This window comes from Vombatus ursinus, unplaced genomic scaffold (genome assembly GCF_900497805.2).
Source record: "Vombatus ursinus unplaced genomic scaffold, bare-nosed wombat genome assembly UNPS02014774.1, whole genome shotgun sequence".
NCBI classification, from domain to species: Eukaryota; Metazoa; Chordata; class Mammalia; order Diprotodontia; family Vombatidae; genus Vombatus; species Vombatus ursinus.
In genome coordinates this window covers 5,307,990-5,452,168 of record NW_020954552.1, presented here as the reverse complement: position 1 = coordinate 5,452,168, position 144,179 = coordinate 5,307,990, and the positions used below count along the sequence as shown (strand labels likewise).

General features: G+C 37.8%; 1 protein-coding gene across 2 annotated transcripts; it reads right to left on the bottom strand.

The window, feature by feature from the left end:
- Positions 1-52,970: 52,970 nt before the first annotated feature.
- On the bottom strand, positions 52,971-94,598 carry CETN3 (centrin 3). Of its 2 annotated transcripts, none has more exons than XM_027864149.1 (5): positions 94,442-94,598; positions 91,990-92,128; positions 89,368-89,482; positions 71,683-71,874; positions 52,971-53,169 (listed from the first exon to the last, which is right to left on the bottom strand). In XM_027864149.1, the coding sequence occupies exons 1-5, from the start codon at positions 94,456-94,458 to the stop codon at positions 53,126-53,128; spliced, it is 507 nt and encodes a 168-aa protein (XP_027719950.1). In that variant the 5' UTR covers positions 94,459-94,598; the 3' UTR covers positions 52,971-53,125. The 2 variants fall into 2 exon arrangements, with proteins under 2 accessions (XP_027719950.1, XP_027719951.1); XM_027864150.1 differs by having other exon boundaries at positions 91,990-92,125.
- Between the last annotated feature and the right edge of the window lie 49,581 nt (positions 94,599-144,179).

Here is a 144,179-nt window from a genome sequence, read left to right as displayed (position 1 = left end):
GCAATTTTATCTTGACAGAGATTACATACTGTTACAATATTTCTCGCTGAATCTAGTGATGCGTTTGCTTTTTCTTTGCAACTGCTGTGCAAATTGGACCACAGCCCAGAAAGAAAAAGAGATGGCAGCCTGCTTTGGCTTTTTAGAAACAACTTAATTCTCTTCATTTTTCAGAGCTTCATAAAAAGCTCTGAGAATGTATATGTGTGTGTGTGTGTGTGTGTGTGTATGTATATATGTTTCAACTTACATCAATGTGAGTAAACCTGTGTGGACCCTGAGCCCAAGTGCCTAAATACAAAAAGATTTCTAGAGATACTCAAGAAAAGACATTCTATTCCTCACTTTGCAGTGTCTGAAGAGATACAATTACCAATAACTAACTTCTAATCACTGGAGGCCACAGAGAAAACTAAGTTGCAAGGAACACTGAGGATTTGAAAATTAGCAGCAATAGTTGTCCTTTGGAATCAAAGGGGGAAAGCTTAGAGCGACTACTTCCTTTCCCAGCTGTCTCGGTGGTTTTAACTGGATTCCATGACTGACAATAGGGTAATAAAACACCAGAATGGGATCCCAGAGAAATGGTGTTGTAAATAATGGTTAAACTCCCAGAATAATCCACTAATTGTTTTGCTAGTACTGTTTCAGCGACTACAATGAGTTAAATAGCAGGTGTCCGGTATAATAGATAGCTGGGCTGGGAGTCAGGAAGAACTATATTCAAGTTCTGCCTTTGATCCACATAAGCTGTATGACCCCGGACAAGTCACTTAGGTGCCAACTTGCACTGGTAAAGGGAGTTGCTTCATCAGTTCTCTATATGGATAAAATTTTAGGTCTGCTCGAAAAAAAAAAAATTTAATGTGTAGGTTTTTGTGACCTCACCTGGGCCTAACTACATTTGCAATCATTTCAAACTTTTGTCTCTGTGAGAAAATGGGTTCTGAGTTCCAAACAACCAACTCACAAATTGACTTTGAGATCATAAACCATTTGGGCTTTGAACTCTGCCTGTGAGTCCAAGGTAGGCCTGCCAACAAGTCCTTGCTGGTGATGAGGAAGAAGAGGATGAGAAGTTATCATGCGCAGCATGCTTCCTAGGAAGAGACAAGCGCCAAAACACCCAGCTTGCCAGTTCTTCACTTTGCTCCATTCCCACCACTCCACTCCAAGCACCATGCCAAAAATGCCTCGCCTCCCCACTCGGATGGGGGAGGGTTTTGCAGTACACCACTGGTTTACACCCTGAGAACCATCTTGTGAATTGTAAAACACACTTGGAAGTAACTTTCGAAAAGGCACATCTATATTTACCAATGTGTTCCACATGATTAAACTGTGAAATTTGTCACCAGTTTGGCAATACCTTAGAGAGATGTTGTGAGGGTTAGAAAGATAATGTCTGCAAAGTGCTCTGAGCTCCACAGAAGGAAGGTGCGATAAATCCAAGGTACTGTTATGGTCTCATGTATCATATTGGTGCAATAGCGAGATGAACCGTGGTAAGGAATGATGTCACTGTGTTGTCATGCAACATCATCCATGGTGAGAGCAATAGAAATCTGTTTTGAAAATGGCTCTTTTTTTCCCTCTTTAGCACGTTAAAGCAGATGGTCTCCAAAACTAGTTCACAGTGAACTTCAGTTCTGCCACGGCCTTAAATGAAGTTTCTTTTCAGGCAGATGTCAGTGCTAAAAGTTTTGTGCTCATAAATACCAAATTTACATAAAACCTATATACCATTTTCAAATGTATTTCTTAGTTGATACATGGTGGTTGGCTGGAATACATTGTTCACTTTAGAAGTCCTGAAATGCAGAACACATTTCCAGTTTCCCTAATTGGATAGAGGTATAATAATCATTTTGACTGAATGACTCATGACATTCCACAGAAAGCTCTCTGGCTGTAAAATGTCTTTTTTTCCAAACTGGGAGAAAGACAGTAACTTTAGGGAAGCAAGACTGTGGGCTATTTCCTGGGATGTTACCACAGACTCCAGGGAAGGCAATAACTCTCCTAGTTTTTTTGGTGAGAGAACTGAGCAGTTTCTCTGCCAATAGAAGGTCTGAGGAATGATTTTCTTATTGTGACCAGAGGCTGGGGAAAGTTTATTTCTTAAATGTCATTTGCAAGCTCCTTGAGAAATGAGGTCTTGCCTTACTTTTCGTGCTATCGTTCCCAGTGTCTATCACTGTGCACTGCACACAGTAGGCACTCTGATAAGTGAATGTTCTATCAATATGTATTGTAAAGGATTTTTTTCTGTATGATTGATGCACCAAATTCAACTGTGCTACAAAGGCATAAGTATTTTTTTTGCAGTTTCCAAATAAAAATATCATGTAAAAAATGCTCACGTAAAGAGCACTTTGCAGACATTATCTTTCTAACCCTCACAACATCTCTCTAAGGTATTGCCAAACTGGTGACAAATTTCACAGTTTAAAAATCTCATGTAATACTTGAGACTAGTATTGAACGTTACCAAGGAGAGGTAGATAATAGTACCACCAGCAATACATTCCCAGGGAGACCTAGAAAAGTGAGATAAGATAGAGATAGGATTTTTCTAGTCTCTAGATCACTGAAATATTACCAATGCCATGTCCACCCCTACTTCTTGGTACATCCTTGGAAGGCATGGAACCAAAAGCTCAGCCCAGATGGGTACAAAGCACCTTTTTTATGCTGGGAAGATTATATTAAGTAGTTGATTAGTAGGAACTAAGGATGGCAACTCCCTAAGCCTATGTTACAGATAAGTTGGCAACCTGTATTGGTGGAGGCAGTTTCCATACCGAGAATTTCCTTCTCCTATATGAAATCACAAGAGAGGATTAGGCCAGAAAGAAAACATCAAAACTGAACAATGCATCCCACTGGACAACATTGCACAAAATGTACATCAAATCAAGTGAAGGCAAATCAAAAACTGTTAATTTAGCACCCTCTGCATGCTAGGCACTATTCTAAGGGATGTGAATACAAAGAATGGAATAAAAAACACCAGTCCCTGAACTCAAGAAGCTAATAGTGAAATGGGGGAGACAACGTACAAACAACTATGTATAAATAAGATATATACAAGATGTACATGTTACCTTTAAAGGACTCAGGCAGGGTCGTTCAGGCATCTCAAAGCTGATTCCTCACTGATGAGCTTTTGGTGGTATTATTTGCCTAAATGTAGGTTTCACCACATCACTCCCCTGCTCCAAAAATTTTTAATGGTTTCTTATTATATGATCTCTGGAATTAAATACAAACCCCTTTATTTAATAGTTAGGGCCCTCCATAATCTGACCCCAACCCACCCTTCCAGCTTTATCAAATGGCATTCCTTTTCATACACACTATGGGTTAAGCGAACAGTGTTTCCAATACTGAACATTCTATCTCCTACCTAGGTGACTAGACAGCTAGATGGCACAGTGGATAGAGTTCAGGAAGGCCTAAGTTCAAATCCAGCCTATGACACTTACTAGCTATGTGGCCCTGGGCAAATCACTTAACCCTGTTTGCCTCAGTTTCCTCATCTGTAAAATGAGCTGGAGAAGGAAATGGCAAATCACTTTAGTATCTTTGCCAAGAAAACTCCAAACAGATTCATGAAAAATCAGACGTGACTGAAAAACAACTCACAACAACAACACATTTCCTGCCTCTATACTTTTTCCATAGCAGTTCCCTCTGCCTGGCAATGAACTGCTTAACTCTGCCTCTAAAAATTCAGAATTTCCTTCCAGGCCCAATTCAGGCACAAGTCATTCTCTGAGGCTTTTCCTGTTTAATTGATAGCTTTAAACCTAGGCTTGAGCAAATTGAATTTGAGCCCCAGCTCTGATACTCACTAGCCATTTGGCCATGGTCAAGTTACCTACCACTCTGGGCCTTAGTTTCCTCATCTATAAAATGGGAATAATTGTGCATGTACTTCCTACTTCACAAGTTTGTTATAAGGTATTATATATATTTGGACCCTTTTTATTATCATCTGATATAGCTTACCACATTAAAATTATGTCCTCATGTAAAATCTCCAAGGCAATATTTTACAGTAAATTGTAAAAACTTAGAAATAGTTGAATTTAATTCTGAACAAATCCTTTTCCAACTTGATATTCTAATTTTTAAAAACTTGATTCAAGGATCTAGTAAATTACTCAAATTCTCCTGGAAGCATTATGGTTACATGTAGGCAATCATTTTTCAAACTGGAAGGTATAGATTCATATATGTTTATCCTGTGAAATTCTTATAATTCTTTCCACATTTTGTCTTTATATCCCTAGCAACTAGTAAAATGTCCAACACATAGTAGGCATTTACTAAATGACTGCTAAATCTAATAAAGATAAATTGAATAATTGAATTGAATTGAATGAAACTGAATCCTCCATACAGGGTGATCTACCAGTATGCTGGAATCCTTCCATCAGTCCTTTTAATATTTTATGGATATTAACGTAACACTCAGGCTATATAATCTGTTCTTCCTTCCTTTTGCTACCTGTCTGGCATGCCTTCTTTTCTACTCACACTTGTCCTCAACAGTGTCTTATATGATGCTTCTTATGTACAAGGACTCCTCTTTCCTTCCCTTCTCTTCCCTTCCCTTCCCTTCCCTTTCCAGTGCTAGATTTGGTTCAAATGCCACCTCTAATATTTACTTGCTATGTGGCCCTGAGCAAGTCACTTGGCCTCCATTCCTCAATTTTAAAAAAGGGAGAGGAGGAGGAAGTTGGGCTGCAGGGCCTCTATGTTCCTTCCAATTCTAAATCTATGCTTCATCACCCCGTCCCTTGCATGTATGTGTCCAGCATTAGAAGAGTTTGAGAGATGCATATGAAGCTGTAATAACTAATTCAAATCAACCACAAATCAATGCAGTTCAATGGCCATGTAATAGCAGTAGCTCATAAGCTCCTACTATGTGCTAGCTACTGAATGTAAAGATAAAAAAAACAGGTAGAGCTGTGAACTAATCTATTCTGGAGAGCAATTTGGAACTATGCCCAAAGGGCAACCAAACTGTGTATACCCTTTGATCCAGCAATAACATTACTAGGTCTGTATCCCAAAGAGATCAAAAAAAGAGGAGGAGGGGGAAGGACCTATTTATACAAGGACATTATAGAAGCTTTTTTGTGGTGGCAAAGAATTGGACATTGAGGGGTTGCCCATCAATTAGGGAATGGCTGAACAAGTTATGGTATATGAAAATAATGGAATGCTATTGTGCTACAAGAAATGATGAGGGATGATTTCAGAAAAACCTGGAAATACTTTCATGAACTGATGCAGAGTGAAGTGAGCAGAACCAGAACATTGTATACAGTAACAGCAATATTGTATGATGAACAACAGTGAATGGCTTAGTTATTCTCGGCAATACAATAATCTAAGTCAATCCCATTGATGAAAAATGCTATCTACCTCTAGAGAAAGAACTGATAGAGTCTGAGTGCAGACAGAAGCATGCTATTTTTCACCTTCTTCCCTTATTTCTTCCTTCCTTCCTTTCTTTCCTTCTCTCTTTCTTGGTTTGAGTTTTCTTCTATAAATTGACTAATACAGAAATATGCTTTATATGATTACACATGTATAATCTAGATCAGATTACTACTGTCTCAAGGAGGGTTGATGGGAAGGATGGAGAGAGGGAATTTGGAACTCAATTTTTTAAATGAACGTTAAAATTTGTTTTTACATGTAATTGGGAGAAAAAAATATTTTTGAAAAAAGAAATGCACACAAAAAATAGAGTGCTCTCACACTGGAAAAAATAAAGATAAAAAAACAGCACAGTCTCTATCTTAATAATAGAAGTACATGTGTACATAATCCAAGCATGGTGCTACAAAGGATTTAAGGATGAAGACATGGGGAGAAGTGAGGTAAGACTTCACATAACAGGTTTGAATTTACGATGTAGACTAATCTTTGAAATGCTTTCTTCACTCACTGAATCAACAACTAAAGATATACCAAAATGATTTTATGCCAGTGGTTACACAGTCAAGGAATAAAAAGACTAAGGCAATTATCTAGATAATACGAGGCCAAAAAAACATTGTTGGCAAGGTATTTCAATGAATTCAGAGTAGTTGTCAACTTTATTTGTCTTCATTAAATAATTCTTTAACTTTTCACTTCACTTTTCCTATGTCAACGCAGCCTCTTCCCTCACCCCAGTGTTCTTACAGAGAAAATCAAGACATCACAGATCATTTTAAAGAGTGTGCTCTCATACTGTAAATGGGATAAACAAAACATTCTGTCTGACAGTCAGTGCAGAATAATAGAACCATTTTAATCCATCTTTAGTTTGCCTATTATCAGCATTACAAATAATTTTAATAAGATTTGCTACAACCCTAAACTAAAAATGACTTAGAAGTTAAAAGTGAAAAAGATGCTTCTTTCTAAATATGAAGTTTTTCTGCAGAAAAGATTTTTTAAAAATTGTGGACAGCAATCCTTTGCCCTTTCCTGGGTTGCCTGGAATCAGGAAAAACTAATAAACTAACAAAACTAATATTTTGGTCCTGGTTCCCACCATTATATACAAATTAAATCTACCCCTTAGGTTTTGAATACCTTTGTAGTCCAGAGCTTTTTCCTTATTTGTGACAACTTTGTGGAGACTTGAAATAGTATATTTTTGATACCAGCTATCATGTGTGTATAATTCATTTGATAATCATGAGCTGCCTCCTGATAGAGCTTCCACTGCTGTCTTAAACTGTTCATTTATTCTGATTTCACTTTTTGCTTGCTTCTAACTATCTCTTCGAGTAGATTAACAACTTCTTGAGGACAAGAAGCAAGAACTATACTTCATTCCTTTGTATCTCCATAGTGCCCAATTTAACAGTGTCTTTTACCTAGAAAGTGCTTAATATATAGTCTTCATTTGATTATTTAATTTTATTTGACTGAGAATGTTTTCTTGGTTTTTCTTGAAGCATGGTCTTGTTCCAAAGAGAGCTACATTTTATGAGCTAAAAAATTACAAAGTTACAGTGTGGATTGCTCAAATGCTACTAACCTGAAGAAATTAACTAACCTTGTTGACAGAGTAATCCAGAAAATTTCAATCAATATGTACAAAATACTGTGCTAAGCACAGCGGATATGGGGGAAAAAGGCAAAAGATAGTCCCTGCCCTCAATATGATGCAAAATACAGATAGATAGATAGATAGATAGACAGACAGACAGACATATGTATCTATATCTATGTAGATATGGATACACACACACACAGAGACATACACAAAACAGGCTGTATACAGGGTATATAGGAAATAATTAACAGAAGGAAGGTACTAGGATTAAGGGGGGCTGGGGAAGGCTTCCTGCAGAAGGTAGAATTTTAACTGGGACTTAAAGGAAGCCAGGGAGGTCACTAGTCCTAGCAGAGGAGGTAGAGCACTCCAGACATGTGGGACAGCCAGAGAGAATTCCTGGAGTAGAGAAATGGAAGTCTTGTTTGTGTAATAGTTAGGAGGCCAGTGCCACTGGATCGAAATACACGGTAGAGAGTAAGGTGTAAGAAGACTGGAAAGGTAGCAGGGAGCTAAGTTATGAAGGGTTTTGAATGCCAAACAGAGCATTTTGTATTTACTCCTGGAGGCAATAGGGAACTAATGGAGTTTATTGAGTTAAAAAGAAAGGCAGTTTGATATGATTTCTTTGATTGTCATCAACCAATCAACCAACAAGCATTTAATGAGTACTTATTATATACTAGTCATCAGGGATACAAAAAAAAATTAAATAGCTCCTGTCTTCAGGATATATGTGTGTATGTGTATATGTATATGTATATACATATATGTATGTGTGTATAGCTTCATATATGTCTGTATGTATGTATGTGTGTGTGTATAAAGCTACATACTTATGATTACAATGAAGAAAGACATAGAAATTTGAAAATAGTAAATTGTCTTTGGTCAAAAGAAATTATATTGAACAATTCAGTCCAAGCCTGACAATATTTCCTATATAAAAATGAAAGAATCAAAAGGAGAAAAGTATACAAAAAAATCAACAAAATATTAGTAACAAAAAAGTGAAAGGTGTTTTTAATTTCATTAGTTCCCAGCATGAGATTCCACTACTTTCTACCTCCATGAGTCAGTCAATAAACATTTATTAAGTGCCTGCTATGTGCAAGGCACTGTGTTAAGTGCTGGGAATACAAAGAAAGGCAAAAGACAATCTTTGCCCTCAAGGCACTAAGACTCTAATGGGGAAAATGGCATTCAAAAAACTATGTGCAAACAAGATATGTATAGGATAAATTGGGAATAATCAACAAACCCTGAAAAAATAGAATCAATAAGAGTGATAGAAGAAGAACCAGGAAAGCAGGATTAATGTTGTTAAATTAGGCAACCCAGAAACACTTCAGCGGCAGAAGGGAGCAAGTAGAGCCACAGTGCATGATTGAATGGTCATTCCTAATGTACTGCAGCAACATTCAGCTACCGTAGGAGAGGAAGGAGTAATTACATTTGCAGGTGCATTTAGATTGGCCCCAGAAGCCTGGGCAAGAAGCAGATCCAGGCAAGACTAGACTGTATAGTAAAAAATGTCTCTTTACAATCGTCTGAGGGATTTGGGATCTTTCTCTTTATACCCTGTGTTAATATGCTCTCTCACTTGGTAACCTACTGCAAAGAAACCCACTGAAAAGTAATTGTGTCAGTGTCTCCAAAGTTGGGTATCTCACATACTGTGACTACACTTGAAAGTACATAGACTCTGTGGCTATTCTGTTATGACATTTGCAATTCACATTCAGTGACAGGTTTCGTATCTGAGCAAGAACTTTGCCCTTGTTCCTACCACCCAGCACCCCGCTGAATTGGGTTGAGACTTCCATTTCCTGTTATGCCTATCCCCTGAGGGTAGGCTGGAAGGGTGACTGCAGTCTGCTCCTGCCCAAGGCAATTCCTGCTGCCAGCCTGATATCCCACCTACAAAGTGGAGAGCTCCACAGCATGAGGAGGAGCAAGCTTCCCTCTGACCTCAGTTTTTCCATCTCCTGGCCCCTGAGGAAAGAGGAAGAGGAATGTCAGTGGACTTCCTTCGCTTTCTGTGTGGGTTCAACTTCTATCTCTTGCTACTCAGTCCCCTACCTAATCTCCAGCCTTTAGAGGGAGGAGGAATAATGAAACAGGACTGACCATCTGACCTTCTGTCCTTGTTCCTTCCATCTCATTCTGCACTTGTCTCCTGCCTGACCTACAACCTCCCCTGGGAAAACAAGTGGCAACTTCCAATCAATGATGAACACTCTCACACCTGGTCATACTCTACACATCCAAGTTATTCTGAACCCCTATAGGTCATCATCCAAACTCCATTTCCCAATCTCCAACACCTGATTCCTTATTCTCATCTCCCTGAACCCTTCCACTCCAAAGCTCCAACTAAACATCACCTACCCCTTCCACAGTGCCCTCCAGAATAAGCAACAAACTTCCCGTCATCCTAAATGTTTTCCTCTCCCATTCTACCTATCATCTAGAAATTACTGAAATCTGACATTCCCCTGCTGACACAGCCTCCCTGGCCATCCTTTCCAGTATTGGCTACACCTTCATTCATTCCCTTCCTGCGTTGTACCTGGCTTGTAATTTTTTTCTCCTCTCCATCTCCTGCCCTCATACTAGAGGACTTCAACATACACACACACACACACACACACACACACACACACACACACACACACATATATATACCTATATATATAATATGGACTCTCCTTCAAACACCCTAACCCTAACCCTAAATTCAACCAATCTACTCACTTCCATGACCTACTCTTCCACCCAACCCAGTACAAGATGGTCACAACCTTGATTTTGCTATCAACAAATTCATCATCTCCATGTTTGAGAATTCTGAAACCCTCTTATCTGACCATAATCTATTGACTTTCCATCTCTCCATCTCTCCTTACTCTTTGTCCAACCATAACTTCCAAATCTTTGAGCCCTCAGTTCTCTCCCAGACCATCTCCCCTAAGTGGCACTAGCCATTTTCTCCTCTTTTCTCCATCTTAACTTCTTTGTGAATCAATTCAACTCTACACTGTCTCCTCTTCTTGAGTCCTGGCCACCTTGTTATATCACTAATTGTACCCTACCAAGGCTCAGCTTTGGATAACTCTCATCATCTGCTGCCTTCCCTGCTATACACATGCTGCTGAACAAAGGTATAGAAAATCACACAAGTGTTCTGACAGAATCTAGTACAAATTTATGTTATTCAACCTCAACTGGGCCCTCACTGCTGCAAAGCACTTCTACCCTTACTTTATCAATTCACTATTCCATTCTCAACAGTGGATTTTCCAAACTTTTTCATCTCCCCTTAAACTTCCCAAGATTTCCCCTCTCCACACTATTTCAGCTGAGAACCTTGCCTTATATTTTACAGAAAAAATTTGAGGCCATTAATCACAAGCTCCCTCTTCTCCCCTCCTCATCTCATATCACTCAAATGCCTTCTGCCTTGATCTTCTCCTTTACCCTTGTTTCACATGAAATAGTGTTACCACAGCAAACTCCTCTACTTACCTAAATGACCCCATTCCATTGTCTTCTCCAACAGGTTGTCACCTCTATCATCCCCACTCTATAACTTATCTTTAATCTCTCCTTGTCTACTTGTTCCTCATGTGTACAAACATGCCCATGTCTCCCCAATCCTCAAAAAAAACCCTCACTTGATCCTTCCATCTACACTACCCTCCTATTACCTCTTCAGTCCTTTGGGACTAAACTCCCTGAAGAGGCCATCTACAGTAGGTGCCCCCACTTTCTCTCCTCTCAATCTTTTTCTTAACCCCTTACAATTCAGCTTCTGACCTCATCATTTCACTGAAACTTCTCTCTCCAAAGTTATCAATGATCTCTTACTCATCAAATCCAATGGTCTTTTCTTAGTCCTTCTTCTTCTTGACCCCTGCAGCCTTTGACATTGTCAACTACCCACTTCTTGATGCTCTCCTCTCTCTAGGTTTTAATGACCTTGCTCTCTCCTGATTCTCCTTCTATCTATCAGACTGCTCCTTCTTAGTCTCTCATCCAGGTCATGCCTTCTAACTGTGGGTGTCCCACAGGGTTCTATCCTGGGCCCTCTACTCCCCTCCATCTACAATAGTTCCCTTAATGATCTCATCAGCTCCCATGAATTTAATTGTCATCTCTATGCTGATGATTCTCAAATTTACTTAAATCCTTAACTCTCTCCTTACCTCCAGTCTCACATCTCTATCTGCCTATTGGACATCTCCAACTGGCTGTCCCATTGACATCTTAAATTCAACATGTGCAAAACAGAACTCATCTTTCCCCATAAACCTTCCACCCTTCCAAACTATTACTGTGAAGGACAACACCACCTTCTTCTCCCTCAGATTTGCAACCTAGGCATCATCTTTGACTCCTCACTATCTCTCATTGCCCATGTCTAATCTGTTGCCAATACCTGTCAGTTTCACCTTTGCAACACCTCTCTGATATACCCACCTCTGATACTGCTACCACCCTACTGCAAGCCCTCATCACCTTATGTTTGGACTATTGCAATAGCTGGCTGGTGAGTCTGCCTGCCTCAGGCCTCTCCCAACTCCAACTCATTCTACGTTGAGTTGCCAAAGTGATTTCCCTAAAACACAGTCCAGTCATATCACCCTCCTATGCAATAAACTCTAGTAGCGCTCTATCACTTCCAAGATCAAATATAAAATCTTCCATTGGGGTTCAAATCCCTTCATCTCACACACACACACACACACACACACACACACACACACACAAACACATCTTTCCAGGCTTCTTATACCTTACTTCAATCTAATAACACCAGCGTCAAACAAGACCCCCCAACTCTCAGCTCCAGGTGTTTTCTCTTTCTATCCCATATATCTGGAATAATCTCCCTCCTCATCTCCACCTCCTGGCTCCCCTGGCTTCCTTTAAGTCCAGACTAAAATCCCACCTTCTATAGGAAGCCTTTCCCAATTTCTTTTGGTTCTAGTGCCTTCCCTAACTTAATTATTTCCAATTTAACCAGCATTTAGCTTTTTTGTACACATTTGTCTGCCTTTTGTCTCTTCCATTAGACTGTGAGGTACTTTAGGGCATGGAGTGTCTTTTGCCATTTTTTTGTATCCCCAGAACTTAGTATAGTACCTGACACTTACTATGGGCTTAATAAAGTTTTATTAACTGATTGACTGACCCTCTGCCACCCAAAAAGAATGTCTAATGGAGCCTCAGGTATGTCAACCTGTGTTTGAATCTTGACTCTGCTATTATGTAGCTACATTACCCTGGGCAAGGTATTTAACCTCTCTGGGCCTCAGTTTCCTCATTTTTTTTAATTTAAAAGTTGAATTGTCAAAATTTCTCAAACTAATTTGGCCATAGAAAAAATTTTGGGGGGAGACACTGAAATTTCATGAATTCTCATTCATGAATACCCTCAAGATAAAAGAACTCAGTAAATTTTAAAACAAAATAAAGGAAATTAAGCTTCTCTTGGTATTTTAAAAAATGCCCCACCTCATAAGTAATTTTCATGCAAATGATTGAATATCATCTCCAAGAACCAGGTCTGGACTCAGACCCAAGTGCAATCTTGAAAGCTTCTCAATGTAATGTCCTCACTGCACCCTTCCTTTTGCCATTACTATGAGGGCAGACATAGAGGATGGGTAGGCTAAGGTCCAGGGAGAGTCAGAGAAAGGGAAGTGTTAGAGGCCTTGGCCACTGCACAAATTTGTATGCAGAGGAAGAGAAAGAAGACGAGATGGTGATAGACTGCTCTGGTCCTAACACTAATGATATTCTCAGACCATAGTGGCTTTGGGAAGAGTTGGTTCATGAGGCAAGTGGTGAGACAGAAGAGGCTGTAAACATGGCCCCATTAGAGCAGCAAGCAGAAAGTATCGGGGGAGGGAGAATGGAGGATGGATCCAGAGTCTACTTTAAGATACCACCAAAAAAAAGAGGTAAGGTGGGGGGCAGCTAGGTGGTGCAGTGGATAGAATACCGCCCTGGAGTCAGGAGGACCTGAGTTCAAATCTGGCCTCAGACACGTAACACTTACTAGCTGTGTGATTCTGGGCAAGTCACCTAACCCCAAATGCCTCACCTTAAAAAAAAAAAAAGAGGTAAGATGCCCTGAGTTCCTGAATTAAAACAATGAAGTTAAAACTACTGAGAACCCCCTAGAGGTTATGAGTGCAATAGTATTTGGAAACTGGGTTCAGTTGTTTGAATTCTGCTCTATGGGGTGAAGTAGACCAAAAAATATGAAGAGAAGCAGAAGAACTAAACAATGAACTGTGTCTTTTATTAAACTCCTAAGCAGAAGACAGAGTATGTAAGAATGAAATAGAATGTAAAAGAATGTAAATGCTTACTATGTGCCAAGCACTGTGCTAAGTTCATAAACAGAAAATCAATATCTTCCCTGTCCTCAAGGACCTCACATTCTAATTGGAGAAGATAATACATAAGAAAGGATTTTTTTTTATGTTCAGATGGAAAAGCCTAAAGGGTCTGAAGGGCAGCTAAGTGGTGTACTGAATAGAATGCCAGGCCTGGAGTCAGGAAGATTCAACTCTCTGAGTTCAAATCTGGCCTCAGACATCTACTAGCTGTGTGACCTGGTGCAAGTCACTTAACTCTGCCTCAGTTTCCTCATCTGTAAAATGAGCTAGAGAAGGAAATGGCAAATGACTCCAGTCAGGATCTTTGCCAAGAAAACCCCAAAAGGGATCATGAAGAGTTGGACATAACTGAAATGACTAAACAACAACAACAAAGGATCTTAGGGAGTAATGGCAGAGAAGATAGTTGCCTACAAAGAGAAAAATGAATTCAAGGTTTAAAGTGGACTGGTGTTCTAGCATATCACCAGAAGAGGTAGGGATCTGTGGTATCAGCATCTAGCTGAAAGTAGATATCCTGCACCTGATCAAAAATGAGTGATGGGGGATTGAGGATTGCTTAGGGATGCAAGAAATAGGTGGCTCTTCTTGGTAGCAGAGGATCTGCTGGCCTGTTTTCCTGCCACTCACTGATAAGTTGGGGCAAGGAGGAGAAGGTCTCTGGCTTTCATCCATGTAGCTGGAGGAGATGGTTAGTCCCAGGTGTCAGTCCTGTGTTTAGCAGGTTGGAGCAAGACAGGGGAAAGTCTCTAGGAACCATAAAGTGCTTGGCACTTTCCTAAAGCTTCCTTTGATGTTGAGTGAAATTCACAATTGCCAGAGTGTATAGGACTGCCCAGTGCCAGATTCCCGAAGTGAACAAGATCGGGCTAGTAACTACTAAGGACCCCTAGTTGTTAAATCAATGGATAATATTTACCCATGCCCAGAAGTCTCTCTGTGAACATTTGAATTGAGCTCATTTGTAGTTTTTCCATTCAGCTAATCTCCCCTCTCTTCCCCATCCCTTGCAAGCAACAAGATCTTAGTAATCTCTTGAATGTAAAGAAAATTTACAAAAAGCATTAAATCAACAGAAATGGGATACAACTTATTCATCCTGTTGAATCAGTCCCACATACATAAAAAATGCCATGATCCATCAAAAATCCCTACCCACCTGTGGCTGGCCTTCTTCCCAAAAACCCTGTACATAGAAAACAAGTCCTTTCCTAGCATGTCTGCTACCTAAGCCACAACAGCACTGGGCTGCTGTAGTTCAGGGAGGCCTAACCCTTTGCCTTCATAAAGTTTGTAGGTCTGCTACACGCAGCAATTCAGCTCAAACAATGCTGTATTTTTTTTGTTGTTGTTGTTTGGTCATGTCTAACTCTTTATGACTTCGTGGTGTTTTCTTAGCAGAGATACTAGAGTGGTTTGTCATTTCCTTCTTCAGTGAATTAAGGCAAACAGAGGTTAAGTGACTTGCCCAGGATCACATAGCTAGTAAGTGTCTGAGGCTAGATTTGAACTCAGGTCTTCCTGACTCCAGACTCAGTGCCTAACTGCTTTTACTCTATAATTTAATGATATACATTTTTCTCTTTTCCCCAGCTACGCAGGTCTCCTGTCATTCTCAGGGTCTGTCTGTCAACTCAGTTCTCTGATTATCAGAGATTCTCAGTTATCTTAGATTCAGTGGATCTGGGTTTTAAAACCTACCTCTGATGTTTCTTCAATATGGGCTACATTAGCCACTCCAACAGAGACTCTACATTTACTGTATTTTTAAGAGACAGAATAGAATCAGAGTGAGAGCTAGAGCTGTCATGGTGAGAGAGACTATGTGAGGCACAGAGAAAAAATGAGTAAGAACTTCTTTCCTAAGCAACTAAGTGAAGTAACTGTCAAGGGAAAAGAGTCACTTTCAGAGAACTGCATTTAACTCTTAATTTGCAAACAGACATTATGAAGAAAATTCCTGAGAGATTTGAATCGCCATCCTGAGACAACTGTGTTTCTAAAGTTGAAGAGGTGTATGTGGCAGCAGTGATGAGATTATTTTATTCCATGTTTCTTTCCCTTAAGTTTAAAGTACACAGTGGTGACTCTGGCTGTGAACTGTATTCACTGTGATACATTGTAATTATGTCTTTGTTTTCTTATTTGACATTGTAATAAATTGTATGAACAGTAAGGCTGGTCTTATTTAAATTTATGAGATTGAGAAAAGGCAAAGAGCAAAAGTTTATAGGAAAAGAGATTTCTCTGTCTTATTTATAAACTGGTGAGGACTCAAAGCTAAGTGATTAATTAATGAGAGAGATTGTGCATTTCTATTGATTTGTGAGGGATATCAGAACATATACTTTGATTGCCTTAGAACGTGGGATAAGAATTAATTAGGAAATAAGTCAGTAGCAGTGGGGCGGGTTGGGGGGGGAGAGGATTAGAAAAGATAGTTGCTATAGCTGTTGGCTAGTAAGCTCACACCACAACCACACCCTCTCACCCAGGCTGCATGTGGGAATGTTATGCCTAATCCCTGCTACACTTAGTTAGACATGGCACTTAGGCTATCTGAGCCTCAGTTTCTTCATCTGTAAAATGAGGAGGTTGGACTAAATGGCCTCTAGGATCTATTCAAGGTCTAGATTTATATTCCTATTATCTTAAAATTAAGAAACAGCCTCATTTCTGCATCAACATTTGCCTCGTTTGTTGGGGGAGGGGGTTGGTCATCATATTATTCTCATCACCTTGGTGCTGGAGTCCTTCTGCAATCCTTGCTAAAATCTACACTGTTATCCTTTGAAAAGTGCTAACTCCCTTCCCTTTGCTATATATCTGTCATAGTCCTCAACCCAAGAAATCTAGAGTAGCAAATCAAGAGTTTGACATGGATCTAGGAAGAGCTGAGTATGAATCCTGCCTCAAATACTTAATAATTGTATGATCCTGGGCAAGTCACTTAACCTCTTTGGGCCTCAGTTTCCTTATTCATAAGATGAAAGGCTTGAACTAGATGATTTTTAAGGTCTTTTCTACCTCTAAACTTCATCCTTTATTAACTGCCCTGCTCCTGCTCTTCCCTCATTTCTTAAGATGGGGGGTGGGGTGGGGAATGGGGAACTTTCTGCTTCCTATGACATGACAATGTTTATTAGCATTGAAATTTTCTTACACAACCTTCTATTCATGTTGGAGCAGAATATTAAAGATCCACAAAACAGTTCAGGAAATATTGAGCTGATCTTTAAGGTTCTGTTTAGATCTACCATTACGGATACTCCTAGTGCTACCTCTAACTTGGGTAAGTCAATTAACAACTTTTTGCAAGTTTCCTTGTCTATAAAATCAGGAGTTTAAACTGGATAATCTTTAAGGTATTGTCTATTCTTACAATTTCAGGATTCTGTGTTTATGCTTAAAAAACTGAAAAATTTTCCAGTTATCCAGGATGAGAACACACATGACACCTACTGGTCAATGAGGAAGTAGCATTTATTAAACAAGGCAAAAGAGATGGGTACTTTAATGCATTTGTAGCATTGTAATTGACTGACTAGACCTTTGGGCTTCCAAAAAAGTACAACCAAGCCTATTGATGAGTGAGATTGGGGGTGGAGGGTGGGGGAGTGGGGAAGAGAAGTAGAGAGAAAGGAAAGTAACATTATTCTGTTGTTTACTCTCCCAATTAAACATCACTTAAAACATAGAGAAACAAATAATAACAATATCAATTAGTCAACAGTAATAGAATAAAATTTTAATTAACAAAAAGCATTAGGAAACAATGTGTTTTCATTAATATAACATGGGCTAACTGAGCATTAACAGAAAGCACTTTTTTGTAGCCCTTGTGGAAAAATTTTCCAAAAAGTATTAAATAGTAAGACCTCCTTAAATAACAAGTATTAAGCAGGCCTGAATCTTTAAAGAACGAGAATATGACAATATCTCAGAGTCATCATTCTGACCATCAGTTTTCATGATCTAGTAGTATGAAGTTAGATATTGAAAATACTATACAAGAAAATTGGTAAACCCTAAAATTTTACTTTTATCATCCAAGTCACTATCAGCTTATTTTCTTGCCATTTTGCCCCAATCTCAAATCAGAGGAAAATCCCAGTGATTTTTCCCAGATTTTTTTCCAAAAGGCTAGGAATTTTACCCAGGATCACAGGATTCTGCCTAGAGCTGAGTTAAATGTTATATTAAACAGAACATGGAATAATAGTTAAAATTATTACCATTAGAAATCAGAATGGGAAGATTCATAGATTTAGAGCTGGAAGAGAGTTGGGTTCCTTCTAAGGAAGAAACTGAGACCCATAGAGATCCAGTGGCTTAACCAAAATTATGCAAGTGGCTGATCTGGGATTTGAACACAAGTTCTTTAGACTCCAAATCCACTCTACCATAGATAATGCTAAAAAATTATTTAAATCTCACTGATCATCTTATTCTTCTACACACCATTACAGCTCTTATTAAAAGTATGGCATGGTTCATCATGACCATGATTAAGTAATTGAAGCTCGTGAATTGTGACCCCAAAGAATTGGCTGAAATAGTTTTCTGATGATCAGTTTAACAATCTAGCCTTGAATGTAATGAATCTAAATAGATGGCATGAACTGGTTATTATAAATTACACCTATTCTACCTATCTATAGTAGAATGCACTTATGTCAGGTACTTCAGCTATGGTCAATGCCAAATTTAGATCTTTCATCTTCAAAGCAAATAATACTATTGTTTTCTTTGTGAACCTTACACCTGAATGTATAAGATATTCTTGAGAAATATTTTATAGGTGTACATACACATATATAGAACTATACATGTATATAGCAATCTTCTACATGGCTTCTAGAGCAAGCCCCGATCACCTGAGACAGCATCACTCATGTGAAAGACTGCTTTCAGGAAACTGGAAGATTGGACCATGTGTGGATGTTCTGCCTTAGTCGCCATATGTTGGGACCACTTTTTTTCCATCCGCTGCATAGTTGTAACTGGTAACATCTTTAAAAACACCTGACTCAGCAACAGCCATGACTTTTATGGCATTGGTGTCTGAGTGAGAAAGGGATTCCATTCATAGTAAGACCATAGAGTAAGGGGGGAGGGCATGAAGACATACTTCCCCTATACCCCCAAGGTCATGTGGCCCCTAGTGAGCCTAGATACTTGACCTTTTGTTTGTTCTTTTCCATTCTGGGTAAAGAAAGTAGAGTCTTGGCCTGGAGTGCAAGCCATAAGGATCTACACACCCAGGAATCCAGGCCAGATTTTGCAGCCAGTCCAGCATCAATGTGCTGAGGAACAGGATTCCCTGGTGCTCCAGCCCCGCAGAAGTTAGCACCCACCACTGGCTTTTAGACATGAAATTGACAGGACTAATGCTGTGTAGGAACTGAGTTAAATTGTGAGTTTAGCTCACAGGGTATGGGATGGAAATTTGAGGGGAAATGTTTATGTTTGTTCTTGATATATCTTTGAAGTAAATATCTCTTTGTAAGATATAATCCAATGTTAATTGGTTAAATGAAACTGAAGAGCTAGTCACTAAGCCCCTAAGATCAGATGAATGCCATTGCAGGCAGCTTAGCCAGAGACAGAGAAAAGAGACTTTTCAAACCACTCAACATATTAAAGAATACTATGGCAGTAAAATGTAACAAGCCAGCTCTGAGAGAGTGAGGCCAGAGTAAACAATGTCTTATATGTACATATATACATGGATACATGCATGCATGTGTGTACATATATCAAATGTGTGTGCAAACATACATGTATGTATACACATATATATGAGATGAGACTTGATTTTATCAATGTCAGGAACTCCTACTGAAGAAACTCCTTCTACCAATGCAAATCAGAAATTATTCTGTAATTTATAGCCCTAAAGAGCTGACTGGGGCCCTGAAAGTTAGGAGAGTTGCCCAGGGTTGCACAGTCAGTATGAGTCAGAGGTTGCACATGAACCTAGGTCTTCCTGATTGTGAGACTAGCTCTTTATCCATTGTTATGCTGTATACAATACATACTGAAAAAATCCTTGTTGATTCTCAAAAAGCAGTTGAGTATTCAAATCAGTTGTATAAATAGTAGTAGAAAACCTACTATGTGCAGTGTCTGTCTCATAATAAACATTTAATTTTTAATTTAATTGAAATGCTAAGCTAAGACACAGTTGTTGGCCTAGAGAAACAATTTAAATTTTGGATCCTTACTTAGCAATATAGGCTCACTCCAATGACTGCTAATTCACTGGGCTGTCTGATAATGAACTGAGATCCAAGTGTGTTCACCAAATTAGCATATTGTATTAGATCCCAGTATTTTGCATTATACTGCATTATAATTACTTGTACCCTCCATTTTCACTCCAGCGCTTGATAGTGATGACTGAGCTCTTAAAGGCACTGCCAGTAGGACACAAGCTCTGGAAGGATTTATTAATTGGGAAAGCTTCAAATACAAACCCAGAATCATGTCTGTCATTTGAGAACTTACCTAGTGAAGTTTTGAGAGACTGATCACCAAGGGAATTTGCCACCAGTTGATAAAGTTTTATGCAGCCACAAATAATTCCTGAAGATTCTCTAAAATGTAAAGGGATTGAGATGAGTGCCCATACTGATGAAATTTTTGTATGTGCTATATCCCTCTACTAGGCTATTGGGTGCATGCAAGCAGAAGCCATGTCTTATCTAATCATTATATCTTCCCTAACACTTAGTATAGTGCTCTAATTTTTTTTAACCAAACCTGTGATTTCATTGTTGTATGGAACTCCTGGTGAGAAAACTTTTTCCACCAACAAATAATGTGCAATTTAAAGTTTTAGAGAGATGTCTAGGGTATTAAAAGGCTAAGCAACTTACCCAGGATTATGGAATAAGTATGTACAAGGCTAAACTTGAACTCAGGTCCTCCTGACCCTGAAGCTTGCTTTTTGTACAATATATACATACCAGGCTACTCATTGGCTAAGGATAGAGTAAACATTTTTAAATGTTTGTTGAATTCTTTAAACATTCAATTCAACAAACATTTACTATGATTGAATGAATGAATAACTTTTAACTTCTGTGTTCTATGTTTATGTATTTTTATCTCCTTTTTGGAGCTGTTAAAATATCAAAACATTTTTTGTTGAGCCTGGAAAAGTGCTGTTATTTTCCTGACATTAGTTGCTAAATGTTAGTTGTAACATACATTAGGAGGACTTTCTGACTTAAGCATCAGGGACAAGGCAAAAGGCAGAAAAATGATAACAGGAGAATCATTCCCAAAGTCTGTAAATTGGGTGTGTGCTGTTCTTTAGAATGGCTGTTATTTGACTCTTGAATTCCTCAAATTTAAAAGTCTGTTAAATGAATTGCCATTCTCCCATTTGCATCCTCAATGTTTATTAATTTAACACATCTAGAGCATTGTGCTATTGTCAATGTTTCTGTTTAAACAACATTTCCATACAACTTCACAAAAAAAAAGTTTGAAATTGATGGACACTTTGGTTGTTGCTTCAGTTTTTATATCAGCATAACATAGCATAGTATGGGAATAGCCTGAAAGTGGATTAAGAAATAGAGTCAATGGTACAAGAACGACATAAGGTGAAAAGGCACAGAACTGTGTTCTCTATCAATAGGGAAAATAGCCATCCACATGGATGGGATTCAATTCTATGGAGGAACACAAGTAAATAATAAGAGAATGGAATGGTATTAAAGAGAGAGACAAAAAGAGAGAGAGAGAGGGTATAGATAGTATAGAGCTTAAGAAAATAATAATGATAATAATAATGAAATATCAATAATAAAATGGATACTACATACGGTATATGTGTATGTCTATAGTATATGTCTATACCACATCTATAGTATACATACTCTATACATATACAGTGCAAACTATAGTATACAAGTATACTATATAGACATATACTAAATATGGGTATATGCTATGTGTCTATATACTCTAGTATATATTATGTACACATAAACTATATATAGAAATGTACTATAGTACATATCCATGTTATTAATAATACAGTATAATGCCATCATCATTATTATTAATTATTAATATAGTATTATAAACACTATATTATTAATGTATATTATTTACTCTAGTAAATAATAATTACAGAATGGAATAATATGATATACTTAACCTCTCAGTTTTATTTTATGCATATATACATGTGTGCATATGTATGTATGTGTGTGTATATACACCCCTGTATAATTACTTAACCTCTCATAGCTTTGGTTTCCCCATCAGTAAAAATACGATCAGTAACATCTGTACTATTTATATCAGAGGGTTTGTTATAGACCTAATATATCTGTATATGTTATATACAGATATATACTATAATATGTGCTTAAATATTATACTATATATGCCATAATCTTATATATATATATATATATATATATATATTTGTATACAAAACCAAGCTAAGAGAGGGTAACTTACCCACTGTCACCATAGGACTATGAGCTCTTCATTAGACTGTAAGCTATTTAAAAATAGAGACTGATGAGTTGGGGGTGGGGAAGTAAATCTCTTTTTATCCCCAGAGTTTAGCACTTGATAAATGTTTGTTGACTTGGCTTGACACAGCTACTAAATATCAGACAGGACTGGAACCCAGGTCGATCCTGCCTATAAGCCCAGTGTTCTTTCTACTGCATGATGTGAGAAGCCCATGTTCTCCTATAGATCCTCCACAGATGATTCCCCTCCCCCACCTCTGCCCAACATGTTGGATCCCTTCTTTAAAGTCTTTTTGTATTTCACATATATCAATAATGTATTTGGACTGTCTATCTGATAGCATTCATTCTCATTACATGATCAGTCTACCTCCAATACTAATCATAACATTCCTCACCACTTCCTTCCTTTCAATGTCACATTGAAAATATGTTATAGCCTACTCATGGCCAATATATGTCTCTCTATCGCTTAACTCAACAGACCAGAAAACTAACTGCATGTCATAGTCTAGACAATAAGTATCTTTCATCCATTTAGTTTTTCCTCTATGGATTATTGGACTGATCCCTTTCTATTATTCACCATTAAATCCTTTTTATGTATAATATGAGTGGGTTTATACTAACTAGAATGATATCAAAGATCTCTTTCATCATTAACATTCTATGATTCCATAAAACTGAAGTTACTTAGATCCTCTTATTTCTTTCCAATTTGCATCAATTTATATCCAGTTTGTATTTTGGTTATGATCAACAAAATTATTGTTATATCATAAGGAATAGAGACTGGACTTGTAATTTTCCTAGTATAGGGAAACCCCTAGAAATCAGTCTCCCTCCTACCAATGCATCTTCTCTGCAACTTAAAATCTTAGAAAGTTTCCCAGAGCACTGAGAGTGGTCTGCCCAGGGTCATAATGCCAAGGAGTGTCAGAGGCAGGACTTGAACCAGTCTTCCTGACTCTACAGTCAAAACAATTTGGCCCAAGTCCCAACAGACTATGTGACCTTGCCTTTATTTTGTTGTTGTTATTGTAGGAGCAGCAATATGAGGTAGCAAAGGTCTAGTAGAAGATCACTGGATTTTTCAGTCAGAGGGCCTAGGGTTGAATGCCTGTTCTACTACTCCCTCACAGTTTGACCTTTGGCAAGTCGCTTAACCTTTATGGTCCTTGGTTTCCAGAAGACCTCTCAATACCCTTTCAACTCTAAGTCTGTGAGCCTAAGTAAAAGAATTGTTGTACCTGAGGTATAGAAATATTTTAAACTGGTTTAACAGCCTGTGGTACCAGGACCCTGTCCTTTTGGGATGGGAGCTAGGGAGAGAGAGGATAGATTGTCTTTTATTAATTACTGTATATGGAAGGGATTTTCTATTATAAAACTGTATTGGAGGGGAATTCTATTAAAGCACTCTCCTGGGAAGAAGGAACAAGAAATGATTCATTAACGGGAGAATACTGGGAAATGAGTGGAGTAGGCAGCTTGCTCAGGGAAATGTTCTATGTGTCCATTGGTCCTCGGATATGTCAGTTATCAGGGAATCGTAGAAATGTAGAGGTGTAAGGGGGCCTTGGAGATGATCTAATCTAGCACTTCTCAAAGTGGGTCCATGTAGTCCTGGGGGTCCACAAAGTGAAAACTTTTTTTCATAATAAAACTAAGGCCTTTTTTACCTATTAAAATACTTCTCCTTTTTCTAGCTACATATCTGTGTGAAGCTGAATTTTCTTTAGATACTTCAACAAAAATAACCCATCTCAACAGATTGAATGCAGAAACAGATATGAGAATTCAACTGTCTTCTATTAAGCCAGGCATTAAAAAGATTTGCAAAAATATGTAAAACGATGCCCTTTGATAATGACAGCTTTTGAGAGTTATCTTATCCATGTGTGATCTCCATGCCATTTCAGGCAATGTTCACGTCCAAGATGACAGACCGCACCTGCGGCTGCATCTCAGTGACCATCCAGAAGCAGTTGTGCTGAAGCCTCTAAAAAGTTAGGCACTTTGCTTCTCCATGCTATATATGAAACTTAGCCACTGTCCTTTCCTCTCTATCCTCCTTCTTTCGGAAGACTTAATTAGCCACAGCCTGATACAACATTTAGCTATCTTTTCCCCTTAAGAGCAATATAATGGCTGTCTGGTCTATGTGATCTTTATCTGTATTTTACAGTTTATAGCAAACAAAAAGTTATTAGGACAATAACACAATCAATAGCTCAGAACCCCTAGTTAGGAAAATTCCTAACATTCATACAGATTTAGCTGGCTGCACAAATTTCAGTTTTTATTGACTCTAGCTAACCCCTGGTCTCTTTACCTTTGAGGCAAAAAATGAAGATAAAGGAAATGTTTAGATAAGAAAAAATGAGTAGAACATATTACAGTATCTATTAATGGACAGTCATGGGAGAGGAAGTTAGGGAAAGAGCAGATCTTTTGGGAGGACCTTCCCTTAGTCCTTGAAGCAGTGAGTATAATAGTTTCATTCTCAGTTATCCGTTAAGAGATGTTTTCAGGGCCCAACAGTCTACTTAGATGTTTTCCTTCTCTGCCATAGCTGCACCTTCCTCTCTGCTTCTGATTCATGAGCTTGTCAAGTCCAGGTCAAGACAGGGGAGTATCTTCATGGCTCTCGCCATTCCTAAGCTCTTACAGTCCTTGATACTTTCTCTAAGTCTGCTGTCACAGATTGTGTATTTCTCTTTAAAAGTGCTCCGATGAGCACCTCCTAATAGAAAGGGGATGAACTAAAGATGCAAAATGAGGCATATATTTTTGGACATGGCCAAAGTGGGAATTTGTTTTGCTTGACTATGAATATTTGTTATGAGGGTTTTTCAAATGAGGGTAGGAAAGTAGGATTGGGGGGGAAGAAGAATTCCCACATAAGACTCAAGCCTGGCTTCCTGCTCAAAACTCTCAAAAATCCCAAATCATCTTTAGAGCTGAGAGGGAATGTTTGTCTTTCTGCTCTACAAATCCCAGGATGCTAGTTTATTCTTAAACCCCTATTACACTTGTATTTACTTTCTTGTGTATTTAGGAACCTCTGCCGCATTCAAGCTCCTATAACCTGTTCAGATGCAGTATCTAGTCAACTGCTACTTAATTTTTTTTCCTTTAAATGTCCCTCGTACAAATAGAAGTAATTATGTGATTGCATAGCCATGCAGAAGGACATTTACTTAAAATTGAACACATTAAGAAATAAGTTCTAAGAATCAAGTGGCAATCTCACCACCCATTTCCCAAACTACAACTTCCCAATCTTCCACAAAGTATTGGTTGTGAGTCCTCGCAGCTCTGCTTCATGAAAAAACATATCAACCTGTTACTGTAAGCAATTCGAACAAGAAAAACAGATTTGCAAATCTATTCTCTTGCTATTATTCCCTGCCATGCAGCAACATATGGGAGAGTAAAAAGGTCTTTTCATCTTGCCCCATTACTGAACCCAGTAGCCCGATCATCTGAAAGACACTATATTGAATCTACAACATATTAAAGTTTTACAACCATGGTTTCCAAGAATAAGAGTATATCTGTAATGATACCTCCCCTGCGTGGAAGAGGAAAAGCCTCCTGTTAGTAATGGCAGGCATTCTGATAGCCTGGAACTACTACTCATTGAATAAGAAGGTATAGAAAAAAGAGCACTAGCTTTGTAATCAAAAGATGTGAAGGCAAATCTCAGCCCTTCTGCTAAACTTACCTCCTGTGTAGTTTGAATTCTCTTAGTCTCAATTTCCTTAATTGTATGTATATGTTCTCTAACGTCCCTTTCAGCCCTAAATCTTATGATTTATAATACCCAAAACTGAACAACTCAACTTCAGAAAATGGTAATTTTCTGAAGTTTAAAGGGATTAGCTTATGTGGATATTGTACATAATAACTTTCTGAAACTGTGCCTAGGGCACAGTTCAGCTGAGGGGGTAGGGAAATTATAAATAAATGCAGCAATGCAGAGGACAGTCCTATGAGAGGTGCAGCACAACCATGAAATCTTTGACCCAGACAATCCCAGAGGGTCAGTGGTGCCCCATGCTCATGTGGAACTACGAAGCAAGGTGTGAGGCTATTGACCACCATGGGTAGGAAGAACTCTATCCTCAGATGCCAGAACCCTGGGACAAAGCCCTACTGGCCTTGTTCTAGTTATGGCTATGGTATTGTATATAAATGCAGCATTTTTTCAGTCCTTAGCTGTCTCTGATATCTTTCTGCTAATCTCTCTTGTTAAAATGCCAGAAGCTTCTACTAGGTAGGGAGTTACGCTGCTGCCCTGAAAATGTGACTTCCAAGTTTGTCTCTTGGGGTCTTTTTAGCCTCTGAACCCCCAAGCTGTGGAATATAGCAGCACTACACATATGGCTGTATGACATAAAAAAATCAAAGTGAATTAAAATTAATTTTGTTTTCTGAATCTTTTGAGAATTTCACAACATTCCATAAGATAATTGGAGATACCCTGAAGGCTCCCAAAATCAAGGCTGGGAATCTCTGCACAAAAGTCATATAAAATTTGTATCTAGAGGTATCTAAGTAGAGACCTTTGGGTAGCAGATGCAGGGACTGAATAGTGCCTATTTTTCTTGTTCAGGGAAATGCACATAATTTGAAAAGAGGGCTCCAGAAATCCTTTTTTATTTTGGTAAAATATGGTTTTCCTTTATGTTCTCTGTTCCTTTTGGTCAACGAAGCTTTATGCCTTCATCTTTGTTGCCTAACATTCCCGCATACACACATTAAAGGGGTCACAATGTGGCAGGTAATCGTTATCTCTTCTAGATTAAAAAGAAAGAAAGAAAAAAAACTCCCAAGTCAAAGTTTCAAAGTTCCTATTTGCACACACATTTAAAGAACTGTCACTATTGGCAGATGGCTTTCAAAGCCTAATCAAAGAATATTCAAGACTATTCCCTCATGCTTCTTTTGGGGCTCCTTGATTATAGCTCATGATCTCCAGCAGAAGCAGCTTCCCAATCCTCTTTATCTCTCTTTCATTACACGGGACCTGTGTTACCCACAGGAAAAGTTGAAGTTAAAACTTGTAGCTAAAGCTTGCCTTTAAAGTGGGAGGTGATGCAGTATATAACCTGAGTGTTTGAGAATCTAATCGTGGGTCCAATGTAATCCTGAAGATATCCAATCTCTTCCTGTCTACATTGCTACTTTGAATTCTCAGTGATCATCAAACCAAGTTAATTCAAAGACTATCAATCTATAATTTATGGATTAAATTCTGAAGTGTTCAAGCACCTAAAAGATGACAGTTATTAATTTTAAAAATATATTCTGATTTTTCTTCCCATGAATCCCAGGCATTTGTCATTCTTCAGTTCAGTTTAATTCAACTATCATAGAACCAAAATGTCTGAAGAGCAATCAGCACAGATGCAGAGGATTAGCAAAGGCATAGGTGGGCAAAGTCCACATGAGAGCTACCTGTAGACCGCTGATCCCTGGACATCCTGAAACATTTATGCCTCCTGCTTTTACCTTCCTCCCATTTCTTGTCTTATTTCCTGGAATTCTGTCATTGGAAAACCCTGCACATGATGTGTTTCCCCTCCAGATAGCTATCCTTGGTATGTATGATAGCTGGCATGACAGCTCCTTTATTGAACCGTATTATCACCACTGGTCCTCAACAATAGCTTACATGCCTCCCACCTTTCAGCCCTACCAAACACTACAGTTCCTAAGACGACACTCTGTAGACAACTCCTAAGGGAGTCTCTCACTGAAGCATTGTGTTAACAAAATGCTGGGCTGTAAGCCAGGATGAAATGTCTCCTAATGGATGCCACCAACCTCTGCCTGCAACTGGCAGACCCCCAAGGAAAAAAAGACTGGTTCCAACTACTGTTGGAACATGCTTTCCAACCTCAGGCAAGTGGTTCTGGCCACCAGAAAGATTTTCTGACCAACAGAAAGAATTGCCTGGGCTCTTAGCCAAAGTCAAACTGCTTCCAGCTCTGTCCCTGTTGAATTCCCCCATAAGTAATCTGAAGTAATCCTGATAAACTCTTACCTATCAAGATCTACCCCATAATGGATGCCAATGATAATAGGAGAGAGCCCCCTGCTGGATGGATTTGAGAATTTTGTTTTTGTAATTAAGGGAAATCTGTCGTGGCCGGGTTCAGGCTAAGACTGCCAAAGGACAGATGTGAAATCTTAAGACAATGGTAGGGTTCATTCCTCCAACGTTTCCCAGACAGTGAATCAGTGCTTAGCTTGGAACATGTATTTCTAATGAATTAATTTGTCAAGAGACTTATGGACATGATTACGGATGTATTCAAGAAGGGTAAACCAGCCACAGCCGAATTTACTCTTATAAGTGGAATCTCCACATTAACTGTTGATTTTGGGATCACTCTGCCAAGCCCCAGTTTGTCATTCTCACAGCCCTGACCTCAGAAAGATTACCCAGACTAACTGGAATGGGGCATGATAGAGGATTTTGGATTGTGGCCTGGTAAGAAATGAAGAGAGGGCTGGTCTCTCTAAATTGAGCTTCTGTGAAGGTCTATAGGTTCTGAGGGTACCTACAAGGTGTGAATTCCAGGGTTGAAGTGGCCTTCCTGGATAAAAAGTTTTCTAGGGACATAATGGAGTCTGGATTACAGTAAGGTAACTACTGACCAAGGAATTAGGGAAGGCTTCATCATACTTTCCACATTACATGCCAAGCATCATGGCATAATAGAAAGATGGAAAATCATAATGGATCTAGAATCAAGAAGAAGAGGATTCTAATTCTACTTCCATCACTGACTACTGGGTGATTATGGACTTTCTGAGCTTCAGTTACCTTGGCTGTAAAATTGAAATAATATCTGCATTACAAGGTGGGTTGTAAGAATCAAATAAGATAACATATGTAATAATAATGAGAGCTAACATTTATATAATGCCTACTATGTACCAGGCACTGAGCTAAGTGCTTTACAATTATTATCTCATTTGACCCTTGCAACAACCCTAAGTAGGTGTGATATATTACCCCCATGAGGCAAAGAGCAGTTAAGTGACTTGCCCAGGATCACACAGCAGTAACTGTCTGAGATGGGATTTGAACTCAGGTCTTCTTGACTCCAAGCACAGCATTTTATCCACTGTGCCACTATGCTATGTTTTCGAAGGAAGAAATTCAAACTATCCATAGCCATATTTTTTAAATGCTCCAAATCATTAATAAATAAAAGAAATGAAAATTAAAGCAACTCTAAGGTTTTACCTCACTCCCATCCAACTAGCAATGTTTACAAAAAAGAGAAATGACAAATGTTGGAGTGGCTATAGGAAAACAGGCATAGTAATGTGCTTTTGGTGAGCTGTGAATTGATTCAGCCATTCTAGAAAGCAATATTTAACTATGCTTAAAAAATTATTAAAATATGCATAACCTTTGACCCAGGGATACAACTACTAGGTCTATACTTCAAAGAGATCAAAGGAAGAGGGAAAAGACCTACATGTACAAAAAGTATTTACAGCAGCTCCTTTTTTGTGGTAGCAAAGAAATGGAAACTAAGGAAGCACCCATCAACTGGCAGAATGGCCGAATAAAATTTGATACACAAATCTATTGGAATACTATTGTGCCATACGAAATGATAAAGGGGAAGATTTTAGAGAAACTGGGAATATTTGTATGATCAGATGCAGACTAAAGTGAGCAGAACCAGGAGAACAATTTATGCAGTGAAGAACTCTGATCAATGCAAAGACCATGCAAGATTACAGAGGACTAATGGCAAAGCTTATTCTGGGAATTTCCTTTTGCTTGACAATGCATATTTGTTACAAGGGTTTTGTTTTCCTTTTTCTTTTTTTTCTAAAGGTAAGGATTAGGGATAGGAAGGTGGAAAATGCTTGTTAATTTTTTAAAATTCAATTTAATAATAAATACATAGATTGCATCACTTTTTCTTTGCAGCCTTTACAATTCATATCACTATCCCAACAGTAATCCCATGAAAAGTTGGAAGCCTGCCCAGGAAAGCCTACAAATGACTTCAGAAATCGCTAAAGTTATAAAATACTTCTATCATCAGACCCTTGACAAAATTTCCCAGACCAGCAACTAGGTGTGGCCATCATCCAGGAAGGCCAGTACCAGCCCATCGTCACAGGAGTTGGATGACTGGCACATCAGCCTCTTCCAACGGGACAAGGCATAATTTCAGTGGTCTTTTGAATAAAGTTCCCTGACAACATGCAAATGTACCTGGTTTTCCAGTAGTCAGTGCTACATAAGGCTGAGACTCTCATCTGGAATATTGTGTTCAGCTGTGGGAGCCACAGTTTGTAAAGAACAATGATAAGCTAGAAGGTTTCCAGAGACAAACCCATTATCCAGAATTCACAACAGAAGTGCTGCTCTAGTGTGTTTGGTTCTTTCCATGACTCGACCATCAGCCTAAGGGAATGACCTGGTAGAGAGTCAATAATAATACTGACACTTAGATAAATACTTCTAGACCCATTTTTTTCCCTTATATTACAGAAGTTTACCTCAGAAGTGGCTGATTTTTCCGAAAGTCTACTAAGTTGTTAACCCCTCTTGTGGAAAGGTGATCACATCACTGTAGGCAAAACTTCTCTAGCTCAAAGAGATGTTGTCTTCCATCAATTGGAGATTCATTTGGTGAATAAACTCCTCTTTTAAAATCAAGTACCCCTGAGGCATTCATATATTAGTATGAATTACTTTGACTAGCTTGTTTTCTTTTTAACATTTTGAAATTTTACTTTATTTTTGTTACAATTTAAGTTCCAAACTGTCTGCCTCCCTCTCTCCCCACCCTGTTCTAGAGAAGCCCACCATTTGAGCCAAATTTATAAATATATGTCAAACCATACTATGCATACTTCTATTTATTAGTTCTTTCTCTGGAGGCAGATAGAATCTTCCTTCATAGGTCCTTTATAATTGATTTAAGTATTTATAATACTCAGAATAACTTAGTTGTTCACAATTACTCTTTAAACAATATTGCTGTTATTGTATACAACATTCTTGGTTCTACTCGTTTCACTTTTCATTATTTCATGCAAGTCTTTCCATGTTTTTCTAAAATCAACCAGCTCATCATTTCTTATAACACAGTAGTATTCCATTACAATCATATACCACAACTTGTTCACCATTCCCCAATAGATGGGTATCCCCTCAATTTCCAGTTCTTTGCCACCACAAAGAGAGCTGCTATAAATATTTTAGAACATGTAAGTTTTTGTTTCTTTTTTCTCTGATTCCCTTAGGAAATAGACCTAATAGTGATATTACTGGGTCAAAGGGTATACACAAGTTTATAACTCTTAGGGCATAATTCCAGATTGCCCTCCAAAATGGTTGGGTCAGTCCACAGTTCCATCAGCAATGGATTAATGTCCAAATTTTTCCATATCTCCTCCAACAATTGTCATTTTCCCCTTCTATCATTTTAGTCAATCTCATAGATATGAGATGGTATCCCAAAGTTGTTTTGATTTACATTTCTTTAATAATGATTTAGAGCATTTTTCCATATGACTATATATAATTTTGATTTCATCAAAAAACTATCTGTTCATATCCTTTGATCTTTTTAACATTTCAATGAAGAAATGGGTGCTTTTGATTTGATTTGAAAAAGGGTAATTTCAGATATGAAGAACTTAAAGGAAAGGAAAGCCTGGATGAGTTATCAAAGTCTAAAGAGAGGACAGTATGATGGCAATGGATGCCTGACAAAAGGAGATAGGAAAAGAGTGCAGGTGCAAATTTATTCTGCCTTCTCCCAACTCCCATCCCCTTGGCCAATTCTATAATTGCTTATCTTGGGATGATATGAACCTAGTTTTCTAGTCTATAACTCTAGCAACTGGATTCAATTGTCCTGTATTTTTAAATGGCTCCAAAATAGCACTAATATTGTGAAACCTGGATAAGAGAGCATATATTTAATGTTCTGTCTCAAAATATATGCAACTGGTTTTTATGGACCAAAGCATAAACAATGACTTTAAAATATCAACTCTTCAGGAGTAGTACCAATGAAGTTATAGAATATACAACACATGTATTTTGCCCTCCTCACTGCTACAGAATCAGTATGAGCTCAAAGCTCAATCTTTAAAAAGCAAAGCTTTTAGTTTGCTTGACTATGCTTTCTATAATAATATAAACGAAGTATACATGCAGTAGTTTGATACAAAGCTTCTATATCTCAGTCCCTAAATTAAGGCCTTTCACAAAGCTTTTAATAATACAGTCCCATGCTCAGGGAATTATAGGCAAAGTTTAAAATCATTCCTCTTTTCCTCCCCACAAATTTCTGTTCCTTTCTCTGACTGTGCGCATGCAAATTCTATTAATGCTAATGGAAGAGATGCACGTGCATGCAGAGTAGAATATATCTCTAAATCACACTTTAATCTTTAGCTCTATAACTCTGGCTCCTGTTCAAATGATACATGTGCCTCAAATACACACTGTATGTCTGCTGTTTCCTGCCTCAATATTAAAATTTATTCATGTATTTTTAGTTGCTATTACAACATTTTGGCCAACAAATTTTCTTCTTATTATTATTATACATGTGGTAGGTTTGAACTGTATGCTGGGTGCCATCACAAACATTCCTGATTTATTATAATGTAATTTAGATTGTAAATTCAGTTCCTGACCAGGTTATATTTGTTTAAAATATGAAGATTTTCGGTTGTTTTCCACCTGGTTAAACATATGCAATGGAACAAAAACATATTCAAACAAAATCAATATAAGTAACCTGGAAGCTTGCTTCTCTGAGTTTGGGGTTTATATAAATATCTTACTATTATTTGCTTCAAAATGCAATTATTCCATTGGTGGGTATGTCCTCCATCAACACAGATCATGACCTCTCTTCACCTTAAAGATGGTCTTTGTGAGCAGGGGAAGAAAAAAAGTCATCACCTCATGGCTACCAAACTAAGTGATGAACCTGATTGCACTTAGCTGAGCTGGTAGTATAGCCTTTGAGAACCCAGGATCACCACCAAGCCATAATGAGGTATCATGAAAGCTAATATTTAATGAGGGATAGTTTTTTGGTGCAAGTAGCTGGACCAGAAGTCTTGTAATGGTCAAGATACAAAATTGGAGAAGTGGGAAGGAAATAATGTGACAGGAAAAACAAAAGAGGAGGAAGACAATGGCAGCTGTATCCTTACCTTTAACATCTTATCCAATTTCCATACACAAAAGTACAGTACATCCCAAAGCTATAGTGAACTTCCCTAGAAGTTTTCTGAGTGATCATTTGGTTAACTAGGAGCTCAACAAATTATAAAAGCAGGCTTCTATAATGACCAAAGAGTTATAGGACAAGTGTTTCTTTGCATATGGTCTTCCTGCCAAGATTTATTTATGCTGAAGAACAGTGTTGAGATTTTGAGAAAAAGTAATTCAAGTTGTAGCTCAATCTAGAAGGAATTAAAATCTAGAACTATGCCACACTTCCTTCAAGGAGACCCGCAGCCAGAAAATTTTAATCACATCCTACTAAAAACAAAAAATGGTAGGGATGCTGGAGCCTAAGCAGAAAGCTCAGTGAAATCAGCATGTGGAATTTCCAATTAATATATACTCACAATCCACAAGAAATTTTGCTAGAGGCTATACTCTAAAAATGTTGACATTTGGGCAAGAGTTATGGCCACCTATTGACTTGTGCTTTGGAGTTTTAGAGAACAGAAGATACCAACAGCCCAATATACCACTCAATTGAGAAACCTACCTCATAATTATAGTCTCAACCCAAAAGAACATGGAGAGGAACAAGCATTAATATAAAGCTCTAATTCACTATTGGCCGTCCAGTCAAAATATAAAGTCCTGCTATGAAATCTTGGTGTTACTAGAAAACACAAGTCAACATACCAATGGATAACCATCCCATGTCAAGAAGCTGATGGACTGGAGAGTTATCACTACAAAATAGCTCCAGAAAATGACTGGTGACCTTCAAAGAAAATATATTACAAATACTTGTTGCCGATAAGGGACTAGTAAATTTGGTTGTTTAGTCATTTTTCAGTCATGGTTGACTCTTCATGACCCCATTTGGGGTTTTCTTGGCAAAGATACTGGAATGGTTTACCATTTTCTTCTCCAGCTCATTTTACAGATGAGGAAACTGAGGCAAACAAGGTAAATGTCTTGCCCAGGGTCACATAGCTAGTAAGTGTCTGACACCATATTTGAAGTCAAGTCTTCCATACTGCAGGCCCAGTGTTCTATCCATTTTGCCACCTAGCTGCCCTAGTCAGACTCCCTGGTGAATAAATAGATGGTCAGGAAAATAGGAGATTTGTGGGACTGAGTCTCACAAGGTCTTCCTAAAACAGTTTCAGCTGGACAGTTGTATCCACAGGATGAGCCATAGAGTAACAATCTAGAGCAAGAAATGGATGCCAAAGTGGGATCTCCCAACCCTCATGAGACACTGAATTGAGACATACCAATGGAGAATGCAGAAGGCTTCTAGGGCTGATCTAGCCTATTAGCTCGTTATTTGCTGGGTGAGGAAGAGGGGCTGAATTAGGAGGGAGTAACCTTCTGTCTGCTATTCCATCTTTGGAGGTCTCAAAGACTTCCTATGGACCCTAACCCCTAGGAATAAGCCCCATTCATCCTAGGTCACCCAGGAACCCAAAATTGAGGCCAGTGAAACCATGGTGAGCTGCTCTACTGAAAAAAAAAAGTTTGGGTTGTAGGAAGAACAGAATCAGGCATTTAGAAGTGGCAGTGATTTACAGCAGAGGTGTTTGGACTATCCAAATAATGACAAAACTAGTTAACACCAAGGGGTCAATATACCATGGCTTAGAGTGGCTTACTGGATTCTGGGAAGATGACACACACATAATAAAATACATGTAAGATCTACTATATTTGAATATTTTGTAAAATGGATATGGTACATGGATGAAGGAATAAAGCATTTATTGTGCTTCCTGGGGCCAAAGGATAAGCATTGGGATACAAATAGGAAAGAAGATAGCCTTTGCCCTCAGGGAGCTCACATTCTAATGGGGAAGGCACACATGTAGAATTTTTAGCTGCAAGTCACATAGAAAGGTCCCATGGTCTTTTGGGTGCAGCAGCAAAGCAGATCATGATGCCTCTTCTTGAATGTCATTTCCACTGATAAAATCCTATCAGTTTCTGATGTTGAACCATTTGATGATTCCAAGGACTTTGGTGACAAGAACTTTCTTTCCAGGATCTTTAATATGTGTAGCTATAGCTATGGACACTGGGTTGGCAGCATTAGTATACCCAAGACTCTTGGGTTCTAGGTCTGTTGGGTGTTAGGGAAGATCGTAGTCAGATTATTAGTAGTGGCTTGACTTGCACGGCACATGCTGCCTCCTGTCTCCACATCAAGGTGCCCTGCTGCTTCATCTAGGCTGGCTTGCCTGCCTTGTGAGTGGCAGTTGGTTGACAGCTGGTGAGGATGGCTAGACCCTTTGCCATAAGAACCTCCTCTCATGGTGAGGGCTGCAAAGGCTGGGCTGGAAGATAAATCAGGGTTTTAGGGGGTGTGCTCCCCCTCCTGGGATTCTTGTGCCTCTCTGGCTACTGGTGATGGTTGGTCAGCAGCTATTGCTGGTGGTGATAAGGGGAGATTATCATTTCCACAATCATTTCTCCTCTTAATGCTGGCTACAGGGACAAGATCAGTGGTTTGAGAGATACTGCTATTCCCAAGGCTCTTGGGCTCAGGGTCCTAGGCTATCTTCATCAGGGTTCAAGGGGAGATAGTGGTGGTGTGGGTGGTGGCAGATTGACTTGCCTGGCACATGCTGCTCTCTCAGGTGCCCTGCTGCTTCAGGCAGGCTGGCTTGTTGTACGTGGGTATGATTGTATATGACTCATAAACTGTACATATGTGCCCATATGCAGAGATTGAAAAATGTTTAGGGAAAGAATGTAAGGAGGGACTAGCGTTCTCTCTCTTGGGAGGAAGCTATTCCTTGGGATAGTGTCAGATTCTAAACTTCCCAGGTTCCTCCTGAGTAGGAGCAACATGCTATATAAATGAGAACTCCCAAGTTTTACTTGAGCCCTCCAGGTCAAAAGGCAGTTATTGATATAAGGGTTACATTTAGTTCCTGCTCAAGAACAGACAGGGTCCCTTTGACCTTCTTGGATAGTGGTAGATCTCAAGCAAGCTAAAGACTGAACAGTGCCACACAGGAACAATGAATGACAAAAGTACTAATCCCTCCTATCCCTGTCCACCATCTACTCTCCTCATGTCCACATCAAGTAGCCAGGGAATCATGTTGCCCTACCCAGAGTATATACCAATTTAAAGCATGTGACCAATATATCGTTTACTTTCATCAGTCTAAATTTCAGTTATCATCCAAGGCAATTCTTTTTTTTTTTACTGAAATATTGTTTGTGTGTCATAATTTAAAGATGTTTAGCTAGAGATTTGATAAAAATTAAAGTTTTTTTCAAAAAATTTTCTGGAATATTTTTTAAAAATGCATTTGATAATTTGTTTAGGATATTGGAATTTTTTTAAAGTTGTATCTACATAAAGAGAGGCAGAGTGGTATAGTGAATAAAGAGCCAGCCTCAAAGCCAGGAGAATTTGGGTTCAAGTCCTGCCTTTGACATACATTGACTATGTGACACTGGGCAAGTCATGTAACATTTCAGTAATCTAGGCAATTTTCTAAGAAGGTAAGTAGTAAAAGAAATGCCAACCTGCATTGGTAGGAGAAGTTTATCCACTTGGGAGCTCCTTATACCAATGAAATCCCAGGTCTAATCCCTATCCCTATACTGGCTTATCTACAGCAAAATAAAACTTGATACTTATCAAAGACTGTACAAACAGAAAAGGACCACCTTCCTAACTATGTCAACCTAGTTTAATCTGAGGAGTTTTGTTTAGAAAGATAATTGGTTGACTCCTGGCGATGTTTACAATCAATAAGGCAGTCCGAAATATCTAAGGAAAGGCCCTAAAAAATCACCATAAGTTCTGGGAAAGGTTTTTATGGAAGCCTGAGAGATCCAAGAGAGAGTGAGGTAATCAGGAAAAGACAGAACAACATGAGACAAAGAACCTGTGGTGTCAATAAACCTTATGGCAATGTGGGATGTCTGAAATATATTTTGTAAATATTAAGAGTCTCTATGATTTCTTCAGGGTGGATACTTCCTCTACTGCAGGCCTTCTAAACATTCTTGGTGTCACCAGAGCTCTTTGACCAGATGGTGAAGCCTAGGACCCCTTCTCAGAATAATGTGCCTAGATTCAGAATCGAAGGAAATACTTTCACTTCAGTTAAGGGTTAATGAAAATAAAAATATAATTTTTTTTCCATCCAAGTTCACAGACTCCATGAAATCTATACAGGGACCCCCTGGTGTCATGGACCCACCCCATATTAAGAAGCCCTGCACTACTATCTTTGCCCGTTCTCTGCCTTTTTTAGTGACTAGCTTCTATGAGCCTCCAAATTTAACTAAGGTGGTGCTTGGAAAACAGAAATACATCCGAACTCTTGGGCTGAATTCATAGATAGGCAATAGGTTTCTCTTAATATTACCGGCCAATTCTCAAAGACTTCCCAGACCTTACTGGAGATCAATACTATAAACCTTTGAACCTTATATTGGGAAGTGAGGTGGGGACAGAAATGACACTGGACTAGTAGGTACTATATTAGTACAATTTAAAATCTTCTACCCAATGAAAAATAAAGGGAAAAATAGTATTATGTATTAATACAAATGCTGTTAGATATTTTAAAAATAAATTATCGACTAAAAAAATTGTACTTATATTTTCTTTATATTTCTATTGTACACTACTTTTAAAAAGTCCTTTTAACTTAGAAGTCAAATAGATCTCATACTTGATTACCCTATTTCAAATATTTAATTAATATTTATAATATACAAAAGTAAAATCATAGCTTTAAAATTACTATTACATAGATTTTAAAGGCAGCACTTTTAAGAAGTGTGCATGCTGTTAAAAACTAAAAGACATAAGAAAAATCCATCTAATCTAGAAATATGAAATTTCTTCATTTCTAAATCAGACTCAGATTTTTTAAAATCACAGCAAGAGGGCCCCCTTGTGGAAATCTAAAGTGTATTTTGTCCTATTTTTCTATTTCTTCTTTCTAACCTATAATACCATTTTGAACTGTCAGATTAAACACATTCTCCTTGACACAAATGAAGAGAGTCAGAAGTTTAAAAGATAAGTTGGTTGATTAAGTAATAAGGTTAGAATACTCATGGGTTGACTCTTTTCTTTACAAGAGAACTTGTTTTTAAGAAACTCATAATTTCCATAGTTCTATAGGGTCTTCTAGCCTATCTGAAACCTCAGATGTGGGTTTCCATCCAACAGGACAGGATTTGTCAGAGTTGTCAGAAATAAGGTCTATATTACAGGGTATTAAATGAAGGTCCAGAAAAGGAAAAACAGAGAAATTGATTATCATTCACTTTAATGCTTGGCAATTCAGGATTGAACAAATACAACACAACAAAATACAAGGTGATGGTCCACATCACCGAGAAAGATATCTCTCAAATTATTTATGACCTTAGAGAAAGAGCTATGATTGTCTATGTAGTTTATGTTCATAAATTCACAAACTATAATGTGAAGGTGGGTCTTATAAATTATGCTGCTGATATGATACTGGCCCACTGCTGTTCCGTCTTAATTTATCAAATAGGGCCAGGTTCTGCAAAGGACAGATAGAAGTGCTTGGCAATGACTACAATGTGGAAAATATCCATGATCTACCCGTTACCTTTATGTGCTACCTGAATATAGGTCTTGTGAAAACAGTAACTGGAAACAAAGCACTTGGAGCCCATATGGAAGCTGTGAATGAACTGCCTATTCCACCCAGTACTAATATGCTTCTCTAGCTGTGATTCAGACAGCAGAAAATTCAGTGCTGAGTACGTCATGAGCACCAAATGCTATGAATTATATCTAATTTTTATCTAATGGAGAAAGATGATGGCCAATCAATCTATCAGCAAGTATTTTTAAGTGCCTATTATGTGCCAGGCATTATGCTAGGTATAGATATGAAAACAGGTAAAAACAAAACAGCCTTCACCAAAAGAGAACTTACATTCTACTGGGCAAAAGGAAGAAACACATACAACAAATACACATGTACACAGCTAGATGACACAGTGGATTAGAGTGCTAGATCTGGAGTCAGGAAGACCTGAGTTCAAATCCAGAACCCATACACTAACAGCATTACCCTGGCAAGTCACTTACCTCTGTACACCTCCATTTCTTCAGCTTTAAAATGGGAGTAACAATAGTACCTACCCTCTAGTATTGCTGTGAAGATCAAATAAGATGAGATTTGTAAGGCACTCAGCACCCTTCCTAGTATATAGCAGGTGCTTAATGCCTGTTTTCCTTCCTTTCTTCCTTCTATTCATTAAGTAAATATTTTTAAAATGCAAATTGCAAAGAGTCACTAACATTTCAGAGGATCAGGAAAGTCATCGTGCTGGAGGTGGCACTTGAGATTGAGTTTGAGATTGAAGGAATCTAGGGATTCTATGAGGCAAAGGTAAAGGATTAGGAGACAGCCTATGCAAAGGCACAGAGATAGGAGATAGAATATCATGTACAAGGAACAACATGGAGGCCAGTAGGGTCAGAATGCAGAGTATGTGGAGAGAAGTACTGGGCAATACACAACAGGCTATAATAGTGTAATTGTGTGATGCACAAGATAGGCTAGATCCATACTGTGGAGGACTTTAAATGTCAGAGAAGTTGGTATTTTTTTTTCCAACAGAGGAAAAAAGAGTGTATGGAGTTTGGGGGGAAAGGAGTTAGAAGCTCAGAAATGTGCTTTAGGAATTACTATTTGGCCATTATGTGGAGGATAGACTGGAATAGAGGAAAAATTGAAGTCAGGGAGACTACCTAGGAGGCTATTGCAATGGTCTAGAAGAGAGATGATGAAGATCTGAAGTGGTGTGATGGCTAGGTGAGTGGAAAGAAAGAGGCAGATGAAAGAGATGTTTTGGGAAGATGCCTATAAGAAAACAATTATCACACTACATAAAAAAACACTATTACTCCTAACATGAAGGAATGGAAAAGAAAGTTTATGCTGCTACAAGAGAAACTAGTCAATTAAAAAAAAAAAGTTTTTTTGACAGTGGAATTGCCCCCAATATGACCCTTTCCCAGAAGAAAGACCTTATTACTAAGAAGGCAAGTTTCCTCGGAGTACAGGAGCATGTACTCAATAGACAAACCATCACAATCTGTAATTTCCTATGAAGATTTTCATACTAAGATAATAACCTCAGTGAACCAGAAAAAAAACAACTCTTAATTGTGGCCATCAAAAACATTCTCCAGGAATTATAAAATAAAGAACATATTGTAAGCCATTCTGGTCAAAAAATATTTTAAAGACTCCTACTATAACATATTTTTCTAATCCTTCACTGAATAGAAAAAGTCATCCTTCCATTTAAAGAAATACATATGTACAGTGTATAAATGCAGAGGTATACACATATATATATGTATGTATATATGTATAAATGTTTCATATATACATGTGTGTATACATATGGGTATATATTGCATGTGTTGTATAGAATGACATCATTACAAGTCAAGGTTCATGGAAATATAGCAAGTTCAGAGAAGACGCAGGATCTCCATAGCTGAGGGCTCAGAGCTAATTGTGCTTGAGTAAATCCCTACCAATTACACCACCTAAATTGATGAAACAGTGTAGCCAACAAAAAAAAAAAGAATGATAGAGCTGAGACATAGGGAGCTGTCCACTCTGAGGACCAAGAAACAGATTTGCATTTCCCCACCATTTCCAGTGAGCAAGTGCATTAATTGCTGGGGTAGACGTAGGACTTGCCCAGAACCTGATCCTTCTGTTTGAATAAGATCAGAAGAGTGGCTATCTTTGGGGTTTCTGTTTTGTTTTGGTTTGGTTTTGCTGAATTAGGCACTGGTGAGAATGGGCAAAATTGTCTGGAAATATGAAGAGTTCCCATTCCAGATATAGCTGTGTCTAAGCACACTCTTAAGTTATAAAATACTTGAAGAGTCTGTTCTGGAAACATTTGGAAGGGTTGAGCTCAGAATCCCCATTTCAATGAAATGAGGATGAGCTATCAGATACGAAGCACATGACATATCAATTGTATTTTTTAATTTTTACTTATTCCTGTTTTTTGGAGTAAATAAATTAATAAACCAGGAAACTCTACTTGTGAAATCTCTAGAAATCATGTGTTATTCATTTTGAAGGATTTTCTTTCTATAATTAACTAATTGCTGATATCACTTGCCTTTCATTTTGCTCCCTGAGCAAATGAATCACTGGCATTTATGTTTCTGAATCTTTGAACATTTCTATTACCTTCTTATTTATCTTTGGCATTGTAGCAGAACTAACCAATTGGGCTGTTGAAGATTGTCCTTTCACATGAGTTGGGAATATTCCAAGAATTTTAAATACTTCCTTTTGATCTTCAAGGGGAAAAGAAACAATTGCTTTTAGATCCTATTCATTGCTTTGTAGTCCTTATTAATCCCTTAATACAAGTTTATTCCTTTAAAAAAGGGAACACTTGAAAATGAAGCAGGCATAAAAATGAAATTTATAGTATAGCGAGAGGAAGTGTGGGATAGGGCAAATAGCAAGACACTGAGAATCAGGAGGACTGAGCTTAGCCCTTGTTCTGTGGCTACATTTTTATAGTGCTTTATGGTTTGCAAAGCTCTTTACAAATATTATCTTATTTTATCCTCACAACATTCTGGGCCAATCAGGGCCCAACAATGACCAAGTAGGGCTTAGCCTGGGATCTATTGTTGGCCAATCAATTGAGAGCCAGAATGGTGTGTGTGTGTGTGTGTGTGTGTGTGAGATACATAAAAGACTGGTTAAAACTGTACCATTCCCATTCTTCTAACCCTAAATATGCAACACAAAAAACTCTAAAGAAAGATCTAGTCTCACTTTTGAATCCTTTTTTTCTCTTGAGCTTCTTAAAAATGACAACTTACAAAAATATGTAACATTTTCATTTCTAGAAAATCTGCTCAGTCTTATTTCTTAAAATTCAGTTTCTTGTCCACATGCCTAATAGATCCCTGTTCTTGTCTGCTGACAATTTTAACAGAATACCATGGTCATTTCAGAAAGAGAAGGGAAAAAAATGGCTAAGGCAAGGAGAGTAAGGGATTCAGGCATTTCACATAGAGCAGAGCTGAGGTGTTTAAACTTTTTCTCCTGTCCCTTAGGTCATAGGTCCCACCTACTGTGCATTTCAAGAGTAGGTTTAAAGGAGGAAGCTGGTGGGCTCTTAGGATCAGGCAACATGCAAGAAAACAGTCAAAAGAAGACCCAGCAACTGAATATGAAAGTGTTTTCATATCTCTCTTTACCCAATAGGTGATGTGTCAAATTTACTATGCAGCTGAACAGAGTAGTAGATTTTTGATGAGGGACATGAGAGAGGTGGTAATTCACCAAACTGAGGAGCCTAAGGGGATGGAGGAGGAGGCAAAGATAATGCATCAGGTTGAAGGGCACAATCAGGAAAAGAGAAAGCAAGCTTAGCATGGGCACTGACATGGAGAAAAAGCAGTACGTTCCCCAAATCCCCATGCAAAACCCACTATTCAAATTCACTTACCTCTCCAAGAAGAGAGGTGCCAACCAAGACACTTCAAAACAAAAAAGGAACTTTAATTACATCAGAGTACAACATGCCATAGCTCTGAATTATAGGCTTTTTAGACAGAGTATTGATCAGAAAGGATTGTATCTTCTTTGTTTAAGCAAAATAGTTTTCACTGAACAATGTACCATATAAACATCAATTCATCCCATTACTAGTCAGTCACCCTACAGTAACCATGACTTTAATAGGCAGGTGAGTGAACAGGGAAGGGTACGAGAAGTACATCTGTGGGGTCAGGGAGAATAACTTATTTCAAAGGGGAACAAAAGCTGAAGAACCTAAAGAAGCAGCATTTCCTAGCCAATATCTTGATGCAGCCAAATTCCCCAGTGATTTTTCTCTTGGCCAATTGATAGGAATAGGATATGGTCAAGTTGTTAAAGAGATAAAGACATAGACCTCTAAAAAGTTGCTTGGTTTTTCTAATTTGTCATAAAATTCATTTCCAAACATGAAAAGTACTTAAAGTACTTAAAAGAACAGTTACAGAAAACTGGAAGAACTGGGAACAGGGGAGGGAAAGCCATTAGTCATTCAGTAATACAGAATAAGTGTGGTCCCACAGAGGGTAGGAAGAGGTGTGTTATTAGCACAGATGACTGCACAGCCCTCCCTCTTTTAAATCCAATTCACTTCCGTGTCATGGCATCACCTCCCTGATGTCATGGTCCTCTTTGAGAATGAAGGACAAACAACAACAACAACTATCCTCACAACCCTTGGAGACAGGTGCTATTTTTTCCCCATCTAACAGTTCAGGAAAATGATGCAGGCAGATGCTAAGTGACTTGCCCAGGATCACACAGCTAATGAGCACCTGAGTCTGAATTTGAATGCAGGTCTTTCTAACTCCAGGTCCATCATTCTATCTACTGCACCACCTAGCTGCCAACTACTTGTGCGACTTCAGACAAGTCACCTCACTCTCTCTGGACCTCAGAACACTTATCCATAAGAGAAATGGACTAGATGATCCCTAAGGCCCCTTCTAGCTTGAAAATTCTGTGACCTGGGTTCTAGAACTACCTCTGATATGGCCATGTGATCCCATGCTAATCATACAACATGTCTCTGCCTTAGTTTCTTCACATGTAAAAGAAAAAGGGGTCAGATTAGATCACCTCTACATCTAGCTCTAATATCCTATGGTTGTCTAAGATATTTGGAAAATCAATGAATATTTTATTTCCTTATAAAATCATATAACTATTTAATATTACTACCATTGTGCACAGAAAGAAAACTAAGAAGACTTGGCTTGTGGTAAATTCTATATGCCTGTCATTATTCACCTATTTCATGTTGAGATTTACTGAAATGAATAATACTCAAGTTAATTAAATGTGAAAGAGAATTAAGATTTGGAGATGTACTCAAAACTTTTCTAGCCCATGAGACTAGCAGAGTCTTTGGGGTGCCAGGGTCACCCCCACAACAGGATGTGACATTAGACTAGGATTTTAGTGGAGGGATAAGTAGATAAGATAAATAAGATTAACTTTTTTTTTTGTTTGGAAGTGACCTTAGAAATCCAACTCCTTCATTTAGGAATTAAAACACTTGGCATACATATCCAGAGAAACATGAATTGTTCAAGGTCACAGGGCTATTCAGTGGCAGGGTCAACTGAAATGCATTTCTTAAATAATTATTTCATTTTAAATTTTGTTTTACATACCTCTTTTTAAACAATATGCTCTACTAAAAGTGTTTAAAAATTTCAGTCTAGTAAATATGAAAGTGAGCCTAGGTCCCAACAATAAGAAAGTATGTATCTAATCTTGGGAATATAATGGCTGGCAAGTAAATTTTATCATTGTTTTAACATCAGTAATAAAGCCACCAGTTAGTTCAAGAAAGTTGATTTTCTTCATCGAGAATAAAAGAAGGAACTAGGGCTAAATTACACGGGGTGATGAAATGGCTTTACCGGATCACTGGGGGGGGGGGGGGGGGAGAGGGTAGATACTATCTATCCATGCAATTTTTGTCACTGGGATTACTATAAGATAATATATTCCGTAAGTTCTACCCTTAAGAGGAGGGACCACTTATCCAGAGGTGGGGAAATAAGTGGATCCCTACCTAGGAGGCAGAAAAAAGGTATATGTTCTCATTGGTTCTTCAAAGTGTTTGCCAAAATAACTTGGCTAACAGGAAGAAGAAACGGACCCAGCTGGGAACACAAATTCTTAACCAGAGGCAAGTCTGGAGATGTATGCTGTGAAGGACGTGGGTCTCCAGGCCCTTATGGTATTTATAGATGTAAAACTGGACTACCAAGAGCAGAACCAGCCAAACAGATCCAACTAGTAGAATGTACTTGAGGCTGCTAGCTCAAACAGAGATCACTGAAGGCAAGAATTTCACAAATGATTCAGCGAGTAAAGATTTCTGGGTAAGACTGAGGGTAGTTTCAGTCGTCATGAAAGTTTTGAGAACTAAAAAGGGAAGAGTCCTTACTTGTTGGCACTTTGGGAAAACAGGATAGTCTTTCCCAAGCCATATCAAGTGGGTTGGGGTGAGGTATCCTAAGCTGGGTGATTATAGGAGGAAAGTTCTTGCCTAAGCTCTGCCACACCCCATAATTGAAAGGTAGAGAAGCAAATTACAGAGGGCTGAGAACAGCAGCCTTGGCCAGCCAAGAAGGTTGCAAAGGGAAAAGAACCAAGTTAGTAACAAAGCTAAGACCAGGAAAAACAAAGTGAGTACGAGTGAACTAAGTAGAGTACAGAAGTTCACTAAGATAAACATCTTGGAGTTGATACTGAGGAAAAGGATCGACTATTAAGAATCTTTGTAATCTATGAAACAGTATTTGTTCTTATAACACTCACTGCCACTGCTGCTGCCACCAAACCCGTAGTACCTGCCTCACATAGGTGTGGTAAGAATCAAATGAGGTAACATATGTAAGGTGCTTTTCTAAATTTAAAGCTCTATATAAATGTCAGATACAGCATTCTTTGTTATAATACCTATAGTAAGTCCTCTTTTTAATCATGTTCTGTTATTGGAAAGAGAGAAAATTAGAAGACAGAGAAGTCCTTATGGCCTTTCCTGTGGAGACTGTCTAGGTTTCAGAAAAACCCAGAAAGCTAGTAGAAATGGTGATAGCTATAACAATCAGCTGAGACACACTAATAAGCTAAAACCTAGAAGAAAATAGGGTTCTGGGCTAAAGAGTATTGGCATTGCCCCTGTGGCAATACAACTAGTCAATTTAAACAGTTAAAAATTAGTGAGAAAGGTGACAAGGAGCTGTATCTCTTTCACTCTCCAATTGTATATCTTATTTAAATATGTTTATGTTAACATTAGCTAATATTTATGCTTAGTTATTTTTAAATTTTAAAAATATATAATTAGGTGGAAAAGCATGCTAAATTCTCTCCCTCAGCTTATGCCATACGGAAGGCACCACCATCTATCTCCTCACAGTCTACTTGCTGGCAAAATATGAAGAAGTAAATAAATAACCTGATGTGGAGCCAAATAAACATCAAACAAAATGCCCCTGGGGTTTTTTTTTCTATAATTTACTTGCAAGTGACTAGAAAAAAAAATCATGTAGTTCAGGGGTTCTTAAACATGTGATCTACAAACTTGTTTTTTTTAATATTTTGATAACTACATTTCAATATAACTGGTTTCCTTTCTTAGGTATTTTATGCATTTAAAAACATCACTCTGAGAAAGGGTCCATGACACATAAAAAGCTAGAATCCCCTCATTCTACAGAAGAAAAAGTTGTGGCTCAGTGAAATTTAACCAAGGTCAGGAATCTGAACTGAATGGAAGAGACTGAATCTGATAACATCAGTCAAATTGCACTTAGGTCCTCTTTACAACATCACTTTTTTCCCAGGACCTCAAAAATAATCAAAATTACAGGTCACCCAAATGGCTCATAATGGGTGTAATTGGCTGCACAAAAATTATCAACAATAACTAATGCGGTAGGCCAGAGTTCCCCCTTTATCATGGAGGTTAGTCTACTTGTTTTCCTAAAATCCAAGGAAGCTATCCTCCAAGTGCCTCAGAAGCCTGATTCAAGCTGTCTAACTATTGGCAACTTCCTGGTATGCTCAGACCATATTGATTTCACTTCCAATTCATCTAAGGGCATAAAAAGACCCATACAATTTGGTTAGCTACCTCATATTTTCCTCTTATTCTATTCTCAGAGGCTATTTCTGTCGTTGAAGACAGATGGGAGATAAGGATTCTTATCTGCCTTATCTGAGTATACATCCCAATTCCTGCTTCTAGGAAATCTGCCCCTGCTTAGTAAAGTAGATCAAATAGTGGATGAGGAAAATGATAGAATCATAGTTAGAGCTGGAAGGTACCCTAGAAGTCATCTAGTCCAAAACCTCGTCATTTTACAGATGAGGAAGTAAGACCTTGTGAGATTGTGACTTGCCCAGAGTAACAAAGCTATTAAGTGTCTGAGGCAGGATTCAAACCCAGGACTTCCTAACTTCAAGTCTAGAGATCTATCTGCCTCTTCAATTCAAAGTAAGTTTTAAAGCAAACTGGGAACTCTTTTTGCAAAAACAAAGGTGACATACCTAGAAAGGAGGGTGAAATGGCTAAACTGGGGGAACTGCAAAAGGGGTGCCTGCCCCAGGCCATAAGCTCCCATTTCTGCAGCATTAGCAAGGAAAAATACTGCTATGACCACAGAAAAAGAGAGATTGAGGTAATGATCCTGTGAAGTTATGAGGAATAAAGAAGGGGAGCAAAGGAAGCTCACAAATATTGGTGACCTCAATCTTAGTGAAATTAGAGACTAAATTATTGTGAGTTTGGGGATGGAAAACAGTGCAGCTGGGGAAAAGCCAAAAGGTTTAAACAAGTACTGTCAGGAGTGATCTGATCTAGGGAGCTAACATGAATAGAAGGAAAATACTTGAGAATCAACAAAAGGGCCCAGTTAATGTCATGTGGCATAAATTTGTAATGGATACTTTATCAAGGCATGGGAACAAGGAAATAACAAGGCATGGGTTACCTAAGGAAGATACTTTGAATGTCTGGAGGCAGATGATTTTAGGTTAGTAACTGGTCAAACATTAAAGTGGCAGACCATGTGTGTGGTCACGGCTAGAAGAGGCAAGGAAATCAGAGCTGGACAAAACTGTAATGGGAATCTTTTTTTTAGCCCCCATGCTTGAGTGCTGATCCTTCTCAAAAATACAGGACATATGAATGAGCAAAAGCCAAGTGAATATTAATCTGCATATTCACTAATATAGCATGTTTTCAAGTTTAAAAGTAGCTCAGGAGATGTAAGAAATATGTACTTAGATCATGGATAGAATAAATAGCATCTTAATTTTTACTATCTGCTTACACCTTACATTCCTGACCTATTAGTGACCTCCTTGCTGAAGCCTTTCATTCCAAAAGTTATGGGTATAGATAAGTCATCTATAAAGCCAGGGGAGCAGGCCCTCATCCCTATTTTACAAGGTCAACCAGGAATTCAACCAACCTTTCTCTCCTTTCACCTTTTTCACACTGCAATTTCAATTGGTCCTTACCCCACATTTTTGCTGACTTTTAGGAACTACTAGAGTTTTAAGCAGAAGTCCCAACAGCACCAGGAGAGTAAATATCCCAGAAAATTGTACTAACTTCTCCTAGAATAGCTTTCACATACAGGAGATAACTTCCAAATTTACGGTCATTCCTGTTCCCATGCCCACATGTTGTCTTCCAATTAACTTAAATATAAGATGTTTGGGTAAATAAAGAGGTATCCCAGACCCTTTTCTTTGGCTTATTAAACTCTCAGTTGTCATCATTTTCCTTCTTATTTCTCCCTTCTGAGACAGTTTCTTGGAAAAAAAAACTGCCCAGCAACAAAAACTGTGATTCATTATGCTGACTTGTTCTATGTATGTGTGTATATTGCCTTAAATTTAGTTGTTTTTCTTCTTCACTTCCTTTGAGAAAGGCCACTGTAAGCCTCCATTCAGGAGAGATTCTCCTTCCCTGAGATGAACATATGTATACGTAAGAATTTTTGTGCTTTCTCTTTTGGGACATCCTTGAGGGAAATCCTTCTATGCTTTTTCTTATAAACTATGTTGGTCTAAAGTGTAGCAGAAAACTCATAAGCATCTTCTGCTTAAAAGAATATTTTGGTACAGATCACTCAAATCAGCAAACCAGTTCCTTGAAAAGATTTGTACTAATGAACTTTTGAATTTTCTATTCTCTAAATGAAATGTACTGAGTTAGAAAGTCTTTTCTATTAGATATGTGTGTTTGTGTGTATGTATATAGAGACAAGAGTTTAGGGATAGAGACTGGATACATAGACAGCTTTATCCCTTGTGTGTTCCAAAAAGTTCCTATATCAGGTCTTTCCTGATCCCTCCAGTTGCTAGTTTTGTTGTTGTTATTCTCTTTCTTTTGTTGTTGTTGTTGTTGAGGAAGGAATGAGCTGTGAGAGGGGCAGGTTACAAATGTATTTAAAAATATAAAATTCTTACTGTGTCAGTCACTGTGTTGGGTGGTGGGAATGCAAAGACAAAAATCAAACAGTCCCTGCCCCTTAAAGAGCAATACTGGATGGTCTCAGGACATGGATGGAGGAGCTCAACAAGGATTTTGAAAATCAAATAAGAGAAGTAGAGGAAAAATTGGGAAGATAAATAAGAGTGATGCAAGAAAATCATGAAAAACAAGACTTACTAAAAGAGACCCCCCCAAAAAAATACTGGAGAAAATAACACCTTGAAAAATAGACTAGACCAAAGGGCAAAAGAGGTCCAAAAAGTCAATGAGGAGAAGGCCTTAAAAAGCAGAACTGGATAAATGGAAAAGGAGGTCCAAAAGCTCACTGAAAAAAAATAATCCCTTAAAAATTAGAATGGAGCATATGGAAGCTAATGACTCTACAAGAAATCAAGAAATTATAAAATGAAACTAAAAGAATAAAAAAATAGAAGACAATGTGAAATATCTCATTGGAAAAACAATTGACCTGGAAAACAGATCCAGAACAGACAATTTTAAAATTATTGGACTACCTGAAAGCCATGATGAAAAAAAGCCTAGACACCATCTTTCAAGAAATTATCAAGGAAAACTGCCCTCATATTCTAGAAACAGAGAGTAAAATAGAAATGGAAAGAATCCACCGATCACCTCCTAAAAGAGATCCTCAAAGGAAAACTCCCAAGAATATTGTAGCCAAATTCCAAAGTTCCCAGGTCAAGGAGAAAACACTGCAAGCAGCCAGAAAGAAAAAATTCAAGTATTGTGGAAACACAATCAGGATAACACAAGATTTAGCAGCTTCTACATTAAGGGATCAGAGGGCTTAGAATATGATATTCTGGAGGTCAAAGGAGGTAGGATTAATACCAAGAATCACCTATTCAGCAAAACTGAGTATAATCAATGAGGGGAAAAAACTGACTTTCAATGACGGAATTTAATGCATTCTTGAGAAAAAACCAGAGCTAAATAGAAAATTTGACTTTCAAATACAAGATTCAAGAGAAGCATGAAGAAGTAAACAGGAAAAAGAAATCGTAAGGGACTTATTAAAATTGAACTGTTTACATTCCTACATGAAAAGATGATATTTGTAACTCATGAGACCTTTCTCATTAAGGTAGTTGGAATGAATATATATATATATATATATATATATATATATAGTCAGAGGGCACAGGCTGAGTTGAATATAAAGGGATGATACCTAAAAAATAAAATTAAGGTGTGAGAGAGGAATGTACTGGGAGAAGGAGAAAGGGAGAGGTAGAATGGGGTAAATTATCTCACACAAAAAATGGCAAGAAAAAGTTTTTACAGTGGAGGGGAAGAAGGGAAGGTGAGAGGCAATGAGTGAACCTTACCCTCATCATATTTGGCTTAAGGAGGGAATAACATACACACTCAGTTGTGTATGGAAATCTATGTTACCCTACAGGAAAGTAGGGGGAAAGGGAATAATGGGGGGGTGATAGAAGGAAGGGCAGATTGGGTGAGGGAATAATCAGAAGCAAACACTTGAGGAGGGACAGGGTCAAAGAAGAAAATAGAATAAATGGGAGGTGGGATAGGATGGAAGGAAATGTAGTTAGTCTTTCACAACATGACTATTATGGAAGTGTTTTGCATGACTACACATGTATAACCTATATCAAATTGCTTGCTGCCTCAAATAAGGGTGGTGGGGAGGGAGGAATGGAGGGAATTTGGAATTCAAAGTTTTAAAAACATATGTTAAAAACTGTTTTTACACATAACTGGGAAATAAGATACACAGGCAATGGGTAAAGAAATCTTACTCTACAAGAAAATAGAAAGGGAAGGGGATATGAGAAGGGGAGGGGGGGAATAGAAGGGAGGGTAGATTGGAGGAAGGGATATTCAGAATGCACACCACCTTGGGGTGGGAGGAGGGGAGAGATGGAGAGAAAATTTGGAACTCAAAATCTTGGGAAGTGAATATTGAAAACTAAAAATTAATTAATTTTTTTTTAAAAAATAGCCATACTAGAGTAAGATAATGCATATAAGGTTGTTTAATGTTAATTGCAAGCTTACGAATTGATAGAGAAATTCTCTTTAGAATCCAGGAAGAAACTCTCAATTACATGTATACATATACATACATATATTCTATCTGTATCTATAGATGCAGATATGTGAACTACTCTGTGCCTTAAATGCAATATTAGGAATTAATGAGGATGAATTATATTGGAAATATGGCTCAGGAACAAGGAATAAGATAGTCCAAAGACGTGTAGATTACGTAAGTTAATACCTCTTGTTGTGAACATCATCTTTTGTTGAAGAATCAAAAGACATTGTACACGAAAAACATCAAAAAAAATAACAAAATGAAATTATTTTTAACAGAGAAACAAATCATTACTTATATAAAAGTAACCACTGACTTGTTAAAGTGCACTTCAAAATTATCACAAATGCTACAATAAAAATGAAATAAAAAATATGACATGTAAACAAACTAATTCCAAGCTAATCTATTTAATCAAGTTATTGACACTAAAAATGGAAAGTGAATGAGAAAAAGGACATTAACACTGATTAAAATAATTGCATACAGAACCTTAACCAACGTAAATCAGCAGCCACAGAAAAGGTGACCTGAGGTCTGCCTTAGTCAGCAAACACTACTCATTTTCCAAGTAGAGAAATATGAAATCCAAGAACAATATAAGTTTAGAATAAAAGCTTGTTTGTAAAGTCTAATGGAGAAAGATAGTGAAAAGTTTTAAGTAGTATCACCTCATGAAACAGTGAAAGCAAAGGAGGGAAAAAGCAGAAAGTTTGGTTTAAGAACCAACTAAGCAAAGTCATCCTAAGAGCATTTAAGGATGAAACTGTAAAGACAACAAAAAGATGAAATATGGAGAAGTTCTATAAAAGGTGGTTTGTTTTTTTAAATAACAAAGTTTTCAGCAGTAACAACAATGAAACTACCATGCTTACATTCTAACATCAGTCCTTGATGTGCTTATAAAAGTAGTAATGGCACTAAAGAGAACAAAGATGGGAAAATAAGTTGGACCAGATCAAGAGTACACAGGGTAAGTCCTTATCCTTGCTAGAGGCAACACAACTGTGAGGTGTTAAGGGATTGATTTCCAAGCAAAAAGGTAAGGATGAGAAATTACATCAACTAGATATAAAAATAAAACTCTACCACATTTTAAATTGTACTCATGTGGATATAAGATGTTTCAGTTTAAAGATAATTTGTTAGCAACAAACATTTAATAGTGTGCCCACAAGGTACCAGAAGCTAACAGTCCATCATTAACAAAGGATTTAAAATTTAATCATTCTGATGAAGGATACATGGATAAAACATAAGTTCAAACATAATTTTTAAAAACTATACTTGGGTCTTAAACACAAATCAAAACAAGTTATAAATACTAATAAAATAAATCTTTTATTAAAATGAAAGTCTAGAAACTTTTTACATTAAAACTAAGGTCACAACTAAAATAAACAACTTCAAAAGAATTCCCATAACATGATTTAATTTTAACACTGTATATAAAGTTATAATACAAATGGACTGGTACTCAAACATTTTAATAACTTAACATTTTTGTCATCTGAGAAACTTAAGGATATACAAAATAATTAAATTTCATTACAATAAAGTATTTATTTTGGTCCTTTCGGAAAAACTAACTTGGCGTTGGTTTTTTTGCATGGCTCCAGGTATGAAATAGACTACAAGGTGATAACTCCAACACGTATAGCCACTGGTCCTGTTTTTAAGTTCTTTTCCTGCAATTCCTTAAATGTCTCCAGTCATAATAGCAATGAACTCCTCCTGATTTACTGTGAAAGACAACACAACAGTCAGAAAAATGATTAACTCATGATTTTTTAACAGGCTAAGAATAATATCATACAGGTAAATAAAAAAGCTATGTAATATGTAAATTAAAAATAAAGATATAGTCTTTTCATTATTCCGTTAGCAAGCCAAACATGCCTATTACAAAAAAAAAAAAATCCTGAGTGTAAAATTCAAACAAAAATTTTGAGAAGAATGGATACACAATAAAACCTCACTAGATATGCCCTGTATGATAGCAAGTATTACATTTATTCAATTTAACTGGGGACAATTTGTAAAACGGCTGAATGACAAGCTATTATGAAAATAAAAGAAGTTAAAGCAATAAAATACATACAAGAATTAAACAAATGTTCTTACCTCTTACCTCTATACAATGCTTTGCAATTTACAAGGCACTTTCATATATATAATCTCAGAGAATCACTGATCAGAGTTGGACCCAATCTTAGCAGTCATCTATCTAAAACATGAATTTGCTTTAGGTAGTTACATGGTGCAGTAAACAAAGAATTGGGTCTAGAATCAGGAAGACCGGAGTTCCAATCTGGTTTGAGTGACCCTAGGCACATCACTTAACCTCTTTCAGCCTCAGTTCCTCATCTGTAAAATGGGGATAACAATAGCACCTACTTCTCAGGGTTGTTGAGATAATATTGCACAGGGCCTGGCACAGAGTAAGTACTTAAATAAATGTTTGCTCCCTTCCCTTTCTCTTTACAATATCCCTGAGTCCCTGACAAGTGACCATCTAGCTTCTACTTCAATACCTTCGATGGTGACTGGGAATTCTCTAACTCATAATTCAGTTGATCCCATTTTTGGCACCTAGAATTATTAGGAATTTCTTCCTTATACCAAGAGAAATTAGATTATAAAACTATTACATTGTAAAACTCCTTGAAGTCAGGGATAGGGTAATTTTTCACCTTTGTATTTCTAATTCCTGACATACAGTACTTTTGCACATAGTAGGTGCTTAATAAGTTTGTTGAAATGAAATTTACCTACCTGTAACTTTTGAAAATAAAAAAGTATTGGTATCTTTTGTTTTTATATCACCTACATTTACCAATGTATCTCCCTAGGCATCCTCTATAACAAAGGGAAAAAAAATCCAAAACCAACCAATACAGAGCAAAAATGTGACCACTCTGTATATGCAATGTTCCACACCCATAGCCCCCAATCTCTGCAACAACAAAGGTGGAAGAGGAGAAGGTACTTTCTCATATCTCTTCTTTAGGATTGTTTGGTCATTATAATTTCACTGCATTCAGTTTTGATAGTTTTGTTGGTGGCTGTTCTTTCCATTTATATGGTTGTAATCATTGTGTGTGTATTTTCCTAGTTGTACTCACTTCACTCTTGCATCAGTACACAAGTCTTTTGATGATTTTCTGTATTCATGATATTCATCATTTTTTTTTAAGGCAATTGGGGTTAAGTGACTTGCCCAGGGTCACACAGCTAGTAAGTATCAAGCGTTTGGTCAGAGGCCAGATTTGTACTCAGGTCCTCCTGATTTCAGGGCCAGTGCTCTATCCACTGTGCCACCTACCTGCCCCAATTCATTGTTTTTTTACAGCACAGTAATATACTATTACATTCATGTACCATAATTTTTTTAGTCACTGCCCAATTGATAGGCACACACTGTTTCCAGTTATTTGCTACTATAAAAAGTAGTACAGTACTGCTATCAATAAACTGGTACATATGGTACCTTTCTTTTTATCACTGACCATCTTTAAGGTGAATCTCTAGCAACAGGATCTCTGGGATCAAAGGAAAGGAATATTTTAGCTATCCTTTTCACATAATTCCAGATTGCTTTCTAAAACAACTGATCCAATTCACAATCAATGAACAGCGTATTAGCGTGACCATCTTTTCACGATACCTCCAACACTATTCCCCCAGTCTTTTATCTTTTCCAGTTTGTTGAGTTGTTAGGTAAAACCTCAGATTTGTTTTTTCATTTCTCTTATCAAGAAATGATTGAGAAAATATTGAACGAGAAAATTGGAGAATTCATTCATATAGTTACTGGTTTCCAATTCTTCTTTTGAAAACTATCCATTCAAAATGGAGTCTTCCTTAAAATGATAAGTAGCATCTATCTAAAACCTTCAGCAAGCATTACATGTAATGGGGATAAGCTAGAAGCATTTCCAATAAGATCAGGGGTGAAACAAGCATGTCCATTATCACCACTGTTGTTCAATATGGTACCAGAAACGTTAGCTTTAGGAATAAGAAAAGAAAAAGAAATTGAAAGTATTAGAATAGGCAAAGAAGAAACAAAGCTATCACTCTTTGCAGATGACATGATGATATAGAGAATCCTACAGAATCAAGTAAAAAACTACTTAAAATAATAAACAACTTTAGCAAAGCTTCAGGTTATAAAATAAACCCATATAAATCATTGGCATTTCTATATATTACCAACAAAGCCCAACAGCAAGAGACAGAAAGAGATATTCCACTTAAAGTTACTGTAGACATTATAAAATATTTAGGAGTCTACCTAACGAAACAAACCCAGGAATTATATGAGCACAATTACAAAACACTTTTCACACAAATAAGGTCAGACCTAAATAATTGGAAAAACATCAGTTGCTCATGAGTAGGCCAAGGTAATATAATAAAAATGACAATTCTACCTAAGTTAATTTACTCATTCAGTGCCACACCAATCAAACTATCAAAAAATCATTTTATAGAACTAGAAAAAATAATAATAAGATTCATTTGGAAGAACAAAAGGTTCAGAATATCAAGGGAACTGATGAAAAGAAATGCTAGGGAAGGTGGCCTAAACATTCCAGATCTTAAATTGTTTTATAAAGCAGCAATCATCAAAACTACTTGGTACTGGCTAAGAAACAGAGTGGTGGATCAGTGAATAGGTTAGGTATGTAAGACACAGTAGTCAATGACTACAGTAATCTACTGTTTGATAAACCCAAAGACCCCAGCTTCTGGGATAAGAACTCACTATTTGACAAAAACTGCTGGGAAAACTGGAAAAAAAAAATATGGCCGAAACTAGGAGTAGACCAAAATTTTACACCACATAACAAAATAAAGTTCAAAATGGGTACAAGATTTAGATATAAAGGCTGATACTATAAGCAAACTGGGAGAGCAAGGAATAGTTTACCTGTCAGATTTATGGAGAACAGAACAATTTATGACCAAACAAGAGATAGAGATCATTATGAAATGCAAAATGGATAATTTTGATAAGATTAAATTGAAAAGTTTTTGCACAAACAAAGCCAATGCAACCAAGATTAGGAGACAGGCAGAAAACTGGGAAAGAATTTTTACAACCAGTGTCTGACAAGGGCCTCATTTCTAAAATATATAGAGAACTAAGTCAAATTTATAAGAACACAAGCCATTCCCCAATTGATAAATGGTCAAAGGATATGAACACGCAGTTTTCAGAGGAAGAAATTAAAGCTATCTATAGTCATATGAAGAAATCACTATTGATTAGAGATTGATTAGAGAAATGCAAAGCAAAACAACTCTGAGGTACCATATCACACCTATCAGATTGGCTAACCTGACAAAACAGGGAAATGATAAATGTTGAAGATGATGTGGGAAAATTGGAACACTAATGCATTATTGATGGAGTTGTAAACTGATCCAACCATTCTAGAGTGCAATTTGGAACGATGCCCAAAGGACTATAAAAATGTGCATACCCTTTGACCCAGCACTTCTAGGGCTATATATCCCAAAGAGATCATAAAAATAGGAAAAGGACCCACAAAAATATTTATAGCAGCTCTGTATGTGATGGCAAAGAAATGGAAATTGAGGGGATGCCCATCAACTGGGGAATGGCTGAAAAAGTTGTAGTACATGAGTGTAATGGAATACTATTGTGCTATAAGAATGAGCAGGTGGACTTCAGAAAAACCTAGAAAGACACTTGTATGGACTGATGCTGAATGAAGTGAGCAGAAACCAGGATAACACTGCACACAGTAACAGCCACGTTGTGTGATGACTAACTTTGATAGATTTAGCTCTTCTCAGCAATGCAAGGATCTAAGACATCTCCAAAAGTCTCATGATGGAAAATGCTATCCACATCCAGAGAAAGAACTATGGAGTTTGAATACAGATTGAACCATACTATTTGCTTGTTTTTTTTCTTTTGTTTTGTTTTGTTTCTTCTTTCTTGTGGTTCCTCCTATTGGTTCTAATTCTTCTTTACAACATGACTAATTTGAAAATATGTTTAATAGGAATGTATATGTAGAGCCTATATCAGATTGCACACCATCTTGAGGAGGTGGGGGAGAAAATTTAAACTCAAAAGCTTATGGAAGAGAACTGTTCATTTATATCTTTCAACCACTTACCTATTAGGAAATTGTTTTTGTTCTTAGATATTTCTGTTGGTCACCTATATATCTGAGTTTTCAGACTCTTGTCAGAGATATCCAATACCAAGGTTTTCCCCCAAGTCCACTGTTTTCCTTCTTATCTTTATTAATTTTATTCACCTTCTTTATCTTATTAACTGTATTCATGAAAAAGATTTTCAATTTCTTATGATCAAAATTATCTTTTATGTACTGTATGATCATCTATCCTTATTTGGTTAAGAAGTCACATCCTACTGTTTACATCCTACATGGGAAGATGATACTTGCAACTCATAAGAACGTTCTCATTATCAGGGCTGTTAGGAGTATATTTAGACAGAGGGCACAGATACAAGTTGAATATGATGGGATGACATCTAAAAACATAAAATTAAGTGGTGAAAAAGAAATGCACTGGGATAGAGGGAAAGGGAGAGGTAGAATGGGGTAAATCATCTCACATAAAAGAGGCAAGAAAAGGGCTTTTACAGTGGAAGGGAAGATAGGAGAGATGGTAGGGAACATTTGAACCTTACTCTCATCAGAATTGGCTCAAAGAAGGAATAACACACACTCAGTTGTGTGTACAAATCTATCTTACCTACAGGAAAGTAGGAGACGAGGGGGATAAAAGGAGAGGGGTGATTGGAGCTGATAGAAGGAAGGGCAGATTGGGGAGGCAGTAGTCAGAAGCAAAACACTTTGGAGGAGGGAAAGGGTGAAAGGAGAGAGAATAGAATAAACAGGGTAGAGGGGAAGGATGAAGGGAAATACAGTTGGCACTCATAACTATGAAAAAATTTATGAAGAAAGTTTCTCTGACAAACGCCTCATTTCTCAAATATATAGAGAACTGAGTCAAACTTATAAAAATAAAAGCCATTCCCCAATTGATAAATGATCAAAAATCAAAATGATCAGTTTTCAGATGAAGTAATCACAGCTATCTATAGCCATATGAAAAAATGCTCTAAATCACTACTAACTGGAGAAATGAAAATTAAAACAATTATGAGGTACTACCTCACACCTATTAGATTAGCTAATAGGTCAGAAAAAGAAAATGACAAATGTTGGAGGGGTATATGAAACTTGAGACACTAATTCACTATTGGTGGAGTTCTGAACTCATTCAATCATTATGTAGAGCAATTTGGAACTATGCCCAAAGGGCTATAAAACCATGCAAACTCTTTGACCCAGCAATACCTCTACTAGGTCTACATCCCAAGAGAGATTTTAAAAAAAGGAAAAGCACCTGTATGTACAAAAATATTTATAGCAGCTCTTTTCTGGTGGCAAAGAACTGGAATTTGAGGGGATGTCCATGAATTTGGAATGGCTGAACAAGATGTGGATTGTAGTGGAATTGTAATTATAATGGAATACTATTGTGCTGTAAGAAATAATGAGCAGCATGCTCTCAAAAAAACCTAGAAAGATGTACATGAACTGATGCAAAGTGAAATGAGTAGAACCAAAAGAACACTGTACACAGTAACAGCAATACTGTAAGATGATCAACTCTGAATGACTTAGCTATTCTCAACAATGCAATAATCCAAGAGAACTGATAGAGTTGGAATACAAATCAAAGCATTTTTTTTTTACTTTCTTTACTTTTCTTGGGTTTTTCTTTTGGCCTGTTTTCTTTTACAACATGACTAATATGGAAATATGTTTTGCAAGACTACACATGTATAATCTATATTAAATTGCTTGCCTTTTCAATGAGGAGGATAGGGAGGAGGTGAGAGAATTTGGAACTCAAAATTTTAAAAACAAATGTTAAAAAAATTTTTACATGTAATTGAAGGGAGTAATCAAATGCTAAATGAAAAATTAAAAAAGAGAAGAGCAAAAACTAAAAATAAAAGTCACATCCCAGCCAAAATTAAAAAAAGGTTGTCTGGTTCTCTTTTAGTGTTGTTATTGTCCTTGTTATTGTTTTTAACGATATAGCTTACTATTCAGAGGTCACATATCCATTTTTAATTTCTAGTGGCATATAGTATAATATATTGTCTAAACCTAATTTCATTTGAACCATTTTCCAGTATCCCCAGCAATTCCTGTCAAATATTAAGTTCTTCCCCAAGTGATTTGTGTTTTGGGGTTTAATGAACTCTATGTCATTAAATTCAATTATTTTTTATTCTTCCTTATCTACTTACTTTCCATCTTTGTACTTGGACACATAGTAGATGCTTAACAATTAATATTTGTTAAAATGAAAACTGCCTATACCTGTAATTTTCAGCCATTTCCTTAATCCCTTATTCTCACTGCCATCCTATGAAGCAGGATGCATAGGTATTTTAAAATGAGGACCCAATTTCATAGATGAGAAAACAAAAATTGAGAAGTGATTTATTCTAAAGTTAGTAAGTGGGAGTACTAGGACATGAACTAGTGCTCTTTCTACCTAACCATTCTCTGCTACCAGTTGGAAAAAAATATACTGGGTTTAATAACTAGGTAAGAATTCATTTTTGATCAACATATTATGTATATGTGAATATGTGCCACTAAAAGTGTTATAAAAGTCTGGTTTCTTAAGGGAGCTTAATCATCCAACTTATAATTTATGAATTATCAAAGTGCTCAGTAAACTCTTTAAAGTTATATTTGAACCTACCATGTATCTAGATTAGTGAAGTCCTAATGAATGAGATTTTCTCCTCCTGGATCACTGCCTTCTCATGGCAGGGGGTGTTTAACTCAGTGAAACTCTGAGCTATGCTGTGCAGTACTCAAGATGGACAGGCCATAGTAAAGAGTTCTGACAAAAGCGATCCACTGCAAAAGGAAATGGCAAACCACTCCAGTACCTTTGCCAAGAAAAATAAATTGACAGTACAAAAATGATGAAAGATATGCTACCAGGAGATGAGTTACCCCTCAGGTCAAAAGGTGTCCAACACATTACTCAGGAAGAACAGAGGATTAACTACAAGCAGCTCCAGTACTAATGAAACAGCTGGTACAAAGCCAAAAGGAAGCTCAGCTGCTGATGTGCCTGGTGATGAAAGGAAAGTCCAATGATATAAAGATCAATATGGAATGTAAGATCTATGAACCAACGTAGGCTGGATGTGGTCAAAAAGGATATGAAAAGATTAAACATCAACATCTCAAGTATCAGTGAACTTAGGATGGGAATGGGTGAATTTAATTGAGGTAATCATTACATATATTACTATGGGCCTCGTAGTCAATAAAAGGGTGAGAAAAGCAGTACTTGGGTATAATCTCAAAACTGACAGAATGGTATCTGTTGGAATCCAAGGCAAATCATCAACATCACAGTGATACAAGTCTATGCTCCAACCACTGACACCAAAGAGGCCAAAGATGAGTCCTACAAAGACCTACAACATCTTCCAGAAATAACATCCCCAAAATGATCTCACATTCATCATAGGGGATTGGAATGTTAAAGTAGGAAATCAAAAGATAACTGGAATAACAGATAAGTTTGGTCTTGGAGTACAAAATGAAGCAGGGTAGAGACTAAGAGAGTTTTGTCAAAATAACTCACTGGTCATAACAAACACTCTTTTTCAACAACCCAAAAGACAACTCTACACGTGAACATCACCAGATGGTCAATAAAGAAATCAGACTGATTATATACTTCACAGACAAAGGTGAAAAAGCTCTATACAGTCAGCTAAAATAAGACTTGGAGCTGAGTATGGCTCAGATCATGAGCTTCTTGCTACAAAATTCAGACTTAAATCAAAAAAAGTAGGGAAAACCATCAGACCATATAAGTATGATCTAAAATAGAGTCCCCTATGAACATGAAATGAAAGTGATGATCAGACTTAAGGGATTAGATCTGGTAGAGACTGTGCCTGAAGAACTACAGAAACCAGTTTGCAATATTGTACAGGAGGCAGCAACAAAAAACATTCCAAAGAAAAAGAAGAGCAGGAGCAACTAGGTGGTGCAGTGGATACAGCACTGGCCCTGGAGTCAGGAGGACCTGAGTTTAAATCCAGCCTCAGACACATAACACTTACTAGCTGTGTGGCCCTCAGCAAGTCACTTAACCCCATTGCCTGGCCAAAAAAAAAAAAAGAGCAAGAAAGCAAAACAGCTGTCTCATGAGGCTTTACAAATATTTGAGGAAAGAACAAAAGTGAAAGGTAAAGGAGAAAGGGAAAGATATATTCAACTGAATGCAGAATTCCAGAGAATAGCAAGGAGAGATAAGGTTTTCTTAAATGAGCAATGCAAAGAAATAAAACAACAGAATGAGAAAGATGAGATCTCCTCAAGAAAATTCAAGGGAATGTTTCATGCCAAAATGGGCATGATAAAAAACAAAACTGGTATGGACTTAACAGAAGTAGAAGAAATTAAGAAGAAGTGGCAAGAATATAAAAAAGAACTACACAAGAAAGATCTTAACATCACTGATAATCATGTTGGTGTGGTTACTGATGTAGAGCCAAACATCCTGGATAATGAAGTCAAGTGGGCCTTAGGAAGCACAGTGCTAACAATAAGGCTAGTGGAGGTGATACAATCCCAGCTGAGCTATTTAAAATCCTAAAAGATGATGCTGTTCAAATGCTATGCTCAATATGTCAGAAAATTTGGAAAACACAACAGTGGCCACTAGTCTGGGAAAGATCAGTTTATGTCCCAATGCTAAAAAAGGGCAGTATCAAAGACTGTTCAAATTACCAAACAATTGTGCTCATTTCATATGCCAACAAGGTTATGCAACTCTGCAAGTTAGGCTTCAGCAATATGAGAACCGAGAATTATCAGAAAAGCAAGCTGGTTTTCGAAGACACAGAGAAACTAGAAAACAAACTGCCAACATTCTCTGGATTATGCAGAAAACAAAGTTCCAGAAAAATATCTACTTCTGCCGTCACTGACTACAATAAAGGCTTTGACTGTATAGGTCACAAAAAAAGTGGCGAGTCCTCAAAGATGCATGGGAGTACCAGATCATCTTACTTGCCTCCTAAGGAACCTATATACAGACCAAGAAGCAACAGTTAGAACCAAACATGGAATAAAAAACAAGAGTTAGTCTTTTAGGCATATCTTACTACATCACAAATTATTCACAGTTAACTATGGTATAGTAGAAAGAATACAAGACCAGAGCTAAGGGACTCCAGTCCTAATACCAGGACTAGGGAGAGAAGTAAAAACATCTATAACACATCATCCTTGACTTAAGGAGCTTACAATCTAGTGCATGCCAGCCTAAGTGGTATAAATCTAAATAGGGAGAACAACAGACTTTTAATGTGGTGAAGAGCATGATTAAAGTATTGTTTTACACATCAAACAGATTTATGAATGATTTGTTCAGCAAATAAAAAGCAAAGCACAAATCCTTTCTTACTCAAAAATCAACTTCTTTCAATCTTCTATAATTGAGAAATCTTCAATATTTGGATTTTAAATCAGATTTGATAGGGAAAGTTCTAAAATGACATTTTCAGGGGGGAGGAGCCAAGATGGCAGAGTAAAAGCAGGGACACACTTGAGCTCTCTCCCAAAGCCCTCCAAATACCTGTAAAAAATGACTCAAAACAAATTCTATAGCAACAGAACCCACAAAAAGATAGACTGAAACACATTTCCAGCCCAAGACAATCTGGATGGTCAACAGGAAAGATCTGTTGCACTGGGCTGGGAGAGGAGCACAGTCCAGTGTGGCAGCGCCAGCACAGACCAGGCCCCAGTAAACTGGGAGCAGTCCGCACTCGCAGCTATAGCGGTTTCCAGACTTCTCAACCCACAAACCCAAAGACAACTTAGACAGTCAGTAGGAAAAGTCTGTCAGACCTGGATGAGAAAGAAGTGCATTCCAGCCCTGGTCCCAGCACAGCCCTGGGACAGCTGCGGTGGCTGTAGCAGTGGCAGTGGCTACAGAGGCTGCGTCTGAGCTCTCAGCCCAGATGGTATGGGGATCGAACAACTGACCAGAAGATTACAGGGATCTCTTTGTTGGCACTGAGGCAGGATTCTGTTGCTTTGCCCATACTTGGATCTGGGTCGCAGTTCTGGGATGAGGAGGAACACTGGCATAGCAGAGCTTGTGGCAGCAGTGGAAAGGGAACCCTCCTCAAAATTCCAGGGCAGAGAAGAGTACATGTGGTCACTCAATGACCACAGCACAGGCCATGAGAGGAGTAAACACCTCTCCTTAGATCATACCACCTCAAAAGAACTGAAAACTTACAGGTCCCTAGGAGTATCTCTGAAAACAGCTACACAAAATCCCTGCAGCTTGGGACAGGGCACCCTCCACATTGGAAACACATTTACCTTAACAAAGAGTTAAAGTCAAGTAATTGGCTGGGAAAATGAGGAAACAGCGAAAAAATACTCAGACTATAGAATCTTACTTTGGTGATAAGGAAGATCAAAATATACAACAAGAAGACAACAAAGTCAAAGCTTCTATATCCAAAGCCTCCAAGAAAAATATGAATTGGTCTCAGGCCATGGAAGAGCTCAACAAGAATTCTGAAAAAGGATTTTGAGAAAAATTGGGAAGATAAATGAGAGTGATGCAAGAAAATCATGAAAAACAAGTCAACAGCTTGCTAAAGGAGACCCAAAAAAAAAAATACTGAAGAAAATAACACCTTAAAAAATAGACTAACCCAAATGGCAAAAGAGGTCCAAAAAGCCAATGAGGAGAAGGCCTTAAAAAGCAGAACTGGACAAATGGAAAGGGAGGTCCAAAAGCTCACTGAAGAAAATAATCCCTTAAAAATTAGAACAAAGCAAATGGAAGCTAATGACTCTATGAGAAATCAAGAAATTATAAAACAACACCAAAAGAATGAAAAAATAGAAGACAATGTGAAATATCTCACTGGAAAAGCAACTGACCTGGAAAATAGATCTAGAAGAGATAATTTTAAAATTATTGGACTACCTGAAAACCATAATGAAAAAAAAGAGCCCAGACATCATCTTTCAAGAAATTATCAAGGAAAACTGCCCTGTTATTTTAGAACCAGAGGGCAAAATAGAAAGAGAAAGAATACACCAATCATCTCCTAAAAGAGATCCCCAAAGGAAATCTCCTAGTAATATTGTAGCCAAATTCTAGAGTTCCCAGGTCAAAGAGAAAATATTGCAAGCAGCCAGAAAGAAATAATTCAAATATTGTGGAAACATAATCAGGATAACACAAGGTTTAGAAGCTTCTACATTAAGGGACCAGAGGGCTTGGAACATGATATTCTGGAGGTCAAAGGAGATAGGATTACAACCAAGAATCACTTACCCAGCAAAATTGAGTGCAATCCTTCAGGGGGAAAAATGGACATTCAGTGAAAAAGAACTTTCAAGCCTTCCTGATGAAAAGACTTGAGATGAATGGAAAATTTGACTTTCAAATACAAGACTCAAGAGAAGCATGAAGAGGTGAACAGGAAAGAGAAATCATAAGGAACTTATTAAGGTTGAACTGTTTATATTCCTGCATGGAAAGATGATATTTCTAACTCATGAGACTTTTGTCAGTATTAGGGTAATTGGGAGGGAAAAAATTATATGTAGATAGATAGATAGACAGATAGACAGATAGATAGAAGGAGGGCACAGGATGAGTTGAAGATGAAGGGATGATATCTGAAGAACAAAATTAAGGGGTGAGAGAAGATTATACTGGGAGGAGAAAAGGAGAGATAGAATGGGGTAAATCATCTCACATAAAATAGACAAGAAAAGGGTTTTACAGTGGAGGGGAAGTAGGGAAGGTGAGAGGGAATGAGTAAATCTTACTCTCATCCAATTTGACTTAAAGAGAGAATAACATACACACTCAACTGAGTGTGAAAATCTATCCAACCCTACACGAAAGTAAGGGGGAAGGGAATGGGTGGCAGAGTAATAGAAGGGAGGGGATAATCAGAAGCCAACACTTTCAAGGAGGGACAGGGTCAAAGGAGAGAATAGAATAAACAGGGGGCAGGATAGGATGGAAGGAAATATAGTTAGTCTTTCACAACATGACTATTATGGAAGTGTTTTGCATGACTACACATGTATAACCTGTATCAAATTGCTTGCCTTCTCAATGAAGGTGGGTGGGGAGGGAGGAAGGGAGAGAATTTGGAACTCAAAGTTTTAAAAATGAATGTTAATTGTTTTTACATGCAACTGGGAAATAAGATACACAAGCTATGGGTTATAGAAATCTATCTTACTCTACAGGAAAATAGAAGGGGAAGGGGATAAGAGAAGAGGGGTTGGGGGGGTGATAGAAGAGAGGGTAGATTGGGGGAACGGATAATCAGAATGTAGGCTGTCATGGGGTAGAGGGAGTGGAGGGATGGGGAGAAAATCTGGAACTCATAATTCTGTGGAAGTGAATGTTTAAAACTAAAAATAAATAAATTAAATTTTAAAAATTAAATGAAAATAAAAAATAAAATGACATTTTATAATGTGTTTAACATATATTTTTAAAGTGCATTTTAAACCTTTTAACGTATTAAGTAAACATAGGCAACAAGGTAGTATCATGGTTAGAGCTTTTGATTCAAGACTTAAATCCTATGTCAGATACTTAACTAGCTGCATGACCTTGGGCCAATTACTAAACCTGTCTGCCTCACTTTCCCCATGTATTAAATTGGGATAACAACAGCACCTACTTCAAAGGGTTATTTTTTTTTCTTTTGGGTGAGGCAATCAGAGTTAAGTGATTTGCCCAGGGTCACACAGCTAGTAAGTGTCATGTATCAGAGGCCACATTTGAACTCAGGTCCTCCTGACTCCAAGGCCGGGGCTCTATCTACTGCGCCACCTTGCTATCCCTCAAAGGGTTATTTTGAGGTTTACATAAAGATAAGTATAAAGTTTAAAAAACTTAAAGAGCTATGTTTAACTATATTTATATATTAATAGCTAGCTATATTTAGTGATTTTTTATCCCTCAATGAGAAAATATACTTATTTCAAAAAAGGAGATATTAAGGAAAAATAACCCAAAAAATATATGAACACTTTTTACAATTTTGATTTACAATTTGATTACTACCATAATCACCCATGGTTTCTTTGCACATTTGATTTTATACCATTTTTATGTGAAAATTGCTTGTGTTTTCAAATCTTCTTCCTACTGCTAAATATGCCAGTGTTTTCCCTTTCTTCTTCCTTCACAAAATTTTATAAATTAAGTCATTTCACCAGTTGTTAACTTAATAATAACTTATTTATATACCATTTTTCAGTGACCCAAAGCTTTATATATATTCTCATTCGATCTTCACAACCATAAATAGAAAAAATATTTTGTCTATTTTATAATGAAGAAATCTGTAACAGTTCAATGGACTGTAAATGAGTCACAGAATCTTAGAATTTTAGAGCTGGACAGGACCAGGTTCATCTAGCCCAACCCTTTCATTTTACAGATAAGGATATTTTATTAAGCTACAATGTAAAGCTCAAACAAATAGTGTCCAACAAATAGTTAATCATTTTACACCACAAGATAACCACTTGGTTTCAGTTTTTTATTTCTGTTTCTTTAGTTTTCAAAAGATTAAATTCTCTTCAACAGGAATGGTGCAGAAGTATGCAGAAGCACTCACTCTCTTAACAGAAGGGTGGATGATGGCCTCAAGATGCAGAATTAAACATATTTTTGGACTTGGCAAATGTGTGGATTTGTTTTGTTTGACTATGCTTATCTATTACAACAGGTGTGTTTTTTTCTATTGACGGGAGAGGAAAGTTACCCAGAGTTGCCTCCCCCAAAAAAGAAGAAAAGATGATTATTGAAGCATTTTGTTTTTAGTGCACAGAAGAGAAAGGAAGGAAGTTCAGAAGGAAATATAGACAAGGACAGCTTTGAAAATAACATACTGCATTCATTACATATCTTAACAGCAAGCTTGAATAGTAGAGACTGATGTTTTCACAGATAATCTTTCTTCTATACTATCTTACATATGAAAATGATTTTGGCGTGCTGTTAAATTCAAAATACTTAAAAATAAAATTTTAAAAAGAATGACCTTTTTATTTCATATAACTTTGGGGGCTTGAGAAAAATTCTGTGTCAGTATCATATATTTTATAAATATAACTTGCTACTATGTGCTAAAAACAGATTTTTTTGCTTTACTTCACTTAACTCCTCATTCACTATGTTTTTAACACCCTACAAGACAAAGTAGGGGAAAAAACCCACTATTTTTAAATTTCCCAATATGTTCTATATTTTAAGAAAATTTTTTTAAGGATAGAGGAAATTGGTAGAATATATAGAAAAACCAACAACTGGTTTAAGGATTAGAAAACAGAATGTATGAGGAAAAGTTTAAAAAAAACTAGAATTTCATTTGCTAAGAATTGACTTTATCAACTTCATGTATAGGAAGCATTGTTATAAAAAAGATAATGTCTAGATCTCCATCTACAGAAAAAGATGCATTAAACACACAGTAAGATAAATTTATATTAGATATTAAAACTTGACAAGTGAATCAGATTCCTAAGTCATTATGGAATTCTTTCCCTGAAGATCTTTGAGAAGAAGCAAGCATCCATATAAGTACAGCCATCCACTTAAATCGGGGTTCAGGTCCCCATACAAGAAGAAAGGCCCAGACCATTCCAGTTTATGAGGAGAGTAAAGATATAAGAGTCAATCTACTAGGCAACACACACACACACACACACACACACACACACACGTATGTATATGTGTGTGTATATGTGTATGTGTGTGGGTGAGTGTATCTGTGTTTTATGTTGTAACCAATGGCTTAGAAAAAGTAAAGTTGATGCTATTTGTCTTTAAAGTCATACTACATTCAAAGAAATTATAAGGGGCCTACAGAAAACAACCTGTTTGTAAAAATCAATATTACATATGTTAACATGTTCATTATATTATAAAATCACAGAAGAGCTCAAACCTACATTTAAAATATTTAAATGTGAACACTGTCTCCTACTTCTTATTTTCTAATTTTGTTGCAAAGAATGAGTTGAGATTTGAGGCCATTTAGTTCAACCTGTAACCTAACAAGAACACTCACTACAATACTCCTACAAGTGGTCATCCAGGCTTCACTTGAAAACTTCTAGGAAAAAGATAGGTACAGGTGGCCAGGAAGACATGTTCTCCAGGTTACCCCACTCCACAAGTGGACAGCTCCAATTGTTAGAAAGTTTTTTCTTACATCAAGAAAAAATTTGCCTCCCTGCAAATTCCATCTACTATTCCTATTCTACCCTACAGGTCCAAGCAGAACAAGTCTCAACCACCTTACACAATTAAATACAGATTAAATACAATTAAATACAAATACATATATATGTGTATGTATACACACACACACACACACACACACACACACACACACATTAAATACAGCTCTCAACTCCCCACACCTCATACAGTTGTCCAGGCTAAAGAGACTCAGAGTTCCTTCTACTAATCTTTGTATGATATGGTCTCAAATAAGTCAAGTAACATATAGTTATGTAGGAGAAAGTTCTAAATTAAGTTTATGAAATTATATCTATTAAACATGGCTACTTTTAGAATTTAAAGTGAGTCAATATCATTATACTTGAGCCCTAAGTCACTACTTTTTGATTTAAAATTTAAGTTTTTTAATTCCATTAAGGATTACAAAAATTGCATTTTATTTCCATGGAGGGAAAAACAAAGCCCTAAGGCCTATGTGCTCAGGACAGGTATACTTTCAGAAGACAGTGGCATGTCAATCTTCCAAGCCTTTTGAGAGCCTTTAAGGTGTGTATATGAAAAAATAAAAAACACAGGGATTTCAGAATAAGGCAATGATGTGGTGGACTAAATTTCTGATTTTGTTTTTCATGATGGGTATTACAGATGGGTTACAAAATAACCTTACTGAACATTAAGCAGCAAAGGCAAGCTCACTGACAAAGCATACTGACTTCAAGCAATAAAGCAATGCTTCTCATAACATCTCAGTTGGGTTGGACCTAAGCAAAGAATGGATGACAGCAGGATACCCAAGCAGCTGTACCACAGTGAGCTGAAATGGAATAATCACAAGCAGTGAGGGCAAAAGAAATGCTTCAAGGAAGTACTGAAACTGAGCTTTAAGCAAAGGAGCATAGCTGTGACCTACTGTGAAACAAGAGTAGGAGACAGTGACTGAGAGGCCTAGCATGCAGTTATGATATATAATGAAAGTTGCTTTTCTTAAGCAAAGGCTTCAGATCAACTTGGAGTCCAAGAGTTGGTCTCCCAATCATCAGGTTCTTCAAACAGCAAAAGGAGCTACCAAGCAAAAATTATACTTCAAGTGTTCCTAGTGTGTAAAGGACTGTTTGTTACATGTTTATCCTTTCAGCCACCATTAGAAGCATTGCCTCTGGAGATGTTTGAGGATGTCACCATCATCAGACCTCTAGGCCCAGTGATAAGAAGAATAAAAAAGTAGTTCTTTATTAAAAAAAAAAAAAAAAAGACTGGGGGCTCTGAATTACTGTAACACAAAACATAATAAGAACCAATATGTATATTCCATAGGTTTTCAATAGTTAGCTTTGTCCTAGATTAAAAATTTTATCTAATCAAAACCATTTGTAATGAAAAATAATAAAATTATACCAAATGAAGTCAAAATATTCTTCTCCTAAAATCTTGGCTTTTCATAGAATATTCATAGAATTTCAAAACTTGAAAGGGGTCTTCATGAAAATCTTGTTATTTTATAGATGAGGAAATTGAAGCCCAGCAGGATTAAGTCACTTGGCCAAGATCACAAAGCTACCTAGAACCCAGACCTTCTGATTCCAAGTCCAGTACTCTTTCTACTATACCATACTACCTCTCTCCTTCTATGGCATAATTTTTTAAGCTAACTATGGACAATCTCAGACCCCACTAAGATATATCCCCTCTACCTATTATTCACATAATAATAGTTCACACTTATATAGTACTTTAAGGTGTGAAAAGTATTTTACATTGCAGTATCATGCTTATTCTTTCAACCTTGTGAGCGTGATCCTATTATTTTCATTTTACAGGTGAGGAAAATGAAGTACTGAGAATTGACTGGCCCCGGGTCAAACAGCTCATAAGGATCTAAGGCAGGATTCAAACTCAGGTTTAATTGTTGAAATGGGAAAGATCAATAATCAATGCCTTGAGTGTTTTGTTTTATAATCATTTATTAGCTGTAATTATGCTGAGAGAATAAGAAGTAACTGTATGATTTACAGGAAGAATATAGACCCAGATAAAAACCTATGTATAACCAAACTAAGATGTAGTTCCTGGGTGGTTCCTGTGTTAATTAACCTTAGAAGTGTAACTAAATCATTATAAAGTATGTATCTTAAGTGTGTGACCATAATAATAATACCTATATATTAATCTTTTATCAAAATGTAGTCATTTGCCCTGAGCTTCTGATTTAAAAGGGTCTTGTTTTTAACAAGAGCCTGCTTTAGTAAAAGGACACTGATTTGCACAATAGCAAGTCCTTTTTCACCATACATGAATAACTGAATACTATAAATAACTGAATTTTGTATCTTGGGGTCTCAGACCATACTGGGAGGACTGTAGACTCCACCTTGTTTTTCTTAATAAAGGTTGGTTTCTTTGCCCAGAAAGGCTTCCCAGTTTCTTTCTTACATTGTTAAGACTAGTACTCTATCCCCCACTATGCCACAACACCTCACTTACTGCACGATGTCTAAAATTCAGATTCACAGGCTACATAGTCTCCTACTTCACAATGAGATAAAATTTGAAATATTTCTCAGGGAAAATAATAACTAAAATTCACTCAAGTAGGACAAATCAGATCCTCTGGAGAAGAGAAAGCCTTAATAAGAAGGCACTTAAGAAGAAGAAGGAAAAAGGAGGAATAACAGGAGGAAAAGATACACAAAGGAAAGGCTTTGGGAGGACAAAGATGAATTTAGTTAAATTCATAATTTTGCCAAGAGCCAGCTCTTGTACCAAAAATAACAATTAAGGACAGTTGGATAAAAAGCCACATATAAAATTATGAGCAATACTATTAAGATAAAACCTGATAACAGGTTTTGCTCCAAACTTACTTTCTCCATCACCATCTTTATCAAATTCTTCTATCATTGCTCGAAGCTCTTCATCACTCATGTTTTCACCCAACTCTCGAGCAACCCGTCGCAAGTTTCTCAAGCTTATTTTGCCTGAATCATCATCATCAAATAATTTAAATGCTTTCAGTATTTCTTCCTGTGGATCTCTGTCCAAAATCCAGTCCGTCACTAAAGTTTAAAAAAAAATTTTAAAGAATTTTTAACTTTTAGAATGAAGATATTCTACTACAGTTGTATACCAAATTTTACATTACAGACCTTTTCTTTGTTATCCATACAAATCAGTAAGATCAACTATGATCATTCCCTATCTATAGCTGGAGAACTAAAATTTAGATAGTTAATTTCAGAGTTCCATAATATATGTATATTTTTTATAAAAGATCCTATTATAAAATCAAACTATATAGTTGCTCTAAGGGATGGAGTAGTATTTATTGAGACCTGATTATTTATCAACCCTGATAATCAATACAATGCATACAAAAACATAAGACATGCTTCCTGCACTGAAGGAGTTTACACTCTAGTTTTAAAAGTAGAACAACCACAAAACAATTCAAAAAAGTTAAATAAAAAGCTATTTTTTAGCTAAAACTATTATTATATCTCAACATTTTCATAATTAAAAGTCACATTTATTTAATTAGATTAACTAGTTTGGCTAATCTTTTTTCACTTAGGCTACTAATATTTTTTCACTTTAACAAGTTCTTTGCATTGAAAGAATCAACCAGTGTCAGTAGGTTAGATACATACACATATAGCTTGGGTTAAGCAACAACAGATGACTTCATCCTGTTCATGTCACTGTGCTTTGAAGAGCCACATACTCTAAGAAATAGGAAATGACTCTCTTCTCCTCCCCCCTTAATAGAAAATGTGACTCGGAATCCAAAATGAGGAATACAGTTATGGCAAAGATTTGCAGGAAGCTGAGAAAATAGAAAATATGTCTATAGCACACCCAAGTTGCTCAGGAAGGAGGCTCTACTAATTTACGTATATGTAAAACATCTAAGTTCATAAATTCTAAAACTATTTGTAAAACTGGATTAGTAGCTCATTCTAATTAACAAGATAGTAACTCAAGAATCTGATTAAAAATAAGCATATGAATTTTATGAAGTTTTAATCATTTTTACAACTGCCAAATCATTATTATTTTTTGAACTTGACCTAGGATTTCATTGGTATAGGAATTCCCAACAAAGAAATCCCTCCCAAGGCAGAAGTACCTGTCTGCAACTTACTATCTTAACATAGTTTTCTGGCACACTGCCACCTTAAAGTGGCTTACTCACAATGTGTCATGAACCCAGGTCTTCGTGACCTGGGCCCTCTGTCTTTTTGCTACACCCTACTGCTGCTCATGCCAAATTATATTACTGCAAAATTTAAACATGAATTTCAGCTGTAGCTTTCAAAAAGTATTTTGTTTAAATTGCTTCAGTCGTGTCCAGTATGAAAACTTTAGTTTACATTTTATTGGTTGTTTTATCTTTCACATCTGTCATTAAACACACTAATCAGAACTGGGATAAATTTGTGGTGTGAAAATATTTTACTTCATACACAAAATTTTGAAATTGTCAAAACAAACATCTCTGATTTCTACCTATTAGTCTACACACTATATATGGCTATGTATTTTGGACTTTCATTGTGCACATTAAAAATAACTCACTCTTGAGGGGATTTATAGAACCAATAAGAATGTGTTATTGTATAAGGAAAATACTGTGATGCTTAGTGAACCAAAAAAAATTAAAATTTGAGTGCCCTACATTCTCATTATTGTTTTACTGATAATTTCTATCCTTATTTAGTTGGATAAGCTTTTTTTAAAAAAAAAAAACCTATTCATGTTACATTTTATCACTTAAGCATTTATTAGTTTTCTTTTTCCATCAATTTAAAATCTTTTGTCAAACATGTCTTCCAAAAAACTAATTGAAGTATATTACTATAAATACGCAGAACACCAAAGCTCATAAATATTCAATCAAAAAGAAGTTGGCATGTATACAACTAGAACACTAAAATAAAATTACACATTTAACTATGTGGCACATACTCAACTTTTAAAAAAAAATTTCCAACAAAAAGCAGAACAGGAAGAAAAGGAATGTTCTTGCCCAATTAAATAATTTACATGACAGGTGAATCACAAAAGCAGCTTGCCAAAAGTAGTAATGTACTTATAGAAGCAACAGGGTGATTTTGGGAACAGATGGGAATCCAAGACGTATAAATTCTTATCCCAATGTTGTTTTAATGGTGTGACTCTGTAAATTATTTAAGTCTTCTATATCCACATAATCCTTTTACAAATGTTCTGTTTGAAGTGTGGCCATACTTGATTAACTAGGAATTGATACCTAAGCATATATGTTTATTTTACATAGCTAAGATTTTTAGGTACATGATCCTAGGTGTTCTAACTGATTTATAATTTGGCTTCTTCTACCATTAAGTAAGATCTTAATTAGGATGATATTATGCTTATCAATGAAAATAAGAAAATTATTATGAAGAACTGACTAAATATTTGTTGAAGTAAAAGAGACTACTCCCCTATGGGCTAATATAATTTCATCTTCATTACATAAGAATTTTTTCAAAATCAAGAATAGAAAATGACATAATATATGGCAATAACCTACAAAACAATTCGATGGAAAAACAGTCCAGACTTCTTTAAGGTATTCAATTCAGCAACTACTTATTGACTCTCTGTCTGCAGAGGACTTAGATACTCAGCGAAAAATTTAGATCAGACTCCATTCCTTTTCCCTAATGGGGCTTATAATGTATTATTATTATTATTATTATTATTTTTATTATGTCACATGTTTGTCACTGCCATGAATGGTAATGCCACCCTGAACCTAAACAGAAAAGGAATTCCCTATTAATGAAAAAATAAGCAGAAAAATCTACCTGCTGTCCAGATTATAATATACAGCTGGATGGACAACAGATAGAACTCATTCATCAATACATACATCTTGGAGAGACAGTTCAAATGTACAATGCGCAACCCAGAATTAGACTAGGAAAAGAATGGGCTAGATTTCCATTGGGGAACTGCACAATTTTAATTACCCCTATGCTTCTCTCTGAAACAAAAGTCAATTTTTTTGAACACCAATATTCTGGTGATAATATATATATGGCTGTGAATCATGATATATTACACTGTCCAAAGAAATGAAGATAAGGATCACTCAAAGAGCAACAGATACATGTACAGTGGGTGTCAGTAGACTGAACCATGTGACATTACGCAAAAGGCATGTAAGGGAGGTCAGAGAATAATAATAGGTAACATTTATATAGAACTTTAAAGTTCACAAAGTTCTTTATATATTTTACCTCATTTGATTCTCCCAACAACTCTGTGAGGTAGGTGCTATTATTATACCATTTTACAGATGGGGAAACTGAGGCTAAAAGAGACTGACTTATCCAGGGCCACATAGCCAGTAATATATCAGGTAAGATTCAAACTCAAGTCGTCCTTACTCCTAAGTTATCTATTTAATGTACCACCAGCATAGCCAGGAAAAAAAATGGATAGATCACATAACTAGAGTGAGGGATAACCACTGGACAGCCCACATGCTATATATATGTGATATCAGGAAAACATAAAGAAGGCCCCTGACAGGCTAGATGAACCATTTGTGCTAAGTGAATAAGATGACAGACAAAAATTTAAACACCTCTATACCTTGGAGGTCATGCTTTTCCTTATTCTAAAATGTTCACCCACCTGACTTGTCAAATTGCTATCCTTTAAAGTCCAAATGGTACAGTGGATAGCATGCAGGGCCTGGAGTCTGGAAAACTATTTTTCCAGAGTTCAAATCTCACCCTAAGACACTCACTAGCTGTGTGATCCTGGACAAGTCACTTAACCCTGTTTGCCTCAGTTTCCTCATCTATAAAATGATCTAGAGAAGGAAATGGCAAACTACTCCAACACCTTTGCCAAGAAAACCACAGAATCATGAAGAGTTGGACATGACTAAAAACATGACTGAACTGAAAAGTCCAACTAAAGTACCACTTTGGAATTCCAAGAAGCTTTTGCTTCCCTTTCCAACCTCAAATAGTGCTCTGTTTATATTTTAAGGTATAGAGGTAGCTAAATATATGCTAAGTATAGAGAACAATGAACAGTACAATTTTTTCTAGTACTTAAGTACGTAAGAAAAGAGCAGTATAAAATAAGGATGGAATTGTAGAACAATTTAAGAAACACAGGTAATGTGATATAAATGGAAAGAACACTGGGTTTACAAAAAGTAGACACAAATTCTGGATCTGAAACTTCTTGGTGTATAGACTTGACCAGCAAGTCAATTAACTTCTGTGAAATTAGAGGATTGGACTTTCTCTAAGAACCCTTCCAGGGTCTATACTCTTCTTTTGTTTTGTTTTTTGGGTTTTTGTTTGTTTTGGGTTTTTTTGCTTTTTGGTGAAAAAACTAGGGTTAAGTGACTTGCTCATGGTCACACAGCTAGTAAGTGTCAAGTGTCTGAGACTGGATTTGAACTTAGGTCCGCCTGACTCCAAAGCTGGAGCTCTATCCATTGCGTCACCTAGCTGCTCCCAGTACCTATACTCTCAAAAGATTTTTGAAGAGAGGAAATGTGATCTATGCATGAGAAAGATGTCTGGCAGCAAAGTGAGGAACAAGAATACAATCGATGAACTGAGAGCAGAGATCAGAAAACCTATTAGAAGGCTACTGCAATAACAGTGGCAGAATAAAATAATGAAGGCCTATGCTGTAGTAATAACAGTAATAATAATAATATGTAAAGAAGAATTATGTTTTCCAAAGTACTTTTCTCACCACAAATTTATGAAATAAGTAATATAAGTAATGTAATGAAATAAGTAATGTAAGTAAGTAATGTAAATGTTATTATTCCCATTTTAAAATCAATGCTAAGCAAGGTTACATTACTTCTCAAGGGTCACAAAGCTGTAAGTGACTGAGGTGGGATTTGAAGCCAAGACTCACAACTTTCAGTTCAGCACTTTATCCACTGGGCCACATGGTAACAGTCAATAAATGGATACCAGAGACTAGAAAGAAGATTCAAAGATTAAAAACATTAAGGACTAAATGAATGACAGAAATAGTGAAGGTAAAAGAAGCAGGGTTTGAGAAAAATATGATAAGCTCAGTTGGGGACAATTTAAGTTTGAAGCACTGATAAATCATAGAGATAATAAAGATAAGTAAAGATGGCCAATGATGACGATGATACATGGCATTTTATGTGGTGTTTTAAAATCTACAAACAGCTTTACATACACTATCTCATTTGAGCCTCACAAGTATGAGTTTTTAAAAAATAGTTATTATTTTTTCCATTTTACAGAAAAGTAAAGAGATTAGAAAGGTTAAATAAGACTACTGTAATTGGGGATATATAGCCTGGGAGAGAGATCAGGACTAGAGATAAAGATATGGGAATCATCAGCCTAGATATGATAGCTGAAGCCAGAGAAATACATGAATTGGTAAAAGGAAGAGTTCAAAGAAAAAAAAAAGCCAAGAAAAACATGGTAAACATCCACCTCATAGGAACCAATGGAGGAGACAGAAAAAGAGGGAAAGAAATAACAAGGCAGGATCCTTCTACACATAAGGGAGGAGAAATTGGTACTGAATTCAAAAACAATTACAGTTAAAAGAACATTTTCTTTAAAATAATAGGGACAGAGGGGGCAGGTAGTTGGCTCAGTGGATAGAGCACCAGCTGTGGATTCAGAAGGACCTGAGTTCAAATCTGGCCTCAGAAACATAACACTTATTAGCTGTGTGACCCTGGGCAAGTCACTTAACCCCATTGCGTAGCCAAAAAATAATAATAATAATAATAACAGGGATAGAAATCAGACAGCAAGAGATTGAACAAACAGTATGGTGGTGAGGAAACAAAGGCATGACAACTTTGTGCCTATGAATATTTACTCCGGTAACATAAATCTACCTAAAAGAAGTTGACTCTACTAGATCAATCACAACCTTAGTTTGTTGGTTTTTTTTTTTTTTTTAATTGAGGCACAAAAAGGAAGTTGCCAAAGGGGAAAGGGATTCTCTTCTACCCCACCTCCCAGCTCCGGCCACTCTCAAGATTTGTGTCCTTTGTAATTTCAACTCAACTCCATAAGCATTAATCAATGGACCAGGAACTGGGTAAGGGAATACAAAAGCAAAAATGGGCATTCAAAGAAGAGAAAAAACAGGTAGAAGACATTTTACACAAAAATATAAAGTAAATTCCAAGTAGGGAAAATCAAGTTTTCCTAATTTGAAGACACATTCCTCTGCAAGGTTTTCTCTTATTCCCTCTAAAATAACTTCATCTTTAGTGTGACTCGAACACCTGCTCTTTGTCCACAAGATTTAATTTCTGTTTCTCACATACCATTTTCTCTTTTTTCCACCTCTCACTGTTCTGCCTCTTACTGAATATGCTTAAAACAAGGGATGCCTGCAAATACAACAAATTTGTTCCCTACTTTAGAAAACGTGTAAATCCAAAAATGACTAAATGAATATGCTTAAAACATGAGACATCTGTAGTGGTAAGCAGTCAGTTTAGAAAATGATCAATTTGATCTGAATAAAAGTGTTTATATAAAGTATCCACAAGATAAAGAGCATATAACCTCTGCACTCCCAAAAATCAATGCTGATACTGATATGTAGGCTAAATAGCCTACTTTTGTTGTTGTTGCTGCTGTTCAGTCGTTTCAGTCATGTCCAACTCTTCCCAACCTCATTTGGGGTTTTCTTGGCAAAGATACTGGAGCAGTTTGCCATTTCCTTCTCCAGTTCATTTTACAGATGAGGAAACTGAGGCAAACAGGGTTAAGTGACTTGCCCAGGGTCACACACTAGTTAAGTGTCTGAGGCCAGATTTGAACTCGGGAAGATGAGTCCTCCTGACACCAGGCCTAGCACTCTATCCACTATGCCACCTAGCTGCCTCAAAACAAACAAAAAAATAAAAAACCAGCCTGCTATGTGAATTACAAATACTTTATTTCAATAGTTCATTACTTGAAGGGAGCAATCTAATATGAAGGAGGACTCTCTAATGTTGCAGTCCCTCTTTTTCATACTTGCACTATTCTTATCTATGACATTTCAACAGAAAACCTACCCAAAGCACTAGGATTCAATTGCACCTATTTATGTGTAAGGCACTGTGCTAAGTGCTGGAGATAAAAGACAAAATGAAGTCCATTTAATGTTTTGTAAAAATTAGAGTAGCACGAAAGCCGTCTCCTATTGCTCACTCTTGACACTCTATAGGAATGTCTCCTTTTCTACCCATGTACATTCTTAATATCTTTTGCACTATTTTAGGCATTTCATTGTTGTTAATACACTGAAGCCTACTTATATCTCATTGTGCAACCTTCCATTGACCTCTGGGTCATGTGCAATTTTGATTCTTATGAAGTCATTGTTCAGCCATGATTCACAGAGCATATTAGTGCTAAAAATATGGGCTTCGTGACAGCAAGTAAGCCAGGATCATTGAAAGCTCTATAAATTTTCCCAAATTCGATCCCATTCAATCTTTTATTCAAAGCTAGGCGAGGCTCATCATCCATTTGCAGCACATGCCCAACACTTAAATTAAATGTATAAAACCACACTGCCTAGTGCACTCCTTAGAAGTTATAAACTTTTTCTTTCCTCAGACACTATCTGCCATTCTAAACAGAAAAACTTCTCATCTCAGTGAGAGAAAAGCCATTCACTACATATGCCACTATAACTAAAAGGTTTAGAGCTCATTACCAAAGATACCAAAACCAATATCCTTTTCCTTCCATTAAAACCACCTTGGCAGGAAGTTGTTTCTGGCAATCTATGTAGTGTCTGTTCCTCCAGAGTATATTCTCAAGATGAGGTATGAAGAAGATGCCCTGGTATAGGGGAAGGACCCATGTCTTACTGATGGAATTCTCTTTTGGGTATACAGATCATTTGATTCGTTGGTTTTAATTAAGCATAGTAAAATGGATGGTGAGACACAATTTTGAAATGCAGAGAGTAAATTAAAATAATGTAAGGACTAAAGGTTTCCTCCTCCTTGATCTCAAAACGAAAGGGATGACCAGCTTCTAGATTAAGATTTCCCAACATAAGTTGCACTAAACATTAGTGTTCCACATGATATAAATGAAGATTCTGTGAGAATTTCAATGTTGACAATATTTTTCCTCTCTACGATACGTGGAAAAACTTGTATGAGCTGCTCCAGGACGAAGTAAGCAGAACCAAGAGAAGAATTTACACAATGACCACAATGATGTAAAAGAAAACACTGAAAGATTTCAGAACTCTAATCAATGCAGTGACCAAACATAACTTCAAAAAGCATATCCCCCAGCCCTCAGGAGAAGTGGTAGCCTAGAAGTGAGAAATAAAGTATACGTTTTCAGATATGATCAATGTGTATTGATCTGTTTTGCTAAATTTTATTTCTTACAAAAGAGAGTTCCATTAGAGAGTCTGTGGAAAGCAACATAAAGCGTGGGAAGTGATGTAAAAAAAAAAAGCATCACTAAAACATTAAAAATACACTAAAATGTTAAGAAAATACATAGATATTACTAACATGCCTAAATTTTTCTTTATAAAAATAGGGTTAACTTTCTCTGTCTCATGACAAAATTTCCTCAACCTTCCTTCATCCTCAGGGGAGAGAGGATAATCCAGAGTACCACAACTTTCTGGAACAGCACTATGAGTTCTGTCAAAACATTTCAAGTTCAGAAATATTTCATGGTCAAATCAGTTTAGCAAGTATAGCTCTAAGTCATGAAGGTAGGATGGAAATGTAAACATTATTTCTAAGTCATTTACCCATCTTTATTTTATGGAACACAATGTAAATATAACTATGCACAAATATGAATTTAAAGTTACAGTGTAAATAAAATACTCTTTCCACTAATATAATCTACAAAACTATAATATCTTCCATAACAGGGGGTCATAACATATGGTCTATGAGCTTTTTTTTAATATTTTGATAACAATATTTCAGTAATTGGCATGCTCTGTAAACCTATATATCCTATGCTTAATATACTGTCTCCAGTGCTGAGTATAGTACCTGACACAAAGTACTTAAAAAAGGCTTGTTACCTAGACTTATACATTTAAAAATATTATTCTGAGAAGGAGTCCATAAGCTTCACAAGCCTCCCAAAAGGTCCATGACACAAAGGTCTATAACACAAAAAAAGTTTAAGAACTTCTCTCTCCTAACTTCTCTTCCTCTTCCCAAACCATAACAATGGGTCTTCTTGGACTGAATTTAGGTCAAATCTAAGGCTCTTCCATCTCTATTCTGTCCTCTTCAGAGTTCACATTTTTTTAATTAATTAATTTATTTGTAGTTTTCAACATTCAGTTCCATAAGCTTTTGAGTTTTAAATTTTCTCCTCGTCCCTCCCCACCTTCCTCTCCAAGACAGTGGGCAATCTGACAGAGACTCTACAGATACATTCCTATTAAACATACACATTAGTCATGTTGTAAGGAAGAATTAGAACCAATAGGAGGAACCACAAGAAAGAAGAAACAAAACAGAAGGATAAAAAAAAAAGAGTAAATACTATGCTTCGATCTGTATTCAGACTCCATAGTTCTTTTTCTGGATATGGACAGCATTTTCCATCATAAGACTTTTGGAGATGTCTTAGATCCTTGCATTGCTGAGAAAAGCTAAGTCTATCAAAATTAGTCATCACACAACGTGGCTGTTATTGTGTACAACGTTCTCCTGGTTCTGCTCGTTCACTCAGCATCAGTCCATACAAGTCTTTCCAGGTTTTTCTGAAGTCCACCTGCTCATCATTTCTTATAGCACAATAGAATTCCATTACATTCATATACCACAACTTGTTCAGCCATTCTCCAATTGATGGGCATCCCCTCAATTTCCAATTCTTTGCCACCACAGAAAGAGTTGCTATAAATATTTTTGTACATGTGGGTCCTTTTCCCATTTTTATGATCAGAGTTCACATGTTTTGACTACTCCCATTCCCCAATCTTCTATGTAGGTAATCTTAAATATCTTTCTCTAGTTTTCTATCACCATTTTCATTCTGGACATTTTTCTGCTTCACAGCTCACTGACCTCTCTCAAATTCAACAAATCCGAAGACAAACTCAGGTAGGAACAACAGAACTTGTTTTATGTAGGTGGGACTGGTCATTTTGTCATTTTAGAGAGCCAAGAGGCTATTTTGCCTTCCGTGTTATCTGAGGCACAAAAAGCCCAGTCTTTAGGTTCAATATCCAACTTAGTCTTAGTGCTGTTTTAGCAAAATTCCTACTTTTACAAGGGACTCTTTTCTGACCTAGTTCACCATTGCAAATGCAGAGCCAAGAAAAAATAAGCCATCTAATCTGAATTGCTTTCTTTTTAACATTAGGAACTATATCCTTTCCAACTCTTTTATTTTGAGTTGTCATTTTTAGTACATTTTATGGTTCATTAAGTGTCTTAATACATTTGAACCCAGATCATAAATCACTATATTAGTTAAATCAGGCTTAGCCCAGAATATCCCCCAAACTTACTATCTCTGTTAATGATACTATTCTACCTATTATTTAGGTGGCCATTTACCATGATCTCCCTTTTCTCACCTCTTTCTCACCTCCTATCATTCAGGTGCTTTCTGCCACTTTTTCCTACTATGCCTGTTTCACACAATAAAGTGGCTTGATTCTTTACCAACACCAATCCCTCTACTTGTTCAAATGATTTCCTTCCATCCCCTCTCTTCCAACAGATTGTCCCCTCTGCCATCCCCACTTTCACTTATTTTCATTCTCTCTCTCTCTCTCTCTCTAATGGTTCATTTCCTATTGCCTACCCCCATGCCTTTGTGCCCCCATCCTTAAAAAACTCTCATTCGATCCTTCCATCCCTACTACCTATCATCTTATATCTCCTCTGCTCTTTGTAGCTAAACTCCTCAAAAAGGTCTTTTACAATAAGTGCCTCGACTTTTTTTTTGTTTGTTTGTGTGAGGCAATTAGGGTTAAGTGATTTGCCCAGGGTCACACAGTAACCAAGTGTCAAGTGTCTGAGGCCTCATTTGAACTAAGGTATTCCTGACTCCAGTGCCGGTACTCTATCCACTGCACCACCTATCTGCCTCCTCACTCTCTTCTCAACCCCTTCCACCAAAACTGTTCTCTCCAAAGTTACTAATGATCTTAGCTGCCAAGTCCAATGGCTGTTTCTCAATTCTTGTTCTCCTCGACCTCTCTACAGCCTCTGACACTGTTGACCAGTCTCTCTTCCCTGATCCTCTCTTCTCTCTAGGTTTGTGGGACACCTGGTTCTCCTTCTACCCATCAGACTACTTGCTCTGCTAGATCCTCATCCCAATCATACCTCTAACCAAAAGTGTCCCTCAGGGTCCTGTCCAGGACCCTGCTGCCTCCATACTACTTCACTTGGTGATCTCATCAGCTCCCATGGATTTAATTACTATCTCTAAGCTGATGATTTTCAAATCTACCTTTCCTGCTCCAATCTCTCTGCTGGCCTCCAATTTTGCATTTCCAATTGCCTTTCAGACATCTTGAACAGTATGTCCAATAGACATCTTAAACCCAATATATCAAAGACACAACTCAATTATCCCTTCCCCTGAACCCTCCCCCAACCACCTTCCCTATTACTGTAAAGGGCAATACCATCCTCCCAGTCCTTCAGGTCTCAGCCTAGGAGTCAACCTGGATTCCTCGCTATCTTTCCTCCCACCATATCCAATCTGTTGCCAAGGCCTGTCAATTTCACCTTTGAACCCAATACATCCACTTCTGTCCTCCGGCACTGCTACACTCTAGCGCAGGGCCTCTTCACCTCAAACTTTAATTACTGCAATAGCCAATGGTGGGGCTACCTGCCTCAAGGTTCTCCCCAACTCCAATACACTAGAGTGATTTTTCCAAAACACAGGTCTGATCATGTCACCCCCCTACTCAATAAACTCCAGTGGCTTCAAATTGCCTCCAGCAATATAAAATATTGCAAATATAAAATGTTGTTTGGCATTTAAAGTCTTTCACAACCTAGCCCTCTCCTACCTTTCTTGTCATTTCCTTTCCTTACTCCCCAACATGAACTCTTCGATCTAGTGACATTAGCCTCCTGGCTATCCCACGAACAAAATATTCCATATCTCGGCTCAAAGCATTCTGGAATCTATCTCATAAGCTCCCTTACTTTCTTTAAATTCTAACTAAAATCCCACCTTGTACAGGAAGCCTTCTCTAACCCCTCTTAAATCCAGTGCTTTCCTTCTTTTAATTGTTTCCTATTTATTCTGTATATAGCTTGCTTTGTTTGCATGTTGTCTCTGCCACTAGATTGTAAGCTCCTTGAGGACAGAGACTACTTTTTGCCTCTTTTTGTACCCTCAGACACAATGCCTGGCACATAGTTGGCTCTTAAATGTTTACTGATTGATTTGATTTTAACTTCTGCTTCTCCTTCATCTCCTATGAAGCTGTCAGTCAGCCATGTAGAAGTGTCGAGTCTTCTTTCAAAGTATCTTTTATTCAACTTTTCTTCTCCACTCACATTAGGATCACTCTAGTTTGGGCCTTTATTCCTCCATATTAGGATTTTTAGAATAACCACTTAATTGGCCTCCTTGCCCCCAGTATTTTCCTTACCAATCAAACCTATGCCATTTTTAGGATTCACTCTACTACTCAAAAATTTTCAATCGCTCACATATACCTATCATACACTACAATCAGCAAGGCAGAACAATTTTCTGTGAGGCAGAAAAGTAACAACTTGCTGTCAAAAGGATTGAAAAAAGTGTCAGCTTCTCTCCCTCTCTGAGGTTACCTATAGCTAGCTGATAAAAACAAAGGTAATAGCTCAGGCTTCTGAACTCAGGTCTCCTAAAATGGCTCTTATACAGCAAAGCTGACTGCTGAAAGGAGAACAAGGGAGCCAGATGGGACCTTTACAGATGAACAGTTTAGCTCTGGAGTGTCGGATTACCTACATGGCTTTCCAGAGTGTCTATATTTGTATTTCCTCATATTATAGGTTTCCCTGGAGACAGTCTTGTGCAGTGAGCTGTACTGTAAGATGCTAAAAGTACTAAGGCATAACACATACCACAGAGGTGGGCAGTGATAATGCTGCGTCACAAACATCAGTTACATCTTTAACATTTTCCAAGTCCTTCCTTATTCACATAGACACACCTGTATATAAGAGGTCATGGAATCCTGACACCTCCTCAACAAAGTTCAAAGTCCTCAGTTTGGTTTTCAAGGTCGGCTACCTTTCCAACTTTACCACCCAGTACTCCCTATTAGGAACCTTCTATTCCAGCTACTTTTTTCCTCATTTGGAATTTTCCAACCACATCATTTTTAATCTATACTCTTCTCTGTGGTTCATGTACTGCTCTTTCCTTGGAAATACTCTAGCCTCTCAGTTCATCAACAACTCCTATGAGCTGCTCTATTTTTAGCCGTCCACAGGCATGGTAGCATCTACAGTGTCACATCAACATCTAGACCTGTGTTACCTTCATGATTGTGAACTCTGAAATTCCTCTTTGATCATATCTTTCAACCCCATTATCATCCGTCATCCTCTCATCTTTGAAGAATGTTCTTCCTTTGCAAAAGTTAAACATTCTACTTCTGCCTTGGATCCTATTCCATCCCACATAATTCCCTGTTTCATCCTCAATCTCTCTTTATTCCTTAACTCCCTTACATAATACTTAAAAACATGCCTAAGTCTCTCCTACCTTAAAAAAGTTTTTCTTAGTCTTGCCAATCTTAAGGTATCATCCCATATTTTATCTACTTCATCTCACTTCAACAACAACTAAACTCCTATAAAGAACCATCTACACTCTTTGCTTCCATGACCTCACTGCCAACCAGCTTCTTAGCCCCTAATTAAGTTGCCAGATTGGAAATCTGGCATCCAACCCCACTACTCCCCTATCATTTTCTCATTTTTAAATTAAATTTTCTTTGTTATTGTGAACTTAATCACCAAAAACAAAAATTCTAAAATTCTTTTTTCTAAGGGTTCCAAATCTCTCTTCAGTCAATTGCTTTATGGCCCTTTTTCATTCCTCATCCTAGCTGACCTCTTTGAACCTTCTCCCTTCTTTGGTTTTCATGATACTACTATCATCTCCTGGTTCTGTTACTGTCTGATTGCTCCTTCTACATCTACTTTACTACTCACCTCCTGCCTGGTAAATTTCTGGGGGTCCTTAACACTATGAACCAGGATCTCTTCTGTCCATATACTCTTCTCTTGGTATGTTCTCTCTCCCTTCAGCTTCATCATCTCTATGCAGATGTCTAATTTTTATAAATCCAGTTCTAATTTCTCTCCTGAATTCCGGTCCTGCATTACCAACTGCCTGCTAGACATCATTTCCTAGATGTGCCACTGGCATCTAAAATTCAACAAATCCAAAACAGAACTTCTCTCTCCCTCTAAACCCGCCCTTCTTAACATCCCTATTTCCGTTGAAAGAAGCATTCTCCTTCTAGTCAAAAGGTTCATAACCCTGGAGTCATCCCCATAACCCTTCACATCTTCCTCTATATCCTATCAGTTCTTATGTCATGTTTGTTGATTTTATCTTTACAATATCTCTTACAATTATCCTCTTTTTTCTATTCATTTGCCACCCTAGATTAGACCTTCATCATCTCCCAACTGGACTACAAAAGCTTAGGCATCCCTGTTTCCAGTGTCTCTCCTCTCCAATTCATCCTCCATAAAGTTGCCTAATTAGGTGGCAGAGCAGATGGGGTTCTAGCCCTAGATAAATAAAGATCTGAATTCAAATCCTACCTCAGATACTTACTGTGTAATCCTGGGCACATCACTTAACCTGTCAGTCTCAGTTTCCTAATTTGTAAATTAATTTGTAAAAATTTGTAAATTTTGTAAAATTTGTAAAAAAAAAAAAAAAATACACATATATAGCACCTACCTCTCAAAGTGTAATGAGGATCAAACAAGATAATATATGTAAAACACTATGCAAATCTTAAGTGTTATATAAAGGCTAGATATTATTAGTATTTGAATATTATTATTTACCATCAAAAATACAGATCTACCCATGCCACTCCCTTGCTTACTCCTATGGGTAAAGTATTTAAGTGTGGTAGAAAAAATAACAATGCTTAAAAGTAATTTAGGTATAGTGTAACTCAGTGAGAGGGAGAGGAAAGAAATATTTGTATCAAAAATGAAGAGTTCAGTGGCTCCTTACTTCCTCTAAGAGAAAAGACTTTGGGCATTTAAAGCACTCTATGATTAGCTACAGGCAGCTAATGACAGTGGACAGAGTGCTGGGCCTGGAGTCAGGGACCAACACTTGCTAACTGTGTGACCTGGGCAAGTCACTTAACCTCCATTTGCCTCAGTAGCCTCAACTGTAAAATGGGGACCATGGAGAAGGAAATAGCAAACCACTCCAGAATCTTTGCCTAGAAAACTACAATGTGGTCACAAGTTGTACACTACTAAAAAACAACTTGACAACAACAATCATCTAGCTCCACCTACCTTTCAAAGAGTGATTTCAAATTGATTCTGTTTATCTACTCTACACGTCAGCTAAAATAGCCTAATGTCCTGCTTGAAAAGCCATTTCTCACTTCTGGGCTTTTGCTGGCTAGAATATACTCCCTCCTCACTTTTACCTCTTAAAATTCTAGTGTCCTTCAAGGCACAGCTTGCATGCTACCTCTGGTGAGAAACCTTTCTTAATCCCCTTCACCCCCAGCTATCAGTTTGATCAGTTTGATCAATCCTCAAATTATCATATATTTACTTAGCTGTGTAAATGTTGTATCCCCCTCCCAGTAGAATATAAACTAATCAAGGGAATGACAATTTTGTTTTTATCTTTGTATCCCCAGCATCTAGAATAGTGCCTTATTCATAGTGGGTACATGCCTCTTGCATACTTTCCAAACTTCCCTCTACCTAGCCAAATCTTCACTAATCAGCTAGCATTTTATATCTCAGTTCATCTACAAACTCTCATTAGTTAAATCAGACCATGATAGCCTTTCCCCTTAGAAGTTCTATAGCTTAATGATATACCCATACCACTTATTTCAGCATGTAATCATATTCCATCTTGTACTGTTACGGAACTATTTAGTGGGCATAAGTCTTATCTAACTAATTCTTTAACAAGTACAGTTTGTAGTTTATACTATTTCGTTAATCTCCTACAGGCCTTCAGCAGTGTGTCATACCAGCAGTGGATATCAACACTGGTTGACTAATATTCTGATTACTGCTATATTCAGTATCATAATGCATATATTGAGCACCTACTATAATAGGGCACATAACCCATCTTTTTTTGTTTTTCAGCTTGTTGGGAAGGCATGAAGAAAGCAATTGCTAACAAAACTTCAAGGAAGTTAATAGTTCAATGTAAACTAGAATTTCATTTTATAAAAAAAATAAAATTATTTCCAACAATTTTGGGATTCTATAACCAGAATCAAAGTAAACAGATTAAATATTTTTATAAGATTAAATTTTTTGTTTTTGTTTTTTTGCTTTTTGGTGAAGCAACTGAGGTTAAGTGACCTGCCCAGGGTCACACAGCTAGTAAGTGTCAAGTGTCTGAGGTCACATTTGAACTCAGGTCCTCCTGACTCCCAGACCAGAGCTCTATGCCTGTGCCACCTAGCTGCCCCTCTAAGAGTTTTTAAAGAAGTTACTCTCACAAGCCTAATGTCAATTATTGCTTCTAGGTGTCAAAAAGTGCTGAGTGTCAACAACCAGCCACCAAATCATCTGGAACAATTTTAAAAATCAAGTAACTATCTTTACTTAGCCTAGTCTGGCACATGAAATTATCCATTATGTAACTTTTGAAAAAAATTTTGAAAAATTTTTTGAAAAAAATTTCTTTCTATACCTAAACTACTTTTAGGCATTGTTGGTTTTTCTACCATACCTAATATTTTACCCAAAAATCAACCAAGGGCTTTTCCTCAAGCCAAATATTAACACTGCCTCTTTAAAAGAAGAGACTAGAAAAGATCCCTAGATTTTAATAGCAATTAAAAAGTAACAAAACATCAAAAAGAGTGGGAAAAAATCAGACATTTCCATTTTTAAATATTTTTAAAATTTAATGTGCGAACTCCAAAAGCAAAGGATAACTGTAAAATGTTTCTGTTATATAATTGCACATAAAAAATATACTATAAAAAAGGATTTGTTCCTATGCATTTCGAAGTTCCTCTATATATTAATTTTATTACAATTCAGAGTCTTCAGAACAAAACAGACCAAAAAAATGAAAAACAAATCTGACCCACAAAACTGTACTGTCTTCTCATAGAAAAAAATGATAAAATCACTTCATTCCTCCATGAAACTACTGAAATTAAAAAAATATTGCAGTATTTTGTAACAGCAACAAAAAAAAATTAGAAACCAGAAAAATAACAATAGTTTCCTTTTCCTGTAAAGTTCCAAAGCAGGCTAATTTCCCAATCATTTCTGAATACAAGGAATATATTAAAATACATACCAACTTCATTAAAATCTTCAAAGGTGATTTTGCCTGTGGATTCTCGGTCATAATCTTTAAGAATCTTTAGTACATCTGCTTTTTTCACATCAAACCCCAAGGCTCTCATTGCCACCTTTTGGAATAAAACAGAAATACAAACTACAAGCTACCAAAATGAAAGAGGCATACATTTTTTCTTCTCCTCTCTTTAAAAAAATAAAGATTTCTGATTTTAAAAGACAAATACAGCACATAAATGACCATCAGACCCATAAAACAGAATACAGAACATACCTTCAATTTCAAAAACTTAATAAAATTGTTTTAAGAGTTGCTTCCAAGCCAAATGACATCTCACGCTAAATAAGTTTCTCTGTAACTCAATCAATCAACAAATACTTACTGCCCTATACTATGTTCAAAACACTGTGCTACACATATATCCACCTTGAGAACTCACAATCAGAGGTAAACATGACAAACTGAAAATTAAGTGTAAAAAGTAAGTAACAACATAGGTATATGCCATTTAATCATTTAAAGAGAACTTTCCTTACAACTAATACTGTCCCCATTTTGAATACGACACTGAGTTTTACAAAGGCTAAGTAATTTGTCTAGTGAGCTTAAGAGTTAAGATACATTTCATAAAGTTTACATGGAGGACAGAAGGATCTTAGTTGAGCAAGAGTGAGATAGGGAGGGATTTTGAGAGCATCTGAGGTAAGGAGAAGAAGAATAAGCAAAGGTAAACAGACAGAAAAGCACAAGGCTTATTTAAGAAATGAAAAGATAAATATGCATAAATGGGGAGAGTTTGCATTGGGGATACATGGGGGAAAAATCTGGGAAAAGAAGCTAAAACTAAAATATGAAAGATTTTGAATGTCGGACTAAAGAGTTAGTCTACAATCCACTGGGACTCACTGAAGATTTTTGAACAAGGCTAGTTTTATGATTAAATGTACAGCATTTCAGAAAGACCAACCTAATGGCAGTAAACAGGGCAGATTATAAAGGAGATGTCATTATTAAAGCATCCTCCTCTTTATTAAGGCACCTTCTTCAAACTGAAGCCCAAAAAGGTTAAGGGTGGGCTTGCCAAAGGTCTCAGTGTCATAGCCAGGACTAGAACTCAGGTGCACTAGCACTCAACTCAATATTCACCCACATTTCATTTCAAATTTTATAACTTTTCCCACTGAGAATATGAAAAGCCCCTTAATTTAATCAAAAAGTAACTGTCCTAAAAATGTTTTTGCAATTATTTGCAATTTAAAGTGATTATAGTAATCACATCTAAATATTTGTACACATTTATTTTCCTTTCCCATTAGGCTATAACAATATAAGAATCCAACCAAAAAGAATGCCGTTATTCCCAATCTTTTCAAGCACAAGATCCCCCCCCACATACACATAACAACACACATACATACACAATTCCACATTTCCTTCATATTTGTAAATTAAACTAATAATTTAACTGAGGGCTGCTAGGTGGCATAGTGGATAATGCTGGACTCAGATTCAGGAAGACATGAACTTAAATGGTGCCTCAGAATCTTACTAGCTGTGTGATCCTGGGCAAAACTATTAGCCTGTCAAATGGGCATAATAATAGCACCTACTCCACAAGATTGCTGTGAAGATCAAGTAAGATAATGTATATAAAATGCTTTACCTTAAAAATGCCATAAAAATGCTATTATCAATTCATATTTAGACATTTCTTTCCATAAACATCAATAATATTAGTCAGATATCACATATGTTTTTTACTCTTTACTAGAAGAGTGTAATGTTGAAACCATATATATGCATGTGTACACTCTTGTACACACAATACATGTGTATATGCATAAGAATACAGTATCCCAAAAGTCAGACTTTTGGAATCCGATATATACGAGATACCATGTTTGTGCCTGTGTACACCTGCGAGAGAGAGAAAAAGAGAGAGAGGGAGAGGAAAAGGGAGAGGGGGGGGGAGAGAGAGAGGGAGGGAGGGAGGGAGAGAGAGAGAGAGAGAGAGAAAGAGAAAATTAGAGAGAGAGAGAGAGAGAGAGAGTGTGTGTGTGTGTGTGTGTGTGTGTGTGCGCGCGCGCGCGCGTGTGTGTGTGTGTGTGTGTGTGTGTGTGTGTGTGTGTGTGTGTGTGTATGAGATCACTTTCATGCTTCAAAGGCAGAATATACAAGAGTTTGGGCCTAATTAGGAGGAGATACTTTGAAAGCAAAAACTCTTTAACCTCCAAATAGAATACTTAAGTGCTAAATAAATGCTTGCAAATTAACAGTTTAAAATCCTCTAATATTATGAGTGAAAAGTATGTACCTTTCATAGTAATGATCTTTTATAATTTAAAATGTTAATTTGTATTTCCCTAAGGCCTAGCATATTGCCTGGTACATAGCAGGTGTAATACTAAATGCCTGCTGAATGAATGTCTCACTATATAAAAATTATTTCCTAAAAAAAAAGAAGTGTTAGGATACCATTAAAAAACAATGTGGTACAGTACTGCAAAAGCTGTATCATAATGGTTAAGTTCTAAAAACAGGTAAGTATAAAATTAGTCAGGAAGCAATCTTCAGGTCACTGCCAACAGAAAAAACCAACTTTAAAAGAATTACTTTTACCTTCAATTCATGATAGTCTATGGCTTCATCTTTGTCTGTATCAAACAATTCAAAAGCATCTTTTATTTCTTGCTTCTGTTCTTCAGACAGCTCTCGTCTTTTTTTTCTTTTTGTTTTGTCTACTACAAGCTCATTTCTACTACATGAAAAAGAGGAAACAGAAAATCTTGTAGTCCACTTTCAATTTTTCTTGCATTCATCAACAATCAGAATATGATTGGGGAGAAAAAGTAACCAAATAAATAATCAAGATGATTTTCCAAATTTTTACCACTATTTTGAGGGAACAAAAATAGAACAATCTGCCTTTTTATGACTTAATTGCCTTCTCATACCCTTTCACATCCCTCCATCAACTAACTTGGCCTCCCAAAGGAACTAGTCAAGAAAACTGTAGCTCACAGATATACCATACTAAGAGAAAATATGTCATTTTCCTTCTTTCCTTTAACACTGTTGCAAATAAAGCAATGCCTAAGAGCTCACATGATACAGTAGCTTTTCTGAAGATATGTAAAAAAAACTGTCCAAACTTAAAACTTTCATTACAGCCTTCTGTAGCATTTATGACAGTATAAAGCTAATTCTAAGGATAATCAAAAGTAACTTAGATATTGACTCACTTTTGCTTGTGGCTAAAATTAATTTCTACTTTACCTAAGCAACATAAAATAATCTAAAGGAATCCATGAAATCAACTACACCAAATATTTTGGCATACTAGCCTACAAAGTTAGTTATGTATCTTAAACATGTTTTTCCTTGAATAACAAAAATCAATTAAAATTGTATTAATCTTATACATGGGTCCACATGTTACATGTACATAATATAAATAAAACCTATCATATTCAATTAAAGGACAGTATCTTCTTCTGGAAAGGCTGATATGATAAAAAGGAAAATGAATTTATCTTATTACAGAAATTAAGTATCAAAAAGCCTAAACTGACTTTTAAAACTGTCATTTACAACTTCTAAAATTCCAAAGAAACTAGAATGTGGCATGATTATAACAAGTTTTTAAAGGGTAAAGAATTTTTAATAAAAACTCTACCATAGCTAAATTTGTACAGCTTCTAATCCTATAGTACAGATAATTTTGTTATTGACTTCTACAGTGTAGATGTGGCTGCAATGAGATCTCCCAGGAAGATCAGTAAGTTACTTTTATGGATCTGAGGATACAGTTACCTTCAAAATGAGGGCCTGAAAATTTCTTCTTGACTTAAGAGGTCAAGGCCATAGTTCTGTTTGATTACCAATACCCCATATCAAAGGGTTTCTGAGTATTGCTCTGCAGAAGTTGATAAAATCAATGGAAATCTTTGATGGGGGGGGAGAAATGATGTGTGAAGGGGGCTGAAAGAGACAGAGAAAAGCAAAGATAGATGGGAGATCAAAGTGAGGCTATTAGGGGAGACATTCGCTTTAATAAAATACGTCGAATTTGTGGGGTAAATGATGTTAAGGGGCTCTGCCACTTAAAATTGCCTTCGAAGCTCTAGTTAGTGCCTTGCCTATAGAAGGTGAAAGGCAGAAACTGCCAAGAATCCTGGATTTCTAATAAAAGGACCCAAGTTTAAAATTCCCTTGGTACTAAAGCATGAGTGAAATCACTTCCCCCTCTGGACTTGTTTTTCATCTTCAGAATTAAAGGATAAACTTGGTGATTTCTAACGTCCCTTTTAACAAAAGGGTTCTTAACCTGGGGGGGATGGGGAGAGGGCACAAACTGGCTGACATTTTGATAACTATTTCAATATTATTGGTTTCCTTTGCAGATCTTATGTCCTTTATTTATGCCTTTACAAACATTATTCTGAAGGGGTCCACAGGCTTCAAGAGATTACCCTCTGGGTACATACCCCTCTGAAAAATGGGCTAATAAGAACCTCGGCTTTAACACCTAACATGTATGTAACATGTTAAGTTCACGAAGCATTTTTCCCAGTTCGATCCTTCCAGCTCTAAAATTATCACTTTATAATCCCATTAAATGACTAGGAAAGGTGTGAGAGGAGGCCAAAAATAAAAACAAAGACCAAACTGTCATGGGAAAAACCAAGATGGCGACGCCCGGACGACGTCAGCTCCGCCCGGGGGGAGGGGGGTGTTTTGCTTCGTTCTTTAAAGGCAGGTGAACGTGGGTGTCCGGGCCGGCGGAAGAGGAAGGTCGGCACCGTTTAACGGCCCGGGGCCGCGAGCTCTCGCGAGACTTCGGGGTCGTGACCTCGGTCTCCTGCGCTTCGCCCAAAACCCGACGGGCTCCTTCACTGCCTGTGGCTGCTCCTCACCCACCTCGGGGAGAAGGGCGGTCTAGCCGCGGGTTTCTCGGCTTCCTCGGGCTCCCCGCCTCCCCTCCGCCTTCCCCGCCCCCGCCCGCCGCTGGGCCCCGGCTCCGGGGCGTGAGGGGGAAGGGGTGGAGCAAGGCCGCCCCGTCTTTACCGACCTCAGAGCTAAACTCATTTTCTCCTCGGACAGAGGCTTTTGCCACGGACGAAATCACCCCCCGCCCCAGGCAGCGCCGCTTCCTCCAGCCCTTCCACACAACACCGAGCGCCCTCCTCGAAACGCCACAGCCTCTGGGAGGTCGCCACAAACACTACCCCCGCCCCCGGCCTCGATTGGTTGAAGTCCCTTTCTCTCAGGTCTATTTGGGCAAGAGTCGAGCTAAACTCAGGTTTTCATTGGGCAGGTAGTGTGTCAATCCTGAGAATTTCCCTGCTTTCCTGTCCGCACCCGCCTCCTTCCCCCGTTAGATTGGTTGGATCACAGGCCGGATGTGTTTTCCCAAAACTCTTTGCGGGGGCGGCAAGCAGTGACGGTTGGGAGCGGGAAGGGGCGGGGGAGGGGGGCGGGCTGCTCATGACCACCCCAAGAAGAATGCGCGGGGCGGCTCACGCGCGAGGCGCGGAACGTGCCCGGTGATTCGCCATCCTGCAGGCGAGGAAAGAGGAGGGGGGCGAAAGGGAGAGACCCCGGGCGCTGCCAGCTTTCGTTAGCATTCAGCCCCAGTGAAATGGGGCCACCTACCTAGGGCCAGCGTGGAGGAGGACGTTCTGCAAAGAGCAGAAGGGTGGAGAAGAGGATGGCGTCATCGAAGGGACTCTTGTCGAGGATGCCATTCAGTAGAGGGCCCCCAGTGTCTTCTTGGCTTGACAAACCTTTGCCCAGTGACGTTTATTGAGTCATTTTTCAGTTGTGTCCGACTCTTCCAGACCCCACTTGGGTTCTTCTTGGCAAAGATACTGGAATGGCTCTCCATATAGATCTATTTTGTATGGCAGTCAGAGGTTAAGTGACTTACCCAGGGTGAAACAGGCAGTGGCTGAGGCTGGATTTGAACTTAGGTCTTCCTGACTGTAGGCCCAGTGCTGTATCCATCGAGCCACCAGCCGCCTTCCAAATGACATGGTCCGTGGCCAGATCCTGAAGGGGGCTTCAGTTCAGTTTGACAAGATTTAAGTCTATACTATAGCCAGACTGCATGGAGAAGTATGCAGAGCTCTGGGCCTTCGAAAAGACAGAAGACAGCCCCTGCTTACCTTTTATGATTGCGTACCTTAGCTGATTTAAAAAAAAAAAAAAATGAGGCACTTCCCAATAGATATATTTGTTTATGAATTACATTCAAATGCTACTGTACTAATAATTTTATGTAATATAAAACTTAGAAATAAAAATTTTAGAGGATAAGATAAAGATGATCCCAGAGCAGGGGAGGGGAACCTGCCTGGCCTTCTAGGCCCTTGGATGCAGCCTTTTGACTGAGTCCAAGTTTTACAGAACAGATCCTTTTTATTAAGAGAATTTGTTCTGTGAAGTTTATATTCAGTCAAAGGGCTGCAGTTGAGGACCTAGAGGTCCACAAGGGGCCTTGAGGCCACAGTTTCCCCACCCCTGTCCTAGAGTCATTAGAAAGCCACTATAGCTTATTCAGTAAAGAAGTGATAAGAATTTTGGGGAAAGCATTGGCAGCTGTAGGGAAGATGGAGTGAGGCCAGACCTAAGGCAGGGGAAAAAAATTAGAAGGCTGCACAGCTAGGTGGTGCAGTGGATAGATCACTGACCTGACCTGAGTTCAAATCCAGCTTCAGACACTTGACACTTCCTAGATGTGTGACCCTGGGCAAGCCACTTAACCCTGATTGCCTCACCAAAAAGCCAAAAAAAAAAAAATTAGAAGGCTATTGAAATAGTCTAGGGAAAAGTGCTGAGGGTCTAAACTAGAGTGGTGACATCAAAGAGAAGGTGTGGAAATGAGAGATTTGGAAGTAGGACAAGAATACAGGATTGATTGAAGGAACTGAATCACATTTAGCCTGAATAAGAGAAAACTCGAGAGTGATAAAATAACTGACTTAAAATAATTGAAGAATTGTCATGTGTAGGAGAGATTAGACTTCCTATCTTTATTTTTCATATTTGTCCACATCACTTAACAGTTTCTAGCACATAGTTGGTTGATTGTTGTCCTTTATACTTGAAGAGGACCAAAATGATATCACTATATTTGACTCAAGTTACAGTGTGTCCAACTGTGGCGGATCAGACCAATACAAGCTCAGGATGCTCTACTACAGGTCAGGCACAAATAGTCCATGTGAACATTTGGGGTGGATTCTCTAAGCTTACTCATCTCACATTTCTTTTGAGCTACTTCAATTCTGCTTTGCTCATAGAGCACATGTGGCACCTTCTTTGATGAGGGCATGCCATGCTGGGCAGTTCTGTGCCAGTGTCTTCCATGTATCAGTTAATTCCAAAGATGTTCAGAGAGCCCCTTAAGAGTAACCTTGAATAACTTCTGGCCACCATGTGAGCACTTACCCTGTGTGATTTTTCCATAAATCTCTTGTCTTTTTGGCAAGCATATGTTTGGCATTCAGACATTGGAGTTGAGCTCTCTGCAGGAGAATTTGAATGCTTTGTAGTTTAGTTTGAAAAAGGACCACAGTGTCCAGTACCTTATCCTGCCAAGTGATCTTCAGAGTCTTCCTAAGACAATTCATATGGAAGCAATTCAGTTTCCTGGCATGACACTGCTATACTGTACAGGTTTCACAAGCATACAATAATGAGGCTCTGCAGATCCTCATTTTGGTAGGCAGTCTGATACTTTTTCTCTCCCACACTTTCCTTTGGAGCCTTCCAAACACTGAGCTAGTTCTGACAATACCTGTATCAACCTCATTATCATTGTGTACACCCCTGAAAAGTACACTGCCAAGGTAAGTGAACTTACCGTTCAGAACTTCTCCATTTGCTGTAACCGATGGTTCCATATATGGAAGGTGTGGTGCTGGCTGGTGAAGCACCTGTATTTTCTTCATGTTAATTGTTAGGCCAAAATTAGCACAAGCAGCAGAGAATCTATCCATACTTTGTTGCATCTCAGCTTAAGAGGCTGCATTGAGTGCACAATTATCTGCAAACAATCATGCACCAACTCTGCCACCATTTTAATCTTGGCTTGTAGCCTTTTCAAGTTGAATAATTTACCATCTTTCAATGACTTACGTTGATGCCGTGTTCGTCCTTATTGAAGACGTTTGACAACATTGCTGAAAACATCATGCTAAAAATCATGGGAGTAAGCACACAGTCTTGTTTTGCTCCATTGGTGACTGGGAAAGGATGGGAGCATCATCCACTATCCAGAATCCCATGCAAGTATACCATCATGAAACTGATGTACAATACTGATGAACTTCTCTGGGCAACCAAATTTTGACATAATTTTCCATAAACAATCATGACTGACAGTATCAAAGGCCTTGGTCAGATCAAATCGATGAACATTGTGTATAGATATCTGTTCTGCTCCTGGTATTTTTCCTAGAGTTATAGTGCAGCAAACACTATTTAAACCATTCCCCAGCCCTTTCTGAAGCCACAGTGGCTCTCAAGTAGATAACCATCTTCCAAGTGAAGGATCAGCCTGTTAAGGAATACTCTGGCGAGACTCTTGCCAGCAATGACTAAGAGATCTGAGAGCCCCCTTGTGATAGTCACAGGACAATCTATTTCCTTTACTCTTATAGACATGGACAGTGGAGGCATTCTTGAACTCCTGGGGGGATAACCTCCTCATGCAACGTGGAAAATTTCAGTCAGGTTTTGTATGCTCAATGGATCCCTCACCTTATAAATCTCAGCTAGAATAAAATCAGCACCAAGTGCTTTGCCACAGAAGAGGAGCCTAATGGCAGTAAAGTCTTCTTCAGTTGGAAATTTGCCTAGAGAGATTGACTTCAACCTGAGGTACATGGTCAGTGTCTTCACCATTGATTGATGATGGTCTGTTGAGAATGTGGCTGGATCAGCACTGAGTAGTTGAGGTGTCTTTGGTCCATAAATAGCCTTCAGGGCATCACAAAAGTGCTTTGGATTGTTACTATCAGTGTAAAACTGAATTTCATCTGCCTTCTTACTGAGCCAAGAATCCTTCCTGTATCTCTCTAAGCTTCACTTCTGCTTTACTTTTGATGGAGTTAAATGTTGCCTTCTTAGAGATCAATGAACTATCCTACTGGTAAACCCTGTGGAGTTCTCGTTTTTTCATTTAGCAGCTTCTGAATTTCTCCCTTCATTTTAGTCAAATCAGTCTTGGTGTTTGTGAGTGTTCTGACCCAGATGAGTAAATGCAGTGCTTTACACCAAGTCTCTGAAAGCTGCCCGCTCCTTTTCTGCTCTACTATTGCCAATCATGTTCTGGCTCAACTTTCCCTCCAAGTTAGCAACAAGCTGTTCCCATTCAGAAAAGTGCTCTAATCTAGCACATAGTAGGCACTTATTAAATGACTATAGGCCATAGACTTAAAGACTTTAACTATCCTCTCCAACTTATCAATGTCCTTTAAATTGTGGAGATCAGAATTTAACCTGATGTTCCACGTAATGTGTGTCAGGAAGGAGAACAGTGGGACTATCATCTTCCTATTCTTGGAAACTATGTCTTTCTTAATGTAGCCCAAGGCTACATAAGTTTTTTGGGCTGTCATATCACAATGCTGAATACATTGAGCTTTCAGTACATTAAAACCCAGATCTTTTTGAGAACTACTGTCTGATTGTATCTTTCCCTTCTTGTACTGGTGGAGTTGATTTTTTGTACCAAAATATAAGACTTTACATTTATCCCTACTGAATTTTATCTTAATAGATTCAGCCATATTCTCTTGGCTATGGGGAGGGAGAGAGGTTTGGGAAGGCAACCATAGTTTAGCGTAAGTTGACATTAATAAAAATAAATCAGTTCCTAAAAAGGAACCTTTAATGGGAGTTCTAAAAAAAGAAAAGCTATTTGGTTTTCTGCAATATGCACTCTTAACGTCCAAGAGGTTTCAGTGCAGCATTTTCTCCAGTGTTAAAAAGAACTTCATGAAACTCTGATCCAGTAGTACATTTAATGTTAAATTATAGAGCTTGAAGAAAACTTTGGTGAAAATATTTATTAGCTGATGATAATCTGATAACTGTCATTATTGATACTTGATTGGTGCTAGTCAATCCAGTCTTAAAGAGTACAGGAAAATAAATATTGCAACCTTCCCATCGTACCTGGTTTTATAATCTAAACAAATTTTGTAACTATTATGTCAGGTCCCAAAATAGCTTCACAGCATCTCCTTGAAATTATAAAGTGTTTCTTCTACCAACAATCAAGGATGGGAATTTTTTTATTATTTTTTGACGAATTGTTATTAGTAATGAGGCACTAAACATGCTAGTGAATACAATATAGAAATGAATTTTAATCAGGTTATTTTTAGTAACCACCCACATACTATAGGCAGTCAAAATCAAGAGCAGGAGAGAAATAATGATTCTTTTAGTTTAATAGATCATAATGTACTTAAAAATCTTCTTACTCCTGCCAAAATTGGTGTCTCTAATTATCTAAAGTGATTACTATTACAACAGTAGTAGTTACTATTACAACAGTAGTAGTTACTATTACAACAGTAGTAGTTACTATTACAACAGTAGTAGTTACTCTTACAACAGTAGTAGTTACTCTTACAACAGTAGTAGTTACTCTTACAACAGTAGTAGTTACTCTTACAACAGTAGTAGTTACTCTTACAACAGTAGTAGTTACTATTACAACAGTAGTAGTTACTATTACAACAGTAATAGTAAATGAAAAGGAAAGTTAAAAAATAGAAAAAGGAGACCATAAAATAGAAAAGATTAAAAGGAAAGTATAATCTTAAATACCAAAGACAAAAAAAATATAAAATAAGCAGCAACATGAATTTAGAGCTCAGCTCTTCTCTTCCCCCCAACATATATGGACACGCCGCTACCCAAAGTTCAAGGCATGCTTTGGGTTAGTGTCCTCTCAGAACTGAATTCCAATGGAACTTCTTTTACCAGATGAACCAGAAAATGATTTTGTATTTGTACATAGTGTCTCAATATGTATCAATCACTGCTATTGATGGAGAAAAGTTTGTTTTAGAAAATTTGATAGAATTTGTCCATTTGTTTTACATGTGGTTTTTGTTCATTTACTTTTCATACACTATCTAGCAGCCAAATAAAATTATGACATAGGTCTGATCATGGCATTCCCTTCTTTAAAAACCATCAGTAGTTTCCTAATTCATCTAGAATAAAATACAAACTGTTCTGCCTAAGGAATAAGGCTCTCCACAGTCTGGTTCAAGACTTCCTTTTCACCATTATTTCATATGATTCTCTTTACACAATCTATAGTCAGGCCAGATAGTAGCTCTTCTCTTCATTCAACATGTAATCTTCTATCTCTGTGTAGTTACACAAACTATCCCCCACACCTGGAATGCACTCTCTGTTCATCACTGCCTTTCAGAATCCTTATCTTCTTTCAAGGATCAGCTTAGATACTGCCTCTTCAATGAAGCCTTACCCAGTAGTGAGTGCTCTCACCCCTCCTCAAATTGTCTATACATTGGTATCCAAGTTTTAACCAGGAAGGAAGGAAGGAAGGAAGGAAGGAAGGAAGGAAGGAAGGAAGGAAGGAAGGAAGGAAGAAAAGAGAAATATTTATGAAGTGCTTGATATGTGCCATCTAGTGTGCTAAGCATTCTGCAAGTATCTTATTTGAACCTTGCAACAACCCTGAGAGGTATCCTATCCACTGCACCAGCCTAGTACCTTTAGTATAGGAGTTGTTAAACTGGGGTCTGTGAGCTTAGGTTTATACACACACACACACATACAGAGAAAGAGTTTCCTTTATAGTCCTGTGTATTTTGTTTTATATTTTAAAAGTCATTATTCTGAGGAGTCCATAAATGTCACCAGACTACTAAAGGTATCCATGACATAAAAAAGGTGAAGAACTCCTGCCCAAATAGAATGTAAGCTCCCAGAGGGTGCTAACTTTTTTGTCTCTATAACCTTAGTGCTTCTGAAGTGTCTGGCATATAACAAGGGTTTAATAAATATTTAATAAATTGTTTACTGAAGTTATAATTAAACACTGAGCTTAGAAAACTCACTGGAAAATAAAGTATTGTCTAACCTCAGACACTTAACACTTACTAGCTGTGTGACCCTGGGCAAGTCACTTAACCTTTATTGCCTAACCAAAAAAAAAAAAGAAAAGAAAGAAAGAAAAAGAAAATAAAGTATTGTTACAGGAAACAAATATACATAATGACATCTACATAAATTTGTGTCCATTTTGAAAATATTTTAAAATTGCAACATTAAAATTAAATGTTTGTCTGAGGTACCACCTCATACTAATCAGATTGGCTAAGAAAACAAAAAAGGAAAATGAGAAAATAGGTACATTAATGCACTGCTTGTTAAGCTGTGAACTAGTCCAATGGTTCAGGAAAGTAATTTGGAACTATTCCCAAAAAGCTATAAAACTTTGCATACCCTTTGGCCCAATATCACTACTAGGTCTATATGCCAAAGAAATGAAAGGAAGAAGAAAAGAACCCCTATGTAAAAAAATATTTATAGCAGCTCTTTCTGGGGTCTCAAAGAATTGGAAACTGAGGGGATGTCCATCAATTGGGGGATGGTTAATGGTTGTGGTATGTGATTGTGATAGAATACTGTTGTGCCATAAGAAATGATTGAGGGGAATGATTCAGAAAAACCTGGGAAGACTTGTATGAACTGATGCAAAGTGAAATGAGCAGAACCAAGAGAACAGTAATAATGTAACAATGTCAATTGTAAAAGACTTAGTGACCCTGATCAATACATTGCTCTACCATGATTCCAAAGGACTCATGATGAAACATGCTCTCCATTTCCATGTAGAGAACTGATGGACTCAGAGTATAGATTGAAGCATATTTTTTCTCTTCCTTTCTTTTCTTTTATTTTTCAGAGCATGGTTAATGTGGAAATATGTTTTGCATAACTTCACACGTACAATGAGTATTGTATTTCTGCCTCTTCAATGGGTGAGGGGGAGGTAGAGGAAGGGAGAAAGAGGAAAAGGGCCTATATGTACAAAAATGTTAATACCAGATCTTTATGTAGTGATAAAGAATTGGAAACTGAGGGAATATCAATCAACTGGGGAATTACCGAACAAGTTACAGTATATGAATGCAAGAGAATACTATTATGCTATAAAAAATAATGAAAAGGATGGTTTAAGTAGATTTGTATGAACTCATTCCAAGTGACTCAAGTAGAGCCAGGAGAACAATGTATACAGTAACCAGCATTATTTGTTTCAAAGATAATCAACTCTGAAAACTTAGTAACTATGATCAACCCAATTACCAACCACAATTCCAAAGGACCCGTGAAAAAGTATGCTATCCACCTTCAAATAGGGAACTGTTGACTCAAAGTACAAATTGGAACAGAGCCATGTAAGTGGTTGACCAATGGAGTGAGCAACTATCCATTGAACTAGAGTTAATTAGTCAGGGGCAGCGAGATGGTGAAGTGGATAGAGCACCAACCCTGAAGTCAGGAGGACCTGAGTTCAAATCCGGCCTCAGACCAAACACTTGACACTTACTAGCTGTGTGACCTTAGGCAAGTCATGTAACCCCAATTGCCTAAAAACAAAAAAAAAAAATAATAGAGTTAATTAGTCAATAAATATTAAGCTCCTCCTCTGTGTCAGTCACTATGCTAAGTGCTGGAGGGCACAAGAGGCTGAATAAGAGGATCTGACAAAGGAAATCCAGAGAAAGAGAGACCTGGGGACTGTCATTCTCTTAGGAGATAAACAGAAAAAAAGTCTTTTATAAATGTTCTGAAGTAGGGGAAAAAACTTTGAGGTTATAAGCAACTAAGCTTTAAAGAAAACTATTAATATTCAAGCACAAAAGGATTGCAATAAATCATACTTAATACATATGCTTCATCTGCTTGGGAAAGGAGTCTCCCAAAGTGGAAGCTGTACTTGCAGTTTCGGTTTGCAATAAGTAATAATCAAGAACAACAATAGGTGACATAGTGGATGACATGCTAGACCTGGAGTCAGGAAGACTTGAGTTCAAATCTGGTCCCAGATACTAGTTGTGTCATCCTGGGCAAATTACTTAAGCACCTTCTACTTCAGTTTCCTCATTAGTAAAACAGGGATAATAACACCTTCCTCACAGGATTGTTGTGAGGATAAAATGAAATAATAGTTATAAAGTGCTTTGTAAACCTTAAAGTGCTATATAAATGATGCCATGATGATGATGATGATAATGGCTTGATTCATCACTTAGTCTTAAATCTTAAATCAGTAGGACCTTAGGCTTTAAGGTAGATCCCAGCTGTCAAAATAAGGTACTAGCTAATGAAAAAAGTTACCCTATGACAACCATCCTAATTCACACTTTTATTGCCTCTAGCCTGGACCATTGCAAAAGAATCTTAATTTGTCCCTTTGTATCTAGCCTCTCCCATCCCCAGCCAATCTTCCAAACAGCCCCCACCTTACTATTCCTAAAGTAAAAAAAAAAATCATTTCCTGCTTCAAGATGCTTCAGTGTCTTCTTATTGCCTCTAAAATAAAACACAAACTCTTCTCTTTGGCATTTAAAGCCCTTCCTAGTTTGGAACCAACTCACAATCCCAAGTTCATTACAAATTACTACCTCTCATGCCTCTACATGCCAGCCGAACAGGTCTACTTGCTGTTCTCTGTACATCTCCTATCTCTTTGCATTTGCACAGACTTTCCCTTATTCTAGAATATCCTCCCTCCTTCCTCTTCCACTTCTTGGAACATTTAACTCTTGAAAGCTTAGTTCAGATGCCATTCAAATGTAAAAGGCCCCACCAACCTTCCACAGTCTCAGGTTTGTAATTTTATCATTATCCTGGACTCCTCACTCTCTCCCTTCTCACATATTCAATCAGTTGCCAAATTTGACTGTTTCTCCCTTCGCTCACACATCCACTCACTTTAATTCAAACCTTCATCTCTTCTCACCTAGATTTTTCCTATAGCCTTCGAACTGGTCTCCCTGCCTCAAATCTTTTACCTCTCCAGTCCATCCTCATCCAGTCCATTTAGCTGCTGCCAAAATAATTTTTAGAAGTGCAGATCTGACCTTGTGACTCCCATACTCAACCAACTCTAGTAGCTGTCTATGCTTCTAGGATAAAATATAAATTTCTCTATTTAGCTTTTAAAGGCTTTCACAACATGGTTACAACCTACCTTTTTAGCCTTACTGGACATTCTTCCCTTACAGCGTAGATGCATTCTGTGTTGGATTCAGCAAAATTGGGTGTCTATTTTTCACAAATGACATTCCATCTACCATTTCCATGCCTTTACATGGGCTGTCCCACATACCTAGCTTGCACTTCCTCCTTATTTCTTCCTCACAGAGTTCCTCTTTTCCTTTAGGAGCAGTTCAGGTACTACCTCTACATAAAGCCTTTCATGACCTCCCCAAATACTAATGTTGTCTCTCCCAAACTTACCTTGTATTTAAATGTGTATGTTTATTTTTATTGACTTTATATTTATGCTTCATTTATTTTTATATGTACTTGTCTCCTCCATTCAAATATAAGCTCCTTAAGAATAAAGATTATTTCATTATTTATACTTATATCCTCAACACCTGATATATATAGTGCCCAGTACTATTAATAAATACTTGTTGATTGATTGATTGCTTTTCTTCATGAGATATTTCCTGATTCCTCCAGTTCTTAGCCATCCCCCCTCCCCACAATTACTTTATTCTTATATTTTTATTAACTTATCTAGTACCACCTTTCCACTCCCTCAAATAGAATGAAAGTTCCTTGAGGTCAAGGATTATTTTCTTTTTGTCTTTGTAGGTATGGTAGGTAGCCAATACTTATCATAGTGCTTGGCACATAGCTAGTGCTTGTTGAATAGAATTGAACATTGGGGGGGGGGTGCTGTGAAAAAAACTCTTCTTAGGAGCTGGCAGACGAACACAGCTGTTCTTAGTTGCCAGTTATTTAAGAAGTGACAGGAGCTATTCTTGTCTCTGGTATTCAAAGGAGGCATGGGGGTAGAAACTCGACCCAGATGTGTAGAAGAAGGTTCAAGAAATAGAATGTGTTCATGAAAGGAAAGAAAGAGTAAAAAAGTAAGAGAGAGACAGAGACAGAGACAGAGAGAGACAGAGAGAGGAAAAAAGAGAGAGAGAGAGAGGGGAAAAAAGGAGGAGAAGGAGGAGGAGGAGGAAAGAGAGAGAGGGGGGCATTTTATTTCCTATGTGCCAGGAACTGTGCTAAGTGCTTTCCAATTATTATCTCATTTGATCCTCACAACAACCCTAAGGTAGGTGCTGTTATCCCCATTTTACAAATAAGATTGTTTGGGACTTAGGAGTCCCAGAAATTTATAGAAGAAACAGTGTGAGTCTAATGTAGAGCATGGGCATGAGTGAGAGGAGCATTGTTGACTGTATTAGAGACTCCCTGATAATAACACTATCACTACTATCCAGGCAACACCACCACCATGCCCCCTTTACCATTGTTCCCTTGAATGGGATGGCAAGGGTAGCAGAGAGCATCAGGACCAGAGCTCCAAATATGACCAAACTTTTGAAGCAATAAAATTGCATGGTCATGTTGTCTACTTCCCCTGGCTCCTATCACCCCAATGCGTATGTTCACCTATTTTCCTGGAAAAGCAGGATGTGACTCTGGCATTTTACAGATGCTACGATCCTGCATTTAGAACTATGCTCCACACCTTTACCTAGAAGTGCTGAATTGCATTACATTATTCTATTAATGGAGAAAGAGAACAATTTGCTAGGGAATTACCCACATCTTTTGAAAGAGAATTCACTGAAATGTATGGCTATCCTCAAAAAACAAAGGGTGCTGAAGCCTCTAGGCCAAACACCAAGCAGAAGAGGAGGTCCCTTCTGGGGTCCCTGAATGATTTCAAGCATTTAAATTCAATTACCAGCCACTCTTCTCACCTATTCCTACCTCAATTAATTATATCCATAAGTTCCTGCTTGTTCACATGCTTCTCTAGCCCCTCAAAGAATTCAAAGTAATTGGGCATAGTTTCCCCTAGAAATTTTCCTCCCAAAATGTTATGTTTCCTTAATTATTCAGTGATCTTTCCTTTTAATATGTAAAGGTGGTGGATAAGTACAACTCCTCATCAAATTAGAGAGTTTTTCTAAACAACTCAGTAATAGCTTGCAAAGCAGGTGCCTAGACAACTCAATAATATAATAAGACTTTGTACATTAAATGAAGACAAATTATGGGAAACAGGGAACTTCTAGTAACTGACTGGTGGATGATTAACCTTGCCTTTGGTGGCCTTTAAAAAGAAAATTGGACCCCATTGAGGTCAGCTTGAAGAATCAACCATGGAAGAAGGACTGAAATCTTGAGAAAGCTATAAGTACTGAAGGACTCACTTGTGCCTCTTGCAGAGGACAGCAAGGGGGGAAAGGAATTTCTTTTTCCTCCTTTCCTCACTAGCAATGGTACCTTACGCAGAAACATATGACAACAGGAAACAAGTGTAGGCTTTGAAGCTAGTTCTCCAAAGGAGGAGAACAGATCAGGTTTACAGTTGGTCCTAGAGTGAACATTCTGGTTCTTACTGAAAAAGCATACCGGTGCCATAGCCAGTGACTTCAGCTGAGCCAGACAGAAGCCAGAGGAAATGGAGAGATTCCAGCCAACTGGAGAAATCTTGTGCCCTACAGAGACCAGGATATTGAGTTCAGTTTAGTGACATACCCAACAAAGAGCAAGCCCAGTGAGCCCAGTGAAGCAACAGGTCCAAGAGGAAGCAGGCCCAGTGAGCCCAACAGAACAACATGCCCAAATGATGTCTCACACAACTAGTAGTTCAGTGACCTCATGAGAGGATATTGGAGCTCAGTAACTCTACACTCTCTGGATTATGAGATTTGCACCTTCTAATACATTCCTTGGCCATTCCCTACTTGTATGACTTCTTTGTGTGTCCATTTTCTCTGATGATACTGAGTGTACTTCTAGACGAGTATGCCCTGGTTTTTAGAGGTGTTTGTTGCTACTTTCATTACTATGTTATTTCAGTAAATGCCTTTGCTTTGAGTTGATTATGTCCTTTGACTAACTGTTAAAGTAAATATTTTAGTATGGAAGGGGAGAGGGTGTTAAGCTATGTGTAACTATGTCAGAAGCATCATGGAGATGCTTCCCCAGAATCCATCAACGCTGATGTTTTGGAAATGAGAGATTGTGGGACTTTAATTAGAGGATGAGGCCAGGAGGAGAGTTGGGAGACAGGTTCAGAGTTTATTTATTGTCGACCTGAAAGTTGGTTAAAGAGACAACAAGCTAGGTGATAAGCAAATTCATATTCTTTTATTCCCTTAAGTTAACAGCATGTAATATGTTACATGGAGGCAGAGCTTTAACTCTGACTGAATCAAGCAATTTTAGCAGGACATTTAAACCCTGACTCAAGATGTCTGTGTTACTCAGTTTTATGGTTTCCACATGTTTAACCAGAGCATGAGAAAGGAAATTTAAATAAGATAGGCAAATGTCAGATCCAGGATATCTGTATTTCCTTTACCACCATCAAGGTAGTGTCTGGGTTAAAGGCACCTTAGTGGTCATAAATATAAGAATGCTCTTGGTCAGCTTTAGCTCTTGACACAGGTAGGGGCATTCTCAGTTCATTCAGGAAGAAAAGATTAATTCAGGTTTTTAGCCCTTATTGGGGCTCAACTGATCTTAAATGATTATCAATGCCCATCCTCCATTTGATGCTATGTAGAGAGAAGCCCCTCTAGGTATTTTTCACTCTCCAACCTCCACCCAGATCTTATCAGAGAGACTATAAGAAGAAACCGAAATGCAACCAGTGAGACTATTGAAGGTGTTTCTGTGCTGGAAAATGATGGGTGAGATAACATCCTTCCCCACCCCCGACATTACTCTTCTCCTCTGCCTCTGAGTCAGGGAAAAGTGCTACTGCTCTAACTGAGAAACTCTTCAGAGGTCTGTCTCTCCCTTCTACACACAAGAGGGAAGCAAGTAAGCAGAAAAGCCATTTTTTGCTTCTGTGATCAGAGGGGCCTGATGCTGACCACTGTATACCCAATGAGTTCCATTTCTGCCCTTTTGCTTTCTCCCCAGTTCCTGATTGTTTGTTCCACTATATAGAGCGTTTGATAATCCTTGGGTCATCAGCGCTAGTTTGGCAGGTAGAAGCTAGGGAAACTGGTCAGTCTAAGAAAAGTGAGAAACACATCTAGCCCCTAGCTAGAGACATACCTAAAGAGGAAGGCAGGTTAATGATTTCTCTCCCAGGATCACAAACCTTTCCAGTTACTCTGTGATCTTATCCATTGGCCAGCTTAAAGTCCATTTACATGAGACCGTAAATAGACAGAAATTAGTAACCTGAACTGAATTTAAATCCCCTAAACTAAAGAGTGAAGTTAGGGGGCAGCCAATTGGTGAAGTGAATATAGTACTTAGCTTGGGGTCAGAAATACTTAATTCAAATCCTATCCCAGTTACCTATTAGTCAAGTGACCCAGAGCAAGTGACTTATCTCAGACTTAGTTGTCTCATTTGTGAAATGATGGCATTAGATAAGGCCGTGATCTAAATTTATGTCTACAATTCTTTGATAAAATAATCCCTTCAAGACAAATGTGAGCCAACCAGGGAGTTAGAGAGGCCCACAGGATACCTTGAACCTGGGGTAAACATCTTTCAGGGGTTCTTACAGAGTATAAGGGATGTATCCTATGGAGGTATACACTTACACATATATACATAAAAATACACACACACACACACACACACACACATCTTGTAGACCTCAAAGATGAAAGAAGTTCGCAGAAAGTGGAAAGGCAAGTGGGTAGAGGGAGAATACCTTTTTAAATCTCAAGATTTAATAGGAATTTTACTATAAGCCGGAGGAGCACTATATATTCTGGGGGAGGGAGACAAACAGCTCACTAGGACTACAAAACATATGTATTCAGGTAATGCACAAGAGTCCTTTCTTCAGCTGCCTGAAGTGACCCCCTGAGCGTGGTGGAAAGCTGAGGGAAAATGTCAAAAGAATAAAGGCAGTCTTGTCTAGAGGCCTGGTTCTGACTTGGTTGAGACCAAACACTGCAGTAGTCTCTGCATGGGGCCAGTTACTAGACAGTGAGCTTCATGTGCGAGGTAATGAGCAGTGTCTGCTGGAGGCAAAGCAGAATTGTAAAAGCACCAAAAAGAACTGAGGAGAACAAAGGACAGTGGTGCTGGGAGCTAAGTTAGGAAGCAGAGCTACAGGGAATATGGAGGCAGCTTGAAACTACTGGCTACTGGGAGCTAAAGGGAGTCCCAGGAGGCCAAGACAAGAAAGCAAAGAGGAGGAGCAAATCGTGGCCTACCGTCTTACTGGAGCCCTACCTAGGGCAGTGCTGTAAATCAAGAGTACTAGGGACAGCTAGGTGACGCAGTAGATAGAGCTCTGGCCTTGCAGTCAGGAGGACCTGAGTTCAAATGTGACCTCAGACACTCGATACTTAATAGTTACGTGATCCTGGGCAAGTCACTTAACCCCAACTGCCTCACCAAAAAGCAAAAAAAAAAAAAAAAAAGAATACTGTACAGAACCGAGGGAAGTGGGAGCTTTCTAATAGAGGGGAGGTTCTTGATATTGTAGAATCAAGTTAAAGTCCATCCTATATCCCTTAATTTATAACTAAAACCGTAATGTTCTGAGGCAACTATATTTGAGGCAGTGAGGTAATGTAGTAGATAGAATGCTAGCCTGGTAGTTAGGAAGACTGGAGTTCACCCAGAGCAAATCACTTAATCTCTACCTACCTCAGTTTCCTCATCTGTAAAATGGGAATAAAAAAATTACACCGTTGCCTCACCCCCCCCCAAAAAATACACCGATTACAAAGGTTTGTTGTGAGGATCAAATGTGATAAAATTTGTGAAGTGTTTTGCAAACTTTAAGTTGCTATATAAATGCTAGTTGTTCATATTATTATTATGAGCTTTGTAACGAAAACTATAGCTTAGGGAAACTATAGCTAATCCTAGGGAGAAGGGAGTGCTGCCACATATCACCATTCCTAGTGCCCAACTGGGTAGAAGTAACATTCCAGGACATCTGTGAAGTAGATATAGCCAGACCCTTCATGTGAGAAAGAGCCTCTGAGACGGGGTTACATATAGATTTCACCAGTAATAATCACTAGAAGAAAACCTTTAATCCGTAAATCCTCTTATAGAAATGTGTCACATTGACAATCTTATGTATATGTAGCACAACAGTCACTTGTGACGACACACATCTTAGTCAAAATTTCACCTTTGAGTTATTTCAATATATTTGACTTTCATATATTCTAGTGATGTGTTTATAATTACGTTGAAGGTGCTATGCACTTACCACTATTTTAGCTAATATCTCTGGTCAGCTTTTTGACCGGATCCTATAGAAACTCAGGTGGAATGGCATGCAGGAGTTAATCCTTATGCCAATGCCTGGCACATGGTAAGCACTTAATACACGCTCATTGACTGATTGGAAGTGTCAGTATCTAATATAGCCTAGTGTCTAAGTTCTCTCCCTGGATTTCAGACCCTGTTTTCTTTTGCTTTCTAAGTATGAACCGTGGTGCTTTTCTAAGCCCTCCTGACTCTTCATGGAACTGTTGTATAGTGGAAAGGCACTAGGTCTGAAGTCACAAGGCCTCAGTTTGCATTGAAGCTCTAACCCTAACTATATATTTATGGACAGATAAATAATTGGCCTTTTCAGACTTCAGTTTATTCATTTCTAAAACGGGAAAATGCCCAATTTAGCATCAGAGGTTGTTGTTTAGTTGTTTTTCAGTTGTGTCTGACTCTTTATGACCCCATTTGGGGTTTGGGGAGCACAGATACCGGAGTGGTTTAACATTTCCTTCTCTAACTCCTTATACAGATGAAGAAACTGAAGCAAACAGGGTTAAGTGACTTGCCTAGAGTCTCACAGCTAGTAAGTGTCTGAGACTGGATTTGAACTCAGGAAGATGAGTCTTCTTGACTCCCTGCTGTGCCACCTGGCTGCCCAGAATCAGAGGGCCTTCATTCAAATCCTGGCTCTACCACTTATTACCTGTGTGACCTTTGGCAAGTTACTGAACCTCTCTGGGCCTCAGTTTCCTCATTTGTAAAGTGAGGGAGTTGAACTAGAAAATTCCAAAGGTCCATCTAGCTATAGATATAGCTATCATCTTATGATCCTAATACTTGTACTACCTACCTCAAATGGCCATTGTAAGCCCCAAAGCTCTCTAGAAACGTGAGCAGTCATTACTATAACCATCCTGTGTTCCTGACCTTACCTTGGCAGCCCGACTCAAGCCTCCTGCTTTACCGGCTGTGTTTCTGGTCTGCTGCCTGTGCTTCACCTCAGATACAGATAATCCTGAAGGCTCTTCTCTTAATCGTCTAGTGTGAGCATCCTTGACCCTGCACTGCACCCAACTATGATTAACTCAGATCTTGTGGCTTAGCAAGAAGGGCCTGAGCTGCTGGTTTTGAAAGCCTGCTTCAAAAGACAGACTGGGAATCAGAATCTGCAACATCTTCCTCTGTGAAGCCCAGGAAAAGTTTTTATTAAGCCTTTCTGCTGTCTCCTTTCCATCCCCAAACAGTCTCTGCACCATGATCATAGAGGGACTCCCACTGATTCTTTATCTCCTGCTTTCCTTCCTTTAAAAACTTAAAGAAACTCTTTGTGTTATTGTGTTGGAGCCTCTTACAAAGCTCTTTGCAGGGATCCAATGAGTGAACTGAGAGTAGAATTGAAACTTTACACGTCACCAACCGGAAAAGATATTGAAATGGGACACAGAGCAAATAAAATGTCATTATTTTGTGGAAGTGTATACATATGTCTGCATGTGTGCAAATAGAATGGAAACTTCTTTTGTCACAGTTACCTTTATTAAGTAAACTTTGGTAAACATTCATAGTAAATGCATTGGCTCCCCACTGTGGGGGAAAAAAAATCCTTAGGGAAGCAATACGGTACAGAGAAAAGCATATTGTCTCTAGAGTCAGAAAACCTGATTCAAATCCTGGCTCTGACTACCTGTGGCTTTAGGCAAGTCACTTTACCTCCCTAATCCTCAGTTTCAGCATCTGTAAAATGGACCAGATAACCTTCCAGTTCAAGAGATTCCAGCACTATGATTCTATACACTAGGGTACAAAATATAAAGTACATCAAAATCAAAGAACACACAGTATAATTTTGACCTACATCCCATAGACTGGATAGCTGCAAGACATAGAATTGGAGTGACCACATCTGCTGTGCGCTCAGTATCATGAATACATCTTTCCTTTTTTTCTTTAATCAATCTCTTCCTTAGATAAGTTGCATAACAGAGCAGATAGAGAGCTAGCCTTGAAGTCAGGAAGACCTGAGTTCAAGAGCTGCCTCTGATACCTACTGCAAGGTAGGGTGACCAGGTCAAGTCATCCTAGGTACTGACCTTTGAAAAAGAGATAAGAAAATGTACCTCACTCCCCTCTTTAAGAAGGAGAAGACTATAGGTATGGAACATTTCATGATAAGAATAAGGTAGGTAAGATTGCCCACAGGCCTCATCTTCTGCATGATGCCTTTCCTGATCCCCCCAGCTGCTGTTTGTCCTCTTTCCCAAGCTACCTGGTATCCTTGTATTTATTGTGTGTATGTATTTATATGTATGTATATATTGATGTTGTTATCATGTATATGTTTTCCTGGTTCCTGGTTAATAGACTTTTTCATAAGGCAAGAAATACTGGTCGTCTACAGCCCAAATATACTTTAGAAAACCCTGATGTACTATTCATAAAGTAAGCACACCTATTTATTACATAAATTTCCCTTTGTTGTAACCTATACATAACTTTGTTAAAATATATTATTATTTGACCATCAATTTTGATTATAGTATTTTATTTAGGCTATTAGGATATTTGGTATTTTTCTTAGAGAAACTTCATTTTTTATTAATCTTTTCTTCAGTTACAAAGAGATTGTTGCCTGTCCTAATTTATATGCTACGGAGAATACCGAAAAGAAAATAACCTGGAAAGGAGAGGGATAGCAACACAGTGAGAAACACTTAAATGGAAATGATTATTTATGGAGCATTTATTTTTTTGGGGGGGCGCAAGATTTATATTCAAGTTCAAATAAACTTAAAAGGACTTTTTGGGGAGAAATAACTGTTGTTGACGATGGTGTTCTCAATTAAACCACCAGATGGCACTGTCTTAGTTAACTGTTAATTAACTAGTCAAATGAAGGTTTAAAAGGTACTTTTTGTTGAATTGACTGTATCCATGGCCACAGTCATTATTCCATGATTGAGAAAAAACAAATCTAATAAAAAAATACAATATTTTTGAGGTCTCTATTTCTATTTATGTTATATTTTATAAAGTTAGCAAATCTCTCAATATCTAAAGAGACTTGGACCACACCAGTAGCTGTTTTTTTCACTAATGGGTCTGGATAAATGATAAACAGAGAAGACAAACAGAAGTGGAAACCAAGAAACTCTCGCCTCATACTAAATATCTCCTTCGAACCTATCATAGATGCCTGAAATTCCACTATTAGATATTCAGAAGGAAGCATGGTATAATATACCAAAGTCAGAGGAACTGAGTTTGAATTCTGACGTTGCTACAAAGCATTTGTGCAGACTTGGGCAAGTCACAATGTCTCTGCAATTATAAAGTAAGGTGACTGGACTAGATGAAGTCTAAAATCCCTAGCTCTCAAGCTGAGTTATTCCTTTGGATATCACAGAGTTTACATCTTTGAGATTAAATTTCAAACATTTCTGAGAGGAAGGAAACATTTATCAGCCAAAACCTTTGTTGTTCATTTGTGTCTGATTCTTCTTGACCGCATTTGGGGTTTTCATGGCAATGATAGTGAAGTGGTTTGCCATTTCCTCTTCCAGCTCATTTTACAGATGAAGAAACTGAGGCAAACAGGGTTAAGTGACTTCCCATGGTCAAACAGCTAGAGTGTGTCTGAGGCCAGATTTGAACTTAGGAAGATGTCTTCCTGACTTCAGGCCCAGAACTCTATCCACTGTTTCACATAGTTGCCCTCTTTAAAATCTTAGCACTGCTTATTTTATCTTTGGAGGGAAATATAGACACCCAAGTGGCAAGTGGACCTATCTTGACATTTAGATGTAGAGCTGGAAGGGGCCTGAGAAGCTATTGCTTCCAACCCCTCAGTTTACGATGAGGAAACTGAGGCTAAGAGAAGTTAAATAACTTCCTGAGGGTCACATATCCAGTAATGTCTAAAGCAGAATTTGAACTGAGCACTTCTTCTTTCCAGCAGGGGTCTTGCCTAGACCCAGGGAGTTCTAATTCACAATTGTGCTTTAAACTGATCCTGACTAACAGTCATGTTAAAAATTCCTGCCTTCTACTTTAATGGAATGTTAGGAAGAATGAATGAGCAAAGGGATGTTAAATGCCCTTTGTAAAATGCAAAGCCTCTGACTATTAGCTGTTGTGTTATTATAGGGAAAGATAGTGAGGATTACTCAGGCAATTCCCAATATGAGGTCTAGAGTTCCTGCAAGGCTACAGCTAAACTAAGTCTCACAGGGAATTGTTAGAAATTAGGCCGAAGTGTAGGTCAGGTGAGCTAATGCTGGGTCTAGCTAGTAAAAGTAGAGGACTGAGGGAAAAACTCTGTTTTCAAGTCTTAGAGAGTGTACGTGTAGAGGAGACATGGGGCTGAGATTGAGACACCCTAGACAACTATGGAGAGAAGCCTACTTAGCTGGACTGGCACGTCAACACTGATACTTCTTTTTCTGAGAATGAGTTATTTAAATTCTCAGTTTCTTGTTTCACCAATCTAAGTATTTGGTTTTCTTAAATATTTATCCATTCCATATCAGTTTTGGGAGGCACATAATTGGTCAAAATAGTTTTCAGTTATTTATTTTATTATTCATTTGTTATGAGTTCTCTTTTTTTAATTGTGACACGTAAAAAAGTTCAAAAGACATAGTTTCTGGGTAATTAATCATTTTGTTAATTATGCTAGCAGATAATTAATAAAAAAGGGTCAATGGCACTCTGGAATGTCAAAGACCCCTCATGGAACCCATAAGTGCTTATATGCCCTTGGAAGAGAGGGTATTTCTGAGGGTGGAAATTAACTCTGATTGGTTAACAAGTAATGAGAGAATGAATATTATAATGAGAGGTGGGTATATTCTAATGAGGGTCTGGGGGACTTGACTGATCACTCAGTCTTAGTCCAAGAGACTTACCTATACCTATGCACTGTGTTTAAGGTAATCTAGACAAAAGGGGGGATCCACTTCTACGCAGACCTGTCTGACTTAAACACAGTGGGCCAGAATCCAGAAATTCACCTAAACTAAAATTTCTTTACCTTTTGACCAGATCTAAGTTTTCCCGATTTTGCCCAAGATTTCATCTCATTATCAGCCCTCACTTCAAAGGCTGTTAGAATAGCTTCCAGGGGCTGACTTCTGAATGATGAAATATAAAGGGAAAAAATCCTAGATTTCCCCAATAGTAAATGGTTATTAATATAAGAGAGAAATAATAATTTCTCTCACATTTTTGATACTAGCAATCTGCCTTTCCTCGTGTTTAAAAAAGTTCACCTAGTAAATAGTTTCTCCATTTTACTAGATTGTTGAGTTTTTTTCCAAAAAGTTTTATCAATTTAATTGGGTTTTTTGCTTTTATTTTTGTTAATCTCTTTGATTTTCAGAATTTCTGTTTTGGTGTCTAGTTGGGTTTTTTTTTAAATTTTTGCTTTTCTAGTTTTTGTTGCCCTTATTACTTATCTAATTCATTGTTCTACTTTTTCTTTTGTTGACAAAAGTGTTTAGAAATATATCTTTTTAGCTAACAACTATTTTGGTTGCATTCCAAAAGTATGGGTATGGCATCTCGTTATTTTCTTTGATGAAATTATCCACTGTTTATATGATTTGCTCTCTGACCAATTCTTTAGTATGAGACCTTTATTCAAATGCCCTTTATTGATCATAATTTTAATTGTGTCATGGTCAATAGATGAAAAATTTAACATTCTGCTTTACTACAAGTGTTTATTAGATTTTAATGTCCTAACCCATGGTCAATTTTTGTAAAGGTGCCATGCACAACTGAGAAAATTTTCTTATGTCTCATTCAGTAATTACTAGAGATATATCATATCTAACTTTTATAAAATTATATTCAGGATAGATATGTCTTAATGAGAATATGATGATGGAGGTAATAAGCAAGAAATTTGGCATTATAAGAAATTTGGAATTATAAGAAAAAGCCAAGTTAGATTAATAGCTCACCTGAAGACAGAGGCAATAAACACAATTGCTCCCACTGGGGTCACTAGGACCAATAGGTTCTTTTAGCATCTCAGGGCTTCCTGGGATGTCTAGTCCCTTGGTGGTCCAATTTAGACAGTCTTAAAAGGCTAAGACCCCCTCATTTTACAGATTAGAAAATTGTGGCCCAATAGGTCTTGTGATTTCAAAGCCAGAGCTCTTTAAAAATTTTTCATATGCTTTTCTTTTCTCTTTTGTTTTTTGCATGTCAAAAATTTCTGATCCTGTTTGTAGGAAGTTGGGGAAAAGCCAATAGGAAGAGAAAGGGGGTGTATGAAAAAGGAGGAAAAAAAGATTGTTGGAATAAGGGCCCAGGATACGTAGGAAAGGAGCAGCTAGGTGGCGCCATAGTGCACAGAGCACCAGGCTTGGAGTCAGGAAGACTCATTTTCGTGAGTCTAAAACCAGCCTCTGACTCTTACTAGCTGTGTAACCCTGGGCAAGTCACTTAAACCTGTTTGCCTCAGTTTCCTAATGAGCTGGAGAAGGAAATGGAAAACCACTCCAGTATCTATGCCAAGAAAACCCCAAATGAGGTCATGAAGAGTCAGACACAACTGAAAAAATGACTAAACAATAACAACAACAAAATACATAGAAGAACATAAAATTAAGGAGATGGGAAGAATTACAATTAGCTTTCATGAGAAATGGGAAGAAAATTGTTTTCCTCTTTTTAACAAAACTTTATTTTATAATATTGTGGGAGAAAATAATGAAGAAAATAATTCTCCTAAATTGTTTGATATTACTCATTAAAGTAATTCTCAATTTAACCCAGAGCCTTTGATGTTTATCAACATTCAAGACATCCTATGATTTCTGTATTTCCTGACTAGTTTGTAAGATCTTAGAGGAGGAATCATGTCTCTATATTTCCTTTAGTATTTCCCTATCACAGTACATTGTGCAAAATAGTCACTGTTGTTTTGTCCATTTTCAAAGAGGGCCAGTGACATCTCAGGATGATGTCATGACTGCATGAATTGGATTTAAGTGAGGCAGAATTACACAAAGTCGTCAGCCTCACTCTCTCTTCCAGAGTTATTGAAGTCTAGTGGCAAGATGAAAATCATGATGACTGGTGATGCCTAGGATACACTGGATGACCTTGGAGTCTTCAGTGTCTGACCAAACTCTAAGCTGTCCACAGCGCCTGCTTCAGCTGCCTTCATGGCTGATGGAACAAATTGTTCTCACCCACTTATTCCACCAGGGCAAGCCTTCACATATTTGGAGTAGACACCTCCTTATCTCACCAATGGGTATGTGGCCTGTCAGTTACCCTCAACCTCATTTAGCCCATCTGCAGACAGTTTACCGGGTGTGGCTGCTGTGCAGGCTGCAGCTTCTTGGAGCCACAGGTGAAAGATGGGTGACACATGGAAGGACACCAAACGTGGAGTCACAGCCCTGAAAAGGGCTTGACCAGCCCTCACTCCAGAGGTGCTAGTCTTCCTTGAACACTCATTCACCTATACCCTTAATGAAAGTTTGTTGAATATATAAATAAATACAGTGATAATTAGTTTAACTTACTTGTTACCTTCAATCCACCTTCTGCCTCATATCAAAGGCAGAACACTGACACCTTGTGGATTCTTAAGCTGTCATTTAAGAACATTGAAGGAATCATGCATTTTCACAAAACAGGCAAATAAGAGATACTGCGGTTGTTTGTTCATATATTACTGGATGCCTTTGTGTCCTAGATTTCTCAATGACAGGTAATCAACGTTTTATTGTACTCTAGTAATAATTCATATTTTCATAAGAGCTTATCTGAAGAAAAAAACATTTATTCATCAATCACTGTGTGTCAAGCACAGTACTAAGTTCTGGAAATACAAATAGTTCCTACTCTCAAGGAACACACAATGTAATTGGAAGTGAGAACACATGTAAGACAGTTTAGCTGAAGGGCAGATGGTAATGTCTGAAAATCCAAAGAGTTAACTAGTGAGGTAGATGACAAGGTGCAAGGGTTCTTATGTATATCAGCAGGTCAAACGGCATAGGTCTGCAAGGCATACTGGTTGAGGTGTCAGATGTTAAGACCTGGAGAACCTTAGGACACAGCAGTATAATGGATATTAAGGCTTAGTATTCTTCCATATCACCAGAAGTATAACAGGGGCTTGCTTTGCACATGCCCAGATCTCCTAACATGGAGGCACTATGCTTATGAGAGACATCTTGTGTTCTATAATGTTAGTTAGAGAAGCCCCCTTAGATTGACGACATAGCCAGAATAGGTTGCATCTTTAAAACTGCCAAACTGGAGCAGTCTCACTCTCTTCCCAGGGCCCTCTTCCTTGCTCCATCCAAAGGGAAAAGATCGTACAAAATTAATTTACCCACAGCATGCGTGCCGTGAACTGGACCAGAAAGGAGGAGTGGGGACACCTTCCCTCCTCCTTTCCTTTTAGGCCCCTGTAGCTTGGGGTGTTTCCGTTTCATTTGTCCTACTCAGTGTCTAGGTGCAGGTGGTAATCTCCTCTGAATGGAGAAGTTCAGCCATGGTGACCTTGAGGCCAAGATTCCAGGCAGTACGGTGCAGACAGACAGCCCAGCATGGAAGGTGGGAGAAGTCACAGTACCTGAGACTCCAGTCCAAGGGAGGTTTTGGACTTGAAACTGGGACTATACCATATAGGAACTAAGCTAAACTGTGAATCTAAAACCCTTCCCCTTCCCAGAGACTGGGGGGGGGGGGGGGCGGCGGCAAGGAGAGAGGAGATGGAGGAAAGGGGAAGTTTGTATGTTTGTAATGATATCTTTTGAAGTAAATATTCTTCAAAAAAAACTAATTTGACTGTTAGTGACTAAATGGAACTGGGATGCAGGGGACCCCTCTAAATTTGGAGGAACACCATCAATGGCAACTACATCCACTGGCAGAGCCTAGATACCCCAAGCCCTCATATCAGAGATCACTGAGGGAGGTATATAATATACCTGCCCTTCAAGCAGCAGGGGCCCAGGTAGTCAGTGTTACACAAGCAATGTGAGAAGCCGTGTTTTTCTTCCCACCTGGCTACTGCAGATGGCATGGGCAGCTCAGGGCTCAGAGGATGGCTGAAAGGAAAGGAACAAAGCCAGTTTATAGCTCTTGCAGCCTAGCCACTCCAGATGGGATGAAAGTGCTTTCCTTATGATAATCCTGTAAGATATGTATTATAAGTATTGTGCTAATTTTATAGATGAATTTGCTAAGGCTCAGAAAGTTTATATGACTTAATTGAGGGTCACACAGAGGGGTGTGCGGGAGCCATTATGAACATTTATACCTCCAAAATCAGCCAACACTACAAATGAGACTTGATTAATTGTTTTGTTGATTGTCTAGACTTAAGAAAGTGATGGAGAAAAAGTTGATCTTGCAGATTAAACTTAAAACTGTGTCTCAGGTATATATGCATATATTATATATAATATATAGATATAGATATATGACCAGCTCTCCTCCCAGAGAGCTGGTTATTAAACATTTCCCACCCCCCACACCCATATCCCCTGCTTACACAGCTAGTGGCAGAGATGAGATCCAGACTAAGGTCCACTGAATCTAAATACAATATCCTTTCCACTATAACATTCTAGAATGTTTATTAGTCATCAAGACAAGTACTGACTGAACAGTGCAGTACATTTATTGGTCCCATATCAACACTACAGTCCCACACACAAAGTCATTTTTCTATTAGAAAATTAATAGAAGCAAGATTTCTCTTCCATCAACATTTAAAAACAAAATCAGTGAGCTGAGGGAACAGCTGACATCCCCACAGAAGGCATAGCATTTTTAGAGTGCCCTAATAGCCTTGTGCTCCAAGCAAGTTCTCATCTTTCCTCCCTAGAAGAATGATTCCACTACATAAGGAAATTAAATATTCAGAAACACATGTCATTGTGACTCAGAGATATATGCTCCTTTTAAAAGGAGACCCAAAAAGAAGAGCATAATGCATTTCTCAGTTTTTTTTCTGAAAACCTTTTAGTTGACATAACTGATTTCTGAAACTGAGACTTTTTTTTTAAAGTGTTAACAAAAGTTTATTCCTGAATGGTCTTTTAAGGACTGCTTAAGGAACATTTATAAATTGATTACTCTTATAAAGTCTTTCAGAATTAGTATATGCTGCCAAGAAAACCCCAAATGGGGTCACAAAGAGTTGGACACAACCGAACAGCCTTGCTATTAAATGGAATGTGCTCAGAAAAAAAAACAAAAAAACTAATATGTGGATTAGTGCCATGTGTATGTAATAACTATCTAGCTCTCATCTAAGAGTCAGGCTCTATGTCTCAAATCGAACCTTAGCTTATAAATTTCCTGAGGGTAGATATGCCCATGAAACTGATATGTGATTCCATGAAAAAAAAACAAAACACAGCCATTGTGGAGTGGAAATGAGGCAAGTGGGGTAACCAAGAGGGGCTGATGGGGTTTCAAATTAAAAGCTGAGAAAGCAAGATAGTGGTGAGATGGAGAGATTCTTGATCCACATCTTGTCTGCCCTTACCTATACCACACTATTCTATTCATGATGAACAAACTGGTAAAAAAAAAAAATGGTCATAGTCCTACACAGCTCAATCACTAAACAAACAGGAATGTGAGCAGAAAAGCAGTGCTATTGACAACTAACTTTGGCTCCTGAATTTGCTCCCTCCTCCTGAAATCCTTCAGACCCTGGCCAGGAGTTGAATAGCATTTAGGAATTGCATTTTATTGCACAAATCCCTTTGTTCACTGACTGAAGCAACAAGTGGAGATAAAACAACTGAATTGTGGTTTTTCTAAATCTCCTCTGCTTGGAGTGAAGCTATAGACTGGTTGCAAGCGATGTAGGTTTAGGATAGGGGTGGGGAGTCTGCGCCCTGGAGGCCAGATGTGGCCTTCTAGGTCAAAGTAACCCTTTGACTGAATATAAACTTCACAAAACAAAGCCAGTGGTCTCAAGGCCACATGTGGCCTTTGTTCACAGAACAAAGAAGCTTGGATTCAGTCAAAGGGCCTCACTTGAGGGCCTAGAGGGCCACATGTGGCCTTGAGGCCACAAGTTCCCCACCCCTGGTCTAGTGTTCTATTTGATGTTGTCTCCTTCCATTTATTAATTCTACATAACAAGGATACTCTTTTTTTCTTTTTTGTTTCTTTTTTGGTGAGGCAATTGGGGTTAAGTGACTTGCCCAGAGTCACACAGCTAGTGTTATGTGTCTCAGTCTGGATTTGTACTCAGGTCATCCTGACTCGAGAGCCAGTGCTCTATCCACTGCGCCACCTAGCTGTCCCACCCCACATAACAAGGATACTTTTAAGTATGCTTTTTTAGCGTCAAGAGCTGACTCCATCAAGGCCATCAAGGCCATCAATGAACTTTTGTGGCCTCTGTGCAGTCTAGACATAGAAGCGTAAATAATCTAACCTCTGAATTTAGAGGCAGAATGCAATAATGGAGAAAAAAAAACAATTAACTTGGAACCAGGTGATCTGGGTTTTAAATCAGTCACTGAAACTTACTGGTTTTATGACTTTGGACAATTCTTGTTACCTCTTTAATCTTCAGTTTCCTCCAAAGTAAAATGAATGAATGAAAAACATTTATTAAATGTGTACTATATACCATGTGCTGTGCTAAGCTCTGGGGATACAAACCCAAATGCAAGACAATTCCTGCCCTCAAAGAATTTACATTCTAATATGAGAGACAACATATTGAGAGGAATAGTATCCAGGGAAGGGAATTTTAGTCTGGGAAGTCAAAAGATGGTGAGTAGAAAAATAGAGTAGTCCATTGACACTCTTTTTCCAAAGACAATGGTAGTATAGATGTTTATATTTCTTAGAGCAAGATGTACAAAGTGGGGGGCTAGGGAAGGGAAAAGGAAAACCTACAGTGATAGGGCAGAAAACTGCCACTGTGAAGATGTGGATATGTGATCCCAGGGAGCGTGAAGGTAATGGGAAACCACTTAACAAGGTGGTTGTGAGAAAAACACTTTGTGTACCTTAAAGCACTAGTTGGTAGTCTTCTAAGGTGCATGGGGTATTCAGGGAGGTTTAGCACCTCTGGGGTGAAGGCTTGCCAAGCCCTTTTCAGGGCTGCTCATCTACCTTTGCATCCATTTGTCACTCATTCCCACCTGTGACTCCAAGAAACATGTGCAGCAGCCACACACCAATAAAATCATCTCAGCAGATGGGCTAAACCAAGGTAAGGGAGACCTGTTGGGGATTTAGGTTATGCGTGTCTATTCTAAACATGTAAAGACTTCCCCCAGCAAAATGGATGGATGAGAGCAATTTGTTCCAAAGGACCTTGGAGGTGGCTGAAGCACGTGCTGTGGAGCACTTAGAACTCGTTCAGACATTGAAGATGCCAAGGTCATCCACTGCATCCCAGGCCACTAAGAATCATCCAGACTTTTGCCTTGACACTGGACTTTGATGATTCTGGAAGAAAGAGGCTGACAACTTTGCACATCTCTGCCTCACTTAAATCCAATTTACATGAGTCAAGATATCACTCACACTATTTTACTATTTCATTATTTTACTATGTTATAATTTTACTATTTTACCCACTTTGAAGTCCTATGGTGATGGGTAAATGGCAAAGCAGCAGGTGTGGATACACTGGGAGCTGTAATCACAACCCTGCACACAGGCAGCCCAGGCCATAGGGTGGTCTTCTCACTGAACGAACTGAAGCAGCAAAAGGATTCAGCAGCCCCCTAGGTATTTGAGCAGCTTTTTTTGAAGGATTGTACTGCTCACCTCCTGGCATGAGGAAAGAGCTAGAAAAGGTACCCCAAAAATTGTCTGTTTCACTCAACCCTGACCTGTTTACTGTAACAGATGGGAATCCCACCCTGCAGTTGAAACACTAAAAAATGCACAAAAATTTTTATGAATATGATTTCACTCACCATTGCTACATGGAATGTGCACGCACTCACGGACAACACAAAATCCAGTAGACCTGAAAGATAAATAACTCTTGTTGCGAGAGAACTCAGTACCACACCCAAATAGCAACTCTGAGTGAAACAAGGCTGGCAAATGAAGTCCAGTTTACCAAAGTCAGATACACATTTTTCTGGAGTGGCCACTGTGATAAGGAGCACTGTAAAGCTGGCATAGGTTTTGAAATGAGATCTAATCTAGTCAGCAAGCTTGTATGCCTCCCAAAAAGAGTGAAAGACAAGCTCATGATAATGGGGTTGCCACTTGCAGGAAAGCACTATGGCACCATCATTAGTGCACATGCTCCCATCATGACGAGACCTGATAAGATCAAAGAAAAAATTCTGAAGACCTGGAGATCCTCATCATCAATGTGCTGAAAGAGGACGAGCTTCTGATTTTGGGTGACTTTAACACCAGAGGAGGCACAGACTATCAGACATGACAGGGAGTCCTTGGGAGGAATGGAGTCAGAAACAGCAACAAGAAATGTCACTAACTACTGAAGACTTGTATGCCTCACTACCTTCTCATCACCAACACTATCACTATCTTCCATTTATCTAAACACGCACACGCACACACACACAAAAATGTTGTGGATGTACCCTCCAAGTAAGCACTGATTTTTAATGGACTATGTCATTGTAAGGAGAAGAGACAGACAGGGTGTGAGAGTGACAAAGGCAATATGTGGCTCAGAGTGCTGGACCAATAAACATTCACATTCCACAAAAGTGGCAGCCCCAAGGCAAGTCTGTTCATGAACAGATTATTGCTGACCTTGAGGGAATGCTGAATGAACACACAGTTAGCAGCAGTGGAGCAGAAAAGCAGTGGGAAGCTTTCAGAGATTTGGTGTACAGCACCTCATTTGCTCATCTGGGCCAGAATCCTGACAAACATCAGGATTAGTTTGATGAACATGATGGGGAAATTCAGAAGTTACTAAGGAAAAAAAATGAAACTTCGATAGGATTTACCAGCGGGGCAATTTGTCCATCTCTAAGAAGGTAGCATTTAATGTCAACAAAAGTAAAATGCAAGCGAAGCTTAAAGGTATGCAGGATTCTTGGCTCTATAGAAAGGCAGATGAGGCTCGGTTTTATAACAATAGCAACAATCCAAAGCACTTCTATAATGCCCTGATGAGTATGGGCCAAAGACATCTAAACTACTCTGCACTGGTGGAGTCACACTGAACAGTGATAAAGACATAATCCTGGAGGGATGGGCTGAACACTTCCATAGTATTCTCAACAAACTGTCATCAAACAATGCTGAAGCCATTAACCCTTTACCTTAGGTTGAAGTCAATCCCTCTCTAGCTGAACTTCCAACTGAAGAGGAGGTACTGAATGCCATTAGGCTCCTCTCATGCAGCAAAGTGCTTGGTGTTGATTCCATTCCAGCAGAGATCTACAAGGCCAGAAGTCCACTGCTCATAAAAAAAAGTTGACTGAAATCTTCTGAGTTATATGGCAAAAGGACATTATCCCCCGTGAGATCAAGGATGCCTCTACTGTCCAGCTCTATAAAGGAAAAGGAAACAGGTGACAATCACAGGGTTCCTCTCTCTTAGTCACTGCTGGCAAGATTCTTGCCAGAGTCTTCCTTAAGCAGCTGATCCTTCACCAGGAAGGTGGTCATCTACCAGAGAGTCAGTGTGGCTTCAGAAAGGGTCGAGGAATAGTTGACATGGTATTTGCTGTCCTACAACTTCAGGAGAAATGCCAGGAGCAGATCCAGAGGTCTGTACACAACATTTGTTGACCTAATCAAAGCTTTTGATACAGTTAGTCAAGAAGACTTGTAGAAGATCATGGTGGGAGCAGCTAGGTGGCGCAGTGGATAGAGCACCGGCCCTGAAGTCAGGAGGACCTGAGTTCAAATCCAGCCTCAGACCAAACACTTGACACGTACTAGCTGTGTGACCTTGGGCAAGACATTTAACCCCGATTGCCTTACCAAAAAAAAAAAAAAACAAGATCATGGTGAAATCTGGTTGCCTGGAGAAGTTCATCAGTATCGTATGCCATTTTTATGATGGCATGCTTGCATGGATTCTGAATAAAGGACAGTGCTGTCACACTTTCCCAGTCACCAGTGGAGTGAAACAAGGCTGTGTGCTTAATCTCATGCTTTTTTGCATGATGTATCCTAAAATAGCATCAAGGTCAGCTACTGAACTAATGGTAAACTATCTGACTTGGAAAGGTTATAAGCCAAGACTAAAGTCGAGAGAGTTGGTATGTGACTTTTTGTTCACAGATGATTGTGCACTCAATGCCTCTGAGGCTGAGATGCTACAAAGTATGGATTGATTCTCTGCTGCTTGTGCTAATTTGACCTGACAATTAACACCAAGAAAACAGAGGTTCTTCACCGGCCAGTACCACATCATCCACACAGGGAACCATCAGTTGCAGCAAACGGAGAAATTTTGAATCCTGTGGATAAGTTCACTTACCTTGGCAGTATACCTTCCTGGGATGTACATATAGATGATGAGGTTGACTCACGCATTGCCAGGGCTATCTCAGTGTTTGGGAGACTCCAAAGGAAAGTGTGGGAGAGAAAAGGTATTAGACTGTTTGCCAAACTGAAGATCTGCAGAGCCTTTGTGCTGACCTCATTACACCTGTGAAACCTGGACAGTATACCAGTGCCATGCCAGAAAATTGAACCATTTCCATTTGAATTGTCTTAGGAAAATTCTGGAGATTACCGGGCAAGATAAGGTAGTGGACACTGAGATCCTTTCTTGAGCTGAATTGCCAAGCATTCAAACTCTACTGCAGACTGTAATTCCAATAGGCCAACTACATAGTCTAAATGACAACCATACATTTACCTAAAAGACTATTTTACAGAAAACTTACACAAGGCAAGCATTCACATGGTGGCCAGAAAAATCAACGCAAGGACACTCTCAAGGTCTCTCTGAAGAACTTTAGTGTCAATTATGAGACATGAGAGATGTTGGCACTGGACCACCCAGCATGGCATGCCCACATCAAAGAAAGTGATGTGCTTTATGAGCAAAGAGGAATTGCAATAGCTCAAAAGAAACGTGAGATGCACAAATTTAGAGACAGCTCCACTCCAAATATTCACAAGGGTGGAGAAGTGCTGACAGTCACCTCCTTAGGCCAGCTCATCCTCTTTCCCTCCTGGGAATCTCCACAAACCTTAGAAAGAGGTAAAGCAAAGAAAGCAAAAGGCTTGAGATCTCCCACTGGAGCTCAATCTGCTGGACAGGGTCTCCTAAAGCAGATAACCTGGGTTATGAATCATCAGTTCTTTCCTCTGGATATAGCAAAACATTTCTCATGTTGCTTAGAGGAAAATTTCAGCTCCGTAGAGAGGCAGAAACTTCATTTTTCTGATTTCAGCTGTGTTTGCTGAGATCTCTGTGGTGATTTGTGCAGCAGAATCTCAAATGGTTCTAATGAATACTGTAGTGAAGGCTAAATTAAAACGTACTTAAAGAAATGAAACAAAATGAAACAATCTCAGAGCCAAAATAAGTTTTTTCTGCATTGTCAAGTGTCATTTTTTCTACAACTTGTGTTCCTCTCCTGAATGCAGAGGTGATTTCTTTAGTAGGAACTGAGTAGAGGTTAAAGAGGTCACAAAGAGTTGGACACAACTGAAGGACTGAACTACATCATCTCGCAAGATTCAATCAGCCTCCTTACTCACTCCTTATCAGTACCCTCAGCTCCATTGATTAGAGGGTGGAGCCATAAACTCCTCCATTTAAAAGAAGGAACAAGGCAGACATCTCCTTAGATGTCAGTTTCCCATCTGGCCACAAGCTTGCCCCAAGTCAGGTACATCCTACCCCCACCCATAGCTTTTCAGCTTTCTTTTATATATTGTCTTCTCTCACTAGATTGTAAGCTCCATGAGGGAAGAGACTGTTTTTTTTATATATTTCTATCCCCAGAACTTAGCACAGTGCTTGACATACAGTAAATCTTTCATAAATATTTATAAATGTTTATTGACTATTGACAATATGCCACCAGAGCCATTTTCATGTCCTTCAACCTAGTGCTTCTATTGCTAGGACTCTATTCCAAAACAGTCATAAAAGAAAAAATGACTTATCTCTAAAAAAAATATTGATTCCTACTCCATTTGAAATATTAAACAAAAATAAAAATGAAACAGGACCCAGCCTATTGTTCAAACTATTGGGGAATGACCGACTAAGTTATGATATATTGATTTTGGGAGGTCTATACTTGAGATTTTATCGACATAGAGAACTGCTAAATAAAGAAAATCCACCTACCAAAGCAGATTAACAACTATTCTGCAATTTATAGTTTCTGTTTTTACTACTTGCTTGGATAAATACCATATCCATTCCTTCCTTTATCTTTTCACTGCTTCAGGGAAGGAAGAAAGAAAAAAAAGAAAGAGAGAGAAGGAAGGAAGCAAGACAAAGAGAAGGAAAGAAAAAAGAGAGAAGGAAGGAGAGATAAAAAGAAAGAAAGGAAGGACAGAAGAAAGAAGGAAAGAAAGAAAGAAAGAGAAAGAAAGAAAGGAAGAAATGAAGAAAGAAAGAAAGAAAGAAAGAAAGAAAAAAGAAAGAAAGAAAAAAGAAAGAAAGAAAGAAAGAAAGAAAAAGAAAGGAGTTTGGTCTAAAAACTGGCAAGGGTTTAAAAAAAGGTTTTAAAATTCTATTTTATGGAAATGATTATTTTATTTCATAAATTAAAAGCAAAATAAATAAAATTTTAAAAAATAATAAGATAAGGGCAGATAGAACTCTGGCCTTGGAGTCAGGAGGACCTGAATTCAAATCTGACCTCAGACACTTGACACTTACTAGCTGTGTGACCCTGGGCAAGTCACTTAACCCTGATTGCCTCACCAAAAAGCAAAATAATAATGATAATAATAAGATAACATATAGTAAAAGAGTAATTCCTGGTTTTTGGAAGTCTTTTTCTTCCATTCATGGGTGCCCAAGAAGTTCCCTTTAAGAGTGGTGAATTTGCTTCCATCCATCCATGGCTGTAGATACTGCTGCTAGCTGTTCTAGCAACACCTGTAGGACACTGATAGAAATATGGGAAGGCCCAAATCTTCCAGACTCTTTGAAGTTTGCAAGGTCTTCTTCTGGTCAAGTGCAAGGGAGAAAGAAGGCCTGACTAAAGCTGAGTTTGATACATCATTTTCTTGAGAAGAAAGGCAGCTCCTTTTCAGGAGTTCATTTAGAATGCCACACTCACTGTAATTTCTAGATTTCTATCCCTTCTCAACTCCTTTTACCATTTATAGAACAAGTTTCCTAAGCCCATCCAAACATAATTCTTGTGCAAAAATCCTTCCTGTTGGAAGGCCTTTTAGCACTTAGTCTAAGCAGAGGTTCCCAAATTTTTTTGCTTACAACCCCTTTTCAAAAAACAAATACTCAGGCCCCCCCTGGAAATCTACTTTCTTTAACTGTTTAACCATTTAAAAAAAATATATTTATGTCATTTCAAAAAAAAATATAAAACATTTTTAAATGACACATCTGAAATTTAATAATTTACTGTAAATTTGTGGCATTTTTACAGCATTGAAATTTTGATGATAAAATATTACATCATGTAACTGTATAGTATCATATTGTAAACAAGTCATTACACGCACATATTCCTGCTGATGCATGCTGCACTTCCCAACAATGCACAACACACTTGCCTGCCGACACTTGCTTGTTAAGACCTGTCAGCAGATTTGACCACTGATCAGTTATAACTTACATTTTGTGTGTTTATTTGGAAAATAATGTAATCATTATTTTGACTCTGTTACACAACAGATAAAACATGTATGAATGGTTTTTCAAAATTTTCTTCTCTTCTCTTCTTTCTTTATGCTTCCACCTCCCCCTTATTTTATTCAATGCCTCCCAATTGCACCTGAGGCTACTGCCCCCCCCATCATTCCAGCACCCTGCCCCAAGAGGGCAGTATCACCCACTTTGGGAACCAATGGCTAAGGCCTATGAGTGATTGATTGAGATGTATTCTCACCCAGTTAAGGTATCAAGGTTAAAATGGAGTAGGGTAGTTCTGATATCACCATTCCACTTTAATGAAGATGAAAGGTTAAGATAAACTTTGAAAGAGGTCATGAGAAAAAAATCAGAAAATTAAAATCAATACAGGAACAGAAATATCCCCTGAGTACACATTCATCATTGGCTCTAGAATAGCATCTTTTTATTGGGGTCCAGGAGGGGAGAAGCAGGATGTACTTCTGTTTTTATTAAGCTCATCATCTTCTTTTCTGTTTCTTAAAGGGGCAAAGCTATCAGCTTTTGATCCATGGGAGCAACATGATGAAAGCAGAAAGTGTAATCTAAAGTTATACTGCATGAGTTGGAGTGGAGAGAGACTAAAAGATGACTTAGTTGGTGCTTATAACAGTCAAGTCACAATGAGAGCCTAAACTAGGGTGCAAGCAGTGAAAAGATAAAGTAAGGAATGGATGTGACAGACACTATAAAGAAAGGAAGATTGAGGGGCAGCTAGGTGGCACAGTGGATAGAGCACTGGCCCTGGATTCAGGAGGACCTGAGTTCAAATCTGGCCTTAGACACATAACACTTACTAGCTGTGTGACCCTGGGCAAGTCACTTAATCCCATTGCCTAGCCAAAAAAAAAAAAAAAGAAAGGAAGATGAAACAGGATTTGGTGTCTGATTGGATGTGAAAGGCTGGAAAGAAGAAAGAATCAATGATAACTATGTTTTCAAGGCTGGATAACTGGGTGGTTCCATTAACAGAAGGGCAGTTATGTGGTATAGTAGATAGAGTGCTGGCCCTGGAGCCAGGAAGACCTGAATTCAGATCGAGCTTCAGAAGCTTACTAGCTGTGCAACCATGGGAAAGTCACTTAACCCTGTTTGCCTCAATTTCCTCATCTGTGAAATGAGTCACAGAAGGAGATGGCAAACCACTCTGTTATCTTTGCCAACAAACCCAATGGGGTCACAAAGAGTCGGACACTACTGAAATAAGTCAACTGCAACAAAAACCATTAACAGAAACAGAAAGGTAAGGAATAAGAACCACTTCTAGAGAAATGATTAAGTACTTACTTTGAGGCAACAGAAGTAATTCCAAGTGGAACAGCAGTTGGAAATACATGATTAGTCAGTCACTCCTGGAGATCTATGAGTTATTTGCATAGAATATTTGAAGCTGTAAGAGTGGGTGAATTTACTTTCCTGCCTGTCTGGAGGTAGGAACTGCTATAGGCCTCAGGGTAGGGAGAGACAACTATGGTCAGTGGTCTATTCTTCCTACCCAGGTTCTCTCTCTCTCCACTCAAGTTGACCTGAAGCCACAAGTACATGGACCTGCTGTTATTTCTTCTGTTCCTGTTCTGTCTTTTCTTTACTCCCTTAGGTGGAAGAGTACTGGAGATAGAACAGACTAGGCTACAACCTTGGAATGTCCAAAAAATTGAAAGAAAGAGCCACCAGAGAGGCTGAATCCAAGCCAGAGTTTGCAGTCCTCCAGGGCAACCCCAAGTAGCTACTTCTGTGACCCAAAGCTGGGCCAAAATAAGAAGTGAACTTGGTGGCACAAATGTTTTCTTGAAACTGCTTTTAACTTGAGCTCACTGCCCTCCAGGACCAAGGTGGTATAGGGGAAAGTGCCTTAAGGTGTTGGTAAAGGAGAATATTCTTGCTGTATCTTCTCAGTAATGACTCCTTTATAAAAGCAAAAGCGGGAAAAAAAAAAGGTGGTGAATTCTCTCAAGGGATATAGACAGAGAGGCTAGAATTGACCTTGTAGAAGTTAGCAGAAAGGCAAAGAGAGAAGAACCAATGAAGGGAACAGATAAGAGAAGTCTGAGACAGTAGAATAAAAACCAGGATGGTATAGAGTCATGAAAGTCAAGGGGGAAAAAAAAAACATTCTAAAGGAGAGATTGGTCAATAGCGTCAAATGATATTCTAAAAGAAAAAGTGACAACTGAGACCCAATCATTGGTTCTGGCAATAGGGCATTATGGGTGCCCTAAGAGGAGCATAGTTTATTTTCCTGTGGGGGAAAAAAAAGGAACTGTGGAAAAAAAAATAAAACATGAGGGAAATGGTCAGAAGATGCAGCTGCTACAACAATGATCGATTCACTAAATTAAGCAAGACTGCAAGTTTCAGTTTCAGTAACTCCAAATGAAACAGTGGGGAGGCTGAAAACACACAAAGAGTAATTTATCATAAAACAAAAGGTGAGAGATGGATATCTGAGTCATCACACAACCCAAATTGGTGAGTCTAAATGAAATTCCACTGTACCTGCAATTTTCAATATAGAACTAAAATAACAGTAGGCTCATTAGTCTTAGGGAGGAAGCAGAGGAGTTAAGAATCAATTCAGTTATTTACAGTAATGGATAGGAATACCAGTGCTGAAGATACAAAGTGAGATATGCTCCCCTCAGATATTCATATCCTGGCTCTGTTCCTGACATCCATAAAAAGAGATGCTGGCCATTAGAACCTACTTTCAGCTCTAGAAGACTTGATTATTTCTGTAGAAGATAGCCTTAAAAGACAAGGATATCAAGAAGGCTTAGCTTAAGAAAAGGTCGTAGGTAGTGAAGGGAGAAAAATTCTTTGGTACCAGAAGGCACCAAGCTGACTACCCTATCCACCTTTTGCAGCAATAATTCCATATATCAATATCTATAATCTATACAGTGATATAGATATGTGTATGTATAAATATATATGAAACACAAATCTCTATTATGAATTGTTGACTTTTTAAAAGTACACAATAAATTTAAAATTTTTAAAGTACGTAATAAATTCAGCAAAGCTGTCCCACTGTCTGTTTCCATCTGAACTTCCTTCTTTTCTCTTCTGTGAATTTAAAAGAAATGTTTCAGAGACCTCCCCCTCTTCCTCCTCTTCCTCTTTCTCCTCCTCCTCCTCCTTCTTCTTCTTCTTCTTCTTCTTCTTCTTCTTCTTCTTCTTCTCCTTCTCCTTCTCCTCCTTCTTCTTTTTCTTCTTCTTTCTTTCTTTCTTTCCTCTCCTCTTTCTTCTTCAGCAACTCCATTTCTAGCCCTTTCCCTTCCTCAAATTTGCCCTCTCAATAAAAAAGAAAAACACAATCTTTGTAATGAAAAAGTAGAGTCAAACAAAATAAATCCACACCTTTGACATCCATGTGCAAAAATGCATGATTGATTCTGCACCTTGAGTTCATCACGGTTCTCTTAGATGGTGGATCTCATGCTTCCTCATGAGTTCTCTGCAGTCATGGTTCGTCACTATGTTGATCAGAGTTTTTAGTTGTTCTCAAAGTTGTTTCTTTACAATGATGTTGTTACTCTATAAATTGTTCCACTGGTTCTACTTACATCACTCTACATTAACTTCTAAGTCTTCCCATGTTTCTCTGACTCTATTGCTTTTATTAATTCTCATGGCATTATAATATTCCATTACATTCCTATATCATAACTTGTTCAGTAATCCCACAATTGATGAGCATCTACTTTGCTTCCAGTTCATTTCTACCACAAAAAGAGCTGCTGTATTTTTGGAAATACCTGTCTTCTTCCTCTTTCTTTATTCTCTTTGGGGTAGAGTCCTAGTACTAGTAGTTGGTTAAAGGGTACACACAGTTCAGTGAATTGGGGGACATAATTCCAAATTACTTTCCATAATAACCAGACCAGTTCACAGTTAGTTAGAGCAACATCAATATGCCTGTCTTTGTGTAGTTTCTCTAACAATGGTAATTTTCTGGTTTTATCATCTTTATTTAACAGGTGTGAGGTGGAAACTTAATGCATTTAATTTGTAATTATTTAATTATATGTTCTTTGGAGTATTTTTATATGCTTGTCAATTACTTGGATTTCTTCTTTTGAAAACTGCATTAATTGTCATTTTTCTGAATGCCAGGCAAAATCGAAAAGGGGAATCTATAGAGTAAGCTCTATAAGGCAATGACAGAAAGTACAGAGGGAAGAGCCTAGCATTGATATTTTGGAAGCTTTGATTAAAGAATACAAGGAAAAGAGGGAGACCAGATGATTATAGACTTTGTGTTTAGACCCTCAGAGAATGAAGGTAACCTCTTCTCTTCCTGAGACCACAGAGGTTACCTTCCCCTCACTGCTAGTCCTTGATTTCACACCAGCACATCACTCATTCCTCTCTATCCTCCTGCTCCACACTCTCCCCTGCTATGTATTCTCCTATGTTCTCTCTTTTGTTTCTTTGGTGAAATTCAAAGTTTTTTTTTAATTCTGCTTATTATTTTTACTATGCAAGATGTATTTCTTCTTTAAGCCACTCGGGAACAGCATGTTGTAGTTCTATGTTCTTCTCAAATTGCATAGGGTCCTCTGTCTCATCAAGTCTTGGATCATTTTACTTCATTTTACAGTATTTATGTATAGATGCCTAAACTTATTTACAAGATCTGAAGGCCATATTTCCTGGAAAAAAGGTGAAAGAAAGGAGGCTTTAATTTGTAGGTGGATGGGAATGCCTCTGATGAATGTTCCTATGGGTGAATGGAGATGAAGACCTTTCACTGGATGAGGCCTGGGGGATTTGGTGTCTGAAAAGTATACTTGTCCTGGGAAGAGGGAGTTGGAACCCTTGGGGGCAATAAGTACCTGGAGGAGTGGGAGAGCATGGGTATGAGGAGGATATTTCCAGGAAAATGTAGGGAGGCAGAAAGGCCTACAAGAGAAGGAATTGGTCAGTAACAAAAGAGGAGAGGAAGTGGCCCTACCATAGGGCAGTGTCCTCTCTGACATCTGCATTAATTGTCATTTTTTTGAATGCCAGGCAAAATGGGAAAGGGGAATTCATAGGGTAAGTTCTATAAGGCAATGGCAGAAAGCACAGAGGGAAGAGCCTAGCATTGATATTTTGGAAACTTTGATTGAAGAATACAAGAAAAAGAGGGAGACCAGTTGATTATAGACTTTGTGTTTAGACCTTCAGAGAATGAGGGTCTGGAGTAAACAAAAAGAGAAGATGAATAAAGAAGAGAGTGGGAGAAATCCTTTTTGAAAAGAGACACAAAGAATGAAATTATAAAACTAATAAACAAGACTAGCTGAAGAGGGGGAATCTACTTAAATGAGAGGAAAAAGAGAAGGAAGAAGTATTTGTTGTTGCTGTTGAGTCATTCAGTTGTGTCCCATTTTTTTGTGACTCCATGGACCACAGAAAGCCAGATCCTTCTATTCTCCACTACCTCTCAAAGTCTGTTCAAGTTCATGTTCATTGATTCTATGACATTATCTATCCATTTCATCCTCTGCTGTCCCCTTTTCCTTTTGTCTCTAATCTCTCCCAACATCAGGGTCTTTTCCAATGAGTCCTATCTTCTCATTATGTGGCCAAAGTATTTAAGCTTCAGCTTCAGTTTTTGGCCTTCCAGTGAGTAGACTGAATTAATTTAAGTATTGAGTGATTTGACCTCCTTGCTGTCCAAGGGACTCTCAGAAGTCTTCTTTAGCATCACAATTCAAAAACATTGATTCTGTGACATTCAACTTTTGTTATAGTCCAACTCTCACAGGCATACATTGCTATTGGAAAAACCACAGCTTTGACTATATGTACCTTTACTGGCAAGGTGATGTCTGCTTTTTACTATGTCATCCAGATTTTCCATAGCTTTCCTTCCAAGGAGTAAGCATCTTTTAGTTTCATGGCTACAGTGATCTTTGAACCCAAGAATATGAAATTGGAGACTGCTTCAATTTCTTCTTCCTCTATTTGCCAGGAAGTGATGGGACCAGTTGCAAGATCTTAGATTTCTTGGTTTCATTTTGTTTTTTTGATGTTAAGCTTCAAGCCAACTTTCACGCTCTCCTCTTTCACCCTCATCAAGAGGATTCTTAATTCTTCTTGACTTTCTGGCATCAGAGTGGTATCATCTGCATATCTGAGACTGTTGATATTTCTCCCAGCAACCTTAATTCCAGCTTTTGAGTCATCCAATATGGCATTTTGCATGATATACTCTGCATATAAATGGCAATATACAACCTTGCTGTACTTTTTCCAATATTAAATCAATCAGTTGTTACATGTCTGGTTCTAACGGTTGCTTTTTCAACTGCATACAGTTCCTCCAGAGGCAAGTAAGATGATCTGGTACTCCCATCTCTTTGAGGACATGCCACATTTTGTTGTGATCCACACAGTCAAAGGCTTTAGTGTAGTCAATGAAGCAAAAGTTGATGTTTTTCTGGAACTCCCTTGCTTTCTCCATAATCCAGCCAATGTTGGCAATCTGGTCCCTAGCTCCTCTGCTTCTTCAAAAACCAGCCTGCTCTTCTGCTAATTCTCAGTTCACATATCACTGAAGCCTCGCTTGTAGAATCTTAAGTTTAACCTTGCTTGTGTGTTAAATGAGTGCAATTGTTTGATTATTTGAACATTCCTTGGCATTGCTCTTCTTTAGGATTGGGATGTAAACTAATCTTTTCCAATGCAGTGGCCACTGTTGTGTTTTCCAAATTTGCTGGCATATCGAGTGCATTGATTGCTGCACTTTAACAGCATCATCTTTTAGGGTTTTAAATAGCTCAGCTGGAATTCCCTCACCTCTACTAACCTTATTGTTAGCAATGCTTCCTAAGGCCCACTTGACATCATTCTCCAATATGTCTGATCAGTAACCACACCATCGTAGCTATCAGTGATGTTAAGCTCTTTCTTGTATATTTCTTTTGTATATTGTTTCTTTTCTTTTCTTTTCTCTTTTTCTTTTCTTTTCTTTTTTTTTTTTTTTGGCTAGGCAATGGGGTTAAAGTGACTTGCTCAGGGTCACACAGCTAGTGTCAAGTGTCTTGAACTCAGGTCCTCCTGACTGCAGGGCCAGTGCTCTATACACTGTGCCACCTAGCTGCCCCTCTTTTGTGTATTCTTACCGTCTCTTCTTAATCTCTTAATCTCTTTTACTTCTGTTAAATCCCTACCAATTTCTTAATCTCTTCTACTTCTGGAGCCAAGATGGCAGAGTAAAAGCAGTGACTTGCTTGAGTTCTCCCCCAAACTCCCCAAATACCTATAAAAAATGGCTCTGAACAAATTCTAAAGCAGCAGAACCCACGAAAAGACAGAGTGAAACAAAATTCCAGCCCAAGAGAACCTGGATGGTTGATCAGAAAGGTATATTGCCCCGGGCAGGGAGAGAAGCACAGTTCAGGGTGGGCGCGCAGGCCGCAGTGAACCTGGAGCAGGCCTCAGAGGACTGAATCACAGGCAGCTGTGGTGGTTTCCAGACTTCTCAACCCATGAACATCAAAGACAACTTATAAGGTCAGTGGGAAAAGTCTGTTTCTGCTGTGGTGAGAGAGAAGCATAGGGGGGTTCCACCCCCATTCCCCAAGCTCGGCCCCAGGGTAGCAGCTGTCTCCTGAGCTTCTGGTCCACAGACTGAGAGGGAATCAAGTGGCTGATCAGAGGGGGATTGCAGGGATCTCTCTGCTGGTGCAGGATTCTCTTGCTTTGCCCGTGCTTGGATCTGGGTCACAGTTTTGGGTGGCAGTCCTAGGGTGAGGAGGAGAGCTGGCATGGTGGAGGTGGCTGTGGAGAGGAAATCCTCACAGTTTTTAGACAGAAAAGAGTGCTCATACACCAGAGCACAGGCCAGGAAAGGAGTAAACACCTCGCCCTTAATCATAACACCGTGGAAGAACTGAAAATTTACAGGTCCCTAGAAGTATCTCTGAAAACAGCTGCACAAAACCCCTGAAGCTTGGGACAGTACATTCTCCACATTGGAAACAGATTCCTACCTTAACAAAGAGTTTATAACTCAAGTAATTGGCTGGGATCATGAGCAAGCAGCACAAAAAGAGTCAGACTATATTATCTTACTTTGGTGACAAAGAAAATCAAAACACACAACCAGAAGAAGACAAAGAAGCCAAAGCTCCTACATCCAAAGACTCCAAGAAAAATATGAATTGGTCCCAGGCCATGGAAGAGCTCAAAAAGAATTTTGAGAAGCAAGTAAGAGAAGTAGAGGAAAAACTGAGAGTGATGCTAAAGGAGACCCAAAAAAAATACTGAAGAAAGTAACACTTTAAAAAATAGCCTAACCCAAATGGCAAAAGAAGTCCAACAAGCCAATGAGGAGAAGAACACCCTAAAAAACAAAATTGACCAAATGGAAAAGGAAGTCCAAAAACTTACTGAAGAAAATACTTCCTTAAAAATTAGCATGGAGCAATTGGAAGCTAGTGACAATTTGAGAAATCAAGGCACTGTAATACTAATCCAAAAGAATGAAAAAATAGAAGAGAATGTGAAAAATCTCATTGGCAAAACAACTGACCTGGAAAACGGATCCAGGAGAGAGAACTTAAAAATTATTGGACTATCTGAAAGCCATGATCAAAAAAAGAGCCTAGACATCATCTTTCAAGAAATTATCAAAGAAAACTGCCCTGATATTTTAGAACCAGAGAACAAAATAGAAATTGAAGGAATCCACCAATCACCTCCTGAAAGAGATCCCCAAAGGAAAACTCCTAGGAATATTGTAGCCAAATTCCAGAATTCGCAGGTCAAGGACAAAATATTGCAGGCTGCCAGAAAGAAACAATTCAGGTATTGTGGAAACACAATCAGGATAACACAAGATTTAGCAGCTTCTACATTAAGGGACTGGAGGGCATGGAGTGTGATATTCCAGAGGGCAAAGGAGATAGGACTACAACCAAGAATCACCTACCCAGCAAAACTGAGTATAATCCTGCAGGGAAAAAAAATGGTCATTCAGTGAAATAGAGGACTTCCAAGCATTCCTGAGGAAAAGACCAGAGCTGAATAGAAAATTTGATTTTCAAATACAAGACTCAAGTGAAACATGGAAGAGGTAAACAGGGAAGAGAAATCATAAGAGACTTATTAAGGTTGAACTGTTTACATTCCTGCAGGGAAAGATGATATTTGTAACTCATGAGTCCTTTGTCAGTATTAGGGTAGTGGGAGGGAAAAAAATTATATGTATGTATAGATAGATAGATAGATAGATAGATAGATAGATAGATAGATAGATAGATATATAGATAGATAGAGGGCATAGGATGAGTTGAAGATGAAGGGGTGATATCTGGAAAATAAAATTAAGGGGTGAGAGAGGATTATACTGGGAAAAGGAGAAAGGGAGAAGTAGAAAGGGGTAAATTATTTCACATGAACCAGACAAGAAAAAGCTTTTACAGTGGAAGGGAAATGGGAGAAGGTGAGAGGGAATGAGTGAATCTTATTCTCATAGGATTTGGCTTAAGGAGGGAATACATACACAGTGTGGTATGGAAATCTGTCTTACCCTACCGGAAAATAAAGGGGGAAGGGAACAAGAGAGCAGGGGGTTGATAGAGGGGAGGGCAGATTGGGGGAGGGGATAATCAAAAGCAAACACTTCTGAGGAGGGGATAGGGTCAAAAGAGAGAATAGAATAAATGGGGGTAGGATAGGATGAAGGAAAATATACTTAGTTTTTCACAACATGACTACTATGGAAGTGTTTTGCATGACTATACATCTATAACCTGTATTGAGATGCTTGCCTTTTCAATGAGGGTGGGTGGGGAGGGAGGAAGGGAGAAAATTTGTAGCCCAAAGTTTTAAAAACACATATTAAAAATAAAAATTAAAAATAAATTAAAAATAAAAAAAACTCTTCTACTTTTATTAAGTCCCTACCAATTTTGTTTTTTATCATGCCCATTTTTGCATGAAACATTCATTTGATATCCCTAATTTTCTTCACAAATTCTCCTGTTTTTCCCATTCTATTGTTTTTATTTCTGTGCATTGCTCATTTAAGAAAACCTTCTTATCTCTCCTTGCTATTCTTTGGAATTCTGTATTCAGTTGGGTATATCTTTCCCTTTTCCTTTGCCTTTCACTTTTCTTCTTTACTCATATATTTGTAAAGCCTCATCAGACTGTTTTGCTTTCTTGTTCTTCTTTTTCTTTGGAATGTTTTTAGTTGCTATCTCCTGTGCAATATTGCAAACCTCTTCCTACAATTCTTCAGGCCCAGTGTCTATCAGATCTAATACCCTAAGTCTATTCATCACTTTCACTCCATGTTCATAAAAGACACTATGTAGATCATATCTATATGGTCTGATGGTTTTCCCTACTTTTTTCAATTTAAGTCTGAATTTTACAATAAGAACTCACAATCTGAGCCAGTCAGCTCCAAGTCTTATTTTAACTGACTGTATAGAGCTTTTCCACCTTTGACTGGGAAGTACATAATCAATCTGATTTCTTTATTGACCCTCTGGTGATGTCCATGTGTAGAGTCCTCTTTTGAGTTGTTGAAAAAGAGCGTTTGTTATGACCAGTGAGTTATCCTGACAAAACTCTTTTAGTCTATACCCTGCTTCATTTTGTATTCCAAGGCCAAACTTGCCTTTTATTATAATTATCTTTTGATTTCCTACTTTAGCATTCCAATCTGCTATGATGAATGTGAGCTCTTTTGTAGGGTGTTATTTCTAGGAGATGTTGTGGGTCTTCATAGAACTGATCAACTTCAGCCTCTTAGGCATCAGTGGTTGGAGTATAGACTTGTATTACCATGATGTTGAATGATTTGCCTTGGATTCAAATAGATGCCATTCTGTCATTTTTGAGATTATACCCAAGTAATGCTTTTCTCATCCTCATGAATTTAATTCAGGTGATCATACATATACTACTGTGGGCAACAATCCTGTAGAAGATATGGAGCAGCCTCACAGTCAATACAAAGGTGAGAAAAACAGTACTGAAAGAAATATATAAATAGATAAAAACAGGAGAGAGACACTAATAAGCAGCACCCAAAAGGGAAAAGGGTAACAAATAAGAAGAGGAGATAAAGAATGAGAAGAAAAGAGTCAGAAAAGGGAAAAGGACTACAATGAAAAGAAAAAGATTAAAGTAACTCAAGGAACATAATGCTGTGTTTATAGTAGAAGTGGGAAAAAATCATAACTTGAAAAAGCAACCAATTAAAGAGACAGATGGAATAAAATACAAACTTAACTCATAACTTTAAATGTGAATGGATTAAATAATCCAATAAAACAAAAAAGAGTGACAGATTGGACAAGAAAACAAAACCCTACAATCTGTTGCTTAAAAGAAACACATTTTAAAAAAAACATTTAAAAAAAGACATAGGCAAAATATAAGTGAGGGGATAAAGAAAAAAAATTTTTACTATATGTCAAGTGAATCTAAAAAAGCAGGAGTTGCTATCATGCTATCAGACAAAGCAAAAACAAACATTTGAAAAATAAGAAAGGAAAAGGGATAAACAAAATGTAGTAAGCTGAAAGGTACCAAAGACAACAAATCAGTATCAGTAACAAATTTATATGCCCCAAATGCCTTAGCATCCAAATGCTAAGATACAAAACAATGCTAAGATACAAACAGTAACACAATGTTGACAGGAATTTTCAATATCCCTCTATCCATTTTGAAGAAGTCTAACAGGAAAATAAGCAAAAGATAAAATATAAAACTGAACAAATTTCTGGAGAAACTAGAGTCAAAAGACTTGTGTCTTCTAAATGTGAAAGCAAAGGAATATACATTTTCCTCCGTATCATATGGAATTTTTTAAAAATTTGAATAAAACTTTATTTTCCCCAATTACATATAAAAACAATTTTTAGCATTTATTTTTTAAAATTTTGAGTTCCACATTTTTCCATTCCTCCCATCCCCATGCAATCATGTAAAACTTATTTCCATATTAGTTGTGTTGTGAAAGAAAACATAGACCAAAAAAAAAAAAGAAAAGAAAACACCACTAAAAAAGAAAGTGAAAAATAGTATGCTTCAATGTACATTCAGATTCCATCAGTTTTTTCTTTAGAGATGGATAGCAATTTTCATCATAAATCCTTTGGAATTGTCTTGGATCATTGTATTGCTGAGAAGAGCTAAGTCATTCACAATTGTTCGTCATACAATATTGCTGTTACTGTGTACAATTTTCTCCTGGTTCTGCTCATTTCACTTTGCATTGTGTATATGTAAGTCTTTCCAGGTTTTTCTGAAATCATCCTGTTCATCATTTCTTATAGCACAATAGTATTCCATTACAACCATATACACGACACATGATTAAACTTGTTCAGCCATTCCTCAATTGATAGAATACCCTCAATTTCCAATTCTTTGCCACCACAAAAAGAGCTACTACAAATATTTTTTGTACAAATAAGTCCTTTTCCCTTTTTTATGATCTTTTTGGGATAGAGACCTAGTAGTGGTACTGCTGGATCAAAGGGTATGCTCAGTTTTATAAACATAGTTCCAAATTGTTCTCCAGAATGGTTAGATCAGTTCACAACAGCACATTAGTATCTCAATTTTCCCACATCCCCTCCAACATTTATCATTTTCCTTTTCTGTCATATTAGCCAATCCAACACGTGTGAGGTAGTACCTCAGAGTTGTTTTAATTTGCATTTCTCTAACCAATATTCAATCAATGATTTGGAGCATTTTTTCATATGATTATAGATAGCTTTCATTTCTTCATCTGAAAACTGATTATTTATATCTTTTAACAATTTTTCAATTGAAGAATGATTTGTATTCTCATAAATTTGACTTAGTTTTTCTATATATTTGAAAAATGAGACCTTTATCAGAGAAACTTGCTGCCAATTCCCCCCCCCCCCCCCGCTTTCTGCTTTCCTTCTAATCTTGGTTGTGTTGGTTTTGTTTGTGCAAAACCTTTTTAATTTAATATTGTCAAAATTATCCATTTTACATCGTGTAATGCTCTCTATCTCATTTCATCTTAAATTCTTCCCTTATCCATAAATCTGACAGGTAAACTACTCCATGCTCACCTAATTTGCTTATGATATCACCCTTTATGTCTAAATCAATGTACTTATTTTGATCTTATCTTGCTATAAGGTGTAAGATGTTTATCTATACCTAGTTTCTGCCATACTGTTTTCCAGTCTTCTCAGCAATTTTTGTCAAGTAGTGAATTCGTGTGGGTCTTTGGGTTTATACCTCATGGAACTTTTTAGAAAGTGACCATGTTCTAGGGCAAGAGATACTGCAGGCAAATATAAAAAGGCAGAAATAGTCAATTCATCCTTTACAGACCATAATGCAGTAAGAATAGAAATTGAGACAAGACTTACCCAAGAAATCATTAATTAAGATCAAGTGGGATTTATACCAGACATGCAAGCTAGACAAGGAGAAAGATTTTAATCACCTCTCAGGTAATGTGGAGTTGGCTGAACAGATACTGATAGAAGTTTAATCATGTGTCATATTGTAATATGTAATTCAACTTTCTAAGAAGGTTAAAATCCCAACAATTTTAGAAAGCAGTATGGTCAAGTAGAAACAGTGATGAATTTAGTCAGAGGGCCTGGGATCAGTTGCTAGCTATGCCACTTACTACCCTTTTGACCTTGGCCAAATTACTTAATCTCTGTGGACTTAATCTTTACCTATAGAATGGAAAAATTTGAACTAGATGACCTCTAAAGCTCCTTCTAGCAATAAATTTATGAACCTAGGATTCAAACAATTCCTAGTATTTTGAAAAAGAATAGAAACAAAATTTGAGTCAGCAGTTAAGGAGTTAACTTAACCAGCACTCTCAACAGCTGCAGCTATAGGACAGTAAAACCTGAGCCATCCAGAACCAGCCATTCAAGGAATGAATGAGTCAAAACTTTTTTAAAACTATTTTGGATGGTAAGTTTATAAAAGCAGCATATAATTCTTGCCTTTTTAAATAGTGGTTTGGGGTCAGGGCTTGGAATATGTTCTTTCATCAACCTAGGGAACTCAAGGTGAAAAAATTCCCTCCAGCAGCACATATCATAAGTGTAACTCAGTTTTTAGAGATTTGCCTGAGGAATTGAGAGGTTAAGTGTGGCATAGGGAATCTGGCACCAGTCAGTTGGGAAGGCTTGTGTTCAAGTCCTTCCTCTGACAAAAAAAGAGATGTGTGATTATGGGCAAGCCACTTACTCTCCCAAAACTTAGGCAGCTCTAAGATCATAACGTATGGGTGAGTTACATTGCTAAATTCTTAAAATTGTTTTAGAATTATACATTCACTGAGCAAAAGTATTCTATGTGTTCATGGATTACTGGGCTAAGAGCTGGGAAAAACAACAAATTATAGCAAAGAGATTAACTCTAACGTCTTGGAGTATCTAGAAGAGTTCCCTTATATGCAAATTGCATAAATTTTGACTTCTCAAAAGCCTCTTTTTTTTTTTGCTTTTTTTGACTGTGTCCTGGACTGTTCAATTTTTTGCATAGCTGA

Excerpts from the sequence above, each read along its gene's own strand:
- CETN3 (XM_027864149.1), bottom strand. Across the intron at positions 71,875-89,367 it reads TGAAGATTTTAATGAAGTTG|TGACGGACTGGATTTTGGAC; the intron begins GTATGTATTTTA and ends TTTAAACTTTAG. Across the intron at positions 53,170-71,682 it reads TAAAGATGGTGATGGAGAAA|TAAATCAGGAGGAGTTCATT; the intron begins GTAAGTTTGGAG and ends TGTCTTTCACAG.